This window comes from Globicephala melas, chromosome 15, assembly GCF_963455315.2.
Source record: "Globicephala melas chromosome 15, mGloMel1.2, whole genome shotgun sequence".
NCBI lineage: Eukaryota > Metazoa > Chordata > Mammalia > Artiodactyla > Delphinidae > Globicephala > Globicephala melas.
In genome coordinates, this window is record NC_083328.1 from 37,091,841 (window position 1) to 37,225,814 (window position 133,974).

The 133,974-nt window shown below is 59.5% G+C and overlaps 4 protein-coding genes across 7 annotated transcripts; 2 read left to right on the forward strand and 2 right to left on the reverse strand.

Moving 5' to 3' along the window:
* Positions 1-1,566: 1,566 nt before the first annotated feature.
* LOC115861413 (tryptase gamma-like) lies at positions 1,567-7,787 on the forward strand. The gene is made up of 6 exons (XM_030872144.1): positions 1,567-1,594; positions 2,051-2,163; positions 3,352-3,440; positions 6,021-6,264; positions 6,616-6,681; positions 7,605-7,787. Exons 1-6 carry the CDS (start codon positions 1,567-1,569, stop codon positions 7,785-7,787), a joined length of 723 nt encoding a protein of 240 aa, XP_030728004.1.
* A 6,781-nt stretch (positions 7,788-14,568) lies between these two features.
* LOC115861629 (tryptase-2-like) lies at positions 14,569-15,899 on the reverse strand. Its single transcript, XM_060285023.1, has 5 exons — positions 15,855-15,899; positions 15,500-15,687; positions 15,123-15,388; positions 14,807-14,970; positions 14,569-14,733 (listed from the first exon to the last, which is right to left on the reverse strand). Exons 1-5 carry the CDS (start codon positions 15,897-15,899, stop codon positions 14,569-14,571), a joined length of 828 nt encoding a protein of 275 aa, XP_060141006.1.
* An 18,657-nt stretch (positions 15,900-34,556) lies between these two features.
* On the forward strand, positions 34,557-35,886 carry LOC115861630 (tryptase-2-like). Its single transcript, XM_060284698.1, has 5 exons — positions 34,557-34,601; positions 34,768-34,955; positions 35,067-35,332; positions 35,485-35,648; positions 35,722-35,886. The coding sequence occupies exons 1-5, from the start codon at positions 34,557-34,559 to the stop codon at positions 35,884-35,886; spliced, it is 828 nt and encodes a 275-aa protein (XP_060140681.1).
* Positions 35,887-37,955: 2,069 nt separating this feature from the next.
* CACNA1H (calcium voltage-gated channel subunit alpha1 H) lies at positions 37,956-64,425 on the reverse strand. Of its 4 annotated transcripts, XM_060284566.1 has the most exons (33): positions 64,318-64,425; positions 64,079-64,212; positions 63,490-63,587; positions 61,188-61,347; positions 60,516-60,834; positions 60,295-60,387; positions 58,357-59,134; positions 56,729-57,171; positions 54,670-54,821; positions 53,712-53,897; positions 52,880-52,997; positions 52,429-52,584; positions 52,153-52,243; positions 51,787-51,995; positions 49,778-50,188; positions 49,166-49,266; positions 48,880-49,003; positions 48,733-48,801; positions 48,426-48,610; positions 48,023-48,149; positions 47,699-47,824; positions 47,382-47,471; positions 46,973-47,165; positions 46,351-46,368; positions 45,032-45,183; positions 44,099-44,208; positions 43,769-43,902; positions 43,497-43,571; positions 41,978-42,052; positions 41,111-41,232; positions 40,587-41,019; positions 40,315-40,472; positions 37,956-39,711 (listed from the first exon to the last, which is right to left on the reverse strand). In XM_060284566.1, exons 1-33 carry the CDS (start codon positions 64,408-64,410, stop codon positions 38,716-38,718), a joined length of 6,729 nt encoding a protein of 2,242 aa, XP_060140549.1. In that variant the 5' UTR covers positions 64,411-64,425; the 3' UTR covers positions 37,956-38,715. The 4 variants fall into 4 exon arrangements, with proteins under 4 accessions (XP_060140549.1, XP_060140550.1, XP_060140547.1 ...); XM_060284567.1 differs by lacking the exon at positions 46,351-46,368; XM_060284564.1 differs by having other exon boundaries at positions 40,315-41,019.
* Between the last annotated feature and the right edge of the window lie 69,549 nt (positions 64,426-133,974).

Sequence of the window (133,974 nt, forward strand, 5' to 3'; positions counted from 1 at the left end):
GGGACTAAGCCCACGAGCCACAACTACTGAGCCCGAATGCCACAACTACTGAAGCCTACGAACCTAGAGCCCATGCTCTGCAATAAAAGAAGCCACCGCAATGAGAAGCCTGTGCACCGCAGCCAAGAGTAGCCCCCGCTTGGCACAACTAGAAAAAGCCCGTACGCAGCAACAAAGATCCAACACAGCCAAAAATAAATAAATAAAATAAATAAATTTTTTAAAAAAGAAAATAAGGGGAGAGATCCCCCCTCCCTTCCCTCAGATCATTTACTTAGAAGACGGGTAAACACCCTCCTCTCTTTGAAATGCCTGCTAACCCTTCTGAAGCCTAGACAGGCCTCTTGTCAGCTCTGTGACCCCGGAGAGTCTTTCTCAAGGACCTGGGGGTCTCTCCTTAAGATGTGAACATCCAGGGAGGTGGCGTCCGTCCCCCAGCTTCTGGGAACCCCGAGTTACAGCACTGTTGTAATGGCACAGGACCCTCTGGGGCCTTCCCTGCACAGGCCACTCCCTCTCCCCATGCCTCCGTCTGCCTCTTGTCTGGAGGAAAACTTTAGCCAAAGAATACATTTAATCAGAGAAATGAGAAAAATGCAGAAACAAAGGAAAACAGTCAAGCAAGACAAAAAAATAATAGTTTAGCCATTGAACAAAGTCAAGGACTTTTAGTGTCTTCTCAAGGGCCACAGATAATATTCTGAGCTATATTCTTTGAGCTGTTTTGTAGATACTGAAATTCCCACCAAATAAAAAAAAAGCTACCTGCAGGAATTCCCTGGTGGTCCAGTGGTTAGAACTCTGTGCTTCCACTGCAGGGGCCCAGGTTCAATCCCTGATCGAAGAGCTAAGATCCTGCAAGCTGTGTGGCAAGGCTGGAAAAGAAAACGTTAACTACAGGATAACCAGACTGTAGCCATGACACAGCTGCTCCATCTTACATAATTCCAAGAACCGACTCAAACAGGAAACATCCAGTGGAGCGGTCTCCCCCAGCTGCCGGGTCTCCTCCCCAAATGCCTCCAGGATGGGTAGGACCCTGTTTGCATTTCCAGGCTTTGTCCAGCTGTACCTGTGACAGGTCCCACCGGGCACCTGCGGGCACTGGGCTCACGGCCTGTTCCGGTGCCTCCTGCCTCGTTCTGGGGCCCTGTGGCCTGGATCTGGCAGCAAGTCCGCAGGCACTGAGTCCGCAGGCCTCAGCCTGGGGCCTCTGCTCTAAGCACCTCCGACCACTCCTCCACCAACGAGGCTGAAGGGCCACAAGGGCAGGTGCAGGCAGGGGAGTGACTGGCTGAGGGGCCCAGAGATAAGGGCGGCTGCAGTGTCGCGGGCACTTGTCAGAGTCAACAGGGACACAGCTCCTAGGCCAGGTGCTCCCGGAACTCCCGTCCCTCCTCCTCTGGTTTCCTCAGTACCTGGACCAGGCAGACACTTAACGTCACGCAAGGCCAGGGATTCTCCCCTGAATTCCCACCTGGTTCCCTGAAAAATGATCCCCAGGTAAGGTCCCTCCCTCAGGCAGCTATGTCCCTGAGCCTAGAGCTGGGGTCCGGGTGGCCAGCGATGGACCAGGCCCTCTTCCCCGGGGAGGGTAGGACGAGGGGACAGAGCTGGGCTGGGAGCCTCTCCAGCCGTAGCCCAGGCCTCAGGAAGTGCTACTTCTGAGGGGCTTGGACGTGAGGGGCAGGGTTGAGGAAAAGCCATCACCCTGGGGCTCGCGGCCACAGACTGGAGGCCAGAGTTTCCAGAGGAGGAAGCCCAGAGGGCCCAGGCAGTGACTCATGCTCAGGGGACCCTGTGGTCGCTCCTGCAGGGGGGACAGGGCTCAGGCCTGATGGGAGGTAAGCCCAGACCAGGAGAGATTTACCCCCCTGCTGGGCAGGGGCACAGCCAGCCCTGGGTGGGGCCGGTGGGGCCCACCAGACAGTGCTCTCAGCCTGCTCAGGACCCATGGGGTAGGGGTGGGGGAGGCGATGCCGGGCTGGGCAGGGAAGGAGTGAAGAATGCCCTTGCCTTGTCCGGGATCAGCTGATCACCCTGGCCGCAGGCTGCTGGCACGTGGAGAACCAGATCCCCGAGCCCCAAACCCCGTGTCAGATGGCGCCAGGGCACAAGGAGAACCTGGAGTCCCCACTGGGCCCTCGGCAGACGTCCCTCCAGGTGAGGGGGTCCCTGGAGGGCAGGAGGGAAGACCTTCTCTTGTGGTCCTTTCTGGGACTGGGGTGCTGTGGCCCCCACGGGCAGGTCCCCGGGCCAAAGCCGTCTCTGAGCCAGGTTCTCCAGCATCCCTGGTCTTTCCAGCGGGGGGACGCGAGCAAAGGTGCCCCAGCCCTGGCAGCAGCACGTCCCAGCCGTGGCCATGGCTGTGGGGAAAGCTTGGGAGGTCTCTCTTGCCCCCCCTCACCCCCGTGCTGGGGCTCAGCATCCTCCACCTTCCTCCGCCTGTAGATGTGGCTGCCTCTGGCGCTCCTCGTGTTTCCCTTCCTGGGAGAAAGGGCTGAGTCCCGAGGCAGGGCGTCCGGCTGCCCTAGAACCCCCCTGGGCAGTCTGTGGTCCCTCCGTGTTGGGTATTCTCTGGCCGGGAGGCAGGGGCCAGTCATCTGTGTCCCCCTCGCTCTGAGGTCCATCCTGGGCCCTCAAATTGTCCTGACTTTTTCTGCCCAGCTCTGTCCCCCAAGAGACAGGTGTGGGATTGCATCCAAAACAACCGGTTCTTGAAGCACCGTAACCTGCTCCCTGCGCCCTGCGGGTCTGTGTGAGAATCCGCACAGTCCTGTGCCTTTTACAACTTTCAAAGTCCTTCCCCAAGGCAGCTCATCTGTGCACAGCTCAGGAGCAAACTGAGACCCAGAAGGGGGACCAAGACTTTCTAACCCCCCACGTGCTCGAGCTTTCCCGGGCCTTCTCTCACCTAAACCTCAGAACAGCCAGGGGACCCTGCCTCTCTTCCCAGCAAGGGGACTGAGGCCTCCCCAGGTCTCCAACCTGGAAGCCATCCACCACCCACAGGGACCATTTGCATCTAAATTAATTAACATTAAATTAAAAATTTAGTCACACAAGCACATTTCAGGTACCAAGCATGTCCATCACTGTGGAAAGTTCCATGGGGCAGCTGTTTGGGGTTCAGAATCTAGACAGAATCTAGAGGTGAAGGTGGGAGGGGAGCCAACCCTTGGGCCCCACCCCTGGGCCTTGTTCTCATAGGGGGGCCACCTGGGGGGCTTGCTGGGCTGACCCGTGACCCTCGGGCCATTTCCACCCATCTCTCCACCAGTGATCGGCTTTGTCCCAGAGGTCCGCATCGTTGGGGGCATGGTGGCGTCCCCCTGGCAGTGGCCCTGACAGGTAAGCCTGAGAGAGCAGGGACAGCATGTCTGCGGAGGCAGCCTCGTCAGCCACCGGTGGGTGCTGACCGCCGCCCACTTCTTCTCCAAGTGAGTCCTGCTTCCCACTCGCTGAGAGGCCCCAGGCAGCTAGAGGGGAAGACAGTGCCGGCCCCCGACCACCCCCAGGACTCACTGCCGTTTGCAGCCCCCTGCAGGTGACTCAGATGCCCGCAGGCTGGGGTCACTCCAGCATCCAGCTTTCCTTCAGCAATTTGCCTCAGACACTGGCATTTTCTTCAAACTGTGAAAGAAAACATATTTTAATTATTTGACAGTACTTGGAAGTAGGCACTTTTTTTCCTATTTTTAAAATTGTGGTTCAATACATATAACATAAAATTTACCACCTCAGCCATTTCTAAGTGTCCAGTTCAGTGGTAATAAATACATTCACGTTGTTGGACAAACAAACCCACCATCCTCTCCAGCACTCTTTTCATCTTGTAAAACTGCAACTCTGTTCCATTAAATACTAACTGCCCATCCCCCTCCCCCAGCCCCTGGCGACCATCCTTCCACTTTCTTTTTTAAATTAATTAATTAATTTATTTATTTTTGGCTGCATTGGGTCTTCGGTGCCGCGCACAGGCTTTCTCTAGTTGCGGCGAGTGGGGGCTACTCTTCGTTGCGGTGTGTGGGCTTCTCATTGCAGTGGCTTCTCTTGTTGCGGAGCACAGGCTCTAGGTGCGCGGGCTTCAGTAGTTGTGGCACATGAGCTTAGTTGCTCCACAGCATGATCTTCCTGGACCAGGGGTTGAACCCGTGTCCCCTGCATTGGCAGGTGGATTCTTAACCACTGCGCCACCAGGGAAGTCCCAGCCTTCCACTTTCCGTCTCTATGAATCTGACTCCTGTAAGGACCGCACAGAAGTGGTATCGTACAGAACGGTCCTTTTGTATCTGGCTTATTTCACTTGGCATAATGTTCTCAAGGCTTATCTATGTTGTGGCAGGTGTCAGAATTTCCTTCCTTTTTAAGCCTGAATAATATTTCACTGTATGGATGGACCACATTTTATTTATTTATTTATTTTTGCCGTACGCGGGCCTCTCACTGTTGTGGCCTCTCCCGTTGCGGAGCACAGGCGCCGGATGCGCAGGCTCAGTGGCCATGGCTCACGGGCCCAGCTGCTCCGTGGCATGTGGGATCTTCCTGGACCGGGGCACAAACCCGTGTCCCCTGCATCGGCAGGTGGACTCTCAACCACTGCGCCACCAGGGAAGCCCCGACCACATTTTATTGATCCATTCATCCACTGATGGACACTTGGGTTGTTTCCACCTTTGACTATTGTGAATAACGCTGTGAAGAACATGGGTGTACATGAAAGCAGAAAACATTTAAAGAGCAAAATGCTCTTTGACAGTATTTGAAAACCAAAACCAAAACAAAGCCAACCTAAAGCAACTCAAGGCTGAATTCCACACGGAGATAATTCGAAATCAAAGATAGTCCCTCTCGAGGCTGAACCAAGGTGTCAGCTTAACTTTAACAGGTGCAATAATTAATACCTAACTGGCTGGTCCCAAGTGTAATGTGGGGGTAAATAAACCTTTCACTTTCTGTTGGTGCTGGAACACTTTCTGGAACGTTCCTGGTAGAATTAAGTCCCAGGAATAATGATCAACAGTCCCTGGGGGCTTCCTGCAGGCAGGCATGGTTCCAAGCACACTACATGGATCACTTTTTGCTCGTGACAACCTCCTGAGGTAGGTACTAAAACCCCTATTTTCCAGATGGGGAAACTGAGGCACAGAGCCTGAGGCCCTATGATAAGCAGGCGGCAGATACAGGATGTGAACCCAGGCAGTGTGGGTCCCTCTGCAGCCCCAGTGAGCCCAACACCCTGAGAAGGGACATTCGGAATAGGAACAGTCCTGCAGGGTGACTTAAACCTCGCTCAGTGTCCGGAAGGCAAGGACACTCTTGAATAAGCACAGGGCTTCGGGCAGAGACCAGCTTCCTGGTGGGAATTCAGAAGATGCTTTGATCAAGAGTCCCCTGCCTCATGGGGCTTTTGCACACTCCTCTCTTCAGGGGATCCCTTTCTGTCCCCATCTCAGGTCAACTTCCTACCTGCCTGAGGGCTCAGCTCAGCTGTCCTCAAATGCTGGGAGGGGGTCATCTGCCTCCCTCCGCCACCCCACCCCCTGCAGAGAACATGCCTCCCCAACTTCCTGTGGAACCACTGTGCTCCCCTGGCCGCCCTGCCCACCTGCCGGCATAGAACCCACCTGCCGCCCACTGCTGGTCTCACCCTCTACCATCTGGGCACCACCTGCCTCGCTGTCTGTCTAGCCTGGGAAGAGTGGGGCCCAGTCCATTCTGTCCCCCAGCAGCACAGGCCCCGCCTCACAGAGGGCTCTGGACAAAGGATGAATCGTCTTATCACATGGCTGGATGTTTACGCTGGAGTCTTTCTCCCCATCCAGACGCGGCCAGCCCTGTGTCCCCCAAGCCTAGATCTGACCCATGGGCCAGGGCTGAGCAGAGAGGGTCTGCAGGACTGAACAAAGCTCCCAGGTGCATGGTCCTCTCCCCACCGCAGGAGCCAGTCTGGGTGGGGCCGACACCACCATACTCTCTGTCCTCATGGCCCATCATGTCTCCTCCTGCTTCCCGCGTAGCTCCGTGAATCTGCAGGACCTGACCATCCAGCTCGGAGAGTCTGTCCTGTACACCAATCCCCAAGACTCCGTCTCCACAGCCGTCATCAGCATCGTCCGGCACCCCTCCTTCAACGGGAACGTGCTGCAGGGCAGCGACGTGGCCCTGGTGAAGCTGGCATGCCCCGTGCCCTTCTCCTGCACCATCAGATCGGCCCCTCTGGCCTCGCCAGGCTCCTACTTCCTGCTGGGCACCCTCTGCTGGGTGACTGGCTGGGGTGACCTCAGGCAGAATGGTGGGTGAGAGGCAAGGGGCTGGGGCTGGAGGGAGCTGCCCCAAGGTGGAGCAGAACGCACTGCGAGGAGGCAGTGAGTCACCCGCAGCTTCTCTGCCCGACCCTGTCCCCAAGGGCCTGGCCCAGCCCTCATCTTGCACCACCACTCACCTCGGGTCAGGCATCCGCCTCACCGCCCACACGACGTGCAGCTGGCCACCCGGGGAGGGGGCGCATCCATCGCTGCTCCTAGCCATCCCCAGAGAGCAGGCGTGGTTGCACACCCCACCTGTGGTCCCCGAGGACCCCTTCTCCCACCCTGACGCCCACTCTGCCCTCAGTGGCTCTGCTGGAGCCCCCACCGGCTGCAGGAGGTGGATGTGCGCATCGTCAGCCTGCAGGGTGCCGCAGGTTCTACCGCCCAGAGCCCATTGCCAAGGAGATGCTGTGTGCTGGCTATTTCCAGGGCCAGAAGGGCTTCTGCGAAGTCGGACCCCTGGCCAGTGCTCCTGGCCCGATCCTCCGCAGGGCCTGGGGAGTCACTGGCTCCCTCTGGGCCTGTTTCCCCTTAAGTACAGTGGGGTGAGGAAGCAGAGGCCCATTCACAGAGGATCTGTGATGCACCTCCCCAGTGCTTAGCCAGGCTCCCCAGGTCCCCTCTTACCCTACGTGACCCCAAGAGGCAGGCTGGGTCCTGGACTTGGGCCAGGGGGGACATATTACAATCTTGCTCCATGTGGTTGGGGGCTTTGTCTCATCCCCGAGGTAGAACAGTGTCTGGCTTGGAGTCAGAGCTCGATGAATACTTTTTACAAGAATGGGTCCAGAGTCATTCTGACAATAAAAAGCCAGAAAATTCGGGCTCCGGCTGTCACAGGGAGGTGAGCAGGTGCCGCAAAGACACAGAGGAGTCCAGGCTCAAAAAGGCCACGTGACTAGTAAGGGAGGCAGCATACATCGGAGGAAGCATCCAGGCTTCAGAATAATAATAAAGTGATTGAATTTCAGCGATGCTGTATACTAGCTGTGTGACCTTCAGCGAGTTGTTTGACCTCTCTGAGCCTCAGAGGCCTCAGCTCTTAAAAACAAAAAAGAGGCAGATAGAGCTGATATGCAGGGCTGCTAGGAGGACCAGATCAAGGACAGAGATCCTGCCTGGCTACCTGGAGCCTCAAAGAGCTTGCCCTGTGCGTTCCCCCACTCCCCGCCCCAGCATCCAGCCATCTCGGTCCCTGTGCTCCCCGACTTCAGCCTCAGTCTGAGAGCTCGCACCCCCTGCAGCCTAGACCTGAGCCCCACTGGACTTGTCTGCTATTCTTGCTTCTTTCAGGGTGACTCCGGAGGCCCCCTGGTCTGCCAGCTCCAGGACAAGCGCTGGGTGCAGGTGGCAGTGGTGAGCTCCATCAGGGGCTGCGCTGAGCCCAGCCTCCCGGGGGTGTATGCCAGGGTCTCTGCCTACCAGCCCTGGATCCAGCTCCAAGTGTTCCTGCCAGGGTACCTGCACAGGGGCTGACCCCTCCCCAGGGCTCAGCCTGCCATTCTTGCATCGTCTCTCCCAAGTTGCCCGTTTCTGCGCGACTCTTCCCCACTCTGCCTTGCTGTCCCTGCCTCTCCCAACCCCCACCCTGACCCCCATGTGGCCAGCGGACAAAAGATGGCCAAGGCATGACAGCGGTTTGACTTGCACCTGTTTAAGGCAAAGAGCTGGGCCAGGATGGAAGCACAAGCTGGGGGGTCCCTGGGGGCTGCCGGCACCCACCCGCCTCCCACCCACCAACACTAAACGCTTGGTAACCTGTTTCTCTGGCCTGTTCATTTGAACTGTCATGGGGCAGGGGGGTGCTGCTGGACCACTTATCCTCAGCAGAGACCCTCCAGGGGTGCTCTGTGTGCCCGTGGTCTGGGGTGGGGTGTGTGTGTATGGTGGGGAGAGGGGGGCAGGCTGTGGACGGTGCCAGCTCTCAAAGCAGAGGCCTGGTGCTCGCCCTAGGCGGGGTAGGCTGTGTAATTGGCAGGGTCTCTTGTTTAAAAAGCAGGAAATGACTTTTTCCCATTCTTTTGGCGTCTCTCCATGAGTCTCGCTCCTCGGGGCACGGGACACTGCGGGGCGAGCGCGGAGCTTCCAGGGCGGGCGCAGCCGGGAGGGTAGGGAAGCAGGCCTGCCCCACCTTGCTCAGTAGCTCCGCCATCCCGGGACTTTACCGGGACTTTTCACCAAAACCGCCCTGCTCAGCCTTTCCAGGCACAGAACGTGAGCGCCCCCCCACACCCACCCTGTGGTGTGCCTCCCGCACCCCCAGTTCCCAACCTCACCTGCAGCCGCCCAGTTGCCTGTGCCACACACCTGAAGTCAGAGGCTCTGCTGGCGTCCTACAGAGAGAGCAGAGAGCTCAGCGGTCTGCGCCTGCGCGCCCGGCCCGCCCTGTGGCCCCTGGCGAAGGAGGGAGGGCGGCCCTGATTGGGTCCCTGTGCGGGCTCGGTCCCCAGGACTTGGCCTAATCCCGCGGGCCTGGCTGGGAAGGGGGTCTCGGCCCCGCTTCTTGCCTATACCCGGACCGGGCCCTGGCTAGGAAGAGGGTCCGAGGGGACCTTCCTCAGTCCGGGGGTCGAGCAGGCAGGACCCCAGCTCCTGGGTCCAGACAAGGCCGAAAGGGGACTGCGGTGGGGTCTTGGGGCCTTGGAGTCCCTGGTGGAACCGCGAGGCACCCCCTGCCTCCTGTCCGCGTCTCAGCGCCCCCCGGCTGCCCTGCCTCCTGTGCGGAGGGCAGGCCCGGCTGCTGTAGCCTGTCCCAGCCTGGGAAGGCCTCTTCCCTCCCTGGAGGAATCCAGGGTCATTGTTGAAAGCCTGCTGGGGCCCCCCCACCAAACCTAAAAACTGTGGTGGAGCCTCTGGATTCCCGATGCTGACCAGCTAGACTGACCTTGGCGTCCGTACGGAGAAAGGCCCAGTGCACGTGTGTGCTGATTGGGTGTGAGAAAGAGGCTGCTCTTAGGGGACACTTGGGTGAGGGGCTGCATGGATCCTGAGAACCCCCGGCTCCCGCTGTCTGCTGTATGGCCTCAGGAAAGTACATCCCCCCTGGTCCCCAGACTCCTCATTAATACAAGGATGGTCTGGGATAGATGCTCTAACTCAGCTCCTGGGCACCTCTAACCTGAGCCCCCACATCCTCCTCCCTGGGTTCTTGGTGTCAACTCCAAGTCCTGGGATTCATCCCCGGGGGCAGGGTAGCCTACGTGAGAGAGAGATGCTCAGACACAAGTGCATAGGCACCTGTACACACAGCCCTGGCTGGAGGCGGGAGACCTGCATTCCCTCACATCACCAATGCCCCCGACCACTGGGAGAAGGGCTGAGCTAGCCGCAGGCATTCCCTTTTGTCCAGGTCCAGCACCCTCTGGGACCCGGGGTCTCCTTTCCCAGCCCTGGAATCAGGCTCTCCACTGACTGAGGCCCCCTGGTGCTGTGGCTCAGGACGCCTCTCCTGATTAGGGTGCAGACACCTCATGGAGACTTCTGGGTGCGTGAGGCGTCTCCCAGCATCTCAGCCACATCCTACTCAGTAGCAAATTGCTGTTGTGAGCTGAGTGAGGGTTGGAAGGGAGGGGGTGATGAGAGGGGCTGGTAGTGGGGTGGTGGGGGCACTGGGAGAGGCTGAGGAGCAAGCAAGACGCAGCAGTGGCGTGGGTTAGGCACCTCGCAAGATTTCTTCTGAGCGGGGCCAGAGTTCCCAAGGGCCAGAAATTAGGAAGGAGGAAGGGACCCGTGAGCCCCAGGGCCGCCCACCGCTCCAGACCCACACGTGACATGCTTCATCCACCACGACCCCAAGGAACGACGTCAGTTCCCTTTTATAAATGAAATCAGCTGAGGGTCAGGAAGATTTGCTGACGGGCCTGAGGTCTCACAGCTAGAAAATGACCACATCCCAGGGGCTGCTTTGTAGATATTCATTAGCTGAAAGTCTGTGTGCCCACAGCTCAGTCCATGCTAAGTTACTGTTTTTCCGGGACAAATATGGGTTTGTGCTCACATATCTCAAGACAAATACCTTTGGAAAAAGACTTCCATGATTCAAACTTTTTAAAAAAATTCAGCTTTATTATGGTATCATTTAAAAACACACTTATTGGGACTTCCCTGGAGGTCCAGCGGCTAGGACTCCATGGTTCCACTACAGGGGGCACGGGTTCGATCCCTGGTTGGGGTACTAAGATCCCACAAGCTGCAAAGTGGCAAAAAAAAAAAAAAAAAAAACCACTTATTTAAAGTTTGCCAATTTTAAGTCTACAGTTCAAAGACTTGGACAAAAGTATACAGCCCTGTAACCACCACCACCATCAAGTTTACTGCATTCCCACCATCCCAAACATTCCCTCCTGTCCCTTTGCAACCAGTCTCCTCCCCACACAGAAACTGGAGAGGGAGCAGGGAAGTCCCAGGATGGGGGAGGAGGGATAGAGGAGGAGCTGAAGGCCAGGCTCTACTGGCAGGCTCCACCTGTTCCTTCTGTACACCCGGCAGGGAGGGCCTGTCACCTGCATTTGTCCCTATGTGGACACTGTGGCCTGGTAGCAAGTGGCCGACTCAGGGGCACACAGACTACAGCAGGGCCAGGTCAGACCCTATGCGACCTGGCTGCAAAGCCTTTTCTCCCCACCTGGGCAGGGATTGGAGTCAGTGCCACCCCCTCCAGGAAGCCCTCCCTGGTTCCTGCTGAGCATACTGTCTCCTCTCCTCAACCCTGGTCTTTGGGGTTTCTCAGGAGGGTCCCAGTTCAAGGTCCAGACTGAGCCCAGTGGAGACAGCTCAGGACCTGTGACTGGAGTCTCTGTGCCAGCTTACCCCCTCCCCCCATTGTCTCTTTCCCCCCACCTTTCCCCAGGTCCCATGGTCTCCATCAGTCAGGCACAGCACCAGCTGCCCAGCTGCCCTTCCTAACTGTCCTCTGTCCGGCCAGGGCCTGATAACAGCTGATTAGGGCCCCTGGGAGGGGCTGGGACTTTCCTGCCCCTCCCTCCTTCCTGCCCCAGCTCCCAACCCAGCTCCTAAGCACCGGGACCCTTGTGGGTCCCTCTGAGACCTTCTAGGTCAGCCACCCCCTCTTAGGTGGGGGGAAACTGAGGCACAGGGGTGGGTAGAGAGCTGCCTGATGATCCACAGGGTGGGGGAGGGGGGCACAGACTTGTCTTCTTCCCACCAGCACCAGGCCCGGAGCCACGGCTTGGACATGTGTGCTCCACGTTTGACCTGGTGACAAATAAGGACAAATAACGATGACAGTGACACCACCTCTGTGTGGGGGGCCTGTGCTGAGCCCTTGAGGACCGCACACCTGGGAGGCTGTCCCCATCAGCCAGGCACGGGGTGGGGGAGGGAGGAATCGGAGCCCAGGCTGCCCCTCCTAGGGCCCAGGAGGCCTGGGGTCACCCTGTATGGAGGGCGGAGGCAGGTCTGGGAAGACCCAGGTCCTCTGACTCTGGGAACCCCAGTGCCATCCCCGGGTCCCACTTCTGGGCCCCCGCCTGTCCCGGCTCAACTCACTCCAGCACTGGGGACCTCTCTCCCTACCTGCACCCCATCACATGGCTCCCTGCAGGGCCCTTAACACCCCCAGGGTTCCAGCCTGCTGTTGAGAAAGAAACTCAGAATTCCATCCCCTCGATGTCCCCTTGATATCTTTGTGACACGGTGCTGTTTCTGTTCCCACTTGACAGGAGCGCAAACTGAGGCATGGGGCATGGGAGGGGTGTGTCCTGCCCGAAGTGCTCCCTCCCTGGGGATGCCCTCGTGGCCCAGGACAGGGTGAGGGGCCCTGTCGCCCAGCATAACTGGGTCATGTGGGCCCACATGTTGGGAGGACACCTGGACAGTCCCAAATCTAGGACTGGACCCTCCTCCTGGCTCCCACCCCTGGCACCAACAGCTCACCCACTCAGACTGTCCTCTGGCCCGAGCCCTGACCCTCCCAGATTGAGCCGTGCTCACTTTTACCTGTAGTCAGTATCTGGGTCTGGTTTTCAGGGATACGGGGACACCCCGGGTGTAAGCTCATGCCCTGCCCTGTTCCTCTGCCCCACCCCCGGCCTGCAGCATCTCAGGTCTGCAGCTCCGGGACTCCAGTGCCCAATTCTTACCCTCCCACCTACCTGATCCCCTGAAATACCCCTCCCTCCACACTCCATCCAGCCCAAGGCCATGTTGTACAGGCTTAAGAAAATTCTGGAAGTCATCACCCCAACAACAGATAGGAATGATCCCTGGTGGGACAGGGGAAGGAGGTTTCTTCGTAACATGTATGTATCCTTCAAGGGTTTACAGTGGGCATGCTCCACGTTTGTAATTAAAAATGATTCAAGACTAAGAGGAATAATGAGTAGCCTTGGCCCCTCCCCCATTACGTAGCTTCAAGTCAGAGTCGGAAGTTGGGGGAGAGCCTGTGTAGAGCCAGGGCCCTGGTCCCCAGGGCTCTGCTGGGTGGACCCTCAGTGCCCCTCGGTCCCCAAGTCTCGGCAGGGATGCAGGGACAGAGGCCGGTGGGGCTGGGGAAGGACTTGGAAACACAAAGGAAACTCTTGCCTCAGTGGTTCTGGAGCCTCACCTGACGTGGAAATCGGTTCTAGAGGATTAACGTCAAAGTATGTCTGTGTGTGTGAGTGCACACACATGTGCATGAGTGTATCTGTGCCTGTGTGTGCAACAATTCAAATCTTCAATCTGTAAACACAAACACCTCCAACTTTGCAAAGCCAACAAAACAATTTTCAGCAACTGTGGAAGACAAAGTGTTAATGCAGTCATTTCATTGAATACCTTAAAATGACGAAAAGAAACCGAGGACTCCAAGAGCCTCACTAACAAGGAGAAGCAGAGCTGCTGGAGGAAATGATCTGTTAGACAAACACAGGGAGTGTTCACCTCCCCTCACCCCAGGAATGAGATAAATGCAATCTGCAAAATGAAACAGCAAAAGGATGCTACTCATTACAAGAATTTCAAATGCTGAATATGGATGATGCCTTTTTGCCCACAGTGTAGTGTATGATACATTGATTTGATTATGTTTTGTGTATTACATGTATTACACTATGTGTCTTGTATCATGTTTACATTATTACACTTCGACACGATATATTACGTCTCACATTTGTATCCAGTGTGTTTCACATTGTGTCACGGTGTTGGATTCAAAGAAAACCAGAGCAACAGGGGAAAAGAGACCCCAGTACAGAACTGGGCGCCATTCCGAAGAAAGCAGGGACAAGTGGGGATTGTAGCCAAGGAGCAAGGGGTTGGTGGTCAGAGAATTTCCAAGAGGAGACAGCAGGTCTGGGGGAATTCTGTTTAAACCACCCTAAAGAGGCTTCTACTGACACATCCCAGGGAGATGAAACCTAGGGCGGGGAGAGAGGGGTTTTGATCAGATATCAAGGGAGATTGGGTACCAAGGGCAGGGGTTCTTGCTAAACCAACTCAGCAGGGTTCTTGGTAAAATGGGAGATAACCAGGAAGGGCACAGTTGGGCCCAGGAGAAGGTTCAGGAGCCTGACTAAAGTTTGATCAAGCAAAGAATCTCTGTCATTGGCAGTTATGAGGGGAGTGCTGTGATGTGCACGGGTAGGAGGAGACAGGGGAACAGCCTTTCTGGAAATGATGTAGCAACGCCCCCGGGGGTTGTCCGGGAATTTGCTCCAGAGCACAATCACCAATAAGGAGACGGTGCTAGAATGCAGATCGAAAAGCAGCCTTGTTCATAAATAGGAACACACTCCCAATAAAAGCCAGATGGGAGATAGGGGAAACAGGCATGACTGTGAGATGAAATGAGACAATCGTGGGGGGTGCAGTCCTCTGGGGACTGAGATCTGACAATAGCAGGGGACAGCTCTTCCCTTTAGGAGATGTGTGCTCTATACAAGCCAGCATGCAGAGAAGTGGGCCTGGGTGCAAGGGGCAGGGCAGGGCCATCCCTACAGCAAGGCAGATGCTCAGGGCCCAGGGACCCACAGAGAGGGTGGCTGCACCTGGCTGGGCCCTGGACCCTTTCCTCTCCCTCAGCGACACCCACAGCCAGAAACACAGCGACGACCACATCTGCTTTCCATAATCTTTAATGAGCGTTAGTGCCCACTGCCTGCTCCCTGGGCTCGGGGCAGGGGCGTCAACAGGGGGTGCTCAGGGCAGGGGGCCAGGGAAGGTGGGGAAGGATGCCGCCTCAGCAGGAAGCAGCGGTGTGGGGACAGGAGGGGACTGGCTTCTCCGCTGATCCAGGTGGCAACACTGGGGACCGGGCTCAGGGCTCCTCGGGGACGTACTGGTGGATCCAGTCCAAGTAGTGCGTGATGCGGGTGTAGATGCCTGGCCGGTTGGGCTGAGCACAGCCGTCGTCCCAGCTGACCACACCCGCCTGCAGCCAGGTGCCATTCACCTTGCAGACCAGGGGCCCTCCGGAGTCGCCCTGGGGAGGGGAGGGGTCAGCGGTGGCTGTGAGGCCTGGGCGGCTGGGGGCTGCAGGGGGACGCGAGACCCACCTGGCAGGAGTCCCTCTTGCCATTCCCGGCACAGAGCATGTCGTCCCGGACGATCGGGATGTTGTTCCCTGTGTACAGGCCAGTGTGGTATTTCATGTCACAGATGCTGTTTTCCACGACGGGGACCTTCACCTGCTTCAGGGGAAATGGCGGTGGCAGGGGTTCTGGGGGTGAGAGGAGAGGAAGGATGCTGCATCAGGAGAGTGTGGGATCACCGCCCTGAGCCGGCCGGTTGGGACCCTGTTCCCCAGAGGAAACCCCAGGTGGTGGAGCCGCGATGTGCCCAAGTCCCCCTCCAGCGGTCCCTGACACTCACGTCCCCTGTGCAAGTTGCCCCAGCCTGTCACCCAGCACCGAGTCCCCGGGCGAAAGGTCTCCGAGGCAGGGGGCAGGGTGACCGGATGGACGTGGCTGGAGATGTTCACGGGGTCCCCAAGCTCCAGCAGGGCGATGTCCGCCCCGTTCTCAACTATGTAGTAGTTGGGGTGGGGGATGACCCTTCTGATGGGCAACAGCTCGTCCTGGTAATAGAGGTGCTGCTCCCGCAGCTGCACCCTGAGGACTGTGGGGTCTTGGACTTGCCTGGGGAGAGAGAGGGCCACCTACTCAGGGGCTGAGCCACCTCCGGGACACCCAGGAGCGTGAGTAGAGCCCCAGGCCCACCCCTACCCGCCAGGCCCTGTGGAGACTCACGGTCCGACGCAGTGGGCCGCGGTCAGCACCAACCAGGGGTGGATCAGGGAGCCCCCGCAGATGTGTTTCCAGTACTGGGTGCTGAATCTCAGGCTCACCTGCCAGGGCCACTTGCTCCCAGGGGCCTCCCGTCCCCCTACGATGCCTGCTCGCTGCAGGGCCTGGTCTGGGGCTGGGGCAGGAAGTGCCTTCAGGACACGACACGACCCAGCCATCGGGCTCAGCCCTTCCCTGTGCCAGCACCACCCTGGGCTTCTCTGAACCCACCCACCCATCCCTGGGCTTGTGGAGAGTGGGGTGAGGGGACAGAGACAGAACGGGCCCAGGGTCAGGACTCACCAGCGGCCGCATGGACCAGGCTCACCAGGAGGGGCAGCGCCAGCACCAGCAGATGGAGCATCTGGAAGGAGCGCGGAGGGGCAGCTGGAGCTTGGCTGGGGGTCTGTGGGGTTTGGGTTCTGTGGGGTGGGGTGTGTGTGGGGTGCGGGGTCTGCAGGGTGTGGGGTCTGCAGGGTATGGGGTGCAGGGTGTGGGGTGGAGGTGGAGTCGGGGTCCCTGGTGATCAGGGGCTCTGTCCAGGCCAGGGGGTCTGGGGCCTCAGTGCTCCGGATCTGAGGCTCGGCCACCCTGCTCCACAGTGACACCCAGATGTTGGGGTCCCGCTGGGGGTTCTCACCTCGGTGGGCCCAGCTGCTTTTGCCCAGCCCTCTCTCCCTGCCTCTTATCCTCACAGAGCAGGACAGGGTCAGGGGAGGGATGCTGGTCATCCAACCCAGAGGGAGGAAGTGGATGACTCAGACCCAGTGCCCGAGTCCCTCTGGCCAGGAAGGGGCCCTGCCACACATCCCTGCCCCCCACCCTGCGATGGCAGAACCGATTCCTCAGTGAGGTCAAATAACGTCCATCTCTGGGTGTTATCTGAGCAGTTAACTCTGCCATCAGTGGAACCTTATTATCTGGGGATCTGAGTGCCATCCGCAGAGGGAAGTGAGGGGGAGATGACAGGAGAGGCCAGTGCCAGCCTTCGCTGGACACTCCCCACCAGGCCCACCACCCCTGTCCCCGGTCCTGCAGTGCCAAGGCGACCACTGTACTTGTCCGTCCATCCGCCCCACCTCCTTACTCTCCCCTGAGCCTGCTGGTCACCCTTGGCTTCCAGCCCACTGCCCCACCTCAGGCCTCCCTCTAGCAGACGGTGCTCACTTATTCTCTCAACAAACTGGTCCCAGCGCCTCCAGGTGCTGCATCCGGGTCCCATGCACCGGATTGATGGAGATGGGACCCTAGGAGACCACGGTGGAGGAGGCAGGGACAACAGGTGACACCCTGGTGCCCAGGGCCCGCCAGGGGACTTGGCGGGGCTTAGGGAGCACAGAGGGCCGCACCTCCAAGGAAGACTCTGATTGGCTCAGCCCTGGGAAGCAGACCAATCAGCAGCTCGAGGATGTGATTGCTCTGACTGGCTAACATTGGACCAACACCTGGCCAGACCGAAGGGGGTGGGAGGGGGCTAGGTGATGGGAAGGAGTTAACAGATCCCACATGGGTCCCCCTGAAGACCCTCTCAGGTGAGTATCCTTAGTACACAAGGACCACCTCCTCACTCTTGCAACCCAGTAATAACAAAAAGTTTAAGTCCCTCATATAAAATCAGTAATAACCAAATAAATAAACAATTCATTGAAGAAATGTAAATGACCATGTGCACATTAGAAAGATTTCACCTAGTTAATAACGAAAATGCAATATAAACTGAGCGATCATCTTGGGGGTCACGTTTGCAAGGTTTCTGAGACGCAGTTCCCTGTGTTGCAAGGTTGTGTCCCACGTGTCCCACGGGCTTGGGAAGAGATGCTGTTGACAAGTGGTGTCGTCAAGGGCCTTAAAACAAGTGATCTCTTGACCTTACTGTGGATTTCTAACTGTGGAATGAGTGAGTGACAAGTGAAGGCCATGGGTGCATTCAGCTCCAGGGTAGCCCATGGGGAGGTCTCTGGCTGAGGCTGTGGTCTTTGGGGCCAGACACGGGGGTCCTGCTTCCCCAGGCGTCGCAAGCCACTGGCCTGAGGTGGGACATGAAGTAAGAAGGGTCAGGGGGAGGACTCCCAGGGAGGAGCCTGGGAGATGCCCAGAGAGCCTCAGCCAGCCAGGGACAGGGGTACCCAGAGGAAAGTGGGGCTGGGCCACCCTTGGTGGGTGGGCTGCTGCCCTGGGGAGGAGGGACCTGGGGGGTGGGCCTCCCCAGGGGTGGGCTCTGGGGGTGACAGGGGGAGCATGGAGGAGATCAGAGTTGGGGGCATGTGTGTGTGTGGGGGGGACTGTCTTCTGCAGCCCTGGTGACAGCCGAGTAAAGGAAAGACCTATCCACCGAGGACATGGCCTGTGTCCCATGGCACTCATCTTCCAGGACAGGCACAGCCACCCTGCCAGCCATCTCAGAGAGAGAGATGCTCCTGTCCCTGGACTGTTGGCACATATTCTCCAAACTACCTGGAGTTCAGGGTCCCTGTAACATCTGGGACAGTGTGAACAGAAGGACAGAGGACACAGCCAGCGCAGGACCCTCAGGGTCTCCACCAGGCATGCTCCAAGCGCTGTTCTCGTGAAAAGAAGAGATGAAGAGGCTCTGCTGTGTTGGGAGGGGAGCTCGTTCCGTGTGAGGGTAACGTGTGCTCCAGGCCGTCTCCACCTTTCCGAATCCAGCCCAGTGAGGTCAGTAAGGATCCTCCACCCAGGATACCTGCTTCCGGCCAAGATGGGGTTACAGGGGACATGTGCAACCCCCCCACTGTAGGCAGCTAGACACTGGGGAAAGTACACGAAATAGTGGTTTCAGACATTGGGCAAGGGGCAGCGTGGGACTGCCCCTGAGAGAAGGGCAAAGGGTGAGGCGAGAGCCACAGTGACCACAGTGCACCTGGAGGCAGCTGTGAGGGGGTGGGGAGCCCCAGGCAGCCAGAACTCGTGAGGCCGCGAGCCAGGGAGGAGACACCTGCACACAGTGAGTTCCAGAGGCCCCCGGAGGGGTCCCCTGGGGTCCTGCCAGTGCTTGAGAGGAAAGCATCAACACCAGGAACAAGGTCAGGGACAAGAACCATCTGAGGGGAGCAGGCAGAGGATTCTGGGAGCTCACACAGGCCTGGGAACGTCTCATGGTCCCCCAGCTGATTGGAGAAACCTTGTGATACCCGGCTCTGGCCAAGTCCCATCAACTTAGCAGTGGAGTGAAGTTAGCACAAGAGGGACCGCTTCTCCAGACCCACCCTGACAAAGTTGACGAGCAAGGCTCAGAAGGATCTGGCAGATTCCAAATGACTTAATGGCATTCAGGAACACAGCCCCAAACGTTTGAAGTAACATAGCAAAATCCAGCCACCAACCATAGAGTGTGCACAAGGTCTGGCGTCCAATCAAACACTACTAGGCACGGTCACAAAAAGATGAATTCTGTATGACTCTCCTTGCATGAGGTCCTTAGAGATGTCAAATTCATAGAGACAGAAAGTAGAAAGTTGGGTGCCAGGGCTTGGGAATGGGGAGGGGGGTTGTTTAGTGGGGATGGAGTTTCAGTTTTACAAGATGAAAAGAGTTCTGGAGATTGGTTTACCACAATGTGAATGTACTTTACTGAACTGTCACTGAAAAATGGTTAAGATGGTCAAGTTTATGTTATACGTATTTTGAAACAAGTTAAAAAAATAAGTTTTTAAAAATTACCAGGCATGAAAAGAAATTTTAAGAAAAGATGACCTGTAACCAGAAAAAAAGTCAGTCACTCTAAACAGATCCAGAAATGATGGCGTTCACAGGCAGGGATGCTGAAAGAGCTGTTACAAGTATGTTCAGGTAGAGGAAACGTGAGTGTGATGAGAAAAATGGAAGCTGTAAAAAGACCTGAATGAAACATCTAGACACAAACGATAAAATCTCTACATTGAAAACAATACATCCTAGATGGAGTTACTGACGGATTACACACAGAGGAAAAGAACAGTAAAATTGAAGACATACTAACAGAAACCATCCAAAATGAAGCACAGAGAGAAAAAGCCAGGAAAAAATTAACAGAATCACCTGGGAGTATTGAACAGTCTCTCATAAATTATCTGGGGCCCCAGAAGGAGAGGAGGAGGAATAAACTAAAATGATATTTGGGGAATTAATGGCCCTGAACTTTCCATATTTGGTGAAACTATAACCAGAGATCTAACCATCTCAATGAATCTCAAATAGAATAAACCTAAAGAAAAACATGCCAAAGCACGTCGTGTATTGCTGAAAGCCAGTGAGAGAGAGAGAGAAGATTAAAAACATCCCCAGGAGGAAAAACACAGTACACAGAAACAAAGACAGGGGACTTCCCTGGTGGCGCAGTGGTTAAGAATCCGCCTGTCAATGCAGGGGACACGGGTTTGATCCCTGGTGTGGGAAGATCCCACATGATGCAGAGCAGCTAAGCCTGTGCACCACAACTACTGAGCCTGCGCTCTAGAGCCCACAAGCCACAACTACTGAGTCCACGTGCTCTGCAGCAAAAGAAGCCACCGCAATGAGAAGCCCACACACTGCAACAAAGAGTAGGCCCCGCTCGTCGCAACTAGAGAAAGCCTGTGAGCAGCAACGAAGACCCAAAGTAGCCAAAAAAAAAAAAAAAAAAATCTGAGGGGGAGTCATCGTTAAATCAGTAAAAAAAAAAAAAAAGAAAAGAGAAAAAGAGACTATGTACATTGAGTTATTTAACCAGAGTAAATATCGTTCACAAAAGGAATGTGAAACAAAGTTTTTCAGTCAAACAATGGCCGAGAGACTCTATTGCCAGTGTACCTGCACTGCGAGCAATGTAAAAGGATGTTCTGGAGACAGTAGGATGTGATAGCAGAGGAAAACTCTACAGCTGGACAAAGTAAGACAAGCTCTGGAAATGGAAATGCCTGAATAAGAAGATATTTTTTTCTCATTTAAAAAACATTTAAAGAATAAAAGTTACTATTTTAAAGCAACAACTGACACAGTGTACCGTGTGGTTTATAGCCTACTTGGAGGTAAAGTATGTGACCACAGTAACACAAAAGATCTGCAGACATTTAAAGCCTATTGTTATGAAGCGAAGTTGTATGTGAAGTTGTATAATCATTTAAAAGTAACTAAAATTTTATTTTTTAGAGCAGTTTTAGGTTTACAGACAGTTGAGCAGAGAGTACAGAGTTCCGATACACCCGCCCCCCACAATTTTCCCATCATGAACATCTTGTGTTAGTGAGGTATATTGTTATCATTGATGAGTTGGTATTTTTTAAATATTTATTTTATTTACTTATTTAGGCTGTGCCAGGTCTTACTTATGGCATGCGGGGTCTTTAGTTGTGGCATGCGAACTCTTAGCTGTGGCTTGTGGGATCTAGTTCCCGACCAGGGAAACTTGGGCCCCCTGCATTGGGAGCACAGAGTCTTACCCACTGGACCACCAGGGAAGTCAGTCCTGATGAGTCAGTATTGATACATTATTATTAACTAACATCCACAGTAGACATTAGGGTTCACTCTTGGTGTTGTATATTTTATGGGTTTTGACAAATGCATAATGACATGTGTCCACCATTACAGTATCATACAGAAGCGTTTCACTGCACTAAAAAATCATCTGTGCTCCCCCGATTCATCTTTCTCTCCTGAACCCTTTGCAACCCCTGATCTTTTTATAGTCTCCATAGTTTTGCCTTTTCCAGAATGTCTTAGAGTTGGAATCATATGTATGCAGTCTTTTCAGATGGGCTCCATTCACTAAGCAGTATACATTTAAGGTCTTTTCATGGCTTGAAAGTGCATTTCTTTTTTATTTTTGAATTTTATTTTATTTTTTATACAGCAGGTTCTTGTTAGTCAATATATGTCAATCCCAATCTCCCAATTCATCCCACCACCACCACCACCCCCCGCATTTCTTTTTATCACCGAATAGTCCACTGTCGAGATGGTCCACAATTTGCTTATTCATTCACCTACTGAAGACCCTTTGGTTGCTTCCAGTTTTTGGCAATTATGAATAAACCTGCTATAAACATCTGTGTGCAGGTTTTTGTGTGGACATAATTTTTCAACTCACTTGCGAAAATGAATACCTAGGAGCATGATTGCTGGATCATAGGGTGAGAAACTGCTAAACCGTCTTCCAGAGTAGCTGTTCCATTTTGCATTCCCACCAGTAATGAACAAGAGTTCCTGTTGCTTCACATCCTCGCCAGCGTTTGGTGTTGTCAGTGTTTTTGATTTTTAGCCATCCTAATCGGTGTGTAGTGGTAGCTCATTGTTGCTTTAATTTGCAGTTTCTTAATGACGTATGATGTTGAGCATCTTTTCATGTGCTCATTTGCCATCTCTATATCTCCTTTGGTGAGGTGTCTGGTTAGGTTTTTTGCCTATTTTTGTATTTGGATTGCCTGCTTTGTTATTGTTGAGTTTTAAGAATTCTTTGTATATTTGGATAACAGTCCTTTATGTGATTCATGTTTTGCAAAGATTTTCTCCCATTCTGTGGCTTGTCTTTTCATTCTTATAATTGTGTCTCTTACAGAGCAGAAGTTTATAATTTTTATGAAGTCCAACTTATCCATTTTTTTCCTTCATGGATCTTGCCTTTGGTATTGTATCTTAAAACTCATCACCAAACCCGAGGTCATCTAGATTTTTCTCCTATGTTATCTTCTAGAAGTTTTATATTTTTTCATTTCACATTTAGGTCTATGATCCATTTTGAATTAATTTTTGTGGTAGGTCAGTGTTAAGATTCATTTTTTGCATGTGGACGAGCAATATTGAGCACCATTTGTTGAAAAGCTTGTCTTTTCTCCATTGAATTGCCTTTGCTCCTTTGTCAAAGATCAGATGACTGTTCTATATGAGTCATTTTGGGGCTCTCTATCCTATTCTATTGATCTATTTGTCTATTCTCTCATCAATATTATCATAGCTTTATAGTAAGTCTTGAAGTTGGGTAGTGTCCGTCCTTTAACTTTGTTCTTTTTCTTCAATATCATGTTGGCTATTTCGTGTCTTTTGCTTTTCCACGTAAACCTTATTTATTTATATTTTTAAACTTTTTTAAAAATTTTATTTATTTATTTAACTTATTTTATTTTTGGCTGCATTGGGTCTTCATTGCTGCACGTGGGTTTTCTCTAGTTACGGCAAGTGGGGGCTACTCTTTGTTGCGGTGCATGGGCTTCTCATTGCGGTGGTTTCTCTTGTTGAGGAGCATGGGCTCTAGGCGCGCAGGCTTCAGTAGTTGTGGCTCACTGGCTCTAGAGCACAGGCTCAGTAGCTGTGGCACACAGGCTTAGTTGCTCCACGGCATGTGAGATCTTCCCGGACCAGGGCTCGAACCCATGCCCCCTGCATTGGCAGGCGGATTCTTAACCACTGCGCCACCAGGGAAGCCTCCACGTAAACTTTAGAATCAGTCTGTTAACATTCACAAAATAGCTTGTTGGGATTTGGATTGGGTTTGTGCTGGACCTATGATCAAGTTGGGAATGTTCGGCATCTTAATAACACTGTCTTCCTATCCATGAACATGGATGTCTCTCCATTTATTTAGACTCCTGATTTCTTTCATCAGAACTGTGTTGTTTTCCTCATATAGATCTTATACATACTTTGTTAGAGTATTCCTAAGTACTTAATTTTGGGGAGTGTTAATGTAAATGGCATTGTGTTTTTAATTTCAAATTCCAATTCTTCACTTCTGGTATATAGCAATATATAAAATATAACAACTGACTCTGTAATATTAACCTACCCTGCAACCTTGTTACAATACCATATTAGTTTTAGGAATTTGTTTGTTGTCTATTCTTTGGGATTTTTCTAAATGGACAATCATGGCATCTTCAAACAGAGAAAATTTTATGTCTTCTTCCCAATCTGTACACATTTTGTTTCCTTTTCTTATCACATCATTGAGGACTCCAGTAAGATATTGACTGGAAGTTCTTCATTTCTGTTACAGTGTTCTTAATTTCTAGCATTTCCTTTTGGTTCTTCCTTGGAGTTTTCATCTCTCTGATTACATTACCCATCTGTTCTTGCATAGTGTTCACTCTTTCCATTAGAGCCCTTAGCATATTATCATAGTTATTTTAAGTTCTCAGTCTGATAGTTGCCAATCTCTGCCTTATCTGAGTCTGGTTTTATTACTTGCTTTATCTTTTCAGACTGTTTTCCTTGCTTTTAGCATGCCTTGTGATTTTTTTGGTGGAAACTGGCTACAGTGTACTGGCTAATAGGAGCCGAGACAAATAGGTCTTTAGTGTGAGGATTTGTGTTTACCTGGCTGGAGTTGGGGTGTGTTGACTGTTTGTGAGGTTTCAAATTCCTCTGGTGTCCTGGTCCTTTCTCTTCTGTTGCCTTTGGTTTCCCTAGAAGCTCCTCCTTAAATAGAGTTTGTGTCCACAGCCCTCTCAGTTGTGATCCAGTGTTATTATGCTGGAGTCCTGTTGATTGGGTGGGGGAAAGGTTCAATAATCCCATGAGTAAGTCTCAGTTTTTTAGTGGGCTTACAGGAAGGCTGGAGGGGACTGAGTGGCCTACCTGTCCTTCCCCAGGTCTGGTGAAGTGGTTTTCCTTGAGGGCAGGCTTCTGTCACAGACAACAGAAAGCTCTGGGTGCATTTCTAGTTGATTATTTCCGCTCTCCCTGCTTGAAACCTGAAGGCTTTTTTTCTTGGATCTTCTCTCTGAGAGCCTGGTGCAGCTCCTGCAGGAAACTCTCATCAAAGTGCAAGCACGCCCAGGACTGGTGCCCCAGGAAGTTTTAATGCCCAAGCTTCCAGGCTCAGTGTCCAGCAGCCACTCTGCATGTGTTCTCAGGCTCTGCAGCTTCTGCTCAGTGGGAGCTTCTCTGTAATCATCTGCCTGTCCAGTTTGGGGACAGAGGTTTGCCCTGTGACCTGGATTCTCCCATGGGACTTCACTTGGCCTTCAGTTTGTTCTTCACTTTCTTGTTGTGAGGATGGAAATCATGACTTCCAAGCTCTTTATGTGTCAGAGCAGAAACCGGAAGTCTATAGATGTATATTTTTCTGAGATAACGCTAATATACAACAGAATTCACGGACTGTGAGACTCCAGTTCAATGAAGTGTGACGATTGTAACACCTGTGTGACCACCACCCAAAATAAGACATATCACCTGGAAGGTTTCCTCATGTCTCCTTCTAGTCAACACCCTCCTCCACCACCCTCAGAGGCAGCCGCTGTCATGATTTTTGTCACTGTGGGTTAGTTTTGCTGATTCTAACGCTGCACATGGAAGTGTCACATGTGCCGTGCGGATGTCCTCTGCTCAGCGGAACGATGCTGAGTTCCACCCAGGTGGTTGTGTGCATATGGAACTGACTCCGTTCTGTGGGTGAGAAGAACTCCATGGTACTGAAGATACTCTCCTGTTTTGTATAGAAGCTTCATTGTGTCAACATCCCCGTTTCACATAAACCCATCGTGAATTAAGTTTTGTGTCTGATGTAAATGGGGCCCCAGTTTCACTTCTTCCCACACGCTTATCTTATCAGCCCAGCACCATTGATCGAAAAGGCCACCCGTTCCCCATTCAATATCAGTGACATCGTGGTCGTGAATCAAGTGGTCCTGCAGTTCTGGGATCTATATCTACTCTGTTCTGTTCCTTTTATCTTTGTGTGCATCCTTCCCCAATGCATGGTCTTGGTTATTACAGCTCTAGAGTATGTCTTGATGTTGGAGAGGATGAGTGAGCCATCTTTGTCTTTTTCCTCTAAATTTTCTTGGCCATCCCAGGTCCTTTCCCTTTTCATATTAACTTTAGAATCAGACTGTCAATCTCTGCAAGAGGTAGGGCCGCTGGCATATTGATTTGGATTGCATGAGGCTATAAATCAAAATGGATCTAATTGATATCTTAACAATCCAGAAACATGACACATCTCTCTTTAGGGCTCTTAAAATGTCTCTCGGCGACGTTTTGTACTTTTTGTTGTATTGACTTTGCACACCTTTCTTTAAATGTATCATCAGTGGGTTTTGGTTTTTTTTTTTAATTCTATAGGAAATTGTTTTGTGTTTTTTATTTTCCAATTACTGGTGGATGATATTTAGAAATACAGTAATTTTTGCATATTGATTTTGTGCCTCACAGCCTCGCTGAATTCATTTATTCTGGTGTTTGCAGAAGATTTTTGTTTTTCTATGTATGTGATCGTGTCACCCACAAGTAAAGTGGATTTATTTCTGCCGCGAGCTCAGCTCCGTCCGGAGTCCTGCAGTTTCCCGCGTGTCCACCAGAGGGAGCGCCTGGCTTGAAAAGCAGAGGCCCCGTAGCACCTGCCGGGCAGGGCTGGACAGATGCTGGGGCAAGAGGGACTCGACGCCCGGCCACCCCTTACCTGCCCACTGGGTCGCGGTCGCAGAGTGGAGGTCCGACTGCAGCTGCGTCCCTGGCCTGGGACCTCCGAGGAGCAGGCGGCACTGCGCGTGGGCGTGGGAGGTGGACAGCTGGACCTGGAGTTCTGGGGTCTGCAGACTCTTCTACGTGTGACCTTGGCCTCAGTTCCCACGGGGAGAGGATGATGAGCTGGGCCGGACCCAGGGCTGCTGCAGTGGTTCTTCCTCCAGGCCCAGCCTGTGGTCTGCGCCCTCCCTGCCAGGAAGGGTCATGGGTCAAGGGTCAGAGGGCGGGAGGGCAGGAGAGCCTGGGATGTGGGTCAGTTAGGGTGGCCAAAGTCCTCACTCAGTTCACCACACCACCTGCAGTCAGGTACTGGCCGACCAAAGGTCCTTCAGGTTGTCCTGGGGGCAGGGTGGGGTTAGGACCAGGATGCCAGGGAGTCAGGGAGTCCCCATCCTCTGCCTCGCATGCCTGGGCTCGCCTGGCATGCCTCCCCAGGCCGTGGGGACACAGCATGTCTGGCCAATTGGGGCTGCCCCCTGGGCCGGTATTCCTGGCTGGTGGTCTCTGAGGGACAGTGGGGGAGGCTCTGGGGTAGGGGACAGGCTGTAGGGAAAGGGGGGCAGCAGCCCTGTGCTGTGGAGTTACCCAGATACAAGTCCACACATGGGACCCCAGGCACCGACTCACAGTGTGGATTGCACACTGAGCCCTTGGTGACTTACTACAAAGATGCAGTAACCATGAGAGTGTGGTATTAATGGAGGGTAATGTACAGATCAATAGAACAGTAGCCCAGAAAAAGACCCACACGTACATGGTCACTTGTTTTCAAGAGAGGGTAAGTGTGGCCTTCTTAACAAATGTTTCTGGAACAACTGTGTCACCTGTGTGGGAGAAGACAAGAGACTTGATGCTCGACTTGTAATTCATTCCAAATGGATCTTACACTTAAATGTAGAAATTAAAACTGTAAAACACCCAGAAGAAACCATAGCAGAAAATCCTCATGACCTGAAGGAAGGCAGAGGGGACTCAAAAAGCACTGAAAGAAACAAAAAGTTGGTAAATGGGACTTTGCCAAAATTTAAAACTTACACTTAGAGTGACACTGTTAAGAAAATGAAAGTACAATCCCCTAACTGGAGAAAAATATCTGTAATGCACGTATCTGATAAAGGACTTGTATACAGATTTAGAAAGAAAGGAGGGAGGGGAGAGAACTCTTACAACCCTCTGAGACAACACCCAACATGATTTAAATGGGGAACAGCTTGTGTAGATACTTCCTCAAACATGAACCACAACCAAGAAACACCTGCTCACCCATCGGGAAAGTGCAGATGGAAGGAGACGCTGCCACACACCCTCTGAAATGCTGGAAAGTCACGGGCTCTGCCCACAGTCTCCCCCACCTTCCTCTGAGCCGTGCAGTCCAAAGCCTGGGCTGGGCAGATTCGGGTGGGAGTTGTGCTCGCCCGAGAGGGGGTCACGCTGCAGAGAAGAGGCGAGGGTGCTGCTGAGCGAAAAGGCTTGTGCTCGGGAGAGAGTAACGGGTGGGAGATGGTGACACGTGAGCACTACCCAAACAAGTTGAGCGATTAGGGACTGGAACCGGGTTTCACCTGCCAGAGAGGGCTGCCGGCAGGTGAGGGGATTGCAGTAAACCCCGCAGTGTGGAACTGGGACTGGGGAGAGCTGGTGGTTTCAATATAGATACTGAACTGTAGATGTGGGGTGTGGGAGCCCGTGTGTGCTCACGTGTCAGCCCGTGTGCGCATTCCCTAGCTATATCCCAGGAAACCCCAAGAGCCTCAGCGTCACCCATCACAAGGTTCGGTTTCTAAGCACCATTTGCCCCCGAGGCGCTGGGCTCCCTGGAGAAGTGACGGGAGGGGCCTGGAATCCTCTTGTTCAGGGAAACATTCAAAGAGAGCTGAGACCTCCACAAAAAGACTTGAACAGCACCGTTCACAGCAGCCCTATGTTCATGCGCCCAACAGGAAACAGCAAGAAGTCCCCCCGCAGGTGCGAGATGAACATCCTGAGGTGCAGTCCTGCTACCCAAGTGCAGACAAGGCAGGACAACCCACCGTTCACGAGTGTTTGGAACCACCTCCCTGGGCACCAGGTGCTGCCTGGGTCACCCTAGGACTGAGTGGGACCGTGAGACTAAGGGCTAAGGGGCCACACAGGGCATGCACTCTGTTGATGAAGTCAGTTCCCATGGGGTATAGGGAGTAGTCTCCCCACTGCCGTCCAGGCTGGACGTGAGCAGCTGAGGGACGGGATGGGGACCCGAGGGAGCCAGCTTCTCGCCTGGGTGGGAGGTTCCAGATCATCAGGGGTGGAGGCTGGAGTGACCCCTGTGCTGGTGCATCCAAGGTGGAGATGTGAGTCTGAAGTAGAGTGCAGCTTCACGTAGACGCAGGTGGATGCGTATAAAGTTACCATGGCTACGAGGATACACACCAGTCAGTATACACACAGCCTGGCTCTGTCAGCCATGGGGGCCTGAGGGCAATGACGCCCCAAGAGCAACGAGCACATCCTGTGCCTGGATCTGGGTCTCTAAGTCCTCCTGCAGTAAAGGGAAGTGGTCTCCTCGGAGAAATGATGCTGGGACCGATTCTGGGACTGAGGCAGGAAATACATCAAATGAGCCTGGGGACTCTGTCCCAGCCCAGAGGGGCCCAGGGAGATGAGACAATTAAATGTCAAGTGGGGCCTGGACAGGGGGCCTAGGACAGACAGAGGACACTAGGGGAAAAGTAAGGAAATGTGAATAAACTATGGACTTTAGTTAAGTAATGCATCATATTGGTTCATCATTTTAACAAATGACTCATACCAATGGAAGATGTTAACAAGAGAGGAAGGGACTTCCCTGGTGGTCCAGCGGTTAAGACTCCGCGCTCCTAGGGGGCCTGGTTTCGATTCTTGGTCAGGGAACTACTAGATCCCACAGGCATGCCACAACTAAGAGTTCGCATGCCACAACTAAGGAGCCCTTGAGCTGCAACTAAAGAGCCTGCTTGCTGCAACTAAGACCCAGCAAAACCAAATAAAACAAAACAAAACAAGAGAGGAGCTTGGATGAGGAATACACGGGTGCATCTACACTAACGTTGAAATTTTTCTATAAATCTAAACTTGTTCTAAAAAATTACATTAAAAAAAAAGAAATACAGAATACAGTTTGAGGCCCAGACTGAGCCCAGTGGAGATAGCTCAGGCCCTGTGACTGGAGTCTCTGTGCCAGCTCGCCCCCCTGCCCAGTGTCCCTGTCCCCAGGTCCCGTGGTCTCCATCAGTCAGGCACAGCACCAGCTGCCCAGCTGCCCTTCCTAACCGTCCTCTGTGCGGCCAGGGCCTGATGACAGAGCTGATTAGGGCCTCTGGGAGGGGCCGGGACTTTCCTGCCCCTCCCTCCTTCCTGCCCCAGCTCCCAGCCCGGCTCCTAAGCACACGCTTGTGGGTCCCTCTGAGATCTTCTAGGTCAGCCACCCCCTCTTAGGTGGGGGGAAACTGAATCCCGGGGTAGGGTGGAGAACTGCCTGATGATCCACAGGGTGGGGGAGGGGGGCACAGACTTGTCTCCTTCCCGCCAGCACCAGGCCTGGAGCCGCGGCTAAAAAGCGCATGCTCCACGTTTGACCCGGTGACAAATACGCATAAGGATGACAGTGACACCACTTCTGTGTACGGGGCCTGCGCTGAGCCTGTGAGGACCACACACCTGAGAGGGTGGCCTTGGGGGAGGAGACCTGACCCATCAGCCAGGCACAGGGTGGGGGAGGGCGGAATCGGAGCCCAGGCTGCCCCTCCTAGGGCCCAGGAGGCCTGGGGTCACCCTGTGTGGAGGGCGGAGGCAGGTCTGGAAACACCCAGGTCCTCTGACTCTGGGACCCCCAGGGCCATCCCTGGGTCCCACTTCAGGGCCCTCACCTGTCCCAGCTCAATTCACTCCAGCACTGGGGACCCCACTCCCCACCTGCACCCCATCGCATATGTGGGGGGCAAAAGGATGGCCCCTCCAAGATGTCCTCATCCTAATGCCCGGAACCTGTGATCCTGCCAGTTTACAGGGCTTCGCAGATGTGCTTCTGGTGATGAGATGGGAGGTTACCCTGGGTTACCTGATGGGCCCAATGTCATCATGTGAGTCCTTAAAAATCACAGACTCTTCCCCAGCTGTGGTCAGAGGAGCCAGGAAGAAGGTTGCAGTGTCAGAGAGCTGCACCACGTGGCTTTGAAGATGGCAGAGGAGCCAGGAGCCCAGGAACGCAGTGCCTCCAGAGGCTGCAAAAGTGAGGAGACACATTCTCCCCTGGAGCCGCCAGGAAGAGCACAACCTGCCGACACTTGACTTTAGCCCAGGAGACCCATGTCAGACACATGACCTCCAGAACCATAGGGTAATAAATGTGTCGGTACACGACAAAGTTTGGTAACTCCTTCCAGAGGCCATGGGAAAGGAGCACACCACACTTCCCCGCAAGGCTTCCTACCTGCAGGGCTCAGGCCTGCTGCCTGGAAGAAACGCCACAGGCACCCATGATCCGCTGTGTAATCTGGGTGGGGTGGGGGAGGTGGCAGCACAAACTGAAAATGCAGGGCCCCTTGTTAAAAAATTATTCCAGATCCCAAAACGGTGACAGCAGAGCAGTGAGTGGGCACGAGGCCTTCTGAGTGTGGGGCTCCAGGTGGTGGCACAGCCCACGGGCCAATGAGGCCATCCTGGCACTGTTGTGTGGTCCCCTGGACGTGGTCTCTGTGACATGATGCTGTTTCTGTCCCCATTTGAAGGCAAGCAGGCGGAGGCACAGGGAGGGGCATCCTGGCCCCAGCGATGCCCTCCTGGCCTGGGGCGGTCTCCTGCAGCCCATAAGCCCGGGGCCCCGGAGTGCAGGGCCCTGAGCACCCAGGTGCCATCCCCTAGGGAGGATGCTGGTTCAGCTTGGCCCTTCTCTGGGGTAGAAGCGCCCCCGAGCCCTGCCGCCCCTTTCCAAGGCCCAGGGTGCCCCCGACATAGAGAACCCACAAAGCGGGGGCGCTGCTTGCCTCAGATCTTGCTCCAGTTAGGAGCTTCCTCCGGGAGGCCATCATCTGCCCATCCTCGGGGGGAGCAGCCTGACGCCGGGAGGGGGGCTGGGGCTGGGGCTGTGCCATGACCCTCTCCTTCTCCCTCCCCCAGGCTGCATCTTGCTGTGACTCGGTCTCTACTGAGTGACCCTGGGATCCGCCAGGGCAACAGCAGCCTCTTCCAGCCATAGAATAGCTGCAAGGGCTCGCTCAGGATGGGGAACCCCGGGGCCCTCAGCACCCACCTTGCCCGATGGACCCTGGCCCTCCCTACTCTTTGTCCCAACGTTCCGGGAGCCCATCTGCAGGGACCTTTGTCTCCAGCCCTCAGCACCCCAGGCTCTTTCTCCTGCCACCACCCCCTGCAGTGACTGATCCCCCTCCATCTGGCTGGGCAGGGTCCTGGTGGTCAGATCCATCAAGGGCCATCTGCACAGAGGTGGATCCTGAGAGAGCAGAGCCCTGGGGCCTGAGTTTGGTTGGGGTCTGTGAGGGCACAGGGCCAAGAAGGAGGGCAGGAGGGGTCTGGAGAGGGCCAGGTGCCCCTCCCCCTGCCCTGTGGTCACCCTCAAAGGCCTGCCAGCAGCGGGAGCATCAGCGTGCTCGCCTGGTCACTCCGAGGCCCTCACGTTCTCCCACCAAACTGTGCAGCCATGGCTGTCAGTGGGCGCGTTCCGATCCAGATGAGAGGATGCTGCAGGAGACGCAGCCAGTGTGGAGGGGGGGCAGGGGGTAGATTTAGAGCCTAGGCCTGGGATCCTGGTGTGGCAGGAGCTTGCCTTCAAGACTAGACAGGGGGGACTTCCCTGGTGGTGCAGTGGTTAAGAATCTGCCTGCCAATGCAGGGGACACAGGTTCGAGCCCTGGTCCGGGAAGATCCCACATGCCGCAGAACAACTAAGCCCGTGTGCCACAACTACTGAGCCTGCGCTCTAGAGGCTGCGAGCCACAACTACTGAGCCCATGTGCCACAACTACTGAAACCCACACACCTAGAGCCCGTGCTCCGCAACAAGAGAAGCCACTGCAATGAGAAGCTCGCACACTGCAATGAAGAGTAGCCCCCGCTCGTCGCAACTAGAGAAAGCCCACACGCAGCAATGAAGACCCAACACAGCCAACAATAAATAAACTTATTAAAAAAAAAAGACTAGATGGGGGTTGAGCACGCAGAGAATGAATTCATGTGCTGGCTTCTGCCTGGGGACCTCAGACACTCAAAAGAGCATCACTCTCACCATTAAAAGAAAACAAAAAGTCAGACAAACTGCAAGCTCACAGCTTTTCTTGAAGTCTCAGGAACTGGGGCTGCAGGGCAAACAACCAACCTGAAATCCAAGGCAAGAGAGAGACAGCACAGGGCTCGCTCTCTGGGAAGTGACAAAGAAGAACCCACGAGCCCAAGAGCTGGCTCTTTGAAAAGAAGCAAAGTGGATTAAACGTCATCCAGACTATACTAGAAAAACAGAGAGAAGACACAAACCCCAACGCCCGGAAGGAAAGAGGGGCGTCATTGCAGACCTGCGACATGTCCAACTGATAATGAACATTGTCAATAATCCGTACCCAGAAATTTGAATTGAACTAAGTCATTGAGAGATACAAACTACCACAAAAACACTTAAGAAGAAATAGATACACTCAGTAGTCCTATGTCTATTTTTAAAATTGAATTTCTAGCCCCCCCTCTCCCAACTGCCCAAACAAAACTTCAAACCCAGGTGGTTTCACTGGTAAATCTACCAAACATTTAAGGCAGAAATAACATCAAACCTACATAATTTATTCCAGAAAATAGAAGAGGAAGAAACGCTTCCCAAATGATTTGATAAGGTCAGGACTACTCTGTCTACCAAAATTAGACAAAGACGTTATAGAAAGGAAACTACAGACCAATATCCCTTATCAACATAGATACAAGAATTAAACAAAATATTAGCAAATTGAATGCAGAGAAATACAAGGGAGATAATACATCATGACCAAGAGGAGTTTTGATAAGAAAACCAAACAGAGACATTATAAGAAAAGAAAACCACAGACCAGCATCTGTCCTATAAAGAGACACCAAAATACTTAATACAATTTTAGCAAATTGAGTTCTTAAGAATATAAAAAGAATGACAGATCATGGCCAAGTACAATTCATTGCAGGAATATAAGGTTAGTTTAACATGTGAAAATCAATCAAGGTAACTCACCATATTAACAAACTAAAACAGCAAAAGTATTATCGCTTCCTTAGATGCAGAGAAACAATTTTACAAAATTCAACACCCATTTGTGGCGAACAGAAATTCTCAGCAAACTAATCTCAACAGTGCGCTCTAGTTAAAATGCGCGGAACTGGAGAAAGCCTGAAATAGACGTACACAAGGCCAGGTGATTTGTGAGAAAGATGACAAGGTAATTCAGTGGGTAAAAGGATGGTTTTTTCAAAAATGTGTTAAAACAGCTAGACACCTTGATGGGAAAATCAGAGCCTGGGTCTGACCTAATATCATACACAACTCAGAGACTCAGAGATGTCCACAGCCAGACAGAGCATTGCTCACACCCCAGACAAACTGCAAATCAACACACTTTCTTGATCCCATTAGAGACCCGAGGTTACAGGGCAAACAGCTGACACAAAATCTGGAGGGGGCAGGGCTGAGCACTTGGTCACCTGGGACGGATTCTGCTATAGCCAGGGACAGGCGGGCCCCAGAGCCAGGTTGGTGTCCTGGGTGGGGACAGGGCAAGGCTCCCTTAGGGCACAGGAGGAGCCACTTGGGTGGCGGTGTCGGGGGAAGCAGGGGTCCAGGATGCCGTAGGGTGAGGAGGTGGGCTGGAGGCCCTGGGTGACGAGCAGGCCCAGGGGAGAGTAAGGAAGTGGGGTCGATGGACGGACAGGGACAGTGGTGCTGGGTCTGGTGGGGAGTGTCCAGCGAAGGCTGGCACTGGCCTCTCCTGTCATCTCCCCCTCACTTCCCTCTGCGGATGGCACTCAGATCCCCAGATAATAAGGTTCCACTGATGGCAGAGTTAACTGCTCAGATAACACCCAGAGATGGACGTTATTTGACCTCACTGAGGAATCGGTTCTGCCATCGCAGGGTGGGGGGTAGGGATGTGTGGCAGGGCCCCTTCCTGGCCAGAGGGACTCGGGCACTGGGTCTGAGTCATCCACTTCCTCCCTCTGGATTGGATGACCAGCATCCCTCCCCTGACCCTGTCCTGCTCTGTGAGGATAAGAGGCAGGGAGAGAGGGCTGGGCAAAAGCAGCTGGGCCCACCGAGGTGAGAACCCCCAGCGGGACCCCAACATCTGGGTGTCACTGTGGAGCAGGGTGGCCGAGCCTCAGATCCGGAGCACTGAGGCCCCAGACTCCCTGGCCTGGACAGAGCCCCTGATCACCAGGGGCCCCGATTCCACCTCCACCCCACACCCTGCACCCCATACCCTGCAGACCCCACACCCTGCAGACCCCGCACCCCACACACACCCCACCCCACAGAACCCAAACCCCACAGACCCCCAGCCAAGCTCCAGCTGCCCCTCCGCGCTCCTTCCAGATGCTCCATCTGCTGGTGCTGGCGCTGCCCCTCCTGGTGAGCCTGGTCCATGCGGCCGCTGGTGAGTCCTGACCCTGGGCCCGTTCTGTCTCTGTCCCCTCACCCCACCCCCACAAGCCCAGGGATGGGTGGGTGGGTTCAGAGAAGCCCAGGGTGGTGCTGGCACAGGGAAGGGCTGAGCCCGATGGCTGGGTCGTGTCGTGTCCTGAAGGCACTTCCTGCCCCAGCCCCAGACCAGGCCCTGCAGCGAGCAGGCATCGTAGGGGGACGGGAGGCCCCTGGGAGCAAGTGGCCCTGGCAGGTGAGCCTGAGATTCAGCACCCAGTACTGGAAACACATCTGCGGGGGCTCCCTGATCCACCCCTGGTGGGTGCTGACCGCGGCCCACTGCGTCGGACCGTGAGTCTCCACAGGGCCTGGCGGGTAGGGGTGGGCCTGGGGCTCTACTCACGCTCCTGGGTGTCCCGGAGGTGGCTCAGCCCCTGAGTAGGTGGCCCTCTCTCTCCCCAGGCAAGTCCAAGACCCCACAGTCCTCAGGGTGCAGCTGCGGGAGCAGCACCTCTATTACCAGGACGAGCTGTTGCCCATCAGAAGGGTCATCCCCCACCCCAACTACTACATAGTTGAGAACGGGGCGGACATCGCCCTGCTGGAGCTTGGGGACCCCGTGAACATCTCCAGCCACGTCCATCCGGTCACCCTGCCCCCTGCCTCGGAGACCTTTCGCCCGGGGACTCGGTGCTGGGTGACAGGCTGGGGCAACTTGCACAGGGGACGTGAGTGTCAGGGACTGCTGGAGGGGGACTTGGGCACATCGCGGCTCCACCACCTGGGGTTTCCTCTGGGGAACAGGGTCCCAACCGGCCAGCTCAGGGCGGTGATCCCACACTCTCCTGATGCAGCATCCTTCCTCTCCTCTCACCCCCAGAACCCCTGCCACCGCCATTTCCCCTGAAGCAGGTGAAGGTCCCCGTCGTGGAAAACAGCATCTGTGACATGAAATACCACACTGGCCTGTACACAGGGAACAACATCCCGATCGTCCGGGACGACATGCTCTGTGCCGGGAATAGCAAGAGGGACTCCTGCCAGGTGGGTCTCGCGTCCCCCTGCAGCCCCCAGCCGCCCAGGCCTCACAGCCACCGCTGACCCCTCCCCTCCCCAGGGCGACTCCGGAGGGCCCCTGGTCTGCAAGGTGAATGGCACCTGGCTGCAGGCGGGTGTGGTCAGCTGGGGCGACGGCTGTGCTCAGCCCAACCGGCCAGGCATCTACACCCGCATCACGCACTACTTGGACTGGATCCACCAGTACGTCCCCAAGGAGCCCTGAGCCCGGTCCCCAGTGTTGCCACCTGGATCAGCGGAGAAGCCAGTCCCCTCCTGTCCCCACACCGCTGCTTCCTGCTGAGGCGGCATCCTTCCCCACCTTCCCTGGCCCCCTGCCCTGAGCACCCCCTGTTGACGCCCCTGCCCCGAGCCCAGGGAGCAGGCAGTGGGCACTAACGCTTATTAAAGATCATGAAAAGCAGATGTGGTCATCGCTGTGTTTCTGGCTGTGGGTGTCGCTGAGGGAGAGGGAAGGGTCCAGGGCCCAGCCAGGTGCAGCCACCCTCTCTGTGGGTCCCCGGTCCCTGAGCAAATGCCTTGCTGTGGGGATGGCCCTCACCCTGCCCCTTGTGCCCGGGGCTGACTTCTCTGCACACTGGCTTGTGTCTCTTTTTGGTGAGTGGCATCGTGGTTTCGGGACAGATAAAGAAACACGGGCCATTTAGATGATTCTCGGGGCACCAGGTACCCAGCAATGGGGTCAAGGGCCGGAGCATCACCCCCCTCAGCCAGGTCCCTCCATTTTGCTTTTGCAGCCTGTCCCCTCCCCCAGCGCCACCCCACCCATCCCAAGACCAACAACCAGGACTACCCAGCCCAGGGGATGGCCCCCGGGGAGGGCTGGCAGGCAGTCCTTGGCATGCGAGGCTGAGGATGGGGACTCCCCGACTCCCTCTGCCTCCAGGATGACCTGGAGGGCCTCTAGTTGGCCAGGGGCCAGGTCTTGACTGCAGGCGGTGTGGTGAACTGGATAGGGGCTGTGCTCCGCATCCTTGTTTCTACACAGAAACTAGTCAACTGTCCCATCCTCCTGCCCTCTAACCCTTGACCTATGACCCCTCTCTAGCAGGGAGACTGCAGGCCAGAGGCTGGGCCTGGGGGAAGAACCACTGCCGCAGCCCTGGGTCCGGCCCAGGTCAGCATATTCTCCCTGTGGGAACTGAGGCCAAGGTCACATGCAGGAGAGTCTGCAGACCCCATCACTCCAGGTCCAGCTGTGCCCCGCCCCGAAGCCCACACCAGGGCCGCCCACTCTGGGAAGCCCTGCAGTTCCAGGAGCCCCCACCAGAGGGAGCCCTGGCACCTCCTGTGAGGGGCTGGGCAGGTGGGGAGTGGGGGAGGGGCTGGGCAGGTGGGGGTGGGGGAGGGGCTGGGCAGGTGGGGGGTGGGGGAGGGGCTGGGCAGGTGGGGGTGGGGGAGGGGCTGGGCAGGTGGGGGTGGGGGAGGGGCTGGGTGCAGCCCTGGGCCCTATGCTGGGGACTCACTGCCCACCCGTGTCAGAGCAAATAGGCCCCGGCCTCAGCCAGGTAGAGCCCTGGATGGCACCTCCCACCACCTAGCCCAGCCCAGAGGCAGCTGAAGAGCGTCAGGGGCCTGCCGTCCCAGTGTCGCTGGGCTCCTGCTTTGCTGCATGGAGAGAAGGGCTTGGACCCTAACCTGAAGCCAGCTCTGCGTTGGGTACAGCCCCCCATTGTGTTCACAGCCACGGTCTGTGAACTTGTGGAGGATCACAAGTTCTATCCTGACCCAGCCCCCTTCTGTACCTGCTCTCACGGGGAAGGGGTGACTGGGGGTCTGTACACTAGGGCTGCGGCCGAGAAGCCAGCAGGGCGTGGGGCGGGTCTAGGGTCAGAGCCTTCAGGTAGGGAGACAGCAGAGAGGAGGGTGGCCCCTGCAACCCCAGGTGACTGCCCAGCTGGGAAGCGCTCCCACGGGGGCCTGCCCCCTGCTCCCACAGCACCCATTCCTGCTGGAAGCCCTGGCAGAAACTTGTTCCTAATTGGTTCAGTCCTTGTTTCTCCAGTGTGTGAATGATATCACATGGTTCTGGCTGCCAAGATAAGCTCTACTTTTCCAGGGAAGGAGGGCTTTCTATCTGCGATCTGCCCAAGTGGGGGGGGGGAGCCTGCAGGAGGGCTTTGTGGAGCCCCGTGCCGCTGCTGGTGGTGGAGGCATCACCCAGGTTGGCCCTCACCAAGGCCATGGGCTTGCCACCTACCCACGTGAGAGACCGATTCTGACAGTGGAAATCCAACGCATTTCTTAAATAAGTTAATATTTATTCCACTCTGCTTTGCCCCCCTCCCCTCCCCTTGGCTTGAGAAGCCGAGTTTTCTGCATCGGATTATTGCAAATGTTTAACCTGAATTTGTAACAGAAACAAAATGAAACAAGGGGGCATCAGCTGAAACTCTCGGCCCAAGCCCCACGGGCAGTGAGGGTCTTATTGCATATGGTCCCCACTCCCTGGCGACCAGCTGTTTCCCAGAGACCGGAGTCAAGAGCATTCTCCGGAATCCTGAGGGGGACAGAACGGTGGGCAGTGGGTATTGGAGGGGGGATGAGACAGCAATGAGCAGTGGAGACAAATGGATGAGAACTCAAACTGTGAGCAACGTGAAGCGTGACCACGGTGGCCTTGGGGATGAAGCTGGAGGGCATAAATGGCCCTAAGCATGTATAAAAATAAGCGGATGTGAGAATGGGGCTCTGCTAGGTGGCCTCTGCCTTTCTACTTTTGGTGTTCTCTGGTCCTTGTCCCTTGGACATAGCTCTCGTTATGGGACTGCTGACCAGGCTACTGGCACGGCCTGGGACCATGGCAGCAGACTCGGAAATCCCCAACTTTAACTGAGGCTTCGGGCTGTGGGCTCCCCCTGCTCCACTTCGCCCACAATTGCATCTGCCTCCTTCTCCCTGTTATGACATCCTTCCGGCACCTTTGCCTTCAGTGGGGCCGGACCCAGGGTCCACGTGTAACTCTGCCTGGGCCACCACCCTGCTGGGTGCACCCCAACCCCAGTGCCAAAGCCTGTGGGCACTGCACCCCGAGCTACACGGGCTTGTCCACACTGTCACCCAGGACTGGGGTGGACCCCTTCTTCAGTGGGCTCTCAGGGACTGTGAGGTGCAGCCCCCACCCTTCCTCTGGGGGGTCTCCCGAGGCCACTGGAGGCTCCGTCTGCTGGGGTTCGGGAGGTGCCGTGATGCCTGAGGAGGAAGGTCTGGGTTCTGGGGCGACACCACGGCCACCATCCAAGAACAGGTCCCCCCTGGGGCCCCCCACATCCAGCGGCTCAAAGGCAAAGTTCGGGATGGTCAGGTGCTCTGTGCGGCAGGGGACCTGGACCCGCCGTTCCCCCTTGGCGGCAGTGTCCAACCCTGCACTGTCTGTGGGCTCCAGGGGGTCCCTGTGGGGCACAGCCTCGCAGGATGGGGTTCTCCGCCGCAGGGTGGTGCTACCGCCCTCCGCTGCAGGGGCCCGGGCCGCACCCTCGTCCTCCGCGGGGGGCTCTATGGAGATGCAGGGGGGGCTCATCTTCTTCTTCCTGCGTGCCCCCAGGGCCAGCTCGGCCTCCAGGGCCCGGGTCTTCACCTCCCCGGCCTCTGGGCGGCTGTCCCCACAGCCCTGCTCCACGGAGGGCCGCCTCTGCTCGTCCGCCCAGCCTGGCTGGTCCAGGAAGCCCTGGGCATTGACACTGTAGAGCCTGTGCAGGTCTGGCTCACCGCCCACCACCCCACAGGCAGCAGGTGAGGCCGAGGGGCTGTGGGCAGAGCTGGTGATGTGGCTGACCTCCTCGTCAGCCGGGTCTGGGGCCTCAGCCTCCTCTGCGCCCAGGACCGGTGGCCGGCTGGAGATGTAGTTCTGTCCAAAAGTGTGCTTGCGGATGCGGATGCTGGTGGGCCGCGGGGAACAGGGTGGGGATCGCAAGGAGGGCCCCAGGGGCGCCTGCCTCACTGGGGTCTTCCCACCAGGCTCTCCCCAGCCCGGGCTGCTGTCCCTGGGACCATCGACCTGCCCTTCTAGGGACTCTGTGCAGACTACCTCCTGCAAAGACATGGAGTCATATGAGACCAGCCAGAGCCCAGGCAACAGGGACCCCACCCTCCACCACAGGCCAGGAAGACCTCGTGACCCCCAAGGCTATGGGCCAGGGTGAGATGGGGCTGCGAGACACTGGTGTGGAAGCACTGTCCCCCAACCCTAGTGTAGGGGCCCCCACCAACGCTGGTCATGCTGGGGAGGGGCCGTGATGAGCAGAGGGCTGGAGCCCAAGCTTCCATGGGCAGAATCTGCCATGGGCCTCTGGAGACCCGATGGGGCACAGAGCCAGGCTGCAACCACTGCCTGCCTGGCACCACCAGCTCAGCTTGACACCTCAAGGAGGGAGGAAGGGAGAGGGGCCGAAGTCTCAGGTGAGAGTGGTCTGTGGGTACATCCAGGCCCACAGGAAAGGTTGCTGGGGGGGCCTGAGGGAGGGCGAGGCTGCCGCCTGAGGGGACACGGGTCCCCATGGCCAGGTGGCATCATCACAGGCTCCAGGGACACAGCGCCTACTTCCCCAATGTCCCTGTCACTCATCCTTCAAAAGGGGAGGGAACCCCCACGGAGCCCCCAGGCCTCAGCTGCGGACCGGAAGTCTCCTCCTACCTGTGTGCAGAGCAGCCGGCTGAGACTAGGGGAGCGGGCTGCACCCAGAGGGGTCAGGGCACGGAGGGTGTCGCCGCCCCTGGCCGGGGAGGACATAGCCGACGGGACCTGGAGGGATGGGCAGGACTCCACAGGCGGCAAGTGGGCGGTGACTGGGCCTGGGGCAAGAAGGTGCCTGAAATGTGCATTCGCCGCTGGCCCCACCCCTGCCCCTGCCGGCCCTGGCCGGCCCCGCCCGCCCAGGTCCTGGCTGTCTCCACATGGGGCTGTACCCGAGGTGCCCGAGGCGCCCGCGTAGGTCTCCATCTCCACCTCCTGCAGCGGGTGGGGATGAGCGGCCGCAGCGGGTGCCACGGGCCGGAACATGTAGCTGTCGTTTGGCAGTGAGAGCATCCTGGACACAGACACCTTGCGCACGACCAGCAGGTTGGGGGCGTCCGGCGAGGCACCTGGGCTCGGCAGGGCCGTGGGCCTGGGGCGGGCGGAGGGCCCCTGCGCCATCTCCAGCTCGACCTCCGCGTCCAGCTCGGCATCCTCGCGGGCCTCCTTGTTGCTCTCCTCCAGGTGCTTCATGAGCACGGCCACCACCACGTTGACCAGCACGAACTGGGCCACCAGCACGAAGGTGACGAAGTAGATGGGCGAGATGGCCGGCAGGTAGCTGAGGCAGTGCCTGTCCTCACGGGCACACTCCCGCAGCGTGTCCTGCGGGTGGAGGGCGGCGGGCAGGCTCCCACCTCCGTCTGCGGGGCCTCTCGTGGACTCCCACCGCCCCGCCCACCGCGTGGGCCGGTACCTTCATGATCCCGTTCCAGTTGTCCCCCGTGGACACGCGGAACAGTGTGAGGAAAGCCATGCCAAAGTTGGAGAAGGTGGCGTGTCTACTCAGGCCCTCGCAGGGGTTGTCCTCACTGCACTCTGCCGGGAGGGACCTGGTCAGCCCGCCTGTCGGGGCCAGTCCGCACACAGGCCCTGCCCTCCCACAGGGAGAAAGGCACGCTCCTCTGGGATGCAGGGTGGTGGCACAGCTCAGGGGCCCTGGCAGGTGGATGCCTTCAGCACAAGCCCAGCTCTGCATCAGCATGCCCCCCTTCTATTCTGAGGAGTAACAGGGCTGCCCTGGGCATGAGGCGGCCCAGATCCAGGTTGTGGGGCACTAGCTGCTGGGTCTGAGGAGCCCCTCTGGGCAGACCCTTGAACCCACTGAGCCTTCATTGACACCCAAAAGGAAGGGTGCTCCCACAGGGTCTGGGATGCCACGAAAGGTCCCCACGGACCCCTGCCCGGACTAGCCAGAGCCTCACGCCTGGGGGTCTGAGGAAATCCTTGGTGACAATTAAGGACTTGCTGCAGCATGTCCCCTGGGGACCAGGTGGAGTTCAGGTCACACCTGCGTGTGGGCACGTGCACTCACACTCATGTGCAGCTCTGTCCTCCTGGCCTGGGTATGAACACATGTGCGTGTCTGTGTGCACGTCATGCGTCTGTCACAGCACTTTCGCATGTGCCAAGTCACCTCACAGTGAAGGGCTGACAGGAGCAGGGGCCAGGGCCTCAGCCTGGCCAGCGCCCGGAGCCATCCGCGGGCTGTGTGCTCACGCGTGATGCTGCGCCTTCTGGGACCCCGTGTCTGGAGTGTGGGCCACGGCGCGGCTGCACTCACCGAGCCTCCCAAACAGCTCCACTCCCAGGGCAGCATAGATAAAAAACAGGAGCATGAAAAGCAGGCCGAGGTTCCCTACCTACATAGGAGAGAAGCAGAATGAGGTCAGTGGGGCCTCAGTCTCACACCACCCCCTTTACCCAAGACCCGCCCAGCAGGGCATCAAGTTCCTGGGGACTGCCTTGAGCCCTGTTCTTAATCCATCCCTCTTGGCCTCGGAGCTCCTGTGGCCCCCAGGGCTCCCTGTCCTGCCTGGTGCCCAAGGCCCCTCTGCTGGCCTCTGCCCCTGCTCGGCTCCTCATGCCCACCCGGCACCCAGGGTGCTGCCTCCGGCTCCTCTGCTCCCCAGAACCTGGGAGGCCTCCCGAGGGCTCTGGTGGACTCTGTGCAGGGCCTGCCTCCAGCCTCAGGGTCCCCACCTCAAGGTGAAGGCTGAAGCTCTGCAGACAGTGAGGTCTGGTCTGACCCCTGCCCGAGGCTCTGCTGTGAACTTGCCGCCCACCCTCCCAGCGTCTGCTCATGCTCACTCTGGGCTATGGGGTGGGGGGGCGGCGCAGGGGCACCCTCACACGCCTCCTCACCCTGATGTGGCTGCTCCCCCTCTTCTCCAGCACCTGCTCCGGCCCCCAGAGGCATGGCACTGGGGCGTGGCCAGGCCCGGGTTTCCCATCCTCCACCCCCACCCCTTCCCGTCACTCCCACAGACACTGGGCAGGCTGCAAGGAGAGCTGAGTATAACTCAGGTCTGAGGAATGCTGCTAAGGGGACCAGTGGGGGCCGGCTGAAGGTGGAGGGCGTGGAGGGCTGGGGGGTTAGTGGGCAGCTGGAGGGCTGGATGCTGGACAGCTGGACACCTGGTAGATGGGTGGACAGACAGCTGTGGGAATGGATAGACAGACATGTGGGTGGCTGGGTAGCTGGAAGGCTAGTTGAGAGGGCTAGATCCACGGCCAGATGGACATGTGGACGGACGGCTGGTCAGGTGGACTGGCAGAGGGACTGAGTACTGCACAGATGGGGAAATAAGACTTTCAGCTCAAGAGACCACAAAGGATCAGTGTGGTGGCTGTTGGGCACAGGACGCGAGGTCGCAGGGCCTGAACTGGCTCCAGAGGAGAGAGGCCTGTGGCCAACACCTGAGCCCTGGGTGTGGTCCTCCAAACTCGACAAGCACACCTTTGCCACAGGCTCTGCCCTCTGCCCAAATCCCACTGCGTCCAGAATTGCACTGGGGGATATGGGCACTGGTCATTGGTCTTCCCCAGAGAGACTAGACTGAGGCCCGGAAGGCAGGCAGCACGCCCCTCTCACAGCACAGCCTAGAAGCTCAGTTACTCCTTGCACCCGGCAGGGAGCGGGGTTGGTAACTGCAGTTGCCACGAGACGGGGCGACCAGGTGAACAAGTGCTGATTGACAGTGAGTGAGGCCCTCCCTGCAGCCTGTCCTCTTGGGGGTGTCTGTGATGCCCACCCTAGGAGCAGGGAAGCCAGACCCAGGCCCAGCCCCCGAGCTGCCGACCTACCTGGGGCAGCGCCTGAACCACTGTGTCCAGCAGGGCCCGCATACCCGTGGCCATCTTGAGCAGCTTCAGCACTAGGGCCGGGAGCCGAGCATTAGCGGGGAGGGGGTGGGGCCGGCCAGACCCGGACCACCCGTCCCCCCACTTCCCGTCACCAGCATGACGCACCAGTGCGGGTTGAGGAACGACACGGGGTAGGTGGACCCCTGAGCCCTGTCTACCGGCCCTCCTGACAGCCCGGAGAGCCTGGCGGGACGGGCGGGCGGCCTACCGCGGGCGATGCGCAGCACGCGCATGATGCGGATGATGGTGGGGTTGATGGGCAGCGCCGCGTTCATCTCTATCTCCTCCAGTGTGATGCCCATGATGGACAGCAGGACGATGGCCAGGTCCAGCTGGTTCCACCTGGGCCGGGCGGGCAGGCATGATTCAGTGCGGGCCGCTGCCTCTTCCCCAGCGCCCCTAGCCCTTCAGAGCACCAGGAGTCCCCTCCCGGTCCCCTGGAAACGCCCTGGTGTCACCACAGGGCGTCTCGCACCTCTACTCAGCACCGCCACCTGGGCCTCAGGCCACGGCTCTTTCCTGCCCCTGCTCCACACACCTGTCCTTGAAAAACCTCCGGAACCCAAACGCCACCAGCTTCAGCAGGGCCTCAAAGACGAAGACGATGGTGAACACATAATTGCAGTACTTGAGGGCCTCGTCCAGAGACTGGGGATGGAGTGTCAGGCTCCTGAGTGTCAGGCTCCCTGCCCGGCTGCCCCTTCCCACCCATCCTCCTGCCCCCTTGCAGCACTGGGCGCCCCCCCCGCCCCTGCCGCCCCCGCACCTGTGCCCTGTCCACCCTGCTCCATCTCTCTCCTCTGCTGACCTGGGCACCTCCTCAGATACGGGACAGGTCTCAGCTATTACTGGATGCAGGTCTGTGCTGGGCTGGGGAGGGCCGCCTGGATTTACGCTCGCGGCATTCTGGGGACAACTCTCAGGTGGGGGAACCTGCCCCTCGGAGCCCAGACTTCTGGCCTTGCCTGGACCAGAGCCACCCACAGCCCAGGGCAGGGGCCAGCCCTCCGGATGGGCTCAGCTTCAGCCAAAGAATCAGAGGCTCTCTGCTGTTCTAGGAGGAGGGGGCGTCCCCGTCTTTAATGAAATGGTGGCGATGCGATCAGAGGACATCTCCCTCTCTCAGTCTGGCCTTTCCTGGACTGTGAAATCCACAGTCTGGGAAGCTGCTGGACTCGGGGACACTCCCTTAGCCAGCATTTTGGATGGGACTTCTCATGGGGTTGGGGAGGCCCTTGGGGCAGATGTGCCCTGGGAGTTTCCACTGGTTTTAAAGGAAGGAGGACCCTTTGTTCCAGCCACACATCCATGTACCCCATAAACCCCGGTGAGGGCTCAGGCACTGCTGCAGACCTGGGGCCCCCAGTTCTTAGTGTGGCACCACCTCACTGAGCAATGGACCCCACCCGCGGCCCTCCCCGCTGCAGGCCTAGAGGCAGGATGGGTGGGGTATCCAGGCAGCGAACCCCACCTTGGGCTGGTTATAGTGCTCCATGGACATGGTGATGACGTTGACGCCGATGATGAAGGTGATGAAGAGGTCCAGATAGTGGCTGGTGCACAGAGAGTGGATGGAGCGACGCGTGGGTGAGTAGTCCGCATAGTAGGGCCGGCGCTGGGCCTCTGTGGGAAGAGGGCCATGGTGAGGGGGTGGGTGGGGTGGGGTGGGAGGGCTGCCTCCCAGGGGCTGGAGGGTAGAGGTGCTGGGGGAGGGCCCAGGCTCAGACGTGGGCCTCAGGGGCAGGTCACCCACTGACCTACTCCACCAAGAGGGCCCCAGCCCCAGGGCAGACCCCAGGAGTGGGCCTGGAAGCTGAGACCCCACCTGCGTCCTGCCGTGGGGCCCTGCCCAAACCCCGCCCTGCCGGGAGCTCCCAAGCCAGGGCCTGTGTGATCTACTCTCCTGAGCTGGCATCAGGGTTCAGAGACACCTCAGTGATGAAGGGTGGGCAGATGGGAGCTTTCTTGGGGGGCAGGGCAGAGTGGCTACCACACCCCCATCTTCCAGGCTGGGCATGTGCTGCCTCCTGGCCCCCAGGCCCAGAGTCCCTCCACTCCCTGTACTCCAGGAGGCCAGTGGGCAACTGCCTGCTGTCTGGAGTCTGCCCACTCTCTCGTACATCTGAGGTTGATGGCCATGACCTGGGTGGCGGGGGGAGGTTGTGCATCTCCCAGCAGGTCTGTCTGCACTAAATGCTCCATCTGCTCTAACTCTTTAGGGCAGATCAGTGCCCACTGAGCTCCCACTGGGTGAGCGCATAGCTGCCACCACTGCATAGGGGACCCACCTCGGCCACAGAAGCCCGTGGGCAGGGACCAGGTAGAGCGGGGGCCGACGGGAACCGACCCCTCCCTGGGGCCCGCATGCTTCTTGGTCTGGCATGCGGTCACTAGAAAGCTTGGCTCAGCTCTTGCAGCCAAAGGGGCCAGTGACCAGTTGGGCCAGGCCAGCACTGAGGACATGGAGTAGCCACCGGCCGGCAGGCTTCCCAGAGTGCAGCAGAGAAGCAGTCAGGCATGCAGGCCGGGCGGAGGAACACACACGAGCTTGAAGGCAGCAGCATGGACACCAGGCAGGCGAGCCAGCAACCCTTCCTCCCACTGGCGCCCGGCGCCCACCCCAGCCGTCCCGTGCCCACCCTGCGGTGGACCCCAGTGGGCTTGGCACCCGCCTGCGATGTCCACCCTTCCCTGTGGCAGTGGCAGAGGGATGGAGGTCAGGCCAGTCCGCAGCCCTGTGCAGTGGCCTGCAGAAGTGGGGGTTAAGGCATGCAGGGCGGGGGCAGGTACCTGGGTTGGGGAAAGTGCCTGGAAAGACAAGGAGATGGTCTGAGCTGGCCGCGGTGGGCAGGGCTAGGAGACTCCATGGGGTGGGCGGGCAGCTCAGCAGCCTCTCCTGGAAGAGGCCCTCTTTGCTCCCCAGCTGGGTGGGGTTTTCTAAGACCCTCTCTCTGTCTTGGATGGCTCTGCTTGCTCCCCCCACCGTGGCGTGAAAACTCATGGGATGAACCTGCCCTTGCGGTGGTGGGGGGTGGGAACTGGGGCCTCATCCATCCCCTGTACCTCCTGGGAAGGGACCCCACCTCCTGCTGCAGCCATCCTTCTCTGAGGGCAAGAAGGGCAAGCGTGTAGAGTCACTCGGTGAGGCCGGAGTTGCGGGTGGGGCAAGGGGACTGGGGCCAGGTAGGGGGCTCTGGGGCCAGGCTGCTGAGCTGCTGCCTGCACAGCCCTGCGCCGAGCACAAGGGAGACCCGGGCTTAGGCCAGCAGCAGCCCGGTCTCAGAGCCACCCCTTGGCTGGTCCCCCGGTCCCCAGCCACCCTCCCACAGGCGAAAGGGGGGCCTCAGGCAGGTGGAAAAGGCTGGGGTGACGCGCAGGTACCGACCCGCCACCGCCACCGGGAGCGCCTTACTCCTGCGTTTCCTCTCCAGGCGCCGCTGCCGCTTCTCTTCCCGCCGCCGTGCCTCCTCGGCCTCCTGGTGCTGCCGGCACTTGTGGAAGTTCTCCACCACGACGCCCACGAACATGTTGAGCACAAAGAAGCTGACGATGAGCAGGAAGGAGATGAAGTAGAGCAGCATCCAGGGGTTGTGGTTGGGCACCGGCTGCGGCACAGGAGTGGCACGTGGGTGCCTGCCCACAAGGGCGCCCCTCCCGGGCATGGCCTCTGCCTGCAGGGTAGCTCTGACCCCCGACGTGGAACTCTCCAGAAGTTCTCAGAGGCCAAATGCGGCCTCTCGGGGGACATTCCCTGAGATGACCAAAGGACACGGGAAGAAAGGTCTGCTTGAAGGAGCAGGGCTGCCCACCGCCCACTGCACCTGCTGGTCTATGCCCACGGCGTCCAGCCCGTCGTACATGATGTTCACCCATCCGTCCTTGGATGAGAGCACGAACAGGGACATCAGCGCCTGCGAGGCCAGAGCAAGGTGGTTACTTCTGGACGTGGCCTCCTGCTGGGGAGACGCCCCAAAGGACCACACCCCCTACCACAGCCCCACGCACAGCAGACCCACCCACGACTCGCAGACCTGCCATGCCGCTCCCACCTTACAGATAAGGACGAGGTTAGGTGAGGTCACCCCCGCCAGGCTTGCCCCCCATCCCGACCACCACCCCACCCCCCAGCCCTGCCCACCTGGCCCAGGTTGTCGAAGTTGTACTTGCGTCGCACCCAGCGGTAGTGCGCAGCCCAGCACTCGGCTTTAGTGGAGATGTTCCTGGTGTCAGCGCCCTCGCAGTAGTAAAACTTCCCCTTGAAGAGCTGACCAGGGCGGGGTAGTCACCCAGAGGGCCAGGCCTTGCACCCCCACGCTCCAGACCCACCCCCACAGGGCCTCCCAGAGCAGCCGGACAGAGAGCAACGTCTCTCTCGCTGCCTGCCTGGGCCTTGGCCCTCCCGGGGCTGCTATGCTGCTGCTGACCACAGACCACCGTCCCACAGACAAGCAGAGCCACGCACCTGCACCCCTAGGATGCCGAAGATGATGAAGAAGGCACAGCAGATGAGGACAATGTTTCCGATGGGCCTGAGTGACGATATCAGAGTCTCCACCACCAGTTTGAGGCCTGGGGCACGGCTGATAACCCTGCACGAGGAGCAGAAGAAATGTGCTGTTGAGCCCACCCAAGGGAGCTGCCACCAGACAGAAAGCCCTGCACTGCAAAGACCCCACCCCTGCTGGCCCCAGGCCCTTTCCCTCCCCAGCTCTGCCCCACCCTCTGGCTCCGCCCCACCCTCTGGCCCCACCCCAACCAGCCACAGCCCCGCCCATTCATACCCTTACCTTCCCCAAACTCCACCCCATCCTTCCCCAGCCCTGCTCCGATCCCCGATTCAGGCCCTGCCCCACCGCCCAGTCTACCGCAGGGGCCGCAGTGTCCGCAGCAGGCGCAGCACACGCAGGATGCCCAGGATCTTGGCACCACCGGCCGACGCCATGGCCACGATGATGTCAACCAGGGACACCAGGACCAGCAGCCCATCCAGTATGTTCCAGCTGCTCTGCAGGTAGGCATGCTCACCAGAGACCAGGCCCAGGGCCACCACCTAGTGGGTGCAGAGGAGGGGCTGGTGGACATACGTGCTGCACACGGGGCCAGGGTGGGGCCACTGGGCAGGGCTGTGAGGCCGGATGGACAGATGCCTGGGCTCCCCTGGACACCCTGTACCTTCACCATCATCTCAGCCACGAAGATCGCCGTGAAGATGTAGTTGGAGATGCTGAGGAAGACGCGCTCCTGCAGAGGACAGGATGATGGAAGGGGCCAGCCGCAACGGCGGGACCCCACCCCTCCCAGGCAAGGAGGGCGCCTCACGGTGCTGCCGGGGTCAATGTCGGGCCTCTCCAGGGCGATCGTGATGCAGTTGAGGAAGATGAAGACCAGGACGACGTGATCAAACATCTTGTGAGCAATGATCTTCTGGCAGGAGATGCGGAGCCTGGGGGCCAGGGGTGGGGGTTCAGGGACAGCCCTGGCCAAGCCCTTGCTTCCCGTCCCCAAGGTCCCAGGGGAGGAGCACAGCGCTCACCACGTGGTAGGGACGCAGGGGCCCAGAGGGAGGGGTCAGCTTTCCCAGGTTTCTCCCAGGTGTGCCCCATACCTGTTCTGTGGGGAGAAGAGGTACAGGGCCCAGGGCTCGCGGCTCCGACAGCACTCGGGCTTGTAGGGCTCCAGCACTTTCTGCAGCCGGGAGCAGCAGCTCTGGGGAGGGGGGGGGGGGTCCTCAGGGCCCCTCCCAGCCTGGGCAGCCCCCAGCCTCTCCTGCCTTCAGGCTCAGCCCTGTCCACCCACCCGGGCACTGGGTGAGGGACCTACGCTGGGAGTCCAGGGGGGTGCCGGTAAGTGGCCATCCTCAGATCCCTGCCCAGGTGGGCCTCCCAGCAAAACTGTCCAGGGCAGCAGAAGTGCCTAGCTGAGAAGGTGGTTCTGCTCTCTTCCCCTCTCCTCCCATGGGGCTCTCCTTGGCTGACCGACTCCAGCTCAGAGCAAGCCCTCAGCTGGAGGTGGGGCTGACCCTGGGGCGAATCCCACTCCAGAGCTCCCTGCGGATCAGCTGAGGCCACACCAGTCGGATCAGCTCCTGCCCAGCTTCTCCTGCTTCCCTCCCCCGTCCCAAGGGCCTCCCACGAACGCTGCTCCCGAGTCCCCACCTGGGAAACCAGCCCACGACAGGGGGAGGCGAGGGGCTGACGTGAGGCCCACCCCCACTCACATCCTCCACATCATCGTCAAACTCGGCCGTGTCCTCCTTGTGGCTGTCGATGCGCAGAAATAACTCGCTGGGCAGGGCCAGCCTGTTGCAGTCGTGGAGCTTGGTGGGCAGCAGGGCAGCCGGCCGCAGGGGCCGCAGGTCAAGCGTGCTGCGGTGGTCCAGGGACTCGGTGCGCCGCAGCAGTGTGGCACGTGTGTCTGGCGAGGCTCCCACACCAGGCCTGCTGTCCTCGGCCTCCTCGTCTGTGCTGCCGCTGCCCTTGCCCTCGCCGGACAGCAGCGACTCACGCTCCCCGCACTGGCTCCTGCGCTTGAGGCTAGGTGCGCGGCCCAGGCTGTTCCAGCTGGAGCGCCGGCTGCTCCAGGCGCTGTTGGGGCCCCAGTGGGTGCAGGGCGAGCTGCGGAGGCTGGACTGCGGGGAGGGGGCAGGAGTGAGCAGGTCGGACGCCCCCCCCCCAAGTTACCCCCAAACATCCTGGCCTCAGGGGCACCTGGCACAGGGACCTTTCGCATCCAATGGCATCACCATTGACACCCATGGGTGACATCTGTACATGGATCATCTCCTTTAATGAGCAGACAGCCCTGCTAAGGAGAGACACTAGCGGCACTGAACCTTCAGTGGGGCACCTGTGGCACACAGTGGGTCAACAGCTAGCTGGAGAGATGGCCAGCAAGCGTCAAGAGCACTGAGTGGGCCTCCCGGGCCTGCTCGAGGACCAGAGGGTGGGCGAAGGTTATCAGCGGGCCTGGGACCAGCCACGGACCAGGCATCCTCAGATGCCACCGAGCAGCTGAACTGGATCTCTGGGGCGGGGGCCCACATCAGTTTCTAGTTGGCAGACTCTGGACTCACAAAGAGAAGCCGGGTGCTGCTTATCCAGGAGATAAACTGGACTGTGGTCCGGGGACTTCACCTTTGCTGCACCTACCCTCTTTGCCCTTCATCGTTTTCACCTCAGGGGTCCAGCAGGAGCTGAGCTGGAATCCTGGCTCAACAGCCCTTGTCCTCCTCCCAGAGCGTCCTAGCAGTTTGGCTGTGATGCATCTTGTTGCTAGATCACTCGGCCCACCCAAGGCTCAGCCCTGCACCTTTTCTGTTACCAACACATGATCGTCCTGCCTTGATGGTTTGCCTGGACTTTCCTCCAGGTTCATATCCCTGTGCTTTCTCTCCACGGTTAGCTTGTCCTGCTCTGCCCACCCCTCCCGGGCCCTTCTGAGAAGCCCAGAAGCCGGCTCTGGCTGTGTCTGCTGGGGGTGGTGTTTTCTGGGTTTGTCTGGAAACACCCTGTGGGCTCCAGCTCCACAGGGTGCTGTTGGTCGTGATGCACGGAACTCTCTACCCGGCTTCTGTCACCTGCTTCACATCCTTAGTTTTTTTTTGTATTTTTATTTTTGGTTGGGTTGGGTCTTCACTGCTGCACGCAGTCTTTCTCTAGTTGCGGCGAGCGGGGACTACTCTTCCTTGCGGTGCGCGGGCTTCGCATTGCGGTGGTTTCTCTTGTTGCAGAGTACAGGCTCAGTAGTTGTGGCTCGCAGGCTCTAGAGCGCAGGCTCAGTAGTTGGGGCACACGGGCTTAGTTGCTCCGCGGCACGTGGGATCTTCCTGGACCAAGGCTTCAACCTGTGTCCCCTACATCGGCAGGAGGATTCTTAACCACTGCGCCACCAGGGAAGTCCCACATACTCAGTTTTTTACACCTTTTTGCCATCCTTCTCTGTTTTCCCCATCTTGTATGCTGTGCGCTTTGCCAGCTTTTATCTATGATTGCAAATTGGAAGATAAACTTCCGGCCTGACAGTCTACTCGTCTGTTCATACTCCTCCCATAAAAACGGCAGTTTCTGACTCCATTTATAGAAAACAAAGCACTCAGGGCCAAGGGATTCCTGGGGTATGACTGGGGATGTGTGTGCGGGACCCTCACTCATCTCTGGGGAAGGCCTAAGGAACTGGGTGGGTGGAGCCTGAAGGTGCCCTGAGGCCAGGGCGGGGGACCATCCCTACCAGAGACTTCTGGTCCCCCAGCTGGGGGTCCACGGAGCTGCTGCTGCCACGTCGTGAGTCCAGGAGGCCAGGGGCCGCATCCAGGTGTGGGGAGCTCTTGGGGGTGGGCATGGGTGTGGCTGCCGTGCGCATGATGAGGGGAGGGGGTAGGCTGGCCTGGCCCTCCAAGTGCCCGTTGGGGGTCACCGCCAGCGAGTACATCTTCATCTCTGGGTGGGGGGAGGAGGCCGCTTGAGCCTGCAGGGCTCCCAGGAAGGATAATCTGCCCGCCCAGGACCCGCCCACAGGAGTCCCAGCTGTGCCCGGACAGGCAGGCAGCTCCCTCTCCATCCTGTCCCCGCCCCACCCCCTCACCCGCATGCGCACCTGTGGCCCTGAGGTCTCTGAACTTGTCCAAGTCCTCCTCCAAGTGGGTGGAGGTCTTGTCTTCATCTGTGTCAGACCTGGTGGCATCACCCTGTGCCCGAGGAGCACACAGTACACGTGAGGCTCCCCTCAGGTGGAACCCCCCTACAGGAAGGCCAGGCCAGCATGGGGGCAGGTGTGGACGGAAGGGCCCAGCGGGTGGAGGACGGAATTCTCTCCATGTTGGTCTGCCCAATGTGCCTGGCTCCCACTGCCTCCCCTGGAAGCCCCCCTCACCTCCGCCTGGAAGCCCTCCACAAGGATGGCCACCAGCAGGTTGAAGAGCACGTAGTTGCCAAAGGTCATGAGGGCCACGAAGTAGAGGGCAGCCCAGGAGGAGGTGGAGGCCATGCCGTTGTAGAGGACAACGTTCCAGTCCTCCTGGGTGAGGATCTGGGGGAAAGGGGTGGCGGGGCAGAGTGGGCCCAACATGGGGCCGAGGGGGTGCCAGGACGGTGGGTCTGGCTGTAGAAATGCTGACAGGCCCTTAGGACCAGAAGGAGCTCTGGACAAGTGAGACCAGGTCCACCACCCCAGGGGCCAGAATCAATGTCCCTGCTGCTGTTCACAGCTCGTCACTCACTGTGGCCTTGGACAGGCCTCGGCCCGCTCTGGGGCTGTTCTGAGCAGGGCTGTGGCTCTCCAGGGACTACCATGTACATGAGGGGACGGCCCCACCTGGCTTTACCTGGAACACGGTGACGATGGCCCACAGCAGGGAGTCAAAGTTCTTCCTGTCAGGGACCGTGTCTCCAGTGTCTGTTTTCAGGCTGAATTTGCAGCCAAACAGGTGCATTCCGAGGATGCTAAGGGCGGCAGACAGGGATGCGGTGAGTGCAGGGGAGGAGGCACAAGTGGAGGGATATGGGGGGTGCTGCCTGGTCACCTCCACACCCAGCAGCTGTTCCTCTACACCTCCCCCCGGACCCCAGCTTTCTGATTTGCAGAGGCCTCCCAAGTGCCCACAGCCGAGCTGTTTCCATTGTATAGGTGGGAAGACCAAGGCCAGCAGTAGGAGGGACAACCAGAGGCCACTCTGGCTTCAGGCAGCAGCCAGGACCTGAGGCGCCTGTCTCACCCAGCCTACCTGGGGCTGCCCTCTGCCCTAGCCCCCTCCCCAAGGCCTGAGGCCCCGGGCCAAGCTGGCCCACGGCAAGGGCTCAGCAAACAGCAGCTGAAGCAAGAAACTCCAGCCTGGCTGCCCCGCCCCTTCTCTGCCTCCCTCATTCTTGGCTTTTGGGGAGGGCACGATCCCCAATCCATCCATCTGGGGGCTGGTCCCATCACCCCACTCAGCTATGAGCCGTGGGAGCAGAGCCCAGTACGCCGGTGCCTGGCACAGAAGGTGCCCAGTCAGTCCTGTCGAAAGGAACCAGTGACTGAGTTTCTGCTGCCACTTTGAAGCTCCTGGCACCCCGGGCCCCAAAGCCACAGCACGGGGCCAGCGCGGTGGGAGGGGCCTCCCCTCGGGGGCAGGCATGTGCTCAGTGCCCCAGGCCTTTCCCACCGGGTGCGCCCACCTGAAGATGAAGATGAACAGCATGAGCAGCATGCAGAAAGTGGCCACGTTATCCATGGTCTTCATGAGCACCACCAGCTGGCGCCGCAGCGCGGGCATGAAGCGCACCAGCTTGAGCACCCGCAGCAGCCGGAAGGTCCGCAGCACCGACAGCCCGCCGTCTGCCTGCCCGATGATCTCCCACACGCTGTGGGCAGGCCGAGGCTTAGGAGGGCCTTCTCTGGCCGCGCATCCCTGTGCCCACCCTGACCTTGGGATACCCTCTTCCCAGAAGCAGGAACACCAGCCCGGGAGCCACCGTGGCCTCCGCTCAACCCCACTCTGGGAGCAGGTTCAGCTGCATCAAGGCATCGACAGGGCTGAGGGATGGCGGTGACACCTCTGAAGCCTCCTAATCAGCTGCTGTCCTGCTGACTGCCCGACCCCTAGAAGCTGCCCAGTCAGAAGCTTCTCAAGTGAGGACCTTTCCTGCTCCTCCGCCTTTCAAGCTGTGCCTGGCTTGTCTATTCTTGTTAGGGTGGGGGATCCCTTGACTCCTGAGGGCCCTGCTTCCTCCTGGGGAAGGGAATTCCCCCAGATTCTCCAATTCGTTTCTGTGTTGATTTTGCTGCAGCAGACACCCCTCAGGCAAGCTGGCCTTCCTCAAAGGTTCTGAGCCCTGAGTGGAGTCCGGCTGTGAGGCCGAAGGGCCACTGAGTGCCCACTCTGTTCCTGCAGGGAACAGCTCCACGAGGTTCTACAAACTTTCACCTGAGTTGCAGCTGACATACCTGTGTGTACCCGACAGTGCTTGTGGGGAGGGGTGGGGATCCTGCCCCAAGACATCCCATCCCATGAAATGCTGCTGGCAGGGCCTCTCCTGCTGGCTAGGACTCTGCTATGTGTGTGGGGCTGTCTCCTGACACTGGCAAGCCAGAGCCTCCCCGGCCCCTGTGGGCTCCCAGGCGGTGGGGACCCACCTGATGACCACGATGATGCCATCGAAGATGTTGTAGGGATTCCGGATGTAGCCCAGCGGACCAAAGGCCAGCAGCTTCAGCAGCATCTCCAGGGCAAACATGCTCGTGAACACGATGTTGCTGATCTCCAGGGCGTTGGTCAGCTCGTCAGGCTGCGGGCAGCAGAGACGTCATCAGGGCCCACCCACGGCTCCCAGTGCCCCTCAGCAGGGGTGGGGGACTGCTCCACTGAACTAGGAGCAGGTAAGTCTGCATCAAGGGGCCAAGGGGCTGTGGCAGCATCTCAGAAGGAGCCCAACTGGCTGCTGTCTGGAGGAGAAAACAAGGACCCCAGCGATGTCCCCTCCAGCTGGACCCCAAACTGCCTGGCCCTCCCTGTCTGGCCCTGACTGTCCCTGGCCCTCCCCAGGCCCTGCCTGACCTTCCCACCAGCATGTCTGAGAAACAGTCCACAGACTTCCCCAGACCCCACAAGCACAGGCCATGGGAAAAGGGGCTGGAGCATCTGCCTCAGGGTTCCAGGGTGGGCATGTGGGTGCACGGGGTGCAGGGCACACAGTTGGTGCCTCCCAAGAGCTGCCCTGATCCCTGGTGGCCTTGCACACCCTTCCCTGTCAGCAGAAGGCCCCAGAGGTCCCTCTCTTACTGGGGATGTGCTGGCCCGCCTGTGTGTGTGCACACCTGCACCAGTGTAAATGCTGGTATGTGTGTGCGCGCCAGTGTGTGGCCTGTTTGTGCGCACATGTGAGTTTGCATGTACCTGCATGTGCCGTGCATGTGCACAGGGCCTCCCACGTGTACACATCTGTACACATATCCACATCTGCACAGGTAAACCTTGCGTATGTGCGTGTGTGCACGTGCGTGTGTGTATACACGTGTGTGTGCAGAGGCTCTTCCTTGCCGGGGATTCCCTCCAGCCTGCTGCTGTCCCTGCCTAGGTCTCACCCTCACAAAGAGAACCTCCCTGCCGGGGCTGCTGGAGGCTAACACTGCTGGCATTTTCCCTGAATTGGTCCAGGATGAAAAAACATAGCTTAAATGACTTGAAAAGCCCAGAGGGTGGAAAACGAGGAAGGCAACCTGGTCATTAAAAAGTGAACTGGCCGCGGGGCTTCCCTCGTGGTGCAGTGGTTAAGAATCCGCCTGCCAATGCAGGGGACATGGGTTCAAGCCCTGGTCCGGGAAGATCCCACATGCCATGGAGCAACTATGCCTGTGTGCCACAATTACTGAGCCTGCGCTCTAGAGCCCACGAGCCACAACTACTGGAGCCCGTGTCCCTAGAGCCCGTGCTCCACAACAAGAGAAGCCACAGAAATGAGAAGACCGTGCACCACAACGAAGAGTAGCCCCTGATCGCTGCAACCAGAGAAAAAAGCCCGCACGCAGCAATGAAGACCCAACGCAGCCAAAACAGAAAAAAAAAAAAAAAAAAAAGTGAACTGGCCTCGGTCCCCAGAGTGGACGCCCTCTCCCTGCCGGACCCAGCCGCTGCTCCTCCCTGGCGAGGCCCCAGTCCCGGGCAGGGGCTACTGGGGGGCCAGGCACCACACATACAATTCCTCCTCTGGGGGCCATTCCATACCACTGGCCTCTCCGGGCCACCCAGGGGCATTCCAGTGGGCACATTCTGGCTCATGTAAGGGGGGGCCACTCTCTGTGAGAGCTGGGCTGTGGGAGTCCCATCCTGAGGAGAGCACTGGGTGGCCTGGTGAGCGCCCTCAGCCCCCTGCTGCCTCTGGGATTGTGATTTCAAACCCCCACCCCAGACAGGAGGACCTCCAGGCGGGAGCCACGGTTTCTCCATTCACCCCTCAGCAGAAGCCCAGCCAAGGAGAAGCACGAGCGTTTGCTGAGTGGCTGATAAAAACGGCCACAACAGCTGACATTCAGCTCTAACGCCATCCCTGTTCCCCATCCCCCAGAAACCCCTCTGTGGGGCCCTGTAAGAGACTGAAGTCTCAAGGAGACACGAGGAACGTGCTCCCCGGGGGTCGCTCCAAGGGCTGTCCATTCAGGCCCACTTCACCTCTGGAGGGTGCACCGGGCCGCCTACCTGCTCATGGTACTCGATGCCCATGCTCAGCGTGTTGGTGAGGATGGCTACCATGATGCCACGGTTGAAGTACTTGCTGTCCACGATGCGGCACAGCTTGCCGCTAAAGGAGGCCCAGACACGGCCCAGCCCTCCCTGCTCGCCTGCCACCGCCCGACGCTGTGCCCTCCGCCGCGTTCCTCCTGAGTCTGGCGTGTCCGCCGCTGGGGGTGGCTGCATGGGGTCACGGCGGTCTCCATGCCGCACATCCCGTGTGAATTCGTAGACCCCGTTGCTGTCCGAGTCTCCGCTGTCTGAGTTGCTGAACTCCAGCTCGGGGTCCTCCAGGGCGCTGGTGCAGTACGGGCAGCTACTCAGCTCACAGGTCAGCGTGCCCGCCTGGGGGCTGGGCAGGGGGCAGGGCACGCTCAGGCCTGACAGACGGCTGGGGGCCTGGCCCAGTCCTGCAGGGAGAAGGATGTGGGCAGCCTCAGGCCGCTCAGCTGCAACACCAGGTGCCTGGGACCCACATGCACAAGCAGGCTGCCATGGGGTGAACGGTGTCTGTGTAGACATGCACATCGTACACATGCACACGCCTGGGCACTCACACCTGGGTATATGTGCACATGTGGGAACATTCATACACACCTCGGCACACGCCTGAGCACATGCACAGACACACATGCCCATGCCTGGGCATTCACACCTGAGCACATGCACGCCCTGCACAGGTACTCTCTGTTCACTCAAGGCTAAAAAGAGGCAGAGGGGCTCATCCACCAGGGGGCCACGCCATCCACAGAAATGTGACGTGAGCCACTTTCCAGCAGTCACGTTAAACGGATGACGTGACTGGGAACATTCCAGGTCACGACGCGCAGGAGCCATCGTCGCTCGGTGCTGCCTGCCCGGCTGAGTCTCTGGGGCCCAGGTGACTGCACTGGCGGCGGCTTAGACGCCCCACAGCCAGGAGCCCTGCGGGGCCAACCTGCCCCAGTGGGCAGTGCAGGACTATAGGCACGTGCATTTTGACACAGTGCCTCACTGTGTGAGGACACACACACCTCTACCCACTCCAGGCACCCTGAGGGCTACTGCCCGCGCATGCCACCTGGGAGGGCCTCAGTCTGCATGGGACGCCAGTGTCTGGGGTCGCAGTGTCCTGCCCGTCCCAGGTGGGTGAGGCCGGCACCTCAGGTGGGAGGACCGAGTATACTGGGAGGCACCCCGGCCCCTCTCTCCTCGGCCTTTGGGAGCTCTGTGACCTCGGCTTTCCCTTCCCTCTGCCCCAGCCTCAGTCTCCCCACCTAGAAAGGGGGCCGGCCACTCCTCCTGAGAAATGACCAGGCCATGGACAGGTGGTCCCTCTCAGGGCCAGGCGTGGGCAATGGAGCACAGCCCCAGGGTTTTTTTTTCTAGCTTCAGAATTCTCATTTCCACGTGGCAAACGCTCAGGGCTACAGGATGGATGGAGGTGGGGGGGCACCTTCTCCCATCTGAGGTGCCCAGGACCTCCCCCACCTTCTTCCCTTCATCCAGGGCTCCAAGGGAGGAAGGCTGAACTCACGAGGGTTCACACACAGGCGGGGATGTCCCAGGAGCCCATCCCCCACTCCCCACTGCTCCCCACAGGGTGAGGTCCTTACCGTGCTCCCCGACCAGATGCTGGATCTTCTCGCAGGGGTCGGGGCTGCTCAGGCTCAGTGGGCTGTGCCCCCCGGCTCCCAGGGGTCCACCAGGACGCTTCCCCTTGGGCCCGGGGCCACCTTTGCCACTGCCTGCGGCCGAGGGCAGGATGGTGGGGTAGTTCATGGCGCCCAGCCCAGTGGCCAGCTTGAGGCCGGCGGCGGCGGTGGCCACAGCATGTGCCGCCCGGGCCCTCTCCTGTGGCCCCTCCACGTGGCAGTCTGCATGGTACACGCTGTGCACTGACTCAGCGTCAGGGGGCCCATGTCCGGGCGAGGGAGGTGCTCCGGCCCGCACCAGCCTGGTGTCACTGCCGCCTGGCTCGGGGCCTGGCCGGCGTGGGCTGCCATGGCTGAAGTGGTAGTGGTGGTGGTGGTGGTGGTGGTGGTGGTACACAAGATGGTGGATGGAGGTGGCGCGCCCTCCCGCCCGCCGTGGCCGCCACCCAGCGCCCTGGCCGTGCGGCACGCCGCTGGGGTCCACCTTCTTGCGCCAGCGGCTCTGCCAGCGGGCATAGAGGCGGAGGCCACGGCGCTTCAGCTTGCGGCACACATGGCCCACGTACCGGAGGAGCTCCTCATAGCAGCTGCCAGGCTCTGAGAAGCTGGCCAGCGTGCTGTCGTTGGACAGGTAGCGGGCCCGCTGCTCCCGCATCAGCTGGCTCTCCCGCTGCTTCGTCTCCGAGAACTGCGTGGCGATCACCACTAGGCACAGGTTGATCATGAAGAAGGAACCCACCTGTGGCGGGCGGGAGGCAGCGAGCTCACCGGACGAGTGCCCCAGGGAGGCAGGGAAGCGGGGACACTGGGACCCACTGCCCTGGGCGTCAGGACTGGGCAGGGCAGGAGACCAGGACAGCAGCTGTGGTTTCTACACAACAATCAAGCCCCTGATGAGAGAAATACTGAGCCCCACTGTGCGCTGCCCGTTCTAGGGGCCCGGGATATGGCCCCAGGGTAGCTGGCGGCGGCAGGGCACCCTGTGATGGGCAGGGTCCTTGCTGATCCGATGTTGAGCCCCAGCATTTGGGATGGGTGGTGCAGGGTAGGTGCTCCTTGCCTGTTTGTGGACAGTTGCAGGACATGTGGGGAGACCCGCCTTCCCGTCATCTGTGTGGTTTGTCCCCTCGTCCTTCAGCTCTGTCCCCAGCCACACCCTCCCGCCCGGGTCAGGTCTTCCTCAGCCCCCACGGCTGCACTGTCCTCTGTGGCAGGGTCACCGGGTGACACTCTGCTGTTTGTGATTATGGTCTGAGATAAGGCAGGACAGGTGCCTGATTTAATTCACTGCTGGTCTTTTCAAACCCCGCCCCAGGCACCAGGGGCCACTGAGAGAACCAAGTGAGGGCCACCCCTGGGGGCCACAATCCCTGTGGAGGGCCGTGCCTGGGGGAAACACCTATACTGTGGAGAACTGTGCTGAGAGCCCATGTACACTGTGGGGGGACTGTGACCCCAACAGGTGATCCTGACTCTCCTGCAGCCTCCTGATAGGACCTGGCCATGGGAGGGCCTGAAGGACTGTCTGAGGTCTCTCTCCCCTCCCCACACACACAGGCTTCTCTGTCCTCCCAACCCTGCCCACCTCCTCCTGGGGCTGGACAGAGTCTCCCCCCAACTCCACCAAGGGCCCCCACCCACCTGCCCTGGACACGACGGCCCTGGGTCTCTGCTGCCCCCGCCCTGCCCTATAGCTCAGTCAAGTGCAGGGACCCAAGAGGGCCAGCAAAGGCCAAGACGGCGCTGCACCAGGGGCACAAGCAGGATCTCGCTGGACCCCGGGGACAGGACGATGCCTGCTAACAGAGGAGGAGCTTGGGATCTGAGACAGGGCTGTCGCAAAGCGGGGGCGCCCCCCCACCCCTCGCCCCGTGCATCCCACTCCGCCCCTGCACTTACAATGATGAGCAGGATGAAGTAGATGAAGTTGTAGAAGGAATGAGCGTCCATGACGTAGTACATGATGTCCACCCAGCCCTCCAGCGTGATCACCTGGTGGGGGGCAGGCGGCTGGACACACGGACGGCCCTGAGAGGGCAGTGGGCCCTCCACGCCTGCCTGGTACCAGCCCCCAGGCCCCGCGTGCTGGGCGCCCAGTGCAGGGGAGACCCAGAGCCCACCTGGAAGATGGCGATCCAGGCATAGCCGATGTTGTCGAAGCTGATGGCCCCGTTGTGTGGGTTGGAGTCGCCTGAGCGGCACACATTGTAGTACTGGTTCCAGTTGATGCAGGTGTGGTGGCCCGTGCCACCTGCGCCCTCGGCCTGTGGCTGCCCATAGGCCTCCCAGCCCAGCGTGCACTCCACGCGCAGCTCGCGGCGGCTGGGGATGTGCGAGCACTTCTGCATGCCATTGTCCCGGCGAGAGGAGCAGATGAAGGGGTTTTCCTCACCCTCCTCCGGCTGGTAGTATGGCCGCAGGAAGCTGAGGTTGCTGTTCCTGAAGGCACAGAGATGGAGAGACAGAGAGAAACAGACAAACAGACACAGTCAGACAGAGATAGAAACACAAATAAAAACCAAAAGTAACAGAGACAGACCCAGGCCCACCAGTGCTAGTGCTGCTCCAGGAAGGGTGTGTCCCTGGGAACAGGGCCTGGAGGAGGCCTGTTAGGGGATGAGCCTGGAGAAGGAGGAGACTGTTGGTGGAAGAGCCCGTTAGGGGAGGAACCTCTGGGTGGGGAGGGGAGGGGCCTGGAGGGGGAGGAGCCTGCTAGAGGAGGAGCCTCTGGGGGCAGGCCCTGGGAAGAGCAGACTGGGGCATGTCCTGCAGGGTGGGCAGGGCCCCTGCACCTGGCGAAGGTGCTGTCCAGGAAGCAGCGGTTGCGCAGCAGTCCAGCCCAAAGCTGGACACCCACGATGCCGAAGATGAAGAAGACAAAGAAGCAGAGCAGGAGGACGTTCCCGAGCATGGGCAGCGTGTCCAGCAGCAGCGTGACCAGGATCCTCATGCCTGCAGGTGGTAGGGCAGCCGGTCAGTGCAGCAGAGCCCTCCTGGTAATCCCTGAGGCGCCAGGCCCTCCTGGGAGCCCTGAGCCCTCTGCCATTCACAGATGGACACCAGCACCTCTGTGAGGGACATGAGCTGGGCCCCCCCAAGTCCAGCATGCCCCAAAGGACAAACATCTGCGGTAAGACACCACAGAGGGGAGCAAGGCCATGGCCTGGAGGGGCTCAGGGCGGGAGGTCCCTGATCCTTGCGAATGCCATATGGGAACACACTGCAGCCAGGCAGGCCCCCAGGGTGACCAGACCAGGAGTCCCGCGGCCCCAGGCTCCTGCATGCGAGCAGCAGCCTGGGGGTCTTGCAGCAGATACTGGGTTCAGGAACCAGCGGTTCTTTCCATTCTCTGTGAGAATCACGTTGAGCAGAGCCCTGCACTGGAGGGGAAGCAGGGGCTATGGGCACCCCAGGGCAGGAAGCGGCTTTTGAGAGACAGTTTTGAAGCTCTTGTTCCTGGGTGCGATGGGCTGCGTGTACACCAATTATTCGAGGGAGTGGGTCAGCCAAGCCCCATGCGCCCCTTGGTCCCGGGCCTGCCCCCGTCCCAGACCTCAGTGAAGATAAGACTTGTTTCCAGAAACAAGCAAGAGCTGACCTAAGGGTGCAGGCAGAGCCCTGGGCCAGGGGGCTGAGCCAGGGGGCCTCGTGGAGAGCACCCTGGAGCTGTTGGATGGCAGAGGTGGGACCCCTGGGGTCACAGCGGGGAATCACAGCTGGGAGAAGCACTTAAGTTTCAGAAATGGCCAGGAGAAAGATTCATCAGGGACAAAGTGAGCACCACCCTGGCCAGACAGCAGCTGGCTCAAAAGGCCACATGTGGTCCAGCGTCAGAGTGGACCCCAGGCAGCCAGAGTGAGACACTGGGGGCTCACTGCGAGGGGCACATGGTCCTGTTTGGGACCAGGGCATGTCCCCAGAGCAAGGCCAAGCTGCTGGCATTTGGTCTGAAAAGTGAAGATCTGTGTTGTGAAAGGGGCTGTATTATCACTTCACACACTGAAAGGGGGTCCAGGTGAGCAGACTGAGTGCCTGATGGTGCTGGGCACAGAGCCAAGAACCACGTGTGACACCTCACCTCAACCCACAGCCATCCTTAAGGAGGACCACATTCAGAGTTGGGTAAACCGAGGCTCAGAGAGGTACAGTACTTGCCCAGGATCACATAGCATCTGAGCCCTGTCTGATCCCTGAGGGTATAGCCAGGTGGCAAGCAGAAGGAAGGCCCAGGGGTCTCACAGCATAAACCTCACCCACCTGCCCTTTGGTGGAGCTGACAGCCCCAGGGGGAGGGAGTGACCCACACTGGGGGTGTATGACTTCTTGGAGGGGCCGCAGGACACACCCTGACCACCCAGACTTCAGTGCTGAGGCCACCAGGACCCAGGCCAGGCAGCCAGAAAAGCTGTGCACACCTACACAGGACACACAGACCCACATGCACGTGTGTGTATACTCACTTTACAGTCACACGGGCACCACCCACACACAACCCCAGGAAAATTAACGGCTGAATTCCATCACATCCCTGAAGACTTGGAAGACACAGAAACTCCCAAACAGCCCCATGTGGGCAGATGACCTGGGTCCGGACAGACCACATTCCAAACGAGCAGCCACATGACCCCCTGGAAGCTTCTCCACCCTTCCCTGAGCACCAGACCCTTTGGCAGAACTCAGACCTGAGAACCAGGGTGGGACAGACAAGAGAGCAACCAAGTCCTGCACAGCTCCCGGGCACGACCCCAAATGCTGTGCAGATGAGGAATCTGAGGTTCAGAATGGCCCCTGTCACTCAGCAGCACTGTGGGGAGTCGGGACCCCACACAGTCTGACTGCGCATCACACCCCAACTCGGCCCAGGGTTGCTCTGTCCTCCCCAGAAAAGCAGTGGCAAATCCTCAGGTTCCCATGGCGAGTGGCAGGAGGCCAGCCTCTCCTACCCCGGCACTGGGGTCTGGGCTGGGGCCAGAGCGTCCAGACGCCACACAGGCAGTGTGGCCTACTGGCCTTGTGCCCCAGTGGGTCCTCAAAAGCTCTCATCAGGGCTGGCAGGACACGCCTGTCCCAGGCCCGGGTGTGACGGTCACTTACTGGGCACACGGTTGATGGCACGGAGGGGCCGCAGCACACGCACTGTCCGGATGGCCGAGAGGCTCACGTTGTGTCCATCCAGAGAGTACTCCATCATGCTAGGAGCGGGGCAGAGGGAACGGGCGCTCAGGCGGCCGACAGGTGCTCTGGGGTCAGAGCCAGGCCAGCGGGCACACGGTTCTCTCCAGGGCACCCTGCCAGCTGAGGCCAGGAGGCCCAGGGCAGGTGAGCACATGCCAGAGGCCTGGTCCCCACACCAGGCACCCAGCCTGGCGTGGGCTCCAGGGCAGGGGAAGTATAACCTTAGGTTACCACTGGGGGCTCCTCACCACTCACAGGCCACTCCATCACCCTGTGTCTGTCCTGCTGTCCCTGGTGCTGGCACAGGGAGCCCTGGACAAGTGTCCTGCCCCTGGCACCCCAGACCCAGCTACCCCCCAGACCCAGCACCACCTGAGTACACCTCCCCATCCCTCTTCCTGGGGGACCCAGGGGCTGCCATGGGGTCTGAGGGGGGCAGGGCTCCCAGCCAGGCCTGGCCAGGCGCAGGGGCCGCCCTGGTCTGGTCTGCGGTGGGGCACGGCCATACCCCGCCATGACGATGAAGAAGTCCAGCCTGTTCCACGTGTCGCCCAGGTAGCACTTCTGCCCGAACAGCCCGAGGGCGATCATCTTGATGACCATCTCCACCGCGAAGAAGGCGAAGATGAAGTCGTCAAACGCCTGCAGGAGAGGGGCCTGAGAGCTGGGCCTGCACCCCTCACACCCAGCCCAGGTCACCTGTGGCCAGTCCCGCCCCGCCTGCCCCGCCCCGCCTGCCCCGCCCACCTCCAGGATGCTGCAGCGCTCCGAGCGGCACTCGACGTCCTCGCAGGGGCGGAACATGCCCAGGGTCACGCAGTTGAGCATGATGACCAGCATGCTGACGTGCTCGAACCATGTGGGGCAGGTGCCGAGTTAAGGGTCCATGTGGCAGGTGGGGGAGCCCCAGAACCCACCCCCAGCACCCCCTACAGCTGCCACAGGGACAGTCCCTCAAAATCCGCGCCCCCGTGCCCAGGCCATCAGCTGGGCAGTGAGGGACAGACCCCCAACACCGGCCTCTGGACACTGCTGCCAACCCCTCATGTACAGCAGGACCCTGGATGGAGGCGGGAGGCCAGCCACTGCCCCTCTGCCAGACTCCCCCAACTGTGATGCCCTAAACTGAGATCAGCCCCTCAAATTAGCAGTCTCACCAGCACTGTCCAGCTGGGACCCCAAGTACCACAGACACCTCATGAGGGCAGCCCTGAAGACCTCTCCCCCTGGCCCTGCATGAAACCCTCCGTGACCCCAGCAGAAGGAGAACGCCCTGACCACAGCGATGGGCGATGAGCAATGTGGACTTGAGCCCAGCTCAGTGCCTGGGCCCGGAGGACCCGCAGCCCTACTGTGTGCCCAGATGAAGGGGGCCGGGACATGGACGAAGGACAGGTGAGTGAGGACACCCTCCGCCCCAAGTTAGTCCTGGGAGTAGAAGCCGCCAGCCCGTGAAGGGTCCTGTCCAGGAGAGTCTTCCCTTTGGCAGGAGGGTATCCAGCCAGGACTTTAGGGTGCCGGGCCAGCAGCCAGGGCTGCATCCCCTTGTGCTGTGTGAACCTGGCCACCCTGTGGGGTCGCTGGCCCTCAGAACGAAAAGTCACCCAGGATCCCAGAATGCTCAGCCATTCTGGGAGTGGCCACCAGGTGGCACCGTGGCGCCACAGAGGCCATGGCATTACTTTGGCTATGACGCCCTCAGTGGCTGTCTCCAGACAGGGGTGCACCCCCATGTTCGCTTCCGTTGGCTCATCAGGAGATCGGGGAGCCCTGTGGTGGGCCGGCCGTGTCATGTATGAGGAAGGGACCCACACCCCAGGCAGGTGACCCAGGGGCTGCCCGATGGGGGATAGGCTGCGTGGGGGGGATCCTCAGCTGGGGGACTGGGGCTTCACCCAAACTCCTGGATGCAGGTAAGTGCCCGTCAGATGGGAGGGCCCTGGAGGCATTCCTTGTACCCCACACACCACCCCCATGTCAAGAACCCCCTCCCACCGCGACCCACCCTCACCCTCCAAGGCGGGCTTTCTGTGGGGCTGCCTGCCTGTCCTGCCCTGTGCTGGAGAGAGTGAGGGCGCGAGCAGGAGGCCCCCAGAGGTCTTCTCTGGGCTGGTGCGGGGTGGATGGGGGACTTTCCTTTAAAGAGAGAGAAGTCAGCACTTGGAAAACACCGCGTGTCAGTAGACAGCCTGAGAAACCTGGTGTTGAGACCCTGTACCTACCCACTTGGGGACCACCCCGTCCTGCAGTCCCCACCCTGCCCTGCAGCCCCCAGCCCGCCCGGCGCTGAGGGGCCTGAGGCAGGATGACAGGGACAGCGCATCCACCCTCAGGTTCCTTGGCTGCAGCACATACTGGCTGTGTGACCTGGAGCCTTGGTGCCCCTCCGTTTCCCCTGTGTTCCTCCAGCTGGGTAGGTGGACGCGTATCTCATGGATCAACGAGGTGACCAAAGCAGCAGGGCCCTGCTCCCCAAAATGAAGGTCAGTCCCAGGGCCATGAGTGCCCACTCCATGCTCCACCACATGTGGGCACTGGGCCAGGGGTCCATGCGGCCCCACCTGTGAGGAGCTCTGATGCCAAGGGTACCTCACAAACTGGCAGAGGCTGTGCTGTGACTGGAGTCAGGGAAGGACAAGGCCTGGGGAGGTTCAGGGCCTGCATGCTTATTCAGGTGTACAGGCCCCGGGATCAGGGCAGGAGGAAGGCCAGGCCATGTGTGTCCTTCCTTTGTGGGGCCCGGCAGCCTGCCCCGCCCAGACCCCTCTCCCCCTGCCTCCCTGCAAGGGCAGGGCCAACAGTTGCCGCTCTGAAGCCCCTGGCCCTTGGCACACTGCACAGTGTGGCACTGGGCCACCAATGTAATTACCCGTTCCCACTGAGAGCACCATAATTACACTTAATGGGTTCAGCAGTAACAAGTGCCTTTGCTGTGATTCGGCTGCAGAAAAACAGAAATCAGCGTCCTGCTAAGACAGCGCTGAGGGCCCAACCCCACAGGCCTGTGACAGCGCAACGGGAGCTGGCTGAGAAGGGCTGGCAGGGTGGCTCGGCGCACAGTCAGGGCCTGTGGGTGCTGCAAGGTCCCCGTGGGTGGGGTTGGGGGAGGAGAGAGCTGCAGCCGAAAGCTGCTCCAAACACCCATAGTGCACCTACTGTGCGCCAGCCAGTCCAGCCCGCCCTGCACAGACTGGGAGCTCTGGTGACTCGCCCGAGGGCACCGGGCGTGGGTCCCAGGCTGTGTCATGGGATGCTGAGGCCACACACTGAAGCCAGTCCTAGGGCACCGCAGCTCTCCCCGTGTCCTGACCCCGCCGGCTGCAGCCCCTGGGAGCTGCGCACGGCTCCTCTGTCCTTCACTGCTGCAAACAGCACCTCTGGAAGAGGGGCTGCAAGGGTGTCATTGTCTGTCTCCCAGGAGTGGGGGTGGGTTCTCAACACTAAAGCTGTGGATGACATGCCTGAAGGACAAGCACCCCCAGTCCCACCAGCGAGGACACTGCCACACAGCAGGGAGCAGGCAGCTCTGGGTCTGGGCGCACGAGGCTCAGATGCTCCCCAGGCCTGGCTGGACCCTTGGTCTTGCAGGCACGTGGCCCCCCCGCAACCCCTGCAGGGAGACGGCACAGAGCAGCCTGGGCCCTCAGTTTGCCCATACAGGCAGTGGGGGTGTGGGGACTGTCTGCTCCTGGGTCCTGGGACCCTCCTTCCTTGCCCCACTTCTTCGAGCTCTCCCCTGACCCCGAGTGCTTCCGCCGGGCCAGCTCCCACCTCCCACATGGCGAACATCCTGCTCCATCCAGGAGCATCAGGGTTTCCAGCCCAGCCCAGCCCAGCCTAGCCTGCCTCTGAGCCCTCAGCTCTTCCCTTCTTCCACCAGCTTCATGCCCCTCATCTCAGACTGATGTCGCGAGCCTGCTGCCCAATTTCTCCCAGGCCCATGCCCATGTTCACTCTGGGATCACCACAGACCCCGGAGCTGGCGTTGAGCAGAGCTAAGAACCTTGGTCCTCAACGGTGCAGTGCATGTCTGGAGCCCTGGGCTGGGCTGGGCCAGGACCCATGAGACGTTACTTGATCAGGGGCTAGGGGGGCCCAGTCTCCAGCAAGAGCCACAAACTAGGCTCCCAGCAACTTGCAAAGATAGCCCAGCTTGAGGTCCTGGGCCGGGGTCCTACCTCGATACCTTCCCAAAGCACTAACAAGCAAAAACCACCCACCAACCTCGGCTTTCTCCTGACCCCACTGGCCCCATGGCCCCACCTGCCACCCCTGCCCTGGAGGCAAGCCCTAGGGGCTCAGGACAACCTCCACGGCCACAGTGACCCCATGCAGCAGGATGAGCACAGGTTTGTGTGTGAGGTGGGGACACTGTCCATGTGGCTGGGGTGACCAACCTGGTCAGCACAGCCCAGAAAGTTCCCTATCCATCCTCATGAGCATGCCCCCTTTGGGGTTACTATTCTATGATACACCCCAGCCCCCCTCCCCCACCACCCCAAACACCCTGGGAGGGACGAGCTCCTGGGGTCCTGCTCGTCTTTCTGTGCAAAGTGCACACAGGAGAAGCACTTAGAGCCACCCTGCCCAGGGAGGAGCTCCCCACGCACAGGGTCCCACTGGCCCTGCCCAGAGAGGGGATCCGCCAGCGGTGGGGGGAGGGCTCCATCAGCCCCACACGTCACAGCCGTTTCCTGGTCACGCCTTTGTGGGCAGCTGAGGACAGGCGGTGCCAACCGGACTCTCATCACAAGGCCACTGACTTCCAGAGGCTTAATTACACAGATGGATTTTCTGAGTTTTAATTCAAAATCCTTTAGGTTTTGAACCAAATTCTACAAATTAGAGTCAATTTCCACTGCGGGTCCAGAGAAGCCAGGCTGATGTGTGGCTGGGAAGAGGCGGCTGTGCCAGCACGGCAGGGGGGCTGTGGTGCTGCCTGAGGCCTGGCCACACACAGAGGGGCTGGGGGCATGGGTCTCTCCATGGGACCCCATAGCCAGGAAGGCTCTGCCCAGGTCCAGAGGTTGAAAGAAGGGCAGAGAGCCCCCTGACCCATGTTCCTAGACCACCCTAGGCCTTGACCCATTAGGACCCAGGGATGTCCCCTGGCCTAACAGGCCCCTGGTGTCCAGCCTGGGCAGGGTGGGGCATGGAGTGACTCTCCCTGGGGCAGCCTGTCCCCAGGCTGGGGACTTGCGAGAAACTGGTCCCCAGAGAGGTGTGGAAATGAGCCCAGAGCCAGGGCTAGAGCACAGATCAGCAGTGGGAGCAGAGCACTGGTCCGTCCAGGGACCCCTCAAATGCTGTACCCCCCCGTGGGTCCCACACTCCACCCACAAAGCCCTCCCAGCATTTGGCCGACCTGTCCCAGCATCAGCCTCCTTCCGGTCTCCTCCCTCCTCCCTCCCTTCTCATTTCTGCAGCCTCGGTGGGGCTCAGCAAGGACTGACCCACCTTCCCATCCCAGCAGCATGCCCGTGGGCCAGCCTCCCCCAGTCAGTGCAGAGCAGGTGCTGGCTCCATGGTCTCCCAGACCATGACAGCAATGCACCCCAAACAAATCCGATGCCCGCCCCGAGGGCCAGGAGGCCAAGAGGGATGGTGGCCGCTGTCCGTGGTGCTGAAGTGGCCACGTCCCAGCAAGCTCAGGGCTGGGGAGAGGCACTCGCCCAGCAGCCAGAGGGCCTGCTCACCCAGGGCCTAGGTTTTGCGGCACACCACTCCAGAGTTTCTAGTTCCACGTTCTTTCTTATTCCTGGACTTCCAGATGGTTAAAAGCACACCAAGGGCTGCTTGGAACATGGCACTGGCCCGCGGGGAAGCCAGCTCGGAAGTGGGGCCACCCCAGAGGGCAGCAGGGCAGACATGGTCATCTCTGCACTATGATGCCGCGAGGTGGGGAGCTGGCGTGCGGGGAGTGTGTGTGGAGGCCAGAAGGGGCTTGAGGCCAATCAGCACACGTCAGGGGCTGCCAGCACCCCACTGGCAGCCATGCCACTGTCTCTCACCAATGATGGTGGCCTCCAGGGTCCTGGAACAGGGTGGGGGTCCCCGAGGCCTGTGTGGTTTAAGGTGGTGTGGCCCAAAGGGTGGTCCTGGACCCCCCAAACCAAATTCTCATTATTACGCAGCTGCCCACAGCCCACCCAGACCTGCTGGCTCAGGGTCTCTGGGGCCCACAGATGGGCCATCTCTCACTCCATGAGTCCGGGGATGAGAACCCGACCCCCAATTCTACCACCAGCCACCCCTCACCCTTTCTTAGCCTGTTTCCCTACCTGTAAAACAGGGGTGACAACAGTCACTTTTCAGATGCTGAGATTCTCCCAGACCCCCTTCTATAAAGTATCCCCCATCCCGTCCCTCATCCTGATGAAGGCCACCTCGGCCCCTCCCCCTGCTGGCCCCAGACACACGGAGGGAGGGGACGTTATGTCTTCCCTATGCTGTGGATGCTGAGGACGCAAGCAGGATCTGCGGGACAAAGGGCTGGATGCTGTCACCAGGAGACAGACAGCGGAGCTGGGCGTCCCTCATCAGGAGACACCGCTCCAGGACCCAGAGCCACAAACCAACGGGGAATACGATGGCTCGAGGGCCGCAGGGAGGGGTCTCCAGAAGTGGCTGAAGTCAGGCCCCTCCAGTCACAGTGGCCCCCACACAGGGCTGTGTAGGAACGAGGCCTTGACCCCACAGGCCATGCTCCCCCCATGGCCATCGTGAGATAACACAGAGGCAAAGCTCTCAGGAGGATGAGAAGGCCTGAGCTGGCTGCTCCCCATAGCAAGCTGCTGGGCCAGCTCAGCTCCCTTAGGCCCACCCAACCCTCGACAGTCCACATGAGCGTCCACGTGCCCAGGCCAGTGATGCAGCAGAGGGATCCCGGCAGCAGGAAAATGGGAGCCCAGGGTAGGGTGGCCCAGAGCCCCTGACTCAGGACGCCTGGGTCAGCACCTGTGCCCTCCTCACCATGGCCATGGCCACCACCCAGGCAGGCCACAGTGGCTTGAGCTGGGACCACCGTGGCAACCCCCTCTCTCCCCCTGCTGTCTGCCCTATTCCCACAGCAGCCGTCCAAGCCCCGTCCTCCCCGCACTGCCAGGGCCCAGGACACACATACGAAAGAGGTGGCTCTAGGTGATTTCGACCCCTAGCAGACAGGCAGGACCAAGCTGGACACACCATATGGGAGGCCCTCGGGGCTGCTGTGCATGGGTGGGGAGCCGGAGATGGCTGGGCTTCCAAACCCACCCCAACATCCAGCGCCGTGACCTCCTGTGTGGTATGGATGAGCTGCCCCAACGGACAGGGAGATGTGAGGACCAGCTTGAAGGGTGGACACCAGGCTGGTCCTGGGGCTCCCGACCGGACCTACACCAGACCTGCCTGTAGACACACAGCCTGGGGAGGCGGGCCCTGGTGGGTAAAACCTTCCCTGCCCTGGGGGAGGGGGCCCTGCGGCCGCCCCTTCCCTGCTGCTCTGCGCCCGGGCACCTTCAGCCGGCACGCCCACGTGGCCCCAGGTTTCATCTCTGGAAGCACTCAACCTTGCGCTTCCAATCTGCTGGAGGAAGAAAGCACATGTTTATTTATGGGGGAGGAAGCACTGTCTTCCTGCGTCTTGCGGAAGAACCAGCTGGACCACTGAGGAGGGGGCGTGAGTGCACCCATGCCCTAAGGCCTTGGCTGAGGCAAAATGACAGCCCCGGGGCCCCGATACCCCACGGGGCCCAAGCCAGCCGCGACAGAGGATCAGTGGGAGGCATGGGAGACCCCAGGACCGGCCCCCTCCTGGCACAGCATGGCCCCCAGAACTGAGCCCTCTGTCCACACGTTCACCAAGAACCGGGCAATTCCCGGACCCACCGAGGCTGTGGGCCCAGATACCCTGAGGTCCACAGCCCAGGTGCAGGGGGCCCACCACACACCAGGCAGCAGCATCTGCGATCCCAAGACCAACACGTCGAATGTCTCAATGTGAGGGAGGCGGCAGTGCTGTCCTATTAGCACAAACACGTCCTGCGATGGAGCAGGAAAAGCCCACGGTGGGGAACAGGGGACCCATTATGGAGAATGCGCAACACAGGAGGCTGCTTTGCAACGTGCACGCCAAGCTCTGCAAAGGTCCAGAAGCCTCACTGCAGGGAGAACGTGGCCCGCTGTGGGTGAGGTAAGATGGGGCCAGGACAGGGGAGAGGAAGGGGGACACTGTAGTCGTGCATTGTTGGTGCAATGACAAAGGTGAGGTGTCAGGAAGTCCAGGCGCTGTGGCCCGTGTGGGCTGTTGACAGACCAGTTTCCTGGCTTTGGGGCTACCCACCCACCCAAAGCAGACACACTTAGCCCCATGCTCACCAGGGCAGCGGGAGACCACGGGCCTCCTGCTCTGCCCCTCAGGCGGTGACCCACATCTCCCAACGTTGCCATGGAAGGAGACTCACAACAGCCTCCCCTTGCCAGTATCTGAACAGAGAGCTGCGTTGTTGTTTTTTTTTTTTTAATCCGATACACACACCACTAACAAGAGAGGATGCCCTAATCAGCCTCACACTGGCAGGAACCCCACTGAAGGACCGGTGGCACACACCCCAGACCCACGACCGTGGCCCTGTGATGGCCTCCGCCCAGGCTGTTCTGAGCACCCCCCAGAGGAGCAGGCAGGATGGTGATGGCTGAGCTGGCCAGCAGGGCCCTCTGTGGACCACCAGCTCACATAGACCTCAGAAGGCTCCTGGCAGGACCTATGGCCACCGTCCAAGTGCAGCTCCCACTCTGGACACCCGGGAGGCTGGGAGATGAGGAGTCAACCACCTGGAAGTTCCTCAGACGGCTAAACCCTAAGTCCCCACACAGTCCAAGTTCACACCCAAAAGACCTGAAAACCAGTGATTAACACACATACACACGCATTCACAGCAGCCAAAAGGTGGGGACAACCCCAAGGTCCAAGAGGCAAATGGACAGAGTGTGGTCCATCTGTGCACTGGAGCGTTACTCAGCCATGAAGAGGAGTGAAGTACCGACACCTGTGACAACACAGATGCGCCTTAAAAATGTGGTGAGCGAGAGCCCAGACACAAAGGCCATGTTTTGTATGGTTCCATTTGTATGAAATACCCAGAACTGGCAGATCCTGAGGCAGTGAATCAGTGGGTGCCAGGCGCTGGCAGAAGGTGGGCGGGGGTCCCTTTGAGATGAGAAAATATTCCAGAATTAGGGAGACGTAGTGATCGGCCACATTGTTAATGTACTAAATGTCCCTGAACCGTTCACTTTATAATGGCTAATTTTATGATATGTGAACTTCATCTTGGGTGATGCTGTTTGAAACGTGCCTCCCATGGGCAGGCCCAAGGGCAGTGCAGTCTGTGGGAATGGGAGGGGTGGGGCAGGGCGGGGCATCCAGAGCTCAGGGTTGCCCAGGGTCAGCAGCTCACGGGTGTGGATGAGACGGGGCTGGGGCTGCAGCTGATGCCCAACAGGCAGGGGCTGAGCCTGACCAAGCGAGAGCAGGGCTCCTTGGACATGGGGGACCCTCCGCCGCCTTCAAAGGCAGGGCAGCAGGTGCACATGTGGTGCTGAGGCCATGCCGTTTGGCATCCACCCTGGCTGTCAGCATGGGTATCCCCAGGGCTGGGCCTGGCCCTTCGTGCACCCCCCAGGTCCCAGCAGGGCCCAGGGCTCCAGGCCTGCACTCCAGGGCCTCAGCAGATCCCCACCTCTGGGGGTCTCCACCCCTTCCTCTGCAAGTGATGCCCAAACCTCCAGGGACTCAGGCTGGACCCTCAGGCAGGGATCTGCTCCCTGGTCTCAGGGCCCTGGCAGGTATTCTGCCCGTGTGGCAGCCTGGGGGCTTCCTGGGAGCCTGGGACTGAACCCCCTCAGCACTAAGAGGGCAGAGGGTGTGCATGGAGGCCTGTGTATGCCTGCCTTCCCCCACCCCAGGGTGGGCTTTGGCCCATTTCCCCGCTGCCAGCCTCCACATGCAGCCAGAGGGTCTAGGCAGAGACAGACCCCTGAAACCTGAACGTTTCTGCCCTGGCCTGGGGGTCTGGTCTCACTTGTAGCACCAGTGCAGCACCCCAGGGCACATGCACCTTCCCCAGAGGCTGGAGACAGTTCTTCCACAAGCACTCTTGGCTAATTAGTTAGCGAAGTAATTCATTAATTAAGGTTCCTACTACAGTGATGGGGCCCTGCCAGGGGCAGGATGTTCTCCTGCAGATTTGGGGGTCTCCAGACAGTGGGACAGAACAGGCATCTGGGTCACCTGGCACATGTGTGTACACACATGCACATGTTCACGCACGCTGGACTGCAGACAGGGGAGACAGGCCAGCATGGCCAAGACCGGCAGGTTGAAACAAGGGGATCTGGGTGGCAAAGGGGCCCCAACACAGCTGTGCTGCGTCCACCAGGAGCCCCCCAAGTGGACACAGACACCTCTGCAGCTACACCCCTCAGCTGCAGCTTGGCGGGTGAGCCAGGCCAGCTGCCTTCATTCCCTGGGGGGTGCCCAGGCCACTACCTGCAGGGACATAGAAGCAGGGCCCCTGCCCCTGAGGGTGTGCTGATCCTCCTAACATGGAGGGGTCCTGACTCCAGGGCCTGGTGGGGAGCAGGTGTCTGCCCCCAAGGGCTCAGAACAAAGCCAGCTGCCAGGGACTCAAGCCCACTGTGCCATATAGGACCTGTCTCAAGAGTCAGGTGACAAACCCAACAGGGTGTGGGAGCCACTGGTGCCCGAGAGACTTCCAGAGCAGGGCCTGAGCACGGCCATCCCAAGGCCAGGAAAGAGCAAGGTGGGTCTCCCAAGGGGCCTCTGAGGGGGAGAGGGAGGGGGCAGCTCAGGACATGATAGAAGGAAGTTTCCCTTTCCCGTGACGCCGTTGCCATGACGACAAGCTGCTAACAGGTGAGGGGGACCTGGGTCAGCTTAGGGCTGGCGGGGGCTCCCGCAGCCCAGGGACCCCCTCAGTTCAGCTCCCAGTCTCCACCACCTGCCCACAGGAAGCCACCACAGGGTTTTAATTTGGGGAGGGGATGGGGTCCAGAGAGATCCTGTTAGTGTCTGAGAAGTGGGGAGGGCAGGAGGGGGACCCAAGGGACCAGTGAGGAGCAGGGTGTGTGGCCTCATGGCAGTTGCAGGCAGAGTAATTTGAAGTTAGAAATAAAAGGGGCCCGTCGGCCCCTTCCCTGCCCACAGCAGCTCTGCACATGGAAGGGCCCCAGTCTTCCATGGGCAGCTCCAAGTTGCCCCCTCATCCACATCTGTGGGGACAGACGACTGCCAGTCCCCAGAGGCCACTCGTGCCCCTCGGAAGCACAGGTCTGCCTGCCTATCCTAGAACTCCCTGGACGCAGCTCACCCAGCATCGCAGCAACAGGATCCATCCAGGCCACTGTGGGGCACAGTACCCCACTCTCCTCCTGCTCCGTCCCGGGGGGCCAGGGGCCTGCCGTGGTCACGCGGGGCAGGGGTCTGGGTCAGGAGCAGACCATGAGGACCAAGGCGGGCGAGGGTCCCACCTGCGGGCTCTCCTGGCCCCTGTGCCCAGGCGGCATCCGTTGGCCTCCCCTGACTGTCCCTCTGCTCTGACCCCTGCTGCAGGGATCTGGCCTCCCCCCACCCTGGTCCCCCCACCACAGTCTGGGCCCGTGTGACTCACTAGTTCTACTCAGCCGGGTGGGGAGCGAGGAGAGTCAGCCAAACATGGAGCTGTTTGTTCTCAGCTGAAGATCGAGGTCACGCGGGGGGGACTCAGGGCTGAGCTGTCCCTGGGAGGGCAACCTCCCTGGGAAGCTGGGGGGCTGCAAGCCCACTCCCCACGGGAGCCCGCCGCCCCCCCCCCCCCAGTGATGGGAGCTCACCGCCCCACAAGTGGCTGGCCAAGGCTGCTGGAACGTTCTTTCTCCTCCTGGACCCAAGTGTGTTCCTGAGAGCTTCTCCCTGGGCCAGCGGCCCTAAGAGGCTTCCGGAGCTGTGCCCAGAGGCTCCTCTGGAAGCCAGCTCTGACCCAGGTCTGCACGGAACCCCTCCCCCAGTCCCCTGGGCACTCGGGCCTGCAGGACGTGACCCAGGTCTCCAGCACCAGGACACTGGGTCTGAATTGCCACGTCATCCTGAGCAGCTTGGGCGCAGAGCCCCCACCCCCACCCCCACCACCTGTGAGATTTCTGAGCTAATCCGGGCAAAGCACTGTTCTCACCCTGGTGGTCCGCACCCATGTGCCACGGGAAGGGCAAGCAGGGCAACGGGACAGTGGGCAGCCCCTCGACTCCAGTCAGGTAGGGCCAGGGGGCGGGTGCAGCCCACAAAAGCCAGGCCCCAGCAAGAGTGAGCCTGTGCCCCTGTGTGTGCTGGGTGTGCGCATGTCTGTACTCTGCCTGTTCCTGCGAGCCATACACAGTCCAGGCGTGCATCCGAGCAGGACTTCATGTACACGCTCACACATCTGTACACCAAACACATAATCACGCACACACACCATCACACACATATACACATGCTCTTACACACACACACACACACACACACACACACACACACACACACACACACACACACACACACACACACACACACACGTGCACATCTTCCAGATGGTGGCCCCGAAGGCCTAGCGGTCATATTTCTCAGGGAGGAAGATCCCCACCCCCAGGACTACAGGACACCTAGGAGCAGAGCACATGCCCACAGCTCCCTAATTGCACGGGATTCTAAGGACCATGCTAATTAGGAAGAGTGCTAACGTCTCTATTCAGCTCTTAATAAAGAGCTGGATTCGGGAGTTTTTCAAGGCATAATTAAGTGGAAAAGTGCCCTGTCTCCACCTCCAATCACCATGCCGGCAAGAAGCCCCTGTGTAGGCCATGGAACCTTGTGAAGACCCCGTCAGCCACTTGGTGGCAGCATGCACAAGTGCCCTGGGGGCCCAGAGCCGCCGCCCCCCCCACCCCACCGTCAAGGAAGGTTGCTGCCTGAAAGTGAAGCCAACCCCCAGCCCCTATTCTCTCCCTCATTTCCAGCTTTCTTGATGGAGCTCCAGGTCATGGCTCTGGCGTGGCTCCTGCTGGGAGCAGCTGAAGGCTCAGGAACTGTCCCCCCAGGCTGCCTCTGTCCTGGGATCGAACGCTGGTGAGGCCTCCTTCCAGCCACACCTCCGCCCATCTTGGTCTCTCTGTGGGGGGCTCTGCACAGCCCATGGACCTTGGAAGGGAAAGGCGTGGGCAGGGGGCACAGAGCCAGGAGGGGCCAGGAGGGGCCCCTCGGGAAGATGACCGCCCCGCTGAAGGGACAGGCTTGTGGGGCCTGCTCTGGGCAGGAATTCTCCAGGCCAGAAATAACTGCCTCAGCGCCACTGCACAGCTGCCCGCGGCCGGAATTAGCGACCCCGGGGGACTGCTCACTCCTTCCATGGGAACGTGGTCTGGAGTGCCCTGCCCCCCCAGCCGGCAGGCCATCCCCAGAGAGGGGGCCCAGGGTCTGCAGAAGGCTGGCTACAGGAGGCTCCTTCCCACGGGGGAACTGGGGTGAGCGCACCTGGGGCCCCCCTGCTGGGCCCCCACAGCCCTCCTCATCCTGGCCTCCCCCTGCTCTGCCCGCCAAGCGCGGGACCCCCGGCAGCTGAGTCCCTCATGCTTCTGCACACTTGGACAGTAACGCCACAGTCTGACCCTCTGTGTTAAGACTCAGCTCACACCCGGGAAGCCTGGTGACCGTGGTGGGAACACACTCAAGTGTGGACATATATCTCTGCACACGCAGTACCTGGTCACCCCAACAGCAGGCACCCGGGCAGCTCCGCAGCAGGCGCCAACCCTGTGCCCACACCCCACGCTGGCGGCTCTCTGCAAACCCAGCTTCCCCATGAGTGTTGCCCAGCAACCGGGCACTTATTAAGGAGGAGGAAGGCCAGCCCTGGCCTGCCAGGGGCCTGCCTGCTCTCCCACAGCACCTGGTACATGCTGGGTTCACCCAGGCTCCCTGCGCTGAGGGCTGGGTCAGCCAGGGCCTGTTCTGGGGTGGGGGTGGGGTGTGGAACAGGAGAACGGCCCCTCAAGGCTGAGGTCAGGTACCCTGGAGCCCCCCCCGCCCCACCACAGATGGGACCAGACACCTTCACCACCAGCCCCCGGGCACCTTTCCAAACTTTCTGGTGGTCAAGATTCCCCCAGGATCTTGGGTAAAAATGGATAGAGCTGGGATGCCAGGTGTCCAGCCTCAGCCCTGCCTCTGTTATTAACAGCAGTGACATTTTAAAAAGAAGACCCAAACCCTCAGAAAGTCAATTTCAAAATGAAAGTAACTGGACCTGGGCTCAGTGTCCCAGTACTGCTGTCTCCCCGCACCTCCCAAGGCCGCTGCCCCTCCAGGGCCACCGGGTGCCCCGCTGCTCCCCCTCCGCCCAGCACCTGACCATGACATTTACACACTACCGCCACCACTGGCATCCTTGGAGATCCTGCCCAAAGTTCAGGGCCGGTGGTCCCCTGCTGTGCGGGGCTGTGGGGTGGGGGTTGGACAGAACAGAGCACAGTCCTGACCATGGGTCAGAGTCACGTTTACCTCAAGTGTGAGGGTCACGTTCTGGCCCAGGTCGCGGCCACCTTCCCCGCCTGGATACCCCCATGGGCTGTTCCCTCTCACTCGAGACCCCTCTTGGCCCCGGCCCCCAGCCCTCCCTGGTGTGAGCTGAATTGTGGCCCCTCCTAATTCATACACTACCCCCAGGACCTCAGAATGTGATTGTTATTTGTAGATGAATCTGTACAGAAGTGATGAAGGGAAAATGAGATCATTACGGTGGGTTCTAATGCCATCTGACTGTACCTTATAAAAAGAGGAGATTGGGACACAGATACCTACTGAAGGAAGGCCACGTGAGGACAGAGGAGACGGCCCTTTACTAGCCTAGAGAGAGGCGCCTCGGGAGAAAGCAGCCCTGATCTTGGACGTCCAGCCTCCAGGACTGGGAGGAAATAAACATCTGTTGTTTGAGCTGCCCTGTCTGTGGTGCTTTGTCACAGTCACCCTGTGCAGACAAATACAGCAAGTGCCACCACATACTTGGGAGACCCTTCCTGTCCCCTGGCTGGGAGCTCCTGGGCGGGGGGGGCGGCATGGCCGTGATGCCCTGTCCCATAAGCTCCATTAGCTGGGTGAAGAGACTTGGCCTAGTGGCTTGGTGGGGGAGGCGGTTTCTGGTCGCCCAGACAGACAGCTGGACCTTGGGGACTCCCCTGTTGCAGGGGGCCCTCCCAACACTGAAGTTTTCCCAGTGGATAAACCAAGGCTCAGGGCACGTCACCTACCAGGTCACAGAGAACCCAGGCCTGGCCCAGCCCCAGGCCCGGCCCAGCCCCAGGCCCCAGTGGACACTCAACCCTGTGTCCCTCGTCCCAAGCTCTTGTGTCTGGAATCATTCCCAGACACACAGACTTGGTCCCTGCTTCCTGCTGCCTATGACTGGGGGCCACCTGCCCCACTGAAGACCCCACCCTTGGCCTCCCAGAGCAGCTGGGCCAGCAGTCTCTGGTGTGGCCCCACCCCACCCTCAGTGCCAAAGCTGCCTTCCCCTCATCCCACAGGAAGTCCCAGCACCTTGGGTCACACACACAGACAGGGCTCCCTGTGCTGCCAGAGGCAGAGGTGGCCGACCGCGGACTCTACAGGTACAGGCCCCCAGACCCAACAGAGACCCAACCCAGGCAGGCCACGCACAGCTGGGCCCTCAGAGCTTCCAGAAAAGCCACGAGCACAGGCAGGTGGGGTCTGGGGCTGTGGCGTTTCCAAAACATCAGCACGTGCTCAGCCCGGGACCCCCAGGACCCCCACACGCCGAGACAAGGGCGGGAGACATTCGGATGGGGGGCGGGATGGCACTGCAAGCTCCATCAGATGCTAATTAGAGCTGTGGGGGGGGGGGCGCGCTCAATACCATCAGAGGGGCGGGCCCCAGCACAAACATTTCAAATGGCACAGTATTTGCGTTTAATGGGCTGAAATTCTTTAAGCTGAGAACCCAACTGAGCCATTATGTTGGCCAATTTGCAGGGAAGTGGAAAGCACCAAATGGGAGCCCACGAATGGGGCATGCCACTTGACCAGAGGGGCAGCGGCCCAGCCACAGGGACACCATCCCCTGGACAGCCAACAGGATGTCCCTGAAGCATGGTAGCCCCAGGCCAGGTGTAGACAGAGGACCCAGGGGCACAGCCCAGGCTGTGGGGGGCGGGGATGATGGGGCAATGGGGAGGACCCAGACCCTTTGTGACGCAGGCAGTGGGACACACCTGCCTGATGTGACCTCCTGGGTCCAGTCCCAGTAAGTCTGTTGCCTGCAATACCCATCTACCTTCCTGCCTTGGGAAGACTCCTATCCATCCCTCAAAACCCATGCCGAGGGCTCTTCCTCCAGGAAGTTTCCTGAACTAGCCCAAGAGCTCCTCTGCCTCACTCAATCTTCTACTGAGCAACTACTGTGTGTAGGGACTACTCCAGGTCCTTGGACCAAGTGAACAGACAGGGGCAGCCTGCCTGGAGGCAGGCAGAGGACAGTGAACAGGTGATGCATCGAGCAGCTACATGTGCCAGCAAGGCGATCCATCTGGGGGCACCCCAGCCCCAGCCCAGGCCTGGAATGGGAGTGGGTGGGGGATGACAGAGCAGCAGGGACAGGAGGGCCCGGACAGGCAGAACGGGGGCCAATGACACCAAGTCACTGAGGCAACCCCTCCTGACCACATTCCTTACCCGCCCCCCACAGCATCGGATAATGAAGAGCAAGGGTCCTGTGGGACACCCCCTCCCCACCCCACAACTGGGGCTTCATGGGGTGCGCACACACCTGCTGGGGGATGAGGGACCCTCCTGAGAGCACACCCTGCTTACCCCCCCAGTTAAGGGCAGCCCCTCGGGAGACCCCTGCACACAGCAGACTTCAAGTGGTAGGTACACCTATGCACACAGCAGGGGTAGGGCCTTACTCCCAATGGGATCACACACTCAGCAGGACCTCAAATTATAATATGCGGGGCTTGGATTTAGGCCTGTGCGCACAGTAGGAATTCACGCTCAATTGATTATGCACACAGTAGGGCCTCACATCAGGTGGGGCTGTGGACAGAAGCTATGCAGACAGTAGGACCCTTGTCCTCTGAGTCACGAACAAAGGGGAGCCTCATCAGGACATGCATGTGTGCAGACATACACGCATGGACCACACGCACAGGAGGCCCTGGTCCCGTGGCCCCACCTTCCACCACAAGCTGGAGGCCGGGCTGGTGGTGGTGACCACCTTCCACCAGCTGCCACCTGCCCAGCAGCCCCCTGAGCGCAGACCTGGGCCTGGGGAGCTCACAGCTGTGCAGCGTGCTGATTCGCCCATCCTGGCTCCCCTCCAGCCGCCCGCATCTGCATCGATCCCTTAATGACTCGATCCATTACGTTGGAGCAGAATTCTTGGAAACTGGCAGGAAAAGGAAACAAACAATGGGGTGCCTCTCCCCTCCCCCGCACAGCAGGGCTGTCCACTCTCACTGCTGCCACTGCCGCCACACATCCAGGAAGGGGCTGGTGCCCCTGCTGGGGGAGGGGGCCACAGGTGTGGGTGGGGAGGGGCCGTGGGTGCAGTGGGGGAGGGGCCTGACGTCTCATCTGCAACGCGGGGACCCCAATGGCATCCCCACCAAGAAGAGGAACTTCAGAAGGAGCCTGGAGAATCCTCCCTCAGGTGAGCACTGCTGCCCCAGGCTGGCTGTCCCTGGTGGGGCAGGGGCCCACCCCTCCATTGCTGGCGCCCCCGGGCACACGGAGCAGAGGATCGGCTGTCCCTGGTTCTTCCATCAGGCCAGGCGGTCAAGAGACCTGCAAAACCCTAAATACGGCCCTTTTCCGGATAAATTTTTACATTTCAGAAAATATAGACATTTTTCATAAAAGGAAATGCTATGTTAATAACTAATGAGTTCATTATTGTTTTAAATGAATGACTAAACAGCAATTTCTAAATCTCTTCAACTCTAAATTCCAAGAAGATAAACAGCAGGACAGAGCCCCAATGCAGAGACTCCCTGGGGGCTTCAATTAATCACAAGGCCCTGGAGTTCGGGAACCTCTGTTTCAGGGGCTGAAGAACAGGGCAGCCGGCAACCCCAGGGTCTGGGTGCCCCACCATGCCAGTGGCTCCCACTCTCTGAAGGATGTCCCCTCCCCACCCCTGCCACCTGCAAGGCCCCCCCAGCCCCCCCCAACAGGGGGCTTCCTTCTGGGCCCACTGGGCCTGCCACCCCCAGGTCCTGGACCCACTGCCCCTCATGAATTCCCTATGGCGCGCTGCCCCTCCACAGGTCACCCCTGGGTTCCGACCCGCCCCAGGAAAAACACGCCCCAACACCCACAGGGGACAGAAGCATTTCCGGCCACACAAAGGCCCATTCCCACACCCAGTGTGGGTCAGTGGCCCTACCCCGTGCACCCCGAGGTCCCCCCTTCCTGCATCTGCCCAAGGCCTGAGCAGATCACCACAGGGCTGGCTGGGGCCCAGAGTATCCCAGATGTACCCCCGCCCGGCCACCCAGGGCTCAGCAGGCCTCTCTGCGGGGAACAAACCCCACCCTTCCCACAGGTGGACCCTCCCGGGGCAGGGACCCCCACAGCCCGCCCTGCCCCCACAAGGCTACATCTGTCTCCGTGGCTACAGGAAGCCCCAGCGGAGGACGCCGGGCGCTTTCATAATAAATCCTTTAATTAGGAAATCCCCGAGCTCCCAGCACGCAGGTCACCTGCTGCTCCCATGTCTCGGGTTCCTGCCATGAGCCGGCGCCACGTGCTGCCTGGGGGAGGTGGACCAGGCCCCACTGCAGGGACGGGGGCTTGGAGGGTGGCCTGGGGGGCCTGGCAGAGCCTGGGGTTGCAGAAGAAGCCCCGGGGGGTGTCCTTCGCACTCCGACACTGAAGGTACGTTTCGGAGCCCCTCCCCCATTTCTGGAAGCTTCCATGAGGCCAAGGATCAGGGGTGTGAGGGTTTGGAATTTGGCAGCTGGCTCTGGATGGGGTGGACCTGGGGGCTGCGGCCAGCAGGTGGGCCGAGGGGAGGCTCGCTGCCTGGAGGGGCAGCTGTGGGGTCTGCAAAGCCTCCAGCAGGCCTGGACTGGCTCCCCCAGCCCAGATGGCCTTTCCAAGAAAAGCTGTCACCAGCCCCCCAGTTTGGACCTCACCCTCATACCCCTCTATGACCTCGTGGACACCTGATGCCCCACACTGGCCCACGCAGCCCCTCAGGCCCCCAGACCCCAGGGTGACCACATGCTGCCTTCTGCAGCATGAGGGGTACACCCGGCCCAGCGCCCTCCCAGCCGTAAGTTCCCACGAGTAGTAAGCATTTCACAGGCACCCCAAGGCAAGGGGACACCACGGCGACAAAGACGAAATACAGAGGTTCACACAGGAGACAAGAGCAGGTGCTTACTGGGGTCCCCCGCCAGCAGAGGGGTCCCGGCCCGGGGCCTGCCAACCCCCTGCCCAGCCCCCTCCACAGAGGATGTGCGGGAGAGACGTCAGAAGGGGTCCAAACCCAGTCAGCATGGCAACCAGGAAGCCAGCCTGGCCTTATCCAGATTTTTAAGGCTAGTGAAAGAAATGTATTTTCTAATTAAGTGGGAGAGACGACACTGATCCTGGGGCAGTCATTAACAAGGTGGGGGGACCTGGGTGGGGGGTGATGCAGGCTTGCTTTCCCCAACCAGGTTTCCTCCTGTGCCTCCCCCCATTTCTCCAGTCCCTCTTTTACTCTTTCACAGTAAAACTCAGACGAGGCCACAGCTGAGTCTGCCTGGCCTCAGATTCCTCACAACTCCTAGAGAAAGGCCCAGAAGGCGTGGGGAGGGGGCCGTCCCTCGTGGAGGGCGGGTGGTGCCCAGCTGACGGTGCAGAGACGGCCGTCTAGGAAGCCACCAGGGGACTGGCGGGGCGGGGGTCCAGAAGCCAGACCCCCACCCGTGCCCACCAGGCAGCTGGAGCACTTTGGAGGTGGGAGGCGCCTGGGAGGGGTGAGGCGGGGCACTGTCTCTTCGGCCCCGCCTCCAGAGCTCTGCAGATAAACAGTCTAAATTAGGAATTAAAACACTGCTTGCTCCCACCAGCCCGCAGGCCGGCCGTATTTCAAACGTGCAGGAAACACCCCGGCCTCCTCCTGGAGCCCCGAACTTCCCAAAGTGGTTCTGCAGGATTGGGCCACGCAGAGGGGAGCAGATCAAACACCGCACAACCCGCTCACCCCAGGCCAGGGCCAGGTTGAACTGGCAGGCACAGAGTGGGGGCTGGGACCCCAGCCCCCAGCAGAGTCATGCCACCCTGTCCGGGCCTCCTGCATAGAGGTCCACCCTCAAGCACTGCCTGGGGCCCCGTGGAGGGCAGGGCTGCACCCCCTGCCCCAAGCTCCAGGGCTCACCTCCCCCAGCTTCCTGCCCACCCGCTCCCAGGGGGACTGTTGGGGGTGGGCCTGCCTGGAACTGGGTGCAGCCCTGGGACAGAGTGCACTCCGCGGTGGAATTCCAGGCATCAGACATTCAACAGAACTTAGGGGCTAATTCCTGAATTCCAGCCGCCAGGCGTGGGGCCAGAGGCTGCCCGCTCCACCGTGGGTCAGCCTGTGGGCCAAGCGGCTGGTCCAGAGGACGCCACCTTCCTGCGGGGGTCCAGAGAGATGACGTAGGACCAAGGCCCAGGTGGGAGGAGGTGGCATGTCGGGAGCTGGGAGGGCCAAATAGCAATGAAGGGGCGGGGGGCTCCCGAGAGCCCCTCCCCCTGCACAGTGCCCCCTGCACAGCCACCATCTGGGTCTGCCCCAGGCCGGGAAGGAGATGCTTCCCTGGGGTGTCCGCTGCCACGGGGGCTACTCCAATCCCTGAACTGACACCCCCACCCAGGCCACGTGTCTGGGGAACAGTGGCCGAGAGATCTGCCTACTCTAGCAGCACGCAGAGGAAGTCACTGGCCAGTCATGGGGGCACCTCGGGCCCGTGGCCCCCCCCTCCACCCAGCCACAAAGGGCCAGCAGACATGAGCTCGGCCACACCTCAGGGCATAGCTACTGTGAGAGTGACAGACGGCCTGGGGGGCTGACCCGCAGAACCCAGATGGCCAGAGTGGACACTGGGCATCTGACCCCAAACACTATCCAGCCTGCCTCTGCCCTGTCCCGCCTTGGGCTGGGAGGGCCTGCAGAGCCCCCTGGAGACATCCCTCCACAGGCTGTTCACCCAATGTCTCTGCTTGGACGCCCCGGCCATGAGGGAGGCACGGCCGCCCAGCCCTCTTTCCTCTGGTCAGCACCTCCACCAACAGGTGAGATGCATTCCTTCCAGAAGGAAACCTGACATTGCCGGAGCAGTTGGACTAAGACCTCGGCGGCCACACAGAGGAATGGGGGCCCCGCACACCCTGGGCACTGCTGGGTAACGAATGAGGTGTGGATGGCTCCGTGCGGGGCTGCGGTCACTCCAGGCATTAACCTGTCTGGCTCGGGGACTCTGGAGAGCAGAGCAGGAGCACGTGGTCAGGAGGGGGCTGCTGTGTGACAAGCCCAGGGTGGCTACAAACTCCAGGGGACAACCCTCCAATCCAACAGCTGACCCTCGGCCTGTGGTGTCAGCCCAGGGAGGGGACACCCTGTGTGTGAGATGGCCTGGCAGTGAGCACAAGACACCACTCAAGCTTCGGGGTCTCACCCTCCGCCTGTCCATCCGTCCACCTGCCGCCGCTCACCGGAGGAACTGGAACAATTTCCAGACCCCACCCCACCACCCAGGACCCCATGAGGCTGTAGCCCTGTTCTCAGGGAGGGACCCCAGCCTCCTCTCCTCTCAGAACAAATGTCCCGTGGCCCCTGCCTCCCCTCCACCAGGGCCCCATGGGGCTGTGGCACAGGACAAGCACAGCTCCGTGGGCCTTGTTTCAGGTCTGTGGTTCAGACCCTCACCAGCCAGGTGCTTCGGAGTGGGGTGCTGCCAGGGGCCCCAAGGCTAGCAGCAGAGGGCTAACCAAGGGGTTGTGGCTGGAGGCACCCACGAGGGTTGGGAACCACTTGTCGGCAGGGTGTGGGGGAAGCTCCCCTCTGAAAGAGCTCTGCCTCGTGCCCCAGGGGGGCTGCCTGGGTCTCAGAAAGACCAGAGAACCCTAGAGATGAAGGGAGGGCCCAGCCAGTGCCTGGGGGCCTCTGCGGAGGTGCTATGGGCAGAGTGGCCTCCCCTGGAAATTCCTATGTTGAAGCCTAGCCCGCAGGACCTCAGAATGTGGCTGTATTTGGAGCAGGGGTCTTTAGAGAGATAAAGTAAAACGAGGTCAATGGGGACTTCTCTGGTGACGCAGTGGTTAAGAATCCGCCTGCCAATGCAGGTGACACAGGTTCGAGCCCTGGTCCAGGAAGATCCCACATGCCGCGGAGCAACTAAGCCTGTGCACCACAACTACTGAGCCTGCACTCTAGAGCCTGCGAGCCACAGCTACTAAGCCTGCGTGCCACAGCTACTGAAGCCCGTGTGCTTAGAGCCCATGCTCCACAACGAGAGAAACCACTGCAGTTAGAAGCCCGCTCGCCACAACTAGAGAAAGCCCGTGCGCAGCAACGAAGGCCCAACGCAGCCAAAAATAAAATAAATTTCTTAAAAAAAAGAAAAAAAAAAAAAGAGGTCACTGGGCTGGACCCTAATCCAGACCATGTCCTTGTAAGAAAAGATCAGGACCGACACGCACACAAGGTCACCATGTGAGGATACAGGGAGAAGACAGCTACAGGCCAAGGAGACAGGCCTCAGGAGGAACCAGCCCTGCCCACGCCCTGCTCTCAACGTCCAGAAACATGTTTGTGTGGTTTGAGCCGCATGGCCCCCTGAGCAGGCTAATTCAGAAGGCACGGCTCAGGGTGTCCCGAACGCCCCGGAACAAGGCAGCTCCAGACTAAGGGTGTGAGGGAGGGTGTGCTCAGCAGTTCACGGGCTTTGGTGCCCCCAGCAGACCCCTGAGCTGGCATCGGAGGGGCTCTCAGGGTAATCGGGGTCCACAGACATGCTGGGCATCACCCTGACTGGGACCCTGTTCTTACCCCACTGCTATCAGGGCTCTGTGGAGACCACCTCCTCCGGGAAGCCCTCCCCACCTGCAGCTATAGGGGGTGACCAGGGAAAGGGCCACCTGCCTCCTAGCCAGCACTCACTTGGGCAGTTGCAAGGTGCCCAACAGCCACAGGAGAGAGACCCCAAACCCCAAGTCCAATAGCCTCCCCACCCAGGTCGGTGGGGGGGCCCACAGTACATCCCAGCATGGCTGACCCTGTCCTAGATCCGGGCCCCCAGGGAGACAGAAGGACCACTGAGAGTGGGATCCATGCACTTCCCATCCCCGCGCCAGCACCTGCCACACAGTAGTGCCTCAAATACTCAAGCAGGAGAAACGAAACAGGAAGGTCTTTGATGCCCACTGCAGACACCCACTGCGTGCAGTCCTGGGCATCAGGCTGGCATCCGAGCAGATCAGACCATGTGGACTGAGTGGGCTGAGGGTGTGGACGGTCACCGAGGGATCCTTCCCATCACATGACAGGGTGGACTCCACCTTCACCTCCCACCACACACCCCAGGCTTCTGGTCCATCGCTCGGGTACAGGAGCCCATGCTCCTGCTAGGATGTCCTCCCTTCACCAGGCCTGGGGCAGACAGAGGCATGGGTACTGGCCCTGGGGCCCCAGGCTGCCTGGGAATGACGCAGCTCCCAGCCATGAGCACTCCACCCGCTGGTCTCCCTGGCATTCAATGAGCACCTACTGGTGCCAGCCCCCGGGCACCGCACACATGCTGGACCAAGCAAAGATCCGACCCTCCATGGCTTCTAACAAAACGCCAAACACCACGGGCTCTGGCGCCTCCATTACAATTCTGAGTCTGGGGAACCCTAGGGATGGCCCTTGTTAGGAGGTAGGACGGTGGGCAGCAGGGACACCCTGCAGACTGGTGTCCAAGGCGCTGGGTGGGTGGGCCAAGGGGTCTCTAATCCTGGAGCAGCCCTCCATGTGCTAAATCGCTTTATGTAACTCAGGCCAAGCCAGTAAACCAGGAGCCCAGCTGGGGATTAGTGACAGGCGTTGCCACGGCAACCTGATTAGTCGGAAACATGTCGTCTCTGGGAGCGCGGCTTGGGCCTCGAGCTGCTCTGCAGAGGTAAAAGGAAACCCCAGAGATTCATTAGCAACAGGTTCCCATGGCAACCGCGCCAAGCTCATTAATAATTTTTTTTTATTCCTGGTGTGGGTGTTGAAATTCTCCAGAGGGCTGTTGGAGGGACGGATGCCGGGCAAACACACACCAGCTACTCCCACCCACAGCCTGGCACCACCCGACCCAGGGCTTGGCGCCACCCCACCCGTGTGCCCGCCTGTGCGCCAGGATGTGCAGTGACTGGCAGGCCACGTGGTTCCGATGGCCCTGCCTGGAAGGTCCATCGAAGGGAGATCCAGATCAGAAAGGCTGCTCAACCCAGGAGGCCACCAAGACCCCTCTTCTGCCCGCCTCCCAGGGGGACACCCCAGGAGCATCTTCAGGAGGTCAGGCGGGGGAGTCCTGCTCACTTGTGGGCTCAGACACGGGCTGGGTGTGGTGTCCGGTGCCCAAAGGCTGTCTTCTTGGGGACTACCGTGAAGGTTGCTGCAGACCCACTGGCTCAGAGACCCAAGTCCAGGGCGCAAAGGGGTAGGAAGTAGGCAATGTTTCAGAAAATGCTTTGGCATCTCAAGCAATCTGATGCGGTTCTGCATAACCGGGCAATTCCGCTCCTGGGTACATGCCCAACAGAACTTGGACACGACCGCTCACAGCAGCCCCACTCACAGCAGCTGAAAGGTGCAAAGAGCCACATCCACCGACGGGTGAATAGGAACACAACGTCCCACCGCATCAGCCCTAAAAGAAGTGACGCACCATCGCACTACAGCCTGGATGAGTCCTGAGGACACACACTCAGTGAAGGACGCCAGACACACAAGGTCACTTATATGAGATTCCATTTCTGTGAAACATCCAGAGCAGGCACATCCAGAGACAGAATGCAGGCCAGTGGGTGCCAGGGGCTGAGGGAGGGGGTTGACTGCTGATGGGGACGGGGTCTCCTTTTGGGGTGATGAAAAAGTTCCCAAATTGACTGTAGTGATAGTTGCACAACTCTGACTATAACAAAGACCACTGAACGAAGCACTTTATGTGTGTACATCTCAACAAAACTAAAAGAAAGCAGGCGCCTGCGTCAGCCTGCCTTGAGCTCCGAATCCTGGGGGCCATGCAGGGATCCACTCTGACCCTTAGTTTCCTCATCTGTAGACAGAACTCAGGTGCTGAAGTTCCCCCGCCCAGGGCTGAGACAGAGTAAAGGGCCCCCCACGGCAAGTGCGGTGAGCCTCTTCACCACTGTTCCTCTGCCCCAAGGTCAGAGGTGAGCAGGTGCCTGACCCAAAGGCCCCTTCCATCTGCTGCATGCAGAAACGTGACCCAGAGCCCAGCATGGCCTTCCAGGGCGAGGGACATCCTGGGAAGGACCTGGCCACCCCATCCTGGCCACACTGAATGGCCTGCCCACCCCGAGTCCTGGTGACACCTGAGTGAGAAAACACACAAATGCAGGGAATCCCTATCACTCAGTCCAGGTTGCTCGGTTTGAATCGGGGGATGGGACACATGGCCTGGTGGCATCTGCAGGACGGCCGAGGAGTGGTCGCAGCATAGGAAGGTGACAATGGGTGACGAGGGGCCCCAAGGCTTGTTCTGGGCCCCTCACACCCGACGAGGGTGAGGGAAGCAAAAACGTGGCCAGTCACTCACTTGGGAGCCACAGCGAGGAAGGGGCAGGTCAAGCTCCGAACCTCAGGAAGGAAGAGAAACCCCAGGAGGCAGGGTGCGGTGCAGACGCCCCCGGGTCCTGGAGCCAGGCTGGGGGTGGCGAGAATACTCTCAGGAGGAGCCCAGCTATCCCAGACACACCCCTTCTCTCTGCCCCGGTGCCCAGGCGACCCCTCCCCAACACCGATGCCCAAGAGTCTGCTGGACTGTGACCAGCGCTGAACGGAGCAGGGGAGGGGAGGTTGAGGCCAGACCCCCTTCCCCGAGGGCACCTGCTTCTGCCCGCAGGTCCCTGAGCTGGTTCTGCCCTCCCGTCCTGTTCCAGCGACCCAGATTTCAATGGCAGGTTTTTTAATGGCTCTGAAACAGCAAGGAAAGAATGCCAGGAAGCCCGGCTTCTAAAACATAAACCCGCGGCCCAGGGATGTGCTTCGTGTGCTTTGCCCAGGTCCACTGGATGGCCGATCCTAACACTGCTTCTAGCTTCTAGAACATTCCTCAGGACAATGGTGCCCACCCGCTGCCCCTGCCTCCAAGCACTCACAGTACTGCGCTCTGCGAATGGGGGGCTAGGCGGGGTCCTTCCCAGGAACCCCGTGTCTCCACATCTGGCCAGCCTCCTTCCCCCTCAGTCCCACCCCAGATGGCCCGCCCACCTGCTGCTAGCTCTGTCTCCCGCCCCCCCGGGGGCCCACCCTGCACCCCCTGCCCCCTCCACGGTCTGCACCCCTGTGTGGGGCATCCTTCACGTCCTGGAACCCCCACCGAACCACATGACCCTGAGACCAGCGCCTGGAGGGTGCTCCCACAGACCCGGAGCACCGAGCCCGTCATGCCCGAGGCACAGCGCACGCTGGCCAATGAGGCCGGTCACGGGAACGCAGCAGGCCGGTTCCGCGGCCAGAGCCGGGAGGCTGCCCTGCCAGCAGGACCCGGGACATGTCCTCGTCCATCTTGACGAGGCGCTAATGCAGGCTGACTCATCAAACTGCGGCCGCCTGGCGGCTACTTGAAAGACAAAGGGACGCACGGGTTGAGCTACATGGCACGCACCTGGCTGGGAGAGGCCATTGCCACCCTTGTACTTTCCTGCAGGCTCGCTCCTGGCCCTGTGGCAGGCGGGGCCAAGGCTTCAGAAAGCAGTGGGCACAGGTCAGAGGCTCCGTGGACCCTCCCGGCTTCCCCCTTCTCAGGAGAGCACCCGAGGCGCTCCTAGGCCCCGAAACTCTGTCCACATCAGCTGCCCCCCACACCTGTCTCCTTGCCTCTACACCACGTCCCTGACCCCCACCACCCTTCAGACAGGCACCCCCGGGTCCACCCCCACTGCTCACACCCACCCGCCTCAGCCTGCATGCCCCAGTCCTGGCAGACCATCCCCCAGGCCCGCCGTAGTCGGCCTCAGCCCTAGCAAGGCCTGGGTCTCATCTGTCTGCGTGTCCACTGCCTCCCCACCCCCACCACCTCCGCAGCCAAGCACAGCCCCAGAGCCTTGAATAGGCCAGAGCGGGTACCCAGCTGGGAATCTGGCCCATCGCCTGCTGTCCATCCCTGCTGCACCCTGCAGGATGCCCTGGGCCCAGCCGAGGGTCTCAGATCAGAGCCAGGTGAGGCTGGACACCAGGGACTCCCTCTATAGCTGCTGCACTCGAACTACCCCCAGGAGCAGCAGGAAAGCCCCCAAAAGCCCCCAACAGCATAGGGTTATTGGCTGAGTGAGGGTCCCAGACTCCTGCAGGGACAGGATGTCAGCCTCCATCCGGCAGAAAAGACCTGAAGGCCCACATCGTGAATGGACACCTCCTCAGGGAAACCCTGCAGCAGGGCAACCCCTCAGGAACCCCAGAGACACACCGCTGGAGGTCTGACCAAATGACCAATTTCACAGTTGGTTTTCCCTCTCCTCAGGAGGCCCTTTTCCTCGTGGAGAGGCAGACCCGGGATGGCTGACATGGTTTATCCCACCAGCCTGTCCCCATCTCCTGCCTCTTCCTCTGGGGGTACAGCAGGGAGCAAGCCCGGGTGTGCAGCCCAGGTGTGTGAGCTAGGGAGGTGCCCCCGAAACAAAGCACCACAGACCGGGGGACCTTACACTACAGGAATTCTTCCTGTCACGGTCCAGAGGCCAGGAGTCCGAGATGAGGGTATCAGCAGGCTGATCCTTCTGTGGGCTGAGAGGGGGAATCCATCCAGGCCTCTCCCGGCCTCTGGTGGCTTCAGGAGCCCTGGGCTTCCTGGGCGTGTGGCTACCTCACCCAGCATCCACCTCCTCCTTCACGCGGCTTCTCCTTGCGTCCGTGTCAGCTCCTCTTAGGAGGAAACCGTCATCAGCTTGAGAGCCACCGCAGCCCAATCTGACCTCATACTAACTTGACTGCAGCTGCAAAGACCCCACCTCCACGTGAGGTCACATTCTGAGGTTTGGGTGGACACGAATTGGGCACACTCTAGCCAGTGCACTAGCCTACATGTGCCAGTTTGTGAGGACGATGGGCACATGCACAGCCACACCCTGGATGCTGCACCCCCATCCCTGACACTCTGTCCACCCTAAATGCCCACCCTGCCTGCTCCGGCTGCTCCCGGCCCCCCATGCCCACTGCCCTGGCTGCTCTCCTGGGGCCTGCAATGATGCCCCCAGCATAGGGCAGGGGGCCCCAATGCTGCCACCCTCACGTCTGTTTTTCTCCGTCCCCTTCAGGGGCTCCCCAAGGCCAGAAAGGACCTGATCCCACCCCACCCCCGGGCCAGCACCGAGGGCAGAGCCCGGGGTGTGCACACAGCTCCAGAGGCCTGGGCCACTCCACACGGGGCTCAGGGGACGTGGGTGTCCTGACCCACTGACAGGTGGGAACCTCCTTATGGTCACAGGAACCACTGAGATCAAGGCCAAGACAGGCAGCGTCTGGCCCCAGACCTCCAGGGGTGCCCAGCTGGGGCTCAGAGGTCACCCTACAGGCGCCAAGTGGGAGACCCGGGCCTGGCACCTGAGAACCTGAGGGGGAAGCTCCGTCCATAGGCACTGCCCAAAAGCCGTCGGTGGCCAGAGGAGGCCCAGAGGAGTCCACGAAAGCCCCTCCCCCAAGGAGCCCAGGCCCACCAGCCCAGCTCCTTGGGCATCCTCCTCCCACAGAGAGAGAGGCGCTCAGGCCACGGTCCAGCAGATGGTCCCCAGCTGCCTGACCTCCCCCTGGGCAGGTGTGGATGGGGGTGCCCAGCTGGCACTGACTGCCCACAAACAACCACAATTAGAGGCATCGAGGGGCACAGGCCTGCCCCTCAAATCAGAAAACCAAGGTCCAGGAGGCAACTCCGTCCACCAAGGCCCCTCAGCTTTGGGGTGGTGGCCCTAGTGGCCCCAGCACTTAGGTACAATGGGACCCCAGCCTCTGACACCCTGACAGGGCCCAGAGCCCACCGCTGCTTTGCTGCATCAGGCTTCAGGGACACAAATTCAGCCCACCTCAGAAGCTCTACCACCTTCTGGAAAATCCCCCAGCCTCTCCCTCTCTCCATTAATGCATCCGACTCTGCACACCCTCTGTGTGGGCTGGGGCTGGGGGACCCTGGGCCACTCTCAGACCTGGGGAGGGGGCTGTGTCCCTATCAGGCCTCCGGAGCCTCTGCTACAAGACCCTCTCACCAGCCCGGCTAAACTGGACTAGGCCCTTCACCCTCAAACCAGGGTGCCCAGCAAACCCTGCTCTGTCAGTGATGAAAAGAAAGAGGTGACATGAGGGAGAAACCAAGGCACGTGAGGGGCCACCACCCAGGCTGAGGGAGGGGCCACAAGACCCTCTTCCTGTGACCAGGAGACCCCAGTAATCCCAAAGGTCCCGGCCTAACCTCCTGGCGGGGGGAGGGTGGTCACTGACCTCAGGGGCCTTGCTCCCTGAAGAGGCGTCAGGGTGCCCCCACCACAGTCCTCAGGCCAGCGAGGGCCCGAAACATGACCACTCCCAGCCGGGGGCTCCGCCAAGTGCAGGTGGGGAGCAGAGAGGCCACTGCAGCCCAGAAAAGGGGCACTGTCCCCGCTGCACCAGTGCCCTGACCTCACCTGGAGGCCAGCTGCACAGGGGCACTGGCAGAGCCCAGAACAGGGAGAGGACAGTGTGACCAAGTAGGCCGGCCGCCGCCTGCCAGGTCTCTTGGCACCAGTGCCAGGTCGGGCTTTGCCCAGTTCCAGGCAGTGGATGCGGCCTGTGCCCACCCAAGAAGACTGGCCTGTTCCCCAGGTTCAAGCAGGTCAGGGGGCTGTTGGCCTCCTCCCCGTACTGCCAGCCTGCACGCCAGCCCTGAGCATCACCGCCTGCCTGGCCCACCTCGCCCAGACGCGAGCATCTCACTAACATCAGCTCCCTACGTGCCTGAGAGGTTCAGGCAACTGTGCTGGACGCCGAGGCTGAGGCCTGGCCGGGGCCCCATGCAGGAAGGAGAGCTGACCCCAGACACGGCTGGGGACACACCTGCACCGGTTGAGACACAGTGGGGGCAGGGGGCCAGTTTCACCCAGGCAGCCCCTGTGGAGGGGGTTCTGGGTCCTCTCTGCCAGATCTGCGCCCAACTTTGGCAAAGAGAGAAGCTATGGGTGAGACTGAGGTGGGGGCTGCTCTGGGACATGGCCTTGGTTCTTGTCAGCATCCCACTTAGGAAGAGGGGTACTCCCGAAACCCCTGAAGTCTGCACGCATCCAAGAGCTGCTCAGGGTCATGGAGAGGCAGGATGCTCACACCACGATGCCCCCTGATGGCAACGACCACAGAGATGGCAACGTCCCCACCGCATGCTCTAATTGAGCACATCCATCAACTGTCCACACTAATCAGAGCTCAGGGCTCTTCCAGCACTGCCGACACCCTGCTCCTCCCAGCAGCAGAGGCGAAAGCATCCCAGAAGCTGGGGACACTGGGGTCCTCCCACATGTCTGCTGGGCCAAACGGAGTAGCACAGCCTTGCCTCCCCTGGAGGAGGAGAGTGTGTGTGTGTGTGTGTGTGTGTGTGTGTGTGTGTGTGTTGGGTGTTTGGTGGGGCCCTCCTTAACAAAATGACAACGAGCCGCTACTCACTATGTGAAGACAACGCAGCCAAGCAGCCCCCATCTGTCATCCGCGGCGGGCGCAAAGCTCTGGCTCTGGGGACGGTGCCCGAACTCGCTGCCAACTTGCAAGGGCTGGGCTGCTTCTCTCCAAGACCGGTCCTCCCCAGGCGCTCCCCCATCTCCCCCCCGGGGAGCCGGGCCCTAAATCACTCCTGCGGCTGCCAGGATGGGCGCCTGAGGCCCACGTGACTCAGAGGTGTTCCCAGTTCTGTCAAAGCTAACCGTTGAGGGGAGGAGAAAGCAACTGGTCTTTTGTGTCACTGAGTTAAATACCCACTTGCAAGAAGGAGAGAAAAGAAAATATTCCTAACTCAGCCGCAACAGCTGCCACCCCTTCCCAGGCGGTCTCTGTGCGGGCGGAGGCGGGGACGCATGTGCAACACTCATATAAAAGAAGGTAACGTGTTTCCCGCCCGACCTTGACTGCTGGGGCCAATGTCTAGACTCTGCAGCCAGAGACGGGCTGCTTGGACTCATCCCTCCAATGTTTGAAAGGCTGGCCCATCCCCCACATTCCTTCACATCCTGACCCTGGAACCAGGAGGGAGCAGCTGCCTCTGCCTGTCTGCCGCTGGAAGGCGCGGGGAGCACCCAGACCACCTCTGAGCGCTCCACTGTGCCAGGGAGGGTGCCCGCAGCCTCCCGCAGTCAGGACAGAGTTTGGGTGGTCAGAATGTGACACCCACTGCATCCATGAGCTTCCTTTGAAGGGGTGGCACTGGCCATGTCCTCACCTCAGGCCTCTGCCCCTGAGGTGCCCTCCACCTGCCCTCTCCTGACTTCTCCCCAAACCTGGTCCCAACACAGCCCCTCCCTCACGAGCCCCAACCCCAGGTGGAGGCAGACCCACTCCCTGAGCCTCCAGGCCAGCCCATCACCTGCCCACCATGCTCACAGGCCTTTCCTGGTCTCCCTCCCCACGACCCACCCTACCCTTCCTCCCCCTCACCTCACACACACCCCCCACCTGCTCCAGCCGCAGGGACACATTCTAGCCACCTCAGGGCCTTTGCATGTGCCATTCCTCTGCCTGGGACACCCCTGCTCCACGTCCACCCGCCTCCAGCTCTCCTCCCTCCACAGATCCCTGTGTCCATCAAGCAGAGTCTCCCTGACTCCCAGCCCCCAACAGCCTCCATGTGGCCCACCCAACCCACCCACCCAAGTACCCCCACCACAATCAGGATAGCCTTGCCGGGCACACGGTGGAAGCTGGCCGAGTCCCAGCGTGGGCCTGCTGGGAGAACCTGGTGGGCCCAGCACAGATCTCAGGACAGGAGAGGCTTGTATAGCGAGGCCACCCCACAGCGAGTGTTTGCAGGAGCCCCCACCCCGCTCTGCTCCACTCTCCCCACCCCCACAACATTCCCAGGGTCCAGCTGGGCAGCAGATGTGGGGGTGGGGGCCACACTCGGCCTCACCATGCCACACACACAGGGCACTTAATCAGCACTTACTGGCCTCTGCCTACTAATCAGGCCACCAGTAAGCTGGAGGGACACCAACTGTCTGCCCAGATCAGGGCTCTGTGGGTACCTGGTGGGGAATGGCTAGAAGTCCAGGCCGCTGGGGAGGAGGTGCAGGGGGCTCAGCCAGGACGCTTCCTGGGCAGTCTAATGACACTGAACGTGACATGGACACAGCCAGGGCCCTCCCGGGCAGACAATTCCCAGCTCACACGAATTCCCCCTTCTACACCCTCCTGCCCCAAGGCCTTCCTGTTACTTCTCATATCCACCCAAACAGCCCAACCCAGCCTCACCTCCTCCAGGAAGCCCTCCTGAACACATAAGCCAAGAGGATGACACATCACAGCCCTGCTCCAAACTCAGGGTCCAATGGGAGCTCAGGCCCATGTCCAGGGACCACAGAAGCAGCCACCCCAGGGACGGGGCTCCCCCCACCCCACCTCCTGCAGGTGCTCAGAGATCTGCCACTCCACTGTTGCCCTCCCCAGTTGTCAGGAAAATGTCCCTCCCCAGGAAGCTCCCCTACTATGGACTCCTACTCCACTGCTGGGGGTGTCTCTACTTCCACTCCCCTCCCCACCCCAGGGCACGACATAGGCCCTCGGAGCATGGGGCGGGGGCAGATCCAGAGACACATGGACACACAGACACACGTACTGCAACCCCTTTCCTTTCCAGTCAGAGGAAGTTGGGGCGGCCTCATCCATCCCAGAGCCCTGGGGAGCCCAGAGCCCCTTCAGACACGTGAGCCCGGCCGGCCTAGGGCCGCGAGGCTCCCAGTCTGGGGACCGCGGCCCGGGAACTCCAGGTCCAGAGAAACAAACACACACTAGCGTCAAGGTGAGGGGCCCAGGAACAGGTACTGGGGGGGGGGGGTGTGGGCTCAGAGGAGGGAGTGCCCCCGGGCCTGTGCCCACACAGTGCTCAGGGGTCATGGCCACAGGGTCAGGAGGCTGAGAAGGACACAAGACCGTCTGCTCATGTCCAGTCTGTGGAGCCAGAGGAGGCTGTGGGGGGCAGCTGAGGGCAGATGGTGGCCCACCCTTTTCCACATCAATGCCCTGTGTGTCCTCGCTGAGGCACCCATGCCCGCCAGGAGCCCAGGTGCAGGCAACAACCACAGAGCGAGCGGCATGACAGTTTGGGGCATTGATTTTTACAAAATGCCTTCAAGGACCTGGATGCATTAGTCTCACCTCCCTGCCGGGTAGGGCCCAGCCAGATACTCAAACTCCAGCGTCGGGCCAGGCTCACCCAGCTCTGTCCTCCAGCAGCCGTGTGACCTTGTCATGTCCTTTGTCTTCTCTGAACCCTATGCTCAGGGCATTCGGTGCCCATTCCCTGGGACACACCTCCTGGAGGTGTCCACCATCCCCAAGCCCCAAAGTGCCTCCTTGGCCACCTCCTAGTCCCTACGCACCCCAACGGGGCCACAGCCAGCCCCTGTGGCTCACGTGGCAACCGCGGCAGGGCCCCCTTCCCAGCCGGCACCCCTGGGAGGCCCCTCCTGGCCTGGGTGCTGGGACATGGCAGCTGCATCACAGGCAGCGCCAAGTCAGGAACCCCAGGGGAGCCCGGGCAGAACACAACCCAGCCTCTCGGGCTACAACACATAGATCCCACCCACCTTCCTCTATAAATAAACCTGTGTAGGAGAAACAGCACTCGCCCCAAAAGTTCTAACACAATTATGTTTTCAAAAAGCAAACTAAATCATTATTGATAGGTGCTATCCTTGGAAGCTCCTCTACAGTGGATCGGGTATCCCTTAAGGCAACGACAGAACACGTGTTCATTTGTGTGTGGGGCCGTCCACGCGGGGGTTCCGGAAAGTCCGAGACTTAAGTAAGGCCTCTTCCTGTGTTCCAACTGCCTATCTCATCCCTGTTCAGGGCTGGGCTCAGCGGACCAGCTGGGACTCTGCCAGCGTCCAGGGAGCGAGGAGTTGCTTTACGGAGTGTGGGTTCCCAGAGCAAACCCAATTATCCCATTTCCCTCTCTGAGTTTACCCTCCACAGCAGTAAAGCCTCCAGGAAAGGATGGTGGGCGCCGCCAACACGACATCCACCTGCAGGGCAGGAGACCAAAGCCAAGGCGCACACCCTCGGCCCCAGGACAGACAACAGGCAGTCCCTAGAAAACCACAGGCCGCCCTCTAAGCTCCTGCCTCTCTCAAGGCCACCACTCCCGACTCCCAAGAATCTGAAGCGCTCTGGAAAGCCTTGCTGAGGCCCACGGGCTTCCCCGAGGGGGCCAGTCCCCACCTGTCCAGGCGGGCTGGCTTATTTTAGGCTCTCCCTGCGGCCGAGGCACCCCAGCACCAGGGCCTGGCATCTGCTGTGGGTCAGCAGCCGTCCCCACACGCTGGGGGCTTGACAAGCCCACCCCACTCAACAGATGCAGCATTTCCACGGCCAGTCCAGGGTAAAATGATCCTGGGACCTGAGCTCCTCCACACCCCTGCCAGTCAGAAGGGGTGCTCTTCCCTGGCTGAGAGCTCTCCTCCTGCTCTAAGCACCCTCCTGCTCCTGGAGTCATGAGAAGCCCAGGGACAGGGACACTGGCCCAGCCAGTCCCATCCCCCCTCCCTGGGCCTCATCCCACATGCATGTGGCATCCCCCCACCACCCCTGCACTAAGTAACACAAACAACCTTGTTAGATGTCCTGAAGGACATAGCCCGCCAGGAACATCCAGAACACAGGGTCAGGCTGGAAGACTCCCTGGGCCGAGAGGGGACAGAGCAGCCAGACCAGGGGCTGTCAGGAAAGAGAAAGTGCAGGCCCACTGGGATCCCTCCCTATCTGGTCTCTGCGTATGCTTGGAAAAGACAGACACGCAGAAAGGGCAGCCTCAGGTCCCAGGGCCTTAGGTCACCCACCCCATCCCCTACCACCTCACCCAGCCAGGCCACCTTCCTGCCAAAATGAGGTGGCCTGGAAATGGCCAGGGTTCTAGAGGGAAGACTAGCCTACAGCCACCCTGCAAACTCAGCTGCTCCGGGGGAGGGGGGGCTGCCAAGCCCACCGAGGGGCTGCGGGACAAAGGCAGGCAGTGGAGCCTGCTGCCACACTGTGGCGGCCCCGGGGCCATCACCCTCTACCCAGGCCACAACGACTCCCTTCACAACCAGGGGGCTAACCTGACTCAGCCCACGTTTGAATTTCAGAAAAGAAAAAAAGACACGGTTTATTACTTTCCTGATACAAATTCCTCTTCGTGTGTGATGTTTGTACAGTTAGACACACACGATAGGAAAAACATATACACGCATCGCTCATTCTGCCTGTCTCCTCCACACCAGACAAGGGAAGTTCACGTGCAAGGTCTTGCCCCTGTCAGCCTCCTCTCCTCAGCACCCCCACCGTGCTGTCATCCAATCCCTCCAGGCCAGGGGGAGGGAATGCCTGGCGCCCACAGCCCAGCCACCTGGCAACGAGCTCCACAGGCCAGTGGGAGAACCAACTGGGACACAGGGCCTGCTGACAATCCCCAAAGGCCACCTGCTGGGGGCCACCAGACTGCTACCTGCGTCCCAGAAATGCCCCCTACTCGACCCACCTCTGATCTGGAACCTTCTCTGAAAGTCTGTGTCCATCTCACCAAGAGCAAAAAGGGGGAGCCCCTTCCGGCTAGGGAAGCACGGAGAGAAGCGACACCAGTGTGCCCGAGTGTGGTGCCAACTGCCTCCCTGCCCCCCACCCCCCAGCTGCGCATGACTTAAATCAACCCCAACACCGAGTTCAGCCTGAAAAGGCGAGTTCACAACCAACGTCACTGCCTCTCTCCACGGAAAAGGACCAGCGAGAGCGCACCGCTTCCCGGCCCCCTAGGGTCTCCTAGGCTCTTCGAAGCGCAAGGAACAGGATGAAAACTTTGCTCTCTTATTGAGGTCCCGCCGGCCTCCTCCTCCACGCTAGGATCCTGCCTCAGGCTAGACGTTGTATAAACCCAGACGAGAGAATTCCCTTCCTGACGAGCACCCATGGGGGCGCACGGAGTTCCGCCCACCCCTCCCTGCCGATCCCTCTCCACTCCAAGCCCGCGGTGGCCTCGCCTCTTCTCTTCCACCCTCTCCGTCCCGAGCTGGCTGTGAAGAGGGAACACCCCATTCGTATCAAGAGAGTCACCCCTGCCGCCCCGCAAAGCGCGGCCCGGGGCCGCCTCTCTCGGAGGAGCGCTGCTCTCGCGCCCCTGCCCTGCGTCCCCAACGCACCCAGCCCGCGCTGAGGCCAGAGAGCCCGAGCGTGGGAGGCACACGCGGAGGAGGTCCCGCGCCCCAGACCCCCATGCCCCGGATCCCCGCACCCCCGACGGCCCGGGAAGGATATGGGTTACAGACCAGCCGGAGACACCAGCTGCGCGGCCGCGTGGTCTGCCCGAGGCAGAAAAAGACGGTGGCCGCCAGTGCCGGGTACGGGACGGGCTGCTCCTCGTCGGCGCCCAGCTCCGCGCCGCGCTCGGCCGCCGGGCTCTGGGGGGGCGACGCACCGGGCCTCGACCCCCGCTCCGCCTCTGGCCCCGGGGCCCCAGGGCTCGCCGGGGACGCCCCCGCCGCAGGGCCCGGGGCTGGCGCGCCCAGGGGCACTCGGACCTCGTCGGCCGCCTGCACGCTCTCTGTCATGGTAGCGGCGGGTAGCACCTGCGGGGGACAGCCGGTAACCGGGTCCCGAGAACAACACCCTCGCCCGCCTCGGGTGGAGCGGGTCCGAGGAAACAGCCACGGCCGCCGGGATGTCTTTGTCTTTTCTCATTAGAGACAAATGCGCCCCCCGCCCTCGCCCGCCCCCTCCCTCCGGCGAGGGCTGGGCGGCCCCTCCCCCACCGCCGGGGCGGGGGCAGGCGCCCCAGGGGCTCCCTCGCCGGCTGCCTCAAGTTAAAGAGGGTCCCGGCGCGCAGTGGGGCGCGCGTCCTCGCCGCGTCTCACCTCGCTCCGGCGGCCGGCGGCGTCCCCGCGGGCATCGCCCGGGCGGCGCGGTCACCGCGGACCGGCACGGCACTCGGCCCCGGCTGGAGTGCCGCAGCCCCCGGCCCGCGCCCCCGGCCCGCGCCCCCGGCCCGCCGGATCCCGCTCCTGCTCCCGCTCCGGCTGACCCGGCAGCGACGGCGGAGGCGACCCGGCGCAGAGGGGTCCGCGGGGCGGACGGGCGCGGGGCGCGGGGGGCGCGAACCGGGCGGCGGGGCGGTGAACGAGCCCGGAACCTGTCCGCACTCGGCGCAGGAAACTTCAGAGTGAGCTGGGGGTTGGGCGGGGGCGGGGCGTGGCCGGGCCGGCGCGGGGGGCGGGGTTGGGCGGGGGGCTCGGGGAGGGGCCGCTCCGCCCAGAGGCGCGCGCGCGAGCCGCCCCTCCCCCGTCGCGGAGAGCGCCCCGCCCCCCACCCGGGAGGGCGGAGCTGGGCCCGCCCGAGCCCCCCACCGCGCCCCCACCCTCCCACTCCTAGCCAACGGGGCGCCAGGGGGCGCTGGCGGAGAAGCTTGGCGGGGGCGGGGGAGTGGCGCCGGCGTCTTCCCCGCCCCCAACTGCGGGGGCGGCCGGAGCCGCGGAGGCCGGCCCTCCCCCTTCCCGCAGCAAGGCTCACCCCCCTGGCCCTCCGCGCCGCGGGCGGGGGTCGGCGAGGGGGCGAGGCTGGCGGGCTTGGGCGGCGCGCTGAGGCCTTGACCGCGGGCGGCGTGCCCCTCCCCCTCCGCATGGGTGTCCTGGGTGTGACCGCGCGTGTGATGTGCTGCTGTATCCGTGGGTGGGATTCTGGGTTCTCGTGCATCCGCATCCCCCCAACACACGCGCGCGCGCACACAAGCGCACCTACGGCAGCTTCTTTGAACTTGTCCCTCGCCTAGCCCCCTCCTGGACCGACCGAGACCTGTGGGACCCTGGGGAAGGGGCCAGACCCTCCCGTAGCCCCGCACTCTCACACTGAGACGAGGGATAGAGCACCTCCTCCTGTGCTCTGGGGTCCCTCCCGGCCCCTTGGCCCCTGAGGCTCTGCAGGGCTTTCCACTTCCCCACGACCACAAGTCTGCTGGCTCCGGGTGTGACCTCACTCCTTCCAAGCCTACTCTCAGCGCTGGATAAAGAGCGGGGCGGCTGGTCCACACAGGCCGGCCCTCCTGGGGCCTCAGGCCTCACCCATTGCTCGGGTGGATGGGTGGGTGGGAGGGCCCACGTGAGGACCCCCAGACCTGGACAGGCTCTGGCAAAGTCACTGCCAACCCGGCCTTCACCACCTGCGCGGTGGCTCTGCAAAGAGCGCATCCAGAACGGGATGGACGTGCTGTTCGGGGAGAAGGGAAGGCCCCAGGAGGCCCTGTGCCCTCCTCCAACGCTGGGCCCTGGGGTGAGGAAGACAGGAAGGCAGGACCATGGCAGCTCCCATGCAAGACCCAGGCGGTGTCCTGCGCTTGCCCATCACTGCTCAGCAGCACCTCCTCTTGTATATGTGAACTTCTCAAGAAAAGGAAAACATTTACTCTATCTTAATGCTACTACTTAGAGATGGAGGGCCATGACCAGTAATTAAGGCCCTCAAAGAGCAATTAGTGATCCAGCCACCTAAGAGAGGGACTGGGAGAGCCCTGGGCCTAGGATGGAGCCCTGCAGGGAAGCTTGCAAGGGTGGGGTAGACATGAAATCCTCAGCAGGATCCTGGGCAGGGGTCACCTGGACCTCCTGATCCTTTTCACAATGCCCATCTCATTAAACGTTGCTCAAGATTGGTTCTAGCTGGGGAACTGTTAGTGATTTGCTGGACAAAAATTAGTGGGAGGTCGACAGTGTGCCAGGCCCTGCGTGGAACTGGGGAGGCAGTGGCGGTGGCCAGTACAGGCCCTGTCCTTGTCCCTTGGAGCTTCATTCCAGCTGGGAGGCAGCCACAAACAAATTTGTGGCTAGAGGAAGAAAATAGTTAAAAGCTGTGTTAAGTGCCATTCAGAGCTGAGATAGGGGGCAGAGGATCTATTTGAGGACAAGAAAGCAGCTGGAAGAGAAGCAGGGCGTTCTTCCCAGCAGCAAGAGCAGACTGTGCAAAGGCCCTGTGGCAGGCAAGAGAGAGCTGAGGAGCAGGAAGAACCAGAGATAGCCTGAGGTGCCCTGCAGGGACCCCGCCATGAAGTGGGGTGGTGAGGGCGGGCAGGGCAGGGCAGGGGTTCCCACGGGGCCCCATGGTGCAGGGAATTCTAAATGTGACAGACTGTCACCCTGCTCTGTGCACTCTGTCCTTTGGACATCTGCGGAAGGGACAGGGCATGGATTTTTTTAAATAGGTGTTATTTTTTAAAGACAGCATCTCTAAGCTGACAAAGCCTGTAGCCTTCAGGTGTCCCATGGCCCATTTATAGACCGGTGAGGCTGCACAGACACTGGAAGGGCATTATCCACCTGAAGGTCCTGGAAGGAGACCACCTCCCACCACCTCCGGCTCCAACCAGCACAACTGAGAACTTTGTTCTTGAAGGCGTTGAGTTCTGTGGACTGATACTCACTGACTCTGTGTGTGTGGCATCCGATGGCACCCAGCCCGCGTGGCAGGCTCAGCCATGAGGCTGAGGGCGATGCGTCTCAGGCCTGAGTTGTTCAGCCAGAGGGAGACTGCACCGCGCAGGGGACAGCTCACCCTGCAGACGGGAAATGAGGAACAGATCATGGATTGGTATGAGACGGGAGAATAGCATTAGAAACAATGAAGCAGTAATACATTCACATCGCTAGAAAGGAATGTTGGAGAGATGAAGCACAGGACAATTTGGAAATTGGCATTAAAAGTATTTAATTAAACTGAACAGAGCGTTCAGATTGTTTTTAATCCTCCTGGCCTTGGAAAATTTGGTTCTGCTTTTTGCTATTTCCTCTTTTTTTTTTTTTTTTTTAAGGGCAAAGCTTTTTCTTGACAAAGATGGGGGCGGAGGGCAAATGGCCCATTGGTTCAGTCAGCAGCAAGTAGAAACTAGACACCTCCCCAGGAGTGGACTCGTACCCTGGGGGCACATGGCTGCAATGGGGGGGGTTTCAGGCTACCTTGGGGGCCCTCCACCTTGGCAGGCTGGGCCGTGGGGCAGTGGGCAGCATGATCACCTCCATCAGGACCTGTGGGTGCCTGCCCAAGCTCACCACCCCCACCCAGCCACTCTGCTCTGTGCCCAGGCACCCCATTCCCCCTCAGGCTGGCTGGAGCCCACAAGACCCCTCATATCACATCGGTCCCTTCTCCTGCCTTTCAGATGGCCTCCTCTTTCCCTCTCCAACCGTCCCCCTCCCCTCCATACACCCCTTTCCATCCAGAAGACCCCACTGGGTCAAGCCTCCTCAAGTTGGCATGACCCACTTCCGTCCCACTTCCAGCCTGTCCTGCCCCACTGTGCCTTTGGACCACAGACCCACCAGCCAAAGTCCCCTCCAGGCCCCAGCCCTGGCCCTGCAGTGCCCACTGCTGGGATGCTCCTGCCTGGCCCATGCTTAGCCAGCGCCCTCCTGCCAGCGGTGCCTGCTCCAGGGCCTCTCCGACCCCACATACCTCCCCCACAGCACTCACCTCGCGGTGTTCAGGCCAGACTGGGGCTCCCGAGGGCGGCCACGGTGTCATGTTTAATGTGCCTGCGATGCCTGGCAAGTGCCTGTCCCGGAGGTTGGGGGGTGGCCAGGAAACACTGAGCGGGTGCATGAGTGGCAGGAGCGGTGACCTGAGCAAAGGCTGACAGAGGTGAGGTGCTGGTTACCCAGCAGTTGAGCACGTCCAGAGGAGTGAAGGCTGAGCCCGGATCCCTCCCAGCCACTGCCGGGGGTTCATACCTCAAAGGCGGGGGCCTGGGGCTTCTGCAGGTGGCCGATCCACCTCAGTCACTCCCCCACCCCAGCCCTTCTGAGCCCACCTTACACCTCTTGGACCTGCCACCGTCACCAAGGAGCAGGGCCCAGCTCCCCGCTACCTGGAAACCAGGCCCAGAGGTGCTTCCCTTGGCGTGTGTGGGGCTGGAGGCCAGGCTCTGCAGGGAGTGGCCTTCAGGGCAGGCGGCAGAGCCAGCACAAGCCTGGACCCCTGCCCAGCTGAGACGCCTCCAGTGACAAGCGCCTTACTCCAGATCCATGCTTGCCTGGGCCCGAGCATCCTCGGCTGTCACCCTAGCTCAAGGGGTGACGTGCTGGACATGGTACCCCTGCCCCCAGGATGAAGCAGGCACTAAAGGTGAGGCTTTTCTAAATTCTTACTTGAAACTCACAGCACCGATTGACACGGGTGTCCAGATGATGCCATTTGTTGTAATGCACAGTGGTTTCCTTTGCACTTCAGTGTCCTGTCCATTTCTCAAGCTGTTCCCACAGAATCAGCCTGTTCTGCCCCTGCCAGTCTCCCCGACAAGCCACTCCACTGCCCCCACCCCCCTCCCCATGGCCCTGGCTCCTCTGCCTCCTGGGTCCCCACAGGGCAGTACTGGACCAGGGACAAGAAGGAGGAGGTGTCCCAGCCCTCAGGCCTCACTCTGGTCTCTGGCTGCAGAATGGGCACAGTCCACGCTACTCACAGACGTCTCCGATTTAGCAGACAAAAATACAGTTTGCCCAGTTAACTTTGAATTTCAGACAAACATGAATAACATTTAGTATAGGTATATCCCATGCAATAGTTGGGATATATTTATACTTAAAACATTTGTTTATATCTGAAATTCAAATTTAACTGGGTGCTTTATATCTTATCTAGTGTATCTACTTGGGATGGCACGACAGGTCTATGAAGGGCTAGGAGGGAGGGAGGGAGGGGGCTGGGTCCCACCTGAGCCAGGTGCCCGCTGCAGGGCTCTGGGGTGAAATAGCAGGTGCCCAGGGAGGGATTGTTAAACTGGGGTGGCGGGCACCCCGAGTGTGTATGCCTGCGTGGCCAGCACCCTGCAGGCTGGCCCTCGCTCGCCTGCCTCTGCCCATAGAGGCTCAGAGGGCTTGGTCCCCACCCCTGGCCAGCCAGCTCAGGTTCCCTAGCGTCAGTGTGGGAGGGAAGGGGGACTGTGGGGTGTGGCCTTTGAGCTCCCAGACTTCAAAAGCAGGAGAAAGCGTGGTAGGTCACCCTGGAGCATGGAAGCTTCTAAACCTTCATTCTCCAGCTGCACGACTCCATGGCTTTGGACACAAGACCCTCGAGGGTGGGAGCAGTGAGTCTCCTTTGCTCAGTGCCTGACATACAGTAGGTGCTAAATGAATGTGTGCTGACTGGACAGCGGCAGGGGCTTGTGCTTGCCTTGAACTACAGCCCCCCTACCCAAGTTGTGCTGGGTGGGGTGACCCCCCCCATGGTGGGCAGGGGCCTGGAGACTGCGGGGCGGTAGGCACCCAGCCCCCAGCTCACAAAGGGGGCTGAGCTTTCTCCAAGGACCTCAGATATTGCCTGAAATTTTAACTCAGCAACAATTTTTTTTTTAAACAACTTTTTAAAAAAATTATTTATTTATTTATGGCTGCGTTGTGTCTTCATTGCTGTGCACGGGCTTTCTCTGGTTGTGGCGAGTGGGGGCTACTCTTCGTTTTGGCGCGCAGGCTTCAGTAGTTGAGGCACGTGGGCTCAGTAGTTGTGGCTCGTGGGCTCTAGAGCGCAGGCTCAGTAGTTACGGCACACGGGCTTTGTTGCTCTGCAGCATGTGGGATCTTCCTGGACCAGGGATTGAACCCGTGTACCCTGCATTGGCAGGCGGATTCTTAACCACTGCGCCACCAGGGAAGTCCCACAGCAACAATTTTTGAAAGTTTCAATATGAAATGCCTAAGCCTTAACAGTACTGAGTGCAGAATCATTCCACCTTATTACAGTGAGGCTCAGGGCCTTTCTCGGGCTCTGTAACCACAGGACCTGGGTTCGAATCCCAGCTCTGCCACCAACTGACTGTGTGGCCTTGGGCAAGTGTCTTGACTTCTCTGAGCCTTAAGTTGCCTCCTCTGGGAAAAAAGACCTGCATCAGGTGAAAAGTGTTATTGAACTGGTAGTTCCTGTCAACGGTTAAACACAGAGTTACCAAGCCACCAGCAATTCCACTCCCAGGTATGTGACCAAGAGAAGTGAAGAACTACATCCGGACACTTCATACGAGAGTTCACAGCAGCAGGATTCACTGCAGCCAAAAGGTGAAGCTACCCAACGTTGACAGACCCTCGGATGAACTGCACGTGGTCGGTGCATGTAGTGGAATCCACCTCAGCGACGAAGAGGAGTGAAGCACAGACACAGACGAGTCTTGAAACCATGATACCGAGTGCCAGCAGCCAGACGCAAGGTCACGCGGTGGGGGATTCCACAGACGTGGAATGTCCAGACCTGGGAAATCCATAGATTGCCATGGGGTGGAGGGAGGGGAATGTAGTGGAGTGTCCTTTTGGGGTGATGAAAATGTTCCCAAAGTTGACTGAGGTGGTGGCCGCCCCACTCGGAATATCCTGAGAACCCCACCCAATCTGGTAACTGTGTGGCGTGGGGACAACATCCCAACGAGCTGGGAGTGGGACAGGGAAGGTGCAGCACTGGATGAACACCTGTGACCGTGGCCATGGCCGTTTTTATTGACCCTGAGACGGGGGTAGGGGGGGAGATGGGCAGTCCTCGCGGGGCTGCCCCGGGATGGAGATGGGCCCGAGGGGACCAGAGCTGGCACCCTTTGGGGTGCCCGCCTGTTCCTCAGCGTCCTCAGGCATCGAGGACTCTGGAGGGCCACCTTGCAACATCATGGGGCCAGGGCGAGGCCTCACAGCTGGCCAGGGAGGGGGTGCGCACATGGGAATTCAGCCTCCGCCCCAGTAAGTCAGGGCAGCCTCCAGGAACTCCTCCTAGGGGGGTGTCTCAGACTTGAATCTGGGGGTGCAGCCCCCTCAGGGTGCGGTGGAGTGGGTACAGCCCCTCCAGCCTGAGCTGCTGAGTGCCCCCCGACAAGACTGCTCCTGAGGGGGGAGAGACGAGGGCTGACCTGGGGGGAAGAAATGGGGGGCGTTGAGCCAGCCTGGGTGCTTCCAGAGGACCTTGAAGGGGCCATGGGAAAGCGGGAGGCTGGATGCAGATGTCAGCCCATCTTCTCCCCCCCAAACCCTGTTTTCTCCACAGCCCCCCCAGCTCTACCCGCCCACTGCCTGCAGGCAGATTCACTCACGGGGTCCCTTCTGAGGTTTGGGACTTTAGCAGAGGACCAGCGCCAACTCCCGGCTAATTCCCAGCTAGGAGGGAGGTCCTCTGATTCCTGCCCCCTCTTCACACTGGGTACCGGTACATCGTTGATCTTTTTGGCTAAATGGGTTAAGTTGTCAACTGCCCGTATTCAAGCAGCCCCTCCCAAGGGACGCCCCTCCAGGTGTGAGGACGGTGGGGCAGCCTCCCCAGCTGCAGCGTCAGGGAACTGCAGTAGCAGATGTGGCGCCTGCACCCGGGCCACCACCAGGGCCTGGCAGAGGCGGAGGCTCCAACAGCATTAACGTAATTTATTGTAAATCGTTCCTGCTTTGTTTAATGTTCCTTTGATTCCACTTAATACTACCTTCTCCAGTGCCTGCCGCTGGACATTGCAGGAAATTCACGTTTTCTGAGCAGGGGAGACATTCCCAACGCAAGACGCTGCCGTGACAACGGGCTGCCAGCCCACCAGGAGCCATGGCCATCTGTGCCTCGATCACCCAGCACGCCCGGCGTCCCTCCCTGGGCGGGGGACCCCTGCCTCCCCCGGAAGGAGTTTCAGATTGTCTGGTGGTGGAGCGCTAACTCCTGACAAGCCTCGATCTGGCTGCACACGTTGGGACCCCAGGGCTTTGAGGAGATGGCCTGGGATATACGGAGGCACACAGCGTGGCCGCCTAGGCTAAGCTGGCCTGGGCCAGCCCCTCAGATGGGCAGTCAGGGCTCATGGAGCTGAGAAAACATGAGCAGAAGGTGTGAAAAAGGCCCGTGGGGTCCATTCCTGCCCAGAAGTGGAGGCAGGAGGCACCACCGGCCAGGCCACCACCTCCCAGGAGCGGCCTGACCCACCAGGGCCGGGAACTGTCTCCGTGGGCCCCAGGGGCACCTTGAATTCCCCACCATCTCATTCTGAAAATCTGAGTCCTTGAAGCAAAAGTGGGTGGGCTGGCACCCAGAAGGATTCAACCCTAAGTGGAGACTTTGGAACCTTCTGGCTTCCAGACTATGGGCCATAGGCCTGGCCAGACCAGCGCCAACTCCCGGCTAATTCCCGGTCATGTCTACAGCCATCCCCACTTTGCCGCTGATCTGGGGACCCTGCCGTCATGGGCCTAGCCGTGGGGCCTTAGAGACTGTGGGTGGAGATGGAGGCCCAGCCATGCAGGGTCTCTTGGCCACATCCTGGAGGCTCGGGAAGGACACCTGGAGGCAGGGTGGCCACAGACCTCAGGGCAAGAGGACAGAGAAGGTCCAGAGTGGCCCTCTGGGCCCAGCGGGCAGCATCCTCCTCTCTGTGTCCCCATCTGTCCAAGGTAGCGTTGGCCCCTCTCCCCTCCCCAGCTTGACAGGAAGGGGGAATGTCCAATACTGGATGAGCACCTGTGACCATGGAGGGGGAGGAGATGCCCAACTCCAGAGCCTGTGCTTGGGGTGGCGGGTCCCCAGAATTCCCGGAGGGGCTCCTGAGCAGATGCAATCTGGTGGCCATCCAGCTCGCCTGGGTCCCTGGAGGTGGCCTGCAACCCCCAAATTAGTCTTGTTGTACCCCAAAGAAATGGGGCCACTCAGATCGCGCGGGGTTAGGGTCTGTCTGCCCGGAAGTGCATTTGTGCAGGTGGGTGGGCCAGGCGGGAACAGCGGGGGAGGCTGCAGGACCACAGGTGAAGGGTAGGTAGTGCTGGGAGGCAGAGGGAGGACACGACCTGCATGGGGGCAGGGCCTGGGGTGGCCTTCCGAGGGGTTTGGTGCAGCCCCAGGATATACCAGGACCCCGACGGGGACAGGGTTTCTCCTGAAGGACCCAGGAAGGTACCCAGCCCATAGAGACCCAGCCTGGGGAATTCGGGGTCTCCCTCACAAGCAGCAGCAGGGTCAGGCCTGACTGAGCCTCTGGGCCCCAGGACCGACCCCCTGCAACATGGAGTCCTGGCTGGTGAGTTTGGGGGCTGCCCACTGCAGCACTGGTCCTTCTTCCCTGCCTCCAGTTCCCTATTGCACGGTGTTGAAGCATGAAGAGACACAGCCTTTCTCCTGAGTCCTTCGAGGCGCTGAGCCCCCAGGCCTCCAGCCCCTGCTGGAGTGGGTCCTGTCTCCCCATCACTGGAGGGGTGACCCTCACAGCCAGTTCTCCGAGAGGCGTTTCCCAGGCCAGGTTCCAGGCGCGGCCGGAAGCTGGGGAAGGGTGGGACCAATGGCTCAGTGTTCCTGGCTCCTGCACCAACCCTGCAGTCTCTGAGGCCACGGCCACACTAGCAGACCCATGCCAGGCCCCACTGTGGCCCCCAAAAGCCATCTTGTCATCAGCATGCTCAGGGTACAGCATGAAGGGTGAGAGGGCAGCCCCAGCTTGTCGAGTCTCAGGGAGTGCCAGGCGGTGCCAGCCTTCTTGGGGGGGTGTGGCTGGGGGAGCAGCAACCCCGTGGGAGCCACTGTAGGGCTGGGGCACAGGATGGCCGGGAGATAAGGTCCCTCAGAGTTACCAGCCTCCAGCAGCCTCGAAGGCACCTGCCTCCCAACCAGTCAGAGAGATTGGCACCCAGAGAGGAGGGGCCTGTCCACGAGGGCGAGGGGCACTCTCACAGCACCAGCCCTTGGGCTTGCCTCCTTCACCCCCTCCAGATATGAGCTGCCCCTCACCACCTGCCAATAGCTGTGCCAGCCTCGGAGGGTAACCAGGAAAGACCCCCACCCAGAACCTGTTCCCAGCCCTGATGTAGGTCTGAGCGATGACTCCAGCTGGCCTTTCAATCACCCTCAGGCTTCAGACAGCAAGGAGAGAACCGAGGCTTTTTTCCTTCCCGTGTTTATTAGTAAATCATCTTCTAACTGTTGTCAGAGCAGGTGAAGGTAAAAGAAAACAGCATCATTTGCCGTTGTAACAAGTGTGCTCTGGCAGCGGCTGTGATAAGGCGGACGTCACTGAGCTGGCATGGGCCCTCCTTGGCTGGCCGCCATGGCCTGGGGTACACACGTGCCTCGTTGATCTCGTCCACACCTCTGCCAGCCACCAGCATGCCCTGCTAAGTTAATCCAACCCAACCCCCACTGGCCACCAGCCTGCAGGACTCACGGGTGCCTCATCCTCTCCTGGAGGGAGGGACTCACAGTGAGTGTGTGGAGCATTGGAAAGCCTTTCGCCTGAAGTTCCAGTATTGGGTTAAGCATTGCCCCACTTGGGCTCTTCTTTTCAAAAACCACATCCTTCTGGGAGGGGCTGTGTCATGAGCTGTAGCAACCACTGACATTTTAGTGTGAATTAGTCTCTCAAATCCTTTCCCCATCACACCAACAGTGATGAGAGGGGTGATGAGGGTGGGGAAGGGCATAGAGGTGCTGCTGGGGTGAGAGACAGTTGGGGCCGAGCAGTCTGGGGATTGGGCAGCCCCAGTCCCCGAGGAGACCCACTTTAGTGCAGAAGCAGGGCGTGTTTCAGGGTCACAGGGTGGGTCTGCAGAGCTAGGCGGGATCAGGCCTCCCAGGGATGCTTTTAGGGGATGAGGGCTTGGGGGCAGCAGGGGTGGACTGGGACGCACAGGGGTCCAGCTGGGGACTTGAGCCAAGTGCTCCCAGGGGAGGGGGCTCCAGGGGCCTCTCCATGTGAAGTGGAAGTTCCCCTGAGCTGAGAGCAGCCCACCACCTGGGCCTTGGGGAGGGACGCCCGCACACCTGGACTCATGCTGGGGTGTAGCGGGGGGTGGGGGCGAGTCTGGGACTGAGCTTTGGACCCGTGCTGGCAGCTCAGCCCCTCGGGGTCCCTCTCTGGTCCCCAAGCCTCTATGAAACACCTCGCCTCCACAGGCTGGGCCTTGGGACAGGACCCTGGACACTGGAGGTCCCCAGGCTAGTCCAGGAGGGTTTGTGTGCAGGCTGGAGGCAATGACTGCACGGCCTCTCCAAGCACCCCGCCCAAGTGGCAGGAGCCTCGTCCAGCTCCTGCCCGCTTGCCTGGCCAGAGAGCAGCTGCAGGAGATGGGGATTCTGTCCCGCAGATGCCGATGCTTTAATGTCCCTGGATTTATAGCGGGTTCTGCGGCTTCATTACCAAGATAAGATGGAGCCCATCGCTGTCAGGCTCCACTCGGGATGTGCAGCTGCCCCGCAGACCAGCACTGATGCTGGGCATCCTACACAGGCGGCAAGCAGGCCCCTGGGCCTCAGGGCAGTGGCCAGGGCCTGCTGGTCACCTGCTAGGTATCCTCCCACTGGGGCCAGAATAGCAGACACTTCGTCCACCTGACCAAGGCATCTGTGAAAACCCCACAGTGGACCTCACAGTCGATGGTGAAAGGCTGGAAGCTTTTCCCCTCAGATCAGGGATGAGACGAGGATGCCCGCCCTGCCCACTGCTCTTCAACACGGTGCTGGAGGCCTAGCCTGATTTTTTGTGGTTTTGTTTCTTTGGCTCTGCTGCGTGGCATGTAGGATCTTAGTTCCCCTACCAGGGATCAAACTCATATCCCCTGCCGTGGAAGCACGGAGTCTTAACCACTGGTCCGCCAGGGAAGCCCCCCTAGGCCGTTTAATTAGGCAAGAACAAGAAATAGAAGGCTGAAAGTTTGGGAAGGAAAGAGTAAAACCGTTTACACAGACATCAGGACTGTCTGGAAATCTTGCAGAATCTGCCCCAAATCAGCCAGAACCAATATGGAGCTTAGCAAGAGCACAGAACCACATACAAAAGTGTGGATCGGCACCAAACAGCAAAGTAACATTAGAAGCACTTCCATTTAAAATATCACAAAACAGGGACTTCCTCAGTAGTTCAGTGGTTAAGACTCCGTGCTTCCACTGCAGGGGGCATGGGTTCGATCCCTGGTCAGGGAACTAAGATCCCACGTGCCACACAGCGCGGCCACAAAAATAAATAATCAAATAAGTAAATAAATAAATAAAATATCACAAAACATAAAACATGTAAAAATCAATTTAACAAAAGATGTGCAGACCTCTGGAGTGAACTGAGTAGCAGAAACTTGCTGCGAGAGGATCCAGATCTCAACAGGAAGAGACGCAGATTTCTGTCCACAATCAGGGGCCAGGAGCCTTGGTGTCACCAAGCTGTCACCCCTCCCACGTTGCCCTGTGAGATTTGGGACAACCCTAAACAAAACCCCGAGGCTTTTTTGTAACAATTAACCAGCTGAATCCAAGATACACATGGAAATGCAGAGAGCATAGAAGAGCTAAAATAACCTTGAGAAAGACGAGCAGAGTTGGAGGACTCACACTCAACTAACCATGATCTGCGGGGAAGCTTTAGTGATCAATGTCACATGGACGCCACGACAATGTCACATGGATGCCAGGGGATGTGCAGAACTGAGGGCAGACGTGGCCTTGACGGAGCCAGGGGGTGGGGGTGGGGGGGTTCAGCGGGAGAAAGGAAGTTTCTCCAAAACTTGTGCCAGAAAAACTGGCAAACTCAGCAGGAAAATGACCCGGGGACACACGAGACAATTTGAAACAAAGCATAGACCCCACATAAAACCTAAAACTATGACTGTCCGTAGAAGTTCTGGGTGAATATCTCTGCAACTTTGATGTGGACAAATATTTCTCAAAGAAAACACAAAAACATAGCCATAGGGCTTCCCTGGTGGCACAGTGGTTGAGAGTCCGCCTGCCGATGCAGGGGACACGGGTTTGTGCCCCGGTCCGGGAGGATCCCACATGCCGCGGAGCGGCTGGACCCGTGAGCCATGACCGCTGAGCCTGCGCGTCCGGAGCCTGTGCTCCGCAACGGGAGAGGCCACAGCAGTGAGAGGCCCGCGTACCGCAAAAAAAAACACAAAAAACAAAAAAAAAAACATAGCCATAGAAGAAAAAATTGATACATCGAGCTTCATCAACTAAAACCAGCCCATTAGGGACTTCCCTGGTGGTTCAGTGGTTAAGACTCTGTGCTTCCAATGCAGAGGGAGGGGGTTCGATCCCTGGTGGGGGAACTAAGTAAGATCCCATATGCCACGAGACCATAAATAAATAAATAAATAAACTGCCCATCAAAAGAAACGCAAAGGAAGATACAGACTGTGAGTGGGCATTCACAGTGCAGGTCCACAGGAAAGGCTCACATCCAGGATGGATAAAGAAACACCAACATTCACATTAAAATGATAACCCAATTTGGAAATGGTCAAAAGGCTGCAATAGACACTTCACCAAGGAAGACATGCAGATGGCAGAGAAGCACACGGAGAAAAGCCCAGCATCACTAGTCACTGGGTAGACGCAGACCCAACCCGCAAGCCACAGGAGAGACCCTCTTCTGTCAGGTGGGCTGCAGTGGGGGCCCACTGTACCAAGTGTCAGCCGGAGCTCTCACACTGCTGGCAGGATTCAAAAGTGGTGTGACCACCTTGGGGAAGAATTTGGCCATTTCTTAAAAAGTTAAATGGACTCACACATGCAGTCTGGTCTTTCTGCAGCTGGGTATTTACCCAGGAGAGACGAAAGCGTTAAGTCTTAAAAAGACTTGTCTGAAGGTTCACGGCAGCTTCCTTGTAATCCCCCGTCCCAGCCGGCTCAGGCTGCCAGAACAAAATACCATGAACTGGGTGGTTTACAAACAGCAGACATTTATCTCCCACTGTCTGGAGGCTGGGAGTCCAGGATCACAGCGCCTGCAGGTTCTGTTGTGTCCATCTTCCTGCTGTGTCCTCACAGGGTGGAGGAGGCAAGGGAGCTCTCCAAGGTCTCGTTTATGAGGACACTAACCCACCCTCCTGACCTGATCACCTCCTAAACACCCCACCTCATAACACCATCACCTGGGGGTCAGGTGTAAACGCGTGAATTTTGGAGGGACACAAATATTCAGACCCCAAATTCAAGTCCCACACTGGAAACTACCCAAATGCCCTCACCAGGGGAACCGCAGAGCACGAGGATGCAGCAGGGAGGGGTGAGTAAATGCAGATGGAGCCCAGAGCAGAGATGCTGAGGGAAAGAAGACAGACAGAAAGGGGACACACTCTACACACCATCCTGTTCACGCAAGTCCAACTGCAGTGACAGAGCCAGGTCGTGGGAGGGGGAGGGGGAGGGCTTGCGACTTCTGGGGAGATTGGCATTTCTGCTGTCTTGATTGTGGTGACGGTTTCACAGGCTTCCGCGTGTGTCAAACTTCAAACGTGCGCAGCTCATTGCACGTGAATCACACTTCACAAGAGCGCTTGAAAATATCTGTGCTCAGTGGTTGAGAGTCCGCCTGCCGATGCAGGGGACACGGGTTCGTGCCCCGGTCCGGGAAGATCCCACATGCCGCGGAGCGGCTGGGCCCGTGAGCCATGGCCGCTGAGCCTGCACGTCCGGAGCCTGTGCTCCGCAACCGGAGAGGCCACAACAGTGAGAGGCCCGCGTACCGCAAAAAAATACACAAACAAACAAAAAAAACCATCTGTGCTCAGAGATAATGGCCCCCCACCTTCAGTGAATTGAACACTTTGTATCAGTGCATTTCCTCTAGGTCTCATTGTTCTCATGCATGAAGAGGCTCCCAGAGAGAATCACACGTGCTGGAGGACAGAGGGGGAAGGCAGCCCCATTACGGGCCTGAGCACCAGGCCGCATGTCCTGATGGGGCGGAGGTTCCCACCGAACAGGGTTCCTGGAGAGATTTTGATTTCAGGCCACACACATCCTCTCTCACTCATGCTCCTATCTTTTCCTTCTCCTCTGATCCTGCACCTGAGGCAGAGGAAGCAACATCTCAGCCCTGAGGAAGGCAGCAAAGGGCTCAGGGACTTGGGATCCTCTGCCCTGGGGACCTGCAGCCTCTAGCATGTGCTTCCTTCCGTGGCCAGGGGAGGGTTGGGTGCGGCCCTCCTGGAGGACGGGGGTGGTGGGCGAAGGTGCCCAGGGACCTTGGGCAGTGGGTTTCCTCCTCCAACGGCAGCTGGGGAAGGTCCGAGGGAAGGGCTGTCGTGAGGGGCAGGCGGGAGGCCCCTTCTCAGCCCCCACCTCTTGAAGGCCCCCTCTAGCAGAGTCCCGTGTGTCCATCTCAGCAGGCTGACCTTACCTTCAGGGGCAGACACCCCTCCAACCTGAGGTCAGATGAACCTGACGCCCCACTCCGTGCAGGGCTGGGTTCAAGACCCGACTCTGTCCCTGAGGCCCACATCACCAGGGCTGAGGGGCTGACCTCTGGGAGCCTCGGTTTTCCCTCTGAAAGTGGGAATAGTGGTCACTCCCCCATAGGGCCCTGTGACCGTGCACGGTCTGTACACGGGAAATGCTGGGTGAGTGCCCAAAACAGCGGTGCTCACCAAGGGGTCTCTGTTCTAGAAGAGCCCAGTGTGAGTGTCTGGGGGCCATGGTAACAAACCATCACAAACCAGGGGGCTTAAAACAACGGGCATCCATTCTCACAGTCTGGGCCGGAGATCCAACATCGAGGTGTTGCAGGGCCACGCTCCCTCGAAGATGTGGGGGGAGGCCCTGTCCTGCTGCCTGCAGCTCCTGGAGGTGCCAGCATCCTTGGTGTCCCTTGGCTTGTGGCTTCATCACCCCCATCTCTGGCTCTTTGTCACCCAGCCGACTCACCACGTGTGTCTGTGTCTTATCTCTCCCTCTCTTACCGTATAAAGAACTGGATTTAGGGCTTACCTGGATAACCCAGGATCATCTCATTTCAAGATCCTTAATTACATCTGCAAAGACTCTTCTTCCAAATGAGGTCCCGCTCACAGGTTAAGGGATTAGGATGGGGCCGTGTCTTTGGGGGGCAGCATTTGTCCCACGACACAGCCAGGTGGGGAGCAGGTCATGGGGCTCTCTCCGAGGTCCCTACCCACATGACAGCCCATCGCCTGACCACTGAAAGAACCCCCAGCGTCCACCACCGACTCCCCTCCGTGTTCAGCCCTCCTTTGCCTGGTCACCCTTGGAGACCTGGCCGCATTCTGACCCGTGCACAAGCCTCGTTGTGGCCTTGGGGGAGGCCTGGGCTGTCCCAGGCATCCCCGGGAAATGCCCTCCACTGTCACGTGGGTCTCCTTTGTTGCAGCTTTTTGGCAGCTTTATCAAGCAGCCGCTGCAGCTGCCTAGCCAGTCACCTCCCGGTGGTGCCAGACCTGGCCTCCTCGCTCTCTTTTCTTTCTCCTCATCTGGAACGTGGACAGTCTGTGTCTAAGAGCCCCGCTGGGAGGAGGACAAAGCCTGCTCTGTGTCCCCAGAGCCCGCACTGGCCACTGGGTACCTGTCTGAAGCCGTGGACTCTGCCTCCCTGTCTTCAGGGGAGCTGGGGTCTAGCCTAGGGGCTCCAGGCTCTGCAGGCATATACAGGACGGACCCGGGGTGTCCCGGGCAGCAGCAGTGACGAGAAAAGTGTAACTTGAAAATCCCAACCAATGACACCGAGAAATGCTGCAGAAACCACCACAGACTTTAAGGGCTACTTTAAGGGCTTAGCTGGGCCCACCAGGAAAGAAAGGGGATAATAAATGAAGGGGGTGTCATGGTCGCTTGGGCAGCTGTAACAGAATGCCATACTGGGAGGCTTATAAGCAGGAGAAATTTACGTCTCATAGTTCTGGAGCCTGAATGGCCAGGACCACGTGCCAACGTGGTCGGATTGCCGACAGCCAACCTCCCTCTGTGTCCTTATGGGGAGGAGGGGCTCTGTGGGGTCTTGTTTGTAAGGACACTAATCCCACCGTGAGGCTCCACCCTCACAACCTGGTCACCTCCCGAAGGCCCCATCTCCTGACACCATCACCTGGGGGTCAGGTTGCCACACATGGATCTAGGGGGACACAGACACTCAGACCACAGCTGAGGGTACGAAGAACCAGGTGATGAGCGTGGAATCTGCATCCACGGTCTGGATTAGGGGCTGAAGCAGCATGAGTTCCTGTCTCCTAACCAGGGTATTTGGTGCTGACTGCTATGAGGAGACAAGGCTTTGCGTCCAGGCGAGGCAGGATTGGAATTGGGGTCCCAGGAGGCTGGAAAGATCCAGGCACAGGCATTGTCTGTGTCCGCCTGGCCCCTGGGCGGGAGAGAGAGGTGTGTCCTGGAACTTGAAACCACAGGCTGGCTTGACACAGGCCCTGCTGGTCTAGAAATCCTCCAGCCAAGGCATGACATAAAAGCCGGCCAGCGACACCCCAGGCCCTTGGACCACATGCTGTCAACTCCTCTGAAGGGATAACCCTCCAACCAGGTTCTGCTGGGGCTCAGTTCACAAGGAAACCAGCACCGTGAGCTCAAAAACATGAGCTGGGGAATCCCCTGGAGGTCCAGTGGTTAGGACTCCATGCTTCCACTGCAGGGGGCATGGGTTCAGTCCCTGGTCAGGGAACTAAGATCCCACATGCCTTGCAGTGCGGCCAAAAATTAAATTAATTAATTAAAACAAAACATGAGCTTACACAACGTCAGAGACAAGCACCAGAAAGAGGGTGTCAAAGAGTGTGAAAAACACAAAAGAAGGAGCCAATACCCAAGGGAAAAATGAGACATCATGGGAAAGGGGAGTGGAACTCGGAGATGTGAAGACGACCTTTGACAGTACAAAGTGCACGGCAGGGTGGATGGCAAACTGGGCGAAGCTGCGGAGAGAATTAGTGAATTGGAAGAGAAAGGTTTGGGTACAACCCTGAGTGCCCCACAGAGGGGCCGAAAGACAGAATAAATGAAAGAGAGGCCAGAAGACCAGGGGTGGTGACCGGGGCTGCGTCTGCCTTCTCGCCCCCACTCCCCGCCGTCTTTTTACTGGAACCAACCTCACCCAGGAGTACACATGTTGTGAGTCAAATAGTTGACAAAGACACTTGGGCCCATGAAGCCTAAAATACTTCTGATCCCTGCCCTAGAAGGAGCTCCAGAGGAGAGAGAAAAGAAAGGAAGGAGATGCAAGCGTTGAAAGGATACAGGTGAGACTTCTCCTAAAACTGATGAAAGCTAAGAAGCCTCGGATTCCAGAGACACAAACATGGGTAAATATGATGAATAGGAGCAAATTCCCACCGAGGCTGGGCCAGGTGGGGCTGCAGGACCCAGGTGAAGACAGGGTCCTGGTGAAAGTTGAGAGGGGGGTTTGGTGATTCATGGAACGGCCAGAAGACGGACAGCAGACCCTGGAGACGACGGGACAGCATCCCCAAGGTTTGGAGGGAGGAGGGGCTGGCGAGACTCTGCGTGTGGCCACCAGTCAGTGAAGACGTGAAGACACTTCAGACAAACCTGGACCGAAAGGGTTTCTACTCCTTGACTCCTGCTGGAGGGACTGCTGAGGGAGAGGGAAGATGCTCATGACAATTACGAAGAAAACAATAAGAAATGTTATTCAAAGATATAGAAGAAGATCTAAAAAACTGGAGAACTATGAGGTCCATGGGTGGAAATACTCAATATGGCAGAGATGGTAATTCTCCCAAAATTAACCTATAAACTCAAGGTAACTTCCATCAATAACCCAACACCTGAAGCCACGTGATGCATGTGTGTGTTTAATCTCCAAGGAGTGTCCAGGGTTAGCACTGTTATTTTCTCAACTTTCTAGAAGTTTGGAAATATCTCACAATTTGTTTTTGTTTTGTTTTCTTGGCCACTCCACGTGGCATGTGGGATCTTAGTTCCCTGACCAAGGATCAAACCCTTGCCCCCTGCAGTGGACGCATGGAGTCCTAACAACTGGACTGCCAGGGAAGTCTCAATATCTCACAATTTGAAACTGGTTTTAAACAGAGGTTGGTTTTGGCTCCCAGGGTCTCCCTTCCAGATGGGATTCCCCCACGCCCCACCTCCTGGGAATGTTTCCATCCACTTCCAGCTGTGACCAGGAAAGCAAGAGAGTCACACGGGTTTGATGATCCCTGCTCCTGGAGCTCAGGGCTGACGCTTGCTTCGGGCTATAGAGAAACCTTCTCTGGTGTCCCAGGCTCCTTGGGAGCTGAGGGAGCCAGGGAGGAGCACCAGCTCCTGTCCCTGGTGGGTGCTGGGTGGCACTGCTGGGCCGAGACAGCACCTGTGGGGCCAAGGGCCGCCCTCGCCATGAGGCCCTCACCCCCCAACACCCCAGGCCAACCCGGGCACCAGGAGGCAGAGCGCCAGGGGGCAGCACAGCCATAGCCTAGAATCGATGTGATTATAATTAGGGCTTGGAAGAGGTTTAATATTTAACAGGATTAAATATTTAAAAAGGATGAGTTGACAGGGAGCGCTGTAGCCCCGGGAGACGGCGGGGATAGGTCCTGAAGATGGGGGCAGGCCTCAGACACCCAGGCCCGCCTTCCAGGTAAACAGCAGGAGCTCAGGAGGTTCCCTTCAGAGGGGATGATTTGGTCCCAGCTCTCAGGGCTGACCAGAGGAGGTTCGTGCTGGCCACTGGCTGGATGAGCAGAGGACGTCTCCAGCCCCCTCTGTGGAGCCCTGTTTATTGAGTGCCAACTGTGCCAAGCAGGGCTGGGGGTTGGGACTGCCGTGCAAGCGCTCCTGTGACAGTGAGGCACTGCCTCCTCCGGGAAGCCCGCCTGGACTGGGCCAATGCCCACACACTGTCACCTCCTGCACGGGCCCCTGCACCCTGCCATTTGTAAGGACCCCAAATGCTGCAGGGTCAGCGGTACCTCTAGCGCCCTGCGCGCAGTGGGTGCTCAGTTCCGTCCTCGACTGAGCAGCTCCCAGCCTGTGGCACGGGGGACCTAGCCGGAGGACATGGCTGCGAGGGAGGCCCAGCCCAGCTCCCCACCGCCGCCAGCTCTCTTGGGACAGTGCCAGTTAGGGCTTCCCGTCTGGGGTCCCAGTGACCCACCAGAGTCTGTGACACGGGGGGAGGGGGTGGGGGTGGGGGTGGGGGGTGCAGTGGGACCAGACTTGGTTCACGTCCAGCGCTGTCCAGCTGGGGAGGCTGCCTGGGGGTGGGCGGCTGGAGGGACAATCGCAGGGCGCAGGGTGAGGAGGACACAGGGCGTGTGACTCTCCTGGGGCTTCCAGATGGCCTGAAATAATGGAAGCTCATCCTCCCACAGTCTGGAGGCCAGAATCCTAGATCAAGGAGGCCCCAGGGGCTCTTCCTGCCCCTCCCAGCTTCCTTGGCTGGGAGCTGCGTCACTCCAGCCTCTGCCCCCGTCACCACATGGCCTCCCCGTGTGTCTGACTGTTTAAATCTCCTCTCTTGTAAGGACACCAGCCGTGGGACTAGGGTACCCCCAATGACCTCATCTGCAAAGACCCTATTTCCAAATAAGGTCCCATTTGCAGGTACTGGGGGTTAGGACCTGGACTTATCTTTTGGGGGACACAATTCAACCCAGTACCCAGGGTCACTTGCACTGAGGTGGGGGCCCAACAGTGTGTGGCCCTAGTCCCTCGATGCGGATTGGCAAGCATGGCCAAGGACATGGGCAGAGGTTCCTGACTCGGAGTCCACGGAGGGGGCTGAGACCAGGGCGGGTATGGGCTTGTGCTGGGGAGAGCCGGGACCTTCAGTGACCAGAGATGTTGGTCTGTGCCTGCCACCCCGCCCCCAGACACTGAGAACTACCCCCTCCATTCAATCTTCCTTCTGAACTGGAAAGTTTGGTCTTTATCCCCCAAGAAAGCACTGGTGCCGCCGGAACGGTTGTTCTGGAACTTCCAGGTGGCAGCGTCCTCCCCGAACCCCATCCCCTGACTCCCCCAAAAGGTGTCAGTGAGCTGAGCACTGGGATGGACTAGACAGTGGATGGCGCTTAGGCGGAGCTCCTGGGCCTTCAGTCTCCAGGCCCCACTGTCCCCGCATGGTCGGCAGGAGGCAGCCGTCCAGTTGCAGGGCCCAGGGTCCCCACAGGGCTCTCAGAGAAGCCCTCACCCCATGAGGCCTCAGCGACTCCAAGGGGGCCAGCAAGACCTCGTGGCCCTCAGCACCTGCGGGCCTGTGGGCGGCTGCAGACCTTGCGGCCGGTGTGCAGGAGGAACAAGGTTGGAGGGGCGCCAGGTGTCTGGCTCAGCCCCCGCCGCCGCCTGCTCACTCCCGCCCTGGGGGGAAGCTTCCCACATGTAGCACCCCACGTGGCCAGCCGAGCGGAGTCTGCGGAATGTCAAGGCCGCACAGAGGAAGTGAGCAGGGCGGCCAGCCCCTCGTGATGTCTTGCAGACCCTGGGAACCGGGAGAGACAGAGCCCACACCACAGGCCAGGATGACGGCGTGTTCCAAGTGGACCCAGAGCTTCCTGAGGCCATGCAGGTCTGGGGCTGGACCCGAGGGCATGAACAGGGCTGAAGGAGACACAGAGCAGGGAGGGGGAGGCCCAGAAGGAGCCTGGATCCTCACAGGGGGCAGGGGGCACTCGTGAGCAGGCAGTCCCATCACACGTCTGGTCTGGAGACACGTGCAAACCTGGCTCAACCCTCCTCTGGCCACTGGGAGCAGGTGTGGGCTCAGGCCTGAGGCCTGGCAGGGACGCTGTCTGGGCACTCTGCCTCATGGCTATGCGACTTGCCCCCTGAGCCTCCAGTTCCTCATCTGTAAAATGGGTTGGAGAATCGTGCTTGCCGCAGGGTGGTCACAGGGCTGTAAAATTAACAAACAAAGCACTAAGGCTGGGCCCTGGTTATCTGTCAGGGTTTCCTGCCAGAGGGAGACAGACACACAGACAGAGGGAAGCAGGACAGAGCCAAGGAGGAGTGGAGGCCTGTTAGGAGGTGGCAGCCAGGCCGGGAGAAGGCTGTGACCCAGATTCCCCCGCCCTGCTGCTCTCAGGCAGGATACTCAGTTTGCTCACCTCCCGCCCCCCTGCCACTCTGCACCCTGACTCCGTGCTTTCGACCCTCATTCTGGGCTCTGCCCTGCTCTGCGGGCTCCCCATCCGCGGTGGCAGTGGGGCCCTGGACCTTGTGGTCCAAAGGGGGCAACACTGTTGAGGTGGCAGGCAAGTCAGGGGTCAGGGGTCAGGGTTCATTGAGAAGGACCTGGGAACGGAACCACCCCCCTCACAGATGTCAAGTGGGGCGGGAGCACTGGGGCTGCAGGGAAGGTTGTGGAGGGGGCACGGGAAGAAGAGACGCTGCCTGCCTCACATCACCCTGGGTGAAGGGGGCCCCCCCATGCCCAGGGGCCCCAGAGCCCATGAGATGCTGTGTGGCAGGGAGCAGCCTGGAGGCGGAGACCAGGCGGTGACGCCGCTCCTGGGCCAGCTCTGTGTGAAGGCCGTGGGGACAGTGGTGGGGGGTGGGGGTGGGGGACAAGGGCCTCTTTGCTCTCCCAGGAAAGGTCTTCAAGCTTCACGTGCAAAGTTGTTTGTCTACTTGGCGGTGACTGGAGTGTAACAGATGTTGAGACCTGGAAGAGGCCAAGCAAGGGGGTTAATTAGCAGCCTCTTCTTAGTTTCAGCAAATCTCTTTTGTAGCTCTGATAAATGGGTGACCGTAGAAGCAGCCTATAGCATCACTGTTCCCTCATGGTTCACATCAGCAAACTGACCTGCTGGGACTTCCCTGGTGGTCCAGTGGTTAAGACTCTGGGCTTCCACTGCAAGGGGAGCAGGCTCAATCCTTGGTCGGGGAACTAAAATCTCACATGCCCCGCACATCGAGGCTCATCCCCCGCCAAAAAAATTGAAAAAAACAAACTGACCTGCTGCTGGTCAGTCTTTCTAGCAAGAATTTCCTTCCTCATTCTGGCCACCAGAACAAACTCCTATTCAGTCTTCAAAACCCCATGAGATCTGTACTCTTAAATTTTGAGCTTTTCACTGCATGCAGTTATTCCTCAATAGAGGTAAAGACCTCGGAAAAATTAGTGAAGTAGGAAGTGCCTTCTGTTTCCCTCTCTGGGAGTCGAGGTTGAGTGGGAAGGTGTGGACAGTGTGGGCCCCTGGAAGAAACCTGTTGGGTTGACCGTGAGCCACCACTCCTCCCTCTGAGAGAGGTGGCTGGGGGAGGCGTTATTGTCACCACAGGCGTCCCCACCAAGAGGAGCTGGAGGGGGTCCTGCTTTCCTGTTGGACTGCTGCTGCCAGGGTCCTGGGCCGAGTCCTGAGTTCTGCCTGTGTCCCGAGGGACCGTGGGGACTCTGGTCTGGCCTTAGTGCCAGCTCCTGCCCCCTCTCCCCTCAAGGCCTCGCTGTGTCCATCTCTGCCTCCATGGCCATCCTGAGAGTGGCCGGGGGGGTGGTCTCCACGGAAACATCCATGACGACCAGTCGTGGGTGGCTGCGGAAGGCCTCCTGACGCCATCCAGAGGCAGAAAGTTGGCCAGAAAGAGGCCACGTGGGGACCTGGTGCCAGAGTTTGGGGGCATCGGCTGGCAGGCTGCAGGGCAGGTGGGGGAGGCCTGGGCTGGGGGCTGAAGCTGGCAGGCAGAGCTTGGCTCCCTCCTAATGCAGCCCCTTGGCCCCCACATCAGCCTGGTGGTCCCGCAGTGCCCAGGTGCTCCCCGCCCAGGTGGCTCCAGAGGGCAGCAGTGACAGCCCAGCAGGAGGGGCCAGCCTGGGAACGGGCTGCTCCGCGCCCCCCCCCTTCCCACCACCGACACCCCCCCTCCCCGCCCCTACCCGTTGCCAGCCAGCTGGGCCTGGGGAGTGTCCCAATCACGTGCTCCACCTGGCTGCATGTCCAGACACCACAGAGTTCAAACACCTGGCAAGCAGCAAGCAGGCCACGCCCAGATCAGTTCCCTCCACAGCCCAGGGCTGAGCCAGCAGAGGCAGAGGCACTCTGGAGCTGCGTAGAGAGCAGCACGAGTTTAGGGAGGCCCACACCTCCCTTCGTGGGATCCCTGTGCCCCGGCCCCGCACCCTGGGGCAACAGCACAAGTGATGAGCAGCACCAGCCCCGTGGACCCCCTGTGTCGCTCCATGCATCCCACCTGAGTGCCCATCACCCAGTGATGAGGTGGAGAGCCCACCTCTGACTCCTCAGCCGCCCCCAGACAGCCTGATGGGGTTGGGAGGCCCAGGGGAAAGAGTGTGCTCGCCCCGGGGCCGTCCAATGTTGGGGGTCCAGAGAGCAGAGATGGCTCTAGAGGCTCCTGGAAGTCAGAAGTGTGCTGGGGAGGGGGAGCTCTCACCTGGATAAATGGACCTCATGAGATGTGGGGGCTCCACCCCTCCTCCCAGAGGGGCAACTGAGGCTGACAAAGGCCAAAGTCTCGTCTGGCATCTCGGAGCCCAAGGTGGAGCCTCCTGGTGACCTGATCCCAGCCCCGACCCTGGGTTCTCCCAAGGAGGGTGCATGGCCAGCTGTGACTGCTGTAGGCCCCAGGGACCAAAGACCCTCTGCCCACACAATTCATATAAACAAACTGTGCCTCCGGTCTGTGGGGGTAGACTGTTCAGTGCCCCAGGGAGTGGGCAAAGCTGGCCTCTGAGGCAGAGGGCTAGACTGGCTCAGCTAGAGTCTGGTGGACAGTGGGGCAAGAGGAGAACTTGTGCTTCTCAGGGGCTGAACAGAGACCCCCGGCTATGGCGCCCTGAATCACTCCTTTATTCCCAAGCACACAGTGAGCGCCCGTGTGTGCCAGGCACTGCCCAACTGCCAGGCAGCATGGTGATGAGGACAGACAGGGTCCTGGGGACAAGGCAGAAAAGCAGAATCGAGCAAGGCAGGATGCCCCCCTGCCCCCAACAGGAAGTGCAGGTTGGGCAGACCTCAGGATTAGAGGTTACTGCTTCCACCGGCAATCCCTGCCAGGAGGCTCCTTAAACCGAGTCTCAGGACTTCATCCTGAAGGTTAAGTAAGATAACACCCTAATAAATGTATTAGCACAGGATGAGCCCGGGGGGCTCTGAGGAGCAGAGTGGGAGAAATGGACACTCAGTGAGGCTTAGAGCCACTGGGCCCCTGAGAAGACGGTTCAGGTGGAGGCTTCCAGGAAAATCGTGGGGGCACAGGCCAGGTGCAAAGGCCTCGGAAGGGACCCCAGGAGCCCTGCGGATGGCTGGGGCTACACCCAGTGTCCCGGTCAGGCACTCTTAGGGGCTGTCCCCCGAGTGTGTGGGTAGCAACCCCCCATGTCTAGAGGATCACCGTGAGGGGACAGGGGGGACCAGTAAAAGGTCACAGGGCACCACCGGCCAATGGGGGTGTGGGTGCCCCCACTTCTCTTCGGGGTGGGCACTCGGAGATGCCAGGGACCCTCAGAGTCTGTCCTTACCTCCGCCCCAAACTGGCACTGGGCATCTGCTCATCATGGTGCATGAGGTCTGATCCCCAAATGAAATATTTGGTTTCCAGGGTTGACGGCCTTGAAATGCAAATATTGCTTCTCTGTTTCCAACAAACAGTCATATTTGGGCTCCTGGAGCCCTGAGCTGGCTCCTGGAGCCCTGAGCTGGCTCCTGGCTGAGATAACCAGTGTCCGCTGGCCCTGCCAAGAGCCAGGCAGGGGTGGCCCCTCTACCATCCAGCAACCTGGAAGTGGTGCAGGACCCCACCACCGATTTTGTGGGTAAGGAAACGGAGGCTCAGGCCCCAAGGGCCAGAAGAGCTCCCAGCTCTGGGTGGGGCCAGCCTCGGCTCCTTGAGGTTCGCTGGGAGCCCCAGGCTCTCAGGAGGGGCCCACACTGGAGGGGGCTGCCGGTCCCCAGGTGCTTCTGCCCAGTCCACTGGTCACACTGGTCTGTCTTGGCCAGATGACCCTGCCAGAGGCTGTTCACAAGTGGGCAGGCGTGGGGAACCACAGACGGCAGCTCAGTACCGCCTGGACTTCAGGGCCAAGACAAGGAGGGAGAGAGGCTGCCGGGGTGGGGGTGGGGCTGGGGCTGTGCACTGCCTTCGTGCCTGAATGGATGCGAGCCGAGATGAGCACCCACCCCACCCTTCCCCTCCAGGACCCAGAGGCCAGCACACTGCCTGAACACGGCTGGCCAGAAGCCTGCTGAGGGCAGAGGTCAGCCCTGCGCAGTGGGTCTGGGGACACAGAGGCCCGAGCCTGCTGGGGCCCCCCAGCTCCTCCGTTCTGTCTCCTCACATCCCATCTCTGCCAGCATAGCCACCCTGAGCCCGCACTGCTGTGCTGTGTTGTGCGTTCCAGCCCCTACCCACACGGTCAGGGCAGCACAGGGAGGGGCTGCGTGTGGATTAATCCGAAGACCCTCAGGCATGTGGGCTCTGCGGGTGAGGACTCGGGGGACGACACAGAGGTTCCGCACCGAAAACCACGCTGTTTTCTCCAGAGGAGACCAGGGGAGTCTGAGGCAAGTTTAAGCGTGGAAATCTGCAAGCAGGTGTGGACTTTTGTTGTCCTGGCCCGGGGCGGGGGTGGGGTTGGGGTGGGGGAACCTGCCGAGTGAGATGAGGCAGGAAAGGCTGCTTCCTTCCCACTCAGGACCTGCCAAGAGATTCATCTCAGAAAAGCGGAACTCCTGGGCTCCTCAGCTCCAGCCCTGCTGGCAGCCCCTGAGGGGTGGATGGGGGCAGTGGCAGAGGCACAGACCCTACCCGCAGGGCCCTTCCCTGGGCTGTCAGGAGAGGGAGGCTCCTGGAAATTCCACACACCCCGCTCCCTGTGCTGAGGCCAGGAGCCCTCAGGGCGGCTGCATGGGCCCCGCCCCTGCCTGGAACACCTTCTCAGGTGCCGCAGAGAGGATGGGGCAGGAGGGCCCAGGCTGGCCTCCCTCCCGGCCCAGTGGAAAAAGCGGGGAGGACGCCAGGCCCATTCAGGCACTCTCCACAATCTCCCCAGGACCTGAGGTGTCCTGCACAGCTAAGCCTAAAGAGCCCGTCAACCTCGTCCAGAGCTCAGACATCAGAGGAGAGATAAACAACACACGGGGAGGTGCGTGTCTCCGACGTGGTGCGTCAGTGGGGCTCAGGCAGGAGCAGCCTGGGCCCAGCCCTGCTCCCCGATCCTCCATCCCCCAGAACAACCTGTGTGGCCCCAGAGGAGAGGGCCGGCCGGGCCCCTCCTTGCTGAGGGGACACAGTCTTGGCCAGGATGCAGGGAGGCCCTGGGACCACGAGGGAAGAGCTGGTGTCTGTGGTCAGCCTGCCTCCAGGTAGACAGCAGCAAAACCCCCGGACCTCTGTCTGAGTGGGGGCTGCAGGGAGGGGAAGCCCCAGGCCCTGGGGGTGGGGGTGGCTGGAGGGCCACCCAAGGGCTTGTCTGGGCACCCAGGGCTGGGGAGGCCCTGCAGAGAGCAAATGGCATAAAGGGTGGGGAGAGGGCTCCTTTGTTCCCAGAGCCCAGGATGTGTGAGACATGGTGGGCCTGGTTCCCAGTCCCCGCTCTGGCCCAGCGTGTGACTTCGGGTGATGCAGGGCATGAGGGCTCCATCTCCAGGTGTGATGGGGCTGGGGGGGCCTCACCCTCTCACTCTGAAGATGTCACTGGCTCTAATTGGGAGCATCATTCCGTACCAGGTGAGCTCAGATCACACTTCACATGTGAGGGGTGGGGCACATCACCTGCTGGCCTAAAATCGTGTTCCACTTCTCAAAAAAGCCAGTCTGGCCTCCGACTGGGGCCAAGCAGCTTGAGACCTTGGCCCAGCACCGCTGCTTGGCCTCCGTCCCCTGGTCTGAGGCCACCCCAGATGCCTGAGTGCCAGGGACCGCTTGGAGGCTTAAGGACGTCCCAGGTGCTCCTGGTGGTTGGGGCCCCATTTGCTCTTCCTTTTCCGGGGATTGGGCATCAGACGTTGAGCACAGAGGGTGGACCAGCAGACACCCCCATCAACCAGGACCCCTCCCCCCGGGGCCTGCAGCCCAGAACGCTGCCAGGTGACAGGGGTGAGGCTGTCTGGCTCATCTGCAGAGAGGCCAACCCCGGCTGAGACGCCGGGATGTCCTCCACCCACCATCCCCTCCCTCACACTGGCCTAGCTGGAGGTGCTGAAGGAGGCAGGACCGGCCTGTGTGGGCGTGGGGGCGCGGTGCTGGCAGTGGGGTTGCCACGCAACTGCCACATGCATCTGGTTGTGTCTGGGCTCCGTGGGGTGGAGGAGGCCCAGGTTCCAGTAGCCGTGCTTAGCTACTTGCTAAGGTGGCAGGATGGGACCATGTCCCAGACGCCCTGGGTCCCTGGAGAGAACGCCCCACGCCCCCAGTCCTGCTCTCAGGAGAAGGTCCCAGAAGTTCTCCAAGCAGCTTAGAGCTGCAGACTGGGAAGCTGTGACAGTGGAACTCAGGCCTGAGGCTTTGCTGCAGTCCCCTCTGCCTGGCCGAAGTGAGGGACAGTCCCAACCCGGGCCCCAGCCACTCCTGGTGGCCCTCAGCGGCAAGTGTCACACCAGCAGAGCCTCCCCAGTGTGGTGCTCTGAGCTTGACTCCACAGCCGGTGGGGGACCAGGGAGTGGTCCCCAGGCTCCCGAAGCCCCGGTTTTCCCATAAGTGCAAAAGGTGTCCTTGTGGCCTGGTTGTACCCTGAGGATTTGGGGTGACCAGAGACAGCCCTTCCCTGGAGGCCCAGCACTGCCCTGGGGCACTGACTACTTGCCAGCCTTCCTGGGGAGTGAGGGCTGAGGGCAGTGGGGGTCTCCATCCAGGCTTGGGGACAGCAGGACATGGACACTGCCTGCCAAGGTTCCAGCCTGGTCCACCCCAGTCCACTCCTTGTGGCCAAACCCCAGCACGTGGCCAGGTGAACTGGACAGTCCACCCTGCTGGGTGTCTGGGTTTTCCAGCACCTTCTGTGGTCCTGTTCCATCCCGCACCCCGGCCTCCTGCCAACCCAGGGTGGGGCTGAGGGTGGGGGTGGTCCCTGCTGGCACATGGGGAACGTTGGGGGCCGGATGAGGGAGGAGGCTAGCCTTGTAGGAGGGTTCCACTGGCTGTGACCCTATCCATCCGTGGGCGCCACCGAGGAGGACCACCCCCCACCCTGCAGGCAACACAGAGCCTTGGTCTCCCCACCCATCACGCAGGCCCCACCCCCTCTAAGCAGTTTGGAGGTGCCCTGATATGTGCCCCCGGGAAGCTCCCCAGGTCCTGGGCTGTCTGTGCTTGGCCGCACACCTGGATTACCTCTTCCTTCCATGTCCACATCCTCACACAGATCAGGGCATCCCTGATCTGAGGGTGTCCCCTGAGCAGGCGCTGAGCGCTCAGGCATCCCAGCCAAGGAGCGAGGCAAGCAGGGCCACTGGGGCCTGGCTGCAGGCTCTCCCCTACTTGCATTCGGCATCCCGCCCAACCCAACAGTGGGTCTGGTCCAGGCCACACAAGCCCGAGGCCCTCCTGTAGGTCTGGGAGTTTCAAGGAGAGGCAGGAATCAGAAAGTGCCAGAGGGAGCAGATGTACTGTGTGTGGGGGGGGGGGCTTTGAAGGGGGAAGTGACGTGATGACCCCCTTTGCCCTGGGGCTTCTAGGTCAGCGCCCCGGGGGGTAGGGGATCTCCGTGCCCCCCTATGCCGGGCCTCGATAACAGGTGGCCGCCTCTGAGGTCCATGTGGGGGTCTCTGCATCACGGGGACTCTCAGGTCTTAAGGATTGTCCAGGCACCGATGGGGTGTCGCTCAGTGGGGGTCAGAGAGCTGAGTCGACAAACTCTCCCTCCAAGGGTCCTGGAGGCACAGCCCTCCTCACACTGGCTCAGGGCGGCCGGGTATTAGGGCACCTGGACACCCCAGGCCTTGGTCTGTCTAGAGGCTGGCAGCCTCACCTGAGCCTCCCTGAGGGGTCCTGGGTTTCCCGAGGCCCAAGGACTCGCATCTCCTGGGAGGAAGGTCCCTCCCCAGCCCGTGAAGTCGCAGTCCAAACCGGCAGATGGATGTGGGCTCAGGAGGCGGGGCCGCCACAAACATGCAGATTTACACACGTGAGTCAGACAGACCTTCTGTTTGTTGAGCATAAAACGCATACATGAGATTTGTAAGTGCAGCCCTCCCTCCAGCCTCTGGATTGGGGAGGCTCACAGCTCCTACTGTCCCTCTGTGTAAGGCCCGGCTGCCATGGGTTTATTATTCCTTGGACAAACGCTGGGCTTGTCCAAGGCCCTGGGAGCAGACTGGGTACACCAGAGACCAGACACTGTGGGGCCCTGGAAAAGCTGGTGGGGGGAACCCTGGGACTGACACCCCGATAGCCGGGCCTCTCCGAGGGGCATTGGGAGGGCGACAGGGCCAAGCTGCATGTCCCCATCCCTCTTGCATCCAGGTCTGCTCCCCATTTGGTGGCTCTGCTCACACAGGCCTCTGTGAAGCCCCTGCAGAACCCCCTGCACCTGAGAGCTGGGCCAGCCCTTGCCCCTGGGGCGGAGGATTCAGGGTTTCCGTCCAGGCTGAGACACTCCACTGAGCCCACCCTGGAAAACATGGGGCAGCCCAAGCCTCTAACCTGATGGAGGAGGTTAACCTGATGCACACCCCCATGTTCGGGGTAAACCAGCCCCAGCATCAGGCCACTTCACGCACCTGTTGGTCCAGCAAGAGCTGCCCACAAGCCTGGGAACCTGTTTCCTCTCTCAGATGGTCACTCTGCCCCATCAGTGCCTTCCTGGTACCCACCTGCCTGTGTGTGTTTGCACGCCACACTCTGAAGCAGTTTGTTTTAGTGTTTCATTGACCTGGCAGTGCAGAATCTCGAGGCAGAGGCCATGGAACCCCTCTCCTCAGCTCCACGCAGACCCCGGAGTCTCTGCCTGTCACTGGCACCTCATGAGCAGGGCGCCTTTCGTGGGGGCTCTGAGGCCTTTGATGCCTCCAGGAGAATGGGAGTGGCTTGCAGACAGGTGGGTGGGGCTGCAGGCCATGGTGGTCGTGGGACACAGCCAAGCCCTCCCTACTCCCAACTCCACAACTCTGTCCTTCCAGAAACGATTTCTCAGCCACCAAGTCTCTGGAACCTTCTGGAGTGTTCCAGGCTGAGCTCGGGAGACAGCTCGGGGCTGAGGTGGGGCCACAAAACCCTGACTCTCCCTATTGATCCAGGACAGTTTCCGGATGGCAAACCCCATTAGGTCCTCACGCACCATTAAACAATTTAAAAATAACACTTTATCACTGATGCCGAGGCCAAAGTTCAGGGCAGGATGCTCTGCGGCTAACGGTGAGGGTGCCGCTCTGGACGTGGGGGAGGGGATGTTGTGAATCTGGTCACCCCCGTCTGGGGGGGAAACTTGTCTCCCCGGGTAGTTGGGAGGGGCATACCTTCTGCTTGGGAGCTCAAGTCCACTCAGGGCCCGAGAAGCTTTGCTCTAGCCAATCACAACCCCCACCTCATGGGTCCCGGGAGCCCTGGATGCCCAGTAAGCAGGGTGTGCTCCCTGCTCAAAGATGGGGGCCCTGGCTCAGCCCCCACCCCCTCACCCCATTCCCAAGGCCTGGTGAGCAATTCTCCACCAAGACCAGGAGGCCCCGTCGCCATAGAAACGGACAACGTTCCCAGAGTAAACCACCGCCATCTGCGTCCCTCTCTGGCCAGGGCTGGGAGTGGGTGGGGACAGGTGGCCTCTCCCCACTGGATTTGTTAATGAGACAAATAGGGTCAGGTCTCCGCTCGCACGGCGCCCCTGTGCCAGCTTCCCATTATGCAGGAATCAATCCTCCCCCAACCCCAACTCCCCCGTCCCCCTGACGTGCCATGCTGGCGCCAGCCCCCAGCTGGCCAGCAACACGCTGAGCCCAAGCCCATCCTGGGCTCAGAACCCCAATTAGCCACACGCCAAGGAACACCAGGAGCCCCCAGAAGCTGGGAGAAGTGGGAAGGATCCTCCCCTGGAGCCTGCGGAGGGAGAACGTCTCCGAGACACCTTGCCTTACAACTTTTGGCCTCCAGACTGCGAGAGAATGAATTTCTGGGTTAAGTCCCCAGGCTGTGGTCCTTTTTTTAGGAGAGCCCTTGGAAGCTAACATTCTACCTTAAATAATGGTTATCATGGTACTCTCCAACATGGACAGTTACTGTCTCATGTAGAATATGAACAATGCATCTTTACATCTTTTGGTGCTCTTCTTGGTTTGTAATATACAAAGGAAACCGTATACTCAAGACAGCCCCCCCGGTTCCCCCAGGAATGCAATGCCAGCTCTCCGGGAAGCAGTGATGCTTGGGTGCCTCCGGCCAGGGTCTCCCTCTATCTGTGACGTCGTGCGGGCCCGTCAGCTGGCCACGGGGTGGCCGGGGCTTGGCCAGCTGGGCCAGGCTGGGCTGGTGGCTCGCCCAACCCACTCCGGGGCGGAGCTCTTGCTGGCCATTGTCCGTCCAGCCAGCGGTGGCCCCTCTGGCGGTGGTCACGATGTCACCTGGAGGAGGGACACTGGTTCAGCCTGGTGGGGTCCCTCCACTTAGTCAGCCTGTATACTCATGGGGCCACTCGCTGCTGGAGGCAGAGGTGTGGGCAGACGCGGAGGCCCAGCTGGAGGCCCAGCTGGATGCCCAGGAGGAGCTGGGGCTGCCTGAGAGCTTACTGGAGGAGGGGTCCCAAGGCCGGTCCTGAGGATGGAGAGAGATGGGACGAAGAGCAGCCTGGGGGAGGCCTGGGGAAAGAATGACCTGAGCTCTGAGGAGCCACGAGGTCGGCCTGACCAGCAGAGGGGCTGGGGCTGGGGGCTGGCAGGCGCCATTGTGGCGGGGGTGCGGGATAGGGCACACAAAACCCACCAGGAAGGAACTTTCTGTAAATCAGGAGTAAATGGTGTTTGTGAGGACGAGGCGCCAGCTCCCTTACAGAGGCAGGGTCCCCAGAGCACCCTTCCCGCTCTTCTCAGGAAAGCAAGATTTACAATAATGCAAAGTGCATTAGTGCGGCGGGGGCAGGAGGGGGTCTGGTCCCACCCACTGGCGGCTGGGCTTCCTGACTGCCCTTTGTGCTGGCAGCGGGGCTGCGGTAGGTTGATGCCTTGGCTGACGGCTATTTAGAGCTGCCCAGGGTTGTGACGGAGGGGCGGCGCTAACGGGGGGCTGGGAGCGGGCAGAGGCTGCCCCCCACACCCCGTGCCAGTGCGCCCTCCCTCCA

Coding starts and splice junctions, on each gene's coding strand:
- LOC115861630 (XM_060284698.1), top strand. CDS start 34,557: ATGCTCCATCTGCTGGTGCTGGCGCTGCCCCTCCTGGTGAGCCTG. Junction 35,333..35,484: donor GGGCAACTTGCACAGGGGAC/GTGAGTGTCAGG, acceptor TCTCACCCCCAG/AACCCCTGCCACCGCCATTT. Junction 35,649..35,721: donor GCAAGAGGGACTCCTGCCAG/GTGGGTCTCGCG, acceptor TCCCCTCCCCAG/GGCGACTCCGGAGGGCCCCT.
- LOC115861629 (XM_060285023.1), bottom strand. CDS start 15,899: ATGCTCCATCTGCTGGTGCTGGCGCTGCCCCTCCTGGTGAGCCTG. Junction 15,389..15,499: donor GCGGCCCACTGCGTCGGACC/GTGAGTCTCCAC, acceptor CTCTCTCCCCAG/GCAAGTCCAAGACCCCACAG. Junction 14,734..14,806: donor GCAAGAGGGACTCCTGCCAG/GTGGGTCTCGCG, acceptor TCCCCTCCCCAG/GGCGACTCCGGAGGGCCCCT.
- LOC115861413 (XM_030872144.1), top strand. CDS start 1,567: ATGGACCAGGCCCTCTTCCCCGGGGAGG. Junction 3,441..6,020: donor GCCGCCCACTTCTTCTCCAA/GTGAGTCCTGCT, acceptor CTTCCCGCGTAG/CTCCGTGAATCTGCAGGACC. Junction 6,265..6,615: donor TGCTGGGCACCCTCTGCTGG/GTGACTGGCTGG, acceptor CTCTGCCCTCAG/TGGCTCTGCTGGAGCCCCCA.
- CACNA1H (XM_060284564.1), bottom strand. CDS start 64,410: ATGCTGGTCATCATGCTCAACTGCGTGACCCTGGGCATGTTCCGCCCC. Junction 48,802..48,879: donor ACATTGACCCCGGCAGCACC/GTGAGGCGCCCT, acceptor TGTCCTCTGCAG/GAGCGCGTCTTCCTCAGCAT. Junction 39,712..40,314: donor GCCGGCTGCTCTGCACACAG/GTAGGAGGAGAC, acceptor ATGTCTTTGCAG/GAGGTAGTCTGCACAGAGTC.